Source organism: Trachemys scripta, chromosome 1 (assembly GCF_013100865.1).
Source record: "Trachemys scripta elegans isolate TJP31775 chromosome 1, CAS_Tse_1.0, whole genome shotgun sequence".
Taxonomy (NCBI): domain Eukaryota; kingdom Metazoa; phylum Chordata; order Testudines; family Emydidae; genus Trachemys; species Trachemys scripta.
The window spans coordinates 97647326-97763747 of record NC_048298.1 but is presented as its reverse complement, the minus strand read 5'-3'; the positions used below and the strand labels follow the sequence as shown (position 1 = coordinate 97763747).

Below are 116422 nucleotides of genomic sequence, written 5' to 3'. Positions count from 1 at the left end.
GGGGCTGCCCAAAGCCCGAGCGCTACCGGCTTCACGGTTTGCCGGGCAGCCTCCAGACCCTGCGCCCCTGGCTGGGCGCTTCCCCTCCCGCTGGGGAAGCACTGGTTGGGGGCGCAGGGTCTGGGGGCTGCCCGGCAAACCCTGAAGCCGGTAGCGCTGGGGCATCCCTTTCCCCCTGGCTGGGAGTGGGAGGGAGGAGGGGGCGGAGTTAGGGCAGGGAAGGGGCAGAGTTGGGGCAGGGCTAGGGATGGGGAAATGGGCGGGGCCAGGGCTGTGGAGGGTCCTCTTTTTTTATTTATGAGAGATAGTAACCCTAGACACGCTCTCTTACCCTCAGCAGCCCCCTCTCCCCCACAGCTCCCAGATGTTAGCTCTGAAGGGAGAGGCCACTGCTTTAGCTCACAGAGAGCTAAAATTGCAGCAAAAGCAGCAGCTGTCCCTCAGCTCCCAGCTGTTTGCTACCGCCTCTCCCCATGGCCGCAGCTCTTAGCTTGCTAGCTTCTGCAGTTGCCGTGCAGGGAAAGGGCCCAGCAGCACCATGTGACCGAGCGGGGCCAGCAAACCCTGGCAAAAATCGGGGGGGATGTGCCCGCCTCAACATGTTGCTTCGGCCTGGCAGGGAGGTCGGTCTAAGGGCTTCAGCCCCCCGGGTGTGCCTGCTGGGGCTCAGGACTTCAGCAGGAGCAGGGCTTTAGCCCTGAACTCTGGCAGGCAACTCCCACAGGGCTGAAGCCCCGAGGCCCCCCTCTCCACAGGGCTGAAGTCCCAAGCATTGGCAGGCACGCCCTGACTCTCGAAAATCTGAAAATTGTTGTATGCAGCTCAGAGGGTCAATAAGTTTGGCCACCCCGATCTATTCCATCTATTACAAGTACACATGGCATTAAGCTGATAGATGCCATGAAGACTTCAGCAATAACTAGGGTTACCATCTTTCTAATTGCTGGTAACTGGACCCTGAGGCCCTGCCCTTGCTCTGCCTTCCCTGCCTCAAGGCCCCACTATTCCACCTCTCCCCCCCTCCCCCAAGACCCCATCCCCATTGCTTACTTCTCTTCCTCCTCCCACCGTTGCTCACTGGATCGTCTCAAGGAGCCTGCCTGCAGGTAGAAGGCAGTCTTGGCTGAGAAGGGGCTGGCACAGGTTAAATGACCTGGGACCTCCTCCCACCCTGTGGTAACCAGACTTCTGGTTCAGGTGCCATGCAGGGCTCAAGCATCACATAAGCAGCAGCACAACACTCCAGGGGACGTTCCTCTTAACCAGGGCGGGGTGAGCAGAGCAGCTGCCCAAGCTGCAAAGCAGGGTGGGAGGGGTGGAAAAATGGGGCAGATGAAAAAAAAAACAATAGGGGGTAGAGCCCTGCAATGGGTCTGGGATTCTGCATGTCCTGTTACCAGACCAGGTCGGGTGCCCAGCTCTGTAGACAGCACCCCCACCAGCAGCAGCGCAGAAGTAAGGGTGGCATGGTATGGTAATGAGACCTGTGGGATCCCAGTCCTGCAACAGTGCTCTACACCTATCATTTTCTTTTTCATCCACCCCATTTTTCTGCCCTCCCTTGCTTTGCACCCTGGGCAGCTGCCCTGCTCATCCCGTCCTGGTTACGCCCCAATGGATACAACTGTATTGAGAATTTTAAGAAAAACACATTTCAGAGCAAAAAATAGAGGTTTTTTTTACTTTCGTAATTATGTACCAAGCCCAGAGGTGCCGGGGCTATGAACTGCCAACCCTGATCCCCAGCAAGCCCTGGCACAAATTCAGCACTGCCTATGTCTTATACAATCACTGCACGTACAATTGTCAAAAGAATACTTGCTTTTTCAGAAATAATTTAAATTGAAGACTATAACATTTCAATACACTTTACCTTGGTGTTAATGCCTGGAAAGTGAAAGTGAGTCACCACCTGAGAGAATGTTCATGCTCATTTTGAATGTTACTAGTGGCAAATGTAGCAAAGATCTCAAACTGCCTTTGATTCGTCAGAGGGCAAAGATAACTTATACCACTTTGAAGCAAAAGCTTCATGATAAGAGTGTTCAAGACTGTGTTCATGATTTAAGGAATAAAAGAAACCATTAGAAAAGGTTTGCTAAACTTTGGTGAAGACTAGTTAAGCAAAATCTCTTAATTTATTTTTAAGAGATCAAACTTCCTTTGGACTTTCTTATATATTGTCTTTGTACTGTACACTACAACAGAACGTTAATGAAAGTGAACTTCAATATGCAAACAATATAATCTAAGTAAAGTAATCAACACTTAGTTATACTGTACTTCAGATTATGCCATGACCTCTACATGACCAGGACAAGGCCTAGCTTTTTTTATATCCTAACTCTTTCAAATGTTTTCTAACAAACAATAATTCAACTTTTGTGTAATTATCAGAGTTGGGTAACCCCACTTTTTTGCAAAACCCAAGTTTTTGCAAACTTCATCTGTGGTTTCTTGGTTTAGCAAATCCAATAACCGAGTTGGTTTGGATCTGGGTTCCACTTTATCTCAACCCCCGAAAATCAGAGGGATTGAGATGAATGATTCTAATTTCCCATATCTCAGAAGAATGAGCTGCAAAACACTCATAAAGCTTGTTAAAAATAAAATTTTATTCACAGGTATATAGGTGCCACTTTATTCTGCTCTGAGTTCCCATCTCCTCCAGATGCCTGTATGTACTCCCACAGCATTTGTACTCTTTGTGTAGGAAACATTTAGAAAGAACTCAATCCTGAAAGTGTGTTTTTTAAGAGTTCTAGGAATATTGTGCTTCTTTTATTCAAATTTCTGAATTACTAACCTGTATTTTCAGGCTTCAAAGCAAGAAAAAGTTTTTCAATTTCATCTGACCAGTCTTTGAAAACTCTCTCTCCAAATTCACACAGATCTCTCTAACATCTGACAGGTAGTCCTTGAACTCTCTTAATCTTAATTCTTCATAGTCACGGTCACATGCCTGCTAGAAAAATATTCTTCCCTCTTCTCCATCTGCAGCATTCAAAAGTTTGTCATCAGTGTAGCAATAAACTCTGAAGTAAAAATATTGATACTGCAAATCATTCAGAAAAACTGCATGGATTATTTCCATCTCAGGCTGTAGTGTTGGTTTCCTTCATCAAGAACCCAAGGATAACCATTCTTTGCTGCAAAATAGAGTGTTTTCTATTTTGGATAAACTTTGAATGTCCGGTGAACAAGGAGGTAAGGACAATGAGTTTTCAGGGTGAAACACACCACGTCTGGCCCAGCATGCAAAGAAAGAAGAGTGATCAGTTTGTTATGTAGTCCAGACAAAGCTTTAGCTGTAGACTGGAATGTTGTTTGTGAAGTCTTGAGCAGGATGGATTTTGTACCTCTTCTGTTGACCGTCTCAGATCAAACGCTTTGAAATATGTCATTTGTAAAGTGCAGAGTTTATTAAGTCAAGGGAAAATGTTGTTTGCCAAGTAATCTCTTTCTTCTTGGAAGTCCTTTAACGTTGAACATGTATAAGGCTGAATAGATGACCAGTGTGTGAAATGAAAACAGTGGTTTTCTCTTTTTTTCGCTTAAGCACGTTGGAGTATGGGACATTTCCAACGTCTTATTCATACGCAAAAAAGAACTTCAGGTACATTGTAGATCTACACTTTTCAACTTCCAGTGCTTCTAAAACATTAAACCAGGGAAACATGGAGACACTTAAGCTGCCAGCCTTTCTTTGCTCTGAGTCAGTACTGAGCCAGTATCCCACCATGGGTTTAGGGGACACTCTACTGCAGGCAGATCCAACTTTCAGATTACTCATCTATGGGACAACTTTGGGACAACTGCATGTGCATTTTTCCTTCATGGTCCAGCAAGGGCACCCACTCTAGGCTTCCCCAGCTGTCACCCCAGCTCTCTTGTGTAAAGACACATGTTTCTCTTCCTTGTCCAGATTGGAATATTTCCAGGCTGCATAGTTCCCAGACTACACTTTGATACCCCCAGCAAAAGACAGACTGCCAGAGCTGTAACTAGACATTTTAACACCCCGGGATGAGCAAGCATATTTGCTCCCCCCGCTGGGTTTTTTTAGCAATTCTTTCCCCCATTTTTCCACCCCTGTGGTTTTGTGCCCTGCAGGGCCCGCTTTAGGCCGATTCAGCAGATTCGTCTGAATTGAGCCCCGCGCTAAGAGGGCCCCGCGCCGCAGCTCTCCACCCCGCCCTCAGCTCACTTCCCCCTCCTCCCCTCCCCTAAAGGCTCCGCCCCCTGCTCCTCCCCCGCCCCTGCTTCCCGCGAATCAGAGATTCGCAGGAAGTCTGAAAAGAAGCAGGGGCAGGCAGGCAGCACCAGGTAAGCTGGGGTGGCAGGGGGGCGCTAGAAGGGCTCCGGGGAGGCGCGGCCCAGTCCAGCCCCGGTTCTGGCCGAGCACGCAGGCCCCAGTGGCTCTGGCCTGGCTTGGCTCCAGCCCGGCCCCCGCGGCGTGACTTGGGTCCGGCCTGGCTCGGGTCCCGCGGCGCGGCTTGGGTCCGGCGCGGCTCCGGCCCAGCGCGGCCCCCGCGGCGCGGCTCCGGCCCGGCCCCCGCGGCACGACTTGGGTCCGGCCCGGCTTGGGTCCCGCGGCGTGGCTCGGGTCCGGCGCGGCTCCGGCCCGGCCCCCGCAGTGCTGCTCCGGCCCGGCCCAGCCCCCGCGGCACGGCTCAGCTCCGGGCCAGACCCAAGCCCAGCAACCCCGGCCGGAGCGCGGCTTGATTCCTGGGGGCGGGGCTTGCAGCAAGCCCCAGGAATCGGGCTCCGCTCTTGCTAAAGCCGGCCCTGGTGCCCTGGGCATCTGGCCCACTCACCCCACCCTGCAGCCTGCCTAACCAGGCCTGCTTCCCTTCTCTCAGAGAATTTATTGCCAATTTAAGCTACCACACAGCTCTTTCTAAGCAACTATATTTATTCTCAAGGTAAAAGCATGACAGAGAAAACACATTAAAACAATAAAAGAACCTACATGCCTGCTAATAAGATTACCAGCAATAACCCCACCTCCAAAAAGGGTTCTGGATGGTGTATAATCCTTCAAACCTCACCCGAGGATTTTTTTGTGGTCATACATTCATAACAGCTTTCACTCAGATCAATAATACAGACTGGGCCAAGTCCTTCCAACTCATTTGGCCCCATGTCCACAGATGGTGCTGTCCATTTCTTGGATCAGTAAGTAAATCCTGAGCCAGTTTTTAACTCAGACTATTTAACCAAGAGTCCTCTCTTTATGTGTTAGTTCCTGAATAAACTACTATGAACCAATATATGAAAGCCTCTGTCCAGGTGATGGTAGCTCCTATAAGATTTTACAACCTGAGTAAATTTGCCTAACCACCCCCCCCGAGCCCACTGTTCTTAGTTCCTGGAGATCTATGGTCCCCTCCCCCATTTTTTATTTTTAATACGATGAACTCCTAAAACACTTGAACTTAATTCAAAAGAATTTGTACAGAATATTGCATGATATTGTCCTATCTGTCAGTCATTAAAGATCCTCTGACACTTTTAACACATTAACCACTATGTTATGACTAATTGCAAGTTGTGTGTACTCAGCCACCAAAACACCCTGCAGTTTCTGTTAGTGACAGTGCTGTAGGATTGCCAACCCTCCCACTTTCGCCAGGAGTCTCCTGGAATCGGGCTCTATCTCCCGGAGGCTACTTCAGCCAAACCGGGAGATTTGGGGCGCTAGCGGTCCAGCGTGGCAATGGAGTTAAGGCAGGCTCCCTTACCTGCAATGGCTCTGCTCCCAGAAGCAGCCAGCACCATCCTGGCCAGAGCTTGCACCCACTCCCACACCTCAACCTCCTGCCCCAGCCTAGAACCTGCACCCAAACTCCTTCCCAGAGCCTGCACCACCTCCCGTACCCCAACCCTCTGGCCCAGTCTGATGAAAGTGAGTGAGGGTGGAAGAGAGCAAGTGATGCAGGGAGGGGGGATGGAGTGACTGGGGGCATGGCCTCGGAGAAGGGGCAGGACAGGGGCTTGGCCTTGGGGAAGGAGCGGGGCAAGTGTGTTTGGGTTTGTGCAATTAGACAGCTGACAACCCTACAGTGTTGTCTAGCACTTTTCGGCCCAGAGCAGGATTAAAGTGGGGAGGGGGTGTACAGGGTTCACACGCATTCAAGCTTATGCAAGACTCCTACTATGATGATGACACCTGTCACATGGAGCCAGCTGCTACACCGAGTGCACAGGTAGAGCGGGCCACCCTCCAGGATTGTCCTGGAGTCTCTAGAAATTAAACATTAAAGCTTATGTCATATGATGAAACCTCCCGGAATATGTCCCACCAAAATTGGTAACCCTAGACACATAGGGTGCAAAAGGCAGGGGCTGCGGCGGTGGTGGCTGCAGGAACGTCACTGCTTTGGGATGGCAGATGTCAGGAGCACATTTTCAAAGGGATCTTGGAGCCCAATGATGCAGCTGGTGCGTAGGGCACTTTTACCATCTTTAGGTGCCTAAATACCTTTAAAAATCTGGCCCTAAACTACGGCAGAGGTTGGGGGCGTGGCCACTATGACCCAGCCAGAGCAACCAGCGCTGCGGATCGGCCGTCGCCTCCAGCCACGTACCAGAGTCCACGACAAGGCAGAGGCTACAGCTACCAGCAAGCAAGGGGCGTGGTGCTGACCCATGGGGAAGACACGCAGGCACTATGACGTAGAACTACAACTCCCAGCATGCAAAGCACCTCCCAGCATGCAGCGCGCCCTCAGCTCACCGAAAACGTAAGACCTACGATTCCCCTCATCCAATGCGGCGCCAGTACGCAAGTCCCGGCACGCAATGCCGCGGAGCGCTGCATGCTGGGAGTTGTGGTCTAAGAGGTATGGGGGAGCCTGCTCCCCAGCCCACATTCCCTATGGCGGGAGCACCTTCCCTTGCCCTGCCCTCATCCCGCGGCAGCGCTGTTTGCCAGCAGCCCCGCGCGATTCCGGAGATCGGATTGGCCTCCGTCACTCACTTCTCACCCACTCCTCTGTAGCCGCCTCCGCAGAGATTGTACCTGCCGGAAGTAAGCGTTGCTGTAGTAACTGTCTCTGGGCTAACATTCTGGGCGCCCCGGAAATGGTTTGGATTGATCCGGCCATGTGGAGACTTTTATCGCTTTAGACACGGATCTCACTCGTGGGTGAACCACATGGCCGCGGAGTCAAACATTTCCGAGTATTTAATTTAAATAAATAAATAAAAGCAGGCAGGTTAAACTAGCTGTTAAAAATGATTGGCCGACTCTTCCTACCAATGACCAATCAGAGGCAGCCACGCTCTGGCCGCAGGAAGCCGCACATGGAAGGCTCTGATTGGCACGGACCGGACTCCGCCCCACCCCTCGGGGCTCTTCATTGGCTCTGTGTTTGGCGTGGTGCGCTCTGATTAGTGGCTTGCCGAGCGCCTTTCCCCGCCCCGCGTGCCGGACAGTGATAAGGCTGGGGGGAGGCGGGCTCACCTGGCTGGTGGTTTGGGCGATTCAGCGATAGCGCCGTTCCGCGGAGCTCGAGTCGCGGGGCAGGGGCTCGATTGTTCTCTCCTGGGTCCGCACTGACACCGCCATGAAGCCGCTGTGGGGACTCGCTCTTGTGTGTGTCCTGGTGCTAGCCTGTGAGTCGCCCGCACGCCCGCGGGTTCTAGAAGCTTCTGGCGAGGAGCGGTTGGGGCAGGTGGCCTGGGCCTGCGCGGCCTCCGCCCGGTGAATGAGAGGGAGGGGCCGGGACCCTCGGGAGTAGGGGCGCGGGGCTGTTTGAGCCCGGGGAAGGGGATCTGCTCCGGGGCGAGCGGGGAGAAACGCTCGGAGGCTGGCGGGGTCTGCGCTGGCTCTTCCCCTCAGGGGCCGGGGCCTGATCCCGCGAGGCGCTGCCTCGCGCTGCGCCCCGTGGTGGGGGCGGGGCCGCCTCCCGCAGCGGTGTTATCGGGGGAGGGGGGGGTTCCGGAGCTCCCTGCACTGCCCGACCCGTCATGGCGCTGGGGCTGCAGCTCGGAAACCTTCCCTCCTCCCTCCCCGTGTCGCCCGCGGCGGGGTCCTGACAGGCGCCTCCTTCGCAGTGCAGGGCGCGGAAGGCCCCCCGGAGGGGGGGAGGCGGCTCCGCGCGGTGGGTCAGTTCTCTAACGCCCCCTGCCTTCGCCCCCAGCATCGGCCAGAGCGGAGGAGCTGGACGTGGATGGCACAGTAGAAGATGACCTGGGTAAAAGCCGAGAGGGCTCTCGGACCGATGACGAAGTTGTTCAGAGGTTTGTACCTATAATGCTGGAAAGAGCTGTGAGCTCCACGTGCTGGTGACTGCCTCCTCCTTCTCGCTGGCCAAGGCCTCAGTATTGTGATGGGGGAGCGGTTTGTGTTTCTAATGTAGAGTCTTTCAGGGCAGTGGTTCTCAATCAGGGGTACATGTACCCTTGGGGGTAAACAGAGGTACAGGGGGTACATCGAATCCTCTAGCTATTTGCCCAGTTTTACCACAGGCTACATAAAAAGCCCCAGCAAAGTTCATACAAACTAAAATTTCATACCATGGCTCTAGATACTATACACTGAAATGCAAGTACAATATTTATATTCGATTGATTTATTTTATAATTATATGGTAAGTGAGAAAGTGAGCAATTTTTCAGTAATAGTGGCTGTGACACTTTTGTCTTACAAAAATCAGACATTGAAAGCAATTTAATTTTTAAGTGGTGTGAAAGCTGGAGAAATGCAAGACAAATCAGACTCCTGAAAGGGGTACAGTAGTCTGGAAAGGTAGAGACCTGCTGTTTCAGGGAAACAAGGGCTCTGGACTCTTCAGACTTTTAAGAAAGCAAATTGCCCATGTTTTGTAGTTTTTATATTAAATCCTCTTAAAAGCAGATAAATGGTAAAACATAATAGCTGAGTGAAATGGTAGCCAGATTGTCTTGTTACATGTTTGAAGTCACACAGATTGGCATCTGTCATGTACTTCCTTTGGTACCAGTCAGCTTCCTTCTTTTTTGCTGATACTGCATAGGGCAGGGATTCTCAAACTGAGGGTCGGGACCCCACAGGTGGTCATGAGGTTATTACATGGAGGTCACAAGCTGTCAGCCTCCACCCCAAACACCGCTTTGCCTCCACCATTTATAATGGTGTAAAATATACAAACAAGTGTGTTTAATTTATTGGGGGGGGGGGAGGAGTCGCACTTGCAGTGTGAAAGGGGTCAGTACAAGTACACTGGCTTGTGGCAAACACGTGCAGTACACTTGAAATAACCTCTCAGTTGTATGCCTTCCCTTCTGTAGCATAGAGGTTATTGTATATTGTAACTTCAGAGTGGGGCCTGTAGACCGGGGACTGTGGTAGGATTTTTGCTGAATAGTAGAGGTCCAGCTTTTAAAACATCTAGTGCACTCACCTGTTATCAGACTTTCCCAGTAGTTTTCACACTTAGTGTTCCGTAGTCAAAATCAAATCTTGCAGTTCTAAACTGTCATCCTGATGTCATGGTTTGTGGAATGTCATAGTAACCCAAGATCTGTCTGTTGCTATAACCGCAAATTCACTTGTTCCTGTCACTGGACTAACTGCATATTAACTGAATAAGGCCTAATAAAAGATCTAACTTTGTCTCCACAGAGAGGAGGAAGCTATTCAATTAGATGGCTTAAATGCATCCCAGATAAAAGAAATCAGAGAAAAATCTGAGAAGTTTGCGTTCCAAGCTGAAGTTAACAGAATGATGAAACTCATTATCAATTCTTTATACAAAAACAAGGAGGTAAGCAGTATATTTATCTAGACAATGTCAGCATGTATAGTTCTAGCATAAAGTTTATCATCCCAATACATTTCATTTCAGATTTTCCTGAGAGAATTGATTTCGAATGCTTCTGATGCTCTAGATAAGATAAGGCTATTATCACTGACTGATGAAAATGCCCTTGCTGGTAATGAAGAACTCACTATTAAAATAAAGGTAAGAGCTGCTAGCTACTAACAGTAATCTGTTGATTCTTCCACCCACCTCACACCCCTCCATTGGAAAATACTTTTTCACTTTTCCTTGCACAAGCCTCAAATTTGTATTTAACATTCTGCCAATCCCAGTCTGTAAACTTAGACTAAAACCTTGGTACCCTACCGTTAGTTTGACCATAAAATCCTCAAATGCCTTGTCTTAGTGTTATAGCAAGCATTTATGGCTGCCTCTGAAGTGTTCCACTTTCAGTGGAGTGGCTGAACCACTGCATTGCTTCAGCAAGAGTGTCTTCCCTTATTGCATTAATGTGAATCCATACTCTAGCCAGATTTTTGCATAGCAGACTTTCTTCATGAAGAATCTTCAGTTACTGTAACATCTCACCTGTAACTTTCAACTTTAACAAGATGCAATGCATGCTGTCTTCAAGTGACATTTAACTGAATTTACCTCATTCATTTCCTAGTGCGATAAAGAGAAGAACATGCTTCATGTTACAGACACCGGTATTGGCATGACCAAGGAAGAATTAATTAAAAACTTGGGTACCATTGCCAAGTCTGGTACAAGTGAATTCTTAAACAAGATTACGGAAATGCCAGAAGATAGTCAGTCAACATCTGAGTTGATTGGCCAGTTTGGTGTTGGCTTCTATTCTGCCTTCCTTGTAGCAGACAGAGTTATTGTTACATCAAAGCACAACAATGATACTCAACACATTTGGGAATCTGATTCAAATGAATTCTCAGTGATTGATGACCCCAGAGGAAACTCCTTAGGCAGAGGCACCACCATAACGTAAGTATTGCAGCTGATCCCCCAAAAAAGCTTATTAAACTGTTGATGTATACATTGCTCATTAGCATGTTATCTGTTCTTTGCATTATGAATAGGGCCCTACCAAATTCATGGTCCATTTTGGTCAATTTCAGTCATAGGATTTTTAAAATCATACATTTTATGATTTCAGCTATTTAAATCTGAAATGTCATTGTTGTAATTGTAGGGCTCCTGATTCAACAAGGAGTTGGGGGGTTGCAAAGTCCCTGTAGGAGGGTAGCAGTACCAGAGCTGGGCAGCTGGAAAGCAGCGGCTGCTGGCCAGGAGCCCAGCTCTGAAGGCAGTGCAGAAGTAAGGGTGGCAATACCATGATTCCCCCTGCTAAAATAACCTTGCAACTCCTTGTTGAGAAACTCGTGTCTCCCCTGTAAAATCAGTATAATGTATATAGGGTAAAAGCACACAAGAGCAGATTTCATGGCCATGAATGTGGTAGGACACTAACTATGAATCCTGTGCATGGAACTCTTCATTTATAGTGTCCTTAACCTGGAATAAGTGCTTTTCCTGAATAGGAATGACTTCTTGAATCAAAGCCGTGGTATAGGGACTTGAAAATAACTACTGATTAAAGGTGTTCAGGTTTTTTGCCAATTTTTCACTTTCTTGCATAGCTTATGGATGTGACAAGATACTAACAGGTATACTTGATTTCTAGTTTTACAAAGTTGGAATTTGTTTTAGTTCAGCTACACTACCTGAAAAAATACATACTTCAGTACTCTAGCTAAACTGCTAGTGTTTTTTTTTTTTCTTAAGTGGACTTAATAATGGAGAAGAGCGGACTGGAAGAAACAAATGAACTGCCTGCAAACTTAAATACTTTAATAGCTGCAGTCAATTTCTGGGGACACATTGACAAAACTTTGTGTTAAGCTCTAATATAGGTTAATGCACAGTGTAGAGAATAACAAATGATCCCTTCAGAGCTGATCTCTGAACTCGTACTGCTGTGACACAACTGGCTACTGTGTTGGCTGTCCTTTCTGCTAATGCAGTTGGCTTGCTTTTCCTATGAGACTTATCAAATTTGAGTAGCAAGGACCACAAAGAGAAACATGCCATTCTCAGTTTTTTCAAACTTTCCATTAACTTCAAGTGCTGTAGACAAGTTAAATCTTAAATTTGTCTGCTACTGACTTATAAAAATTGAAACTGCATGATTAATGTCTCTACCTTTTTTGCTGTTCACTTACTACATTTCAGATTTCACTAAGAGAAACACCTTTCTAGTCCTGATGGCTTGAGTTGCATGTACTGCTAGGAAGATTTTCCACAACTTAATGTGATTGGAAAAAAATGAAACCAGTGCTAAATGTAGTAGTTACTCTTAAATGAGGCCGAACTACCTGACAATAAAAATCCCTCTGAGCAGCCAATTTCAGTTATGCTCTGGGACTGGCTTGGTGTCTAGTAAATGATGTAGAATTGGTTTCAAACAATGATTTAGATTGTGCTAATCTGATTTGTCTTTAAGTGCAGTTTTCTAAACCTGTTCTGGTCTGCTTTGGGCTTCCATAATCAGAAAAGCTGTAATGGTACTGCTTTTCCTCTGGAAAAAGACAAGACTGCAAAGGAGCAGAGTAGACTTTGTTTGTCCCAATTCAGTTGGAACTTTCCCAAGGCTGTCCACTATTTGTGTTCTGATGCACTATATTTTTCCAAATACTTATTAATAGATTCAAATAAGTAAAACTGCATTGAAATACTAGCCTGTCTAATGCTTGTACTGTCTTCTTCAGCCTTGTCTTGAAGGAGGAGGCATCTGACTATCTTGAGCTGGATACAATTAAAAATCTAGTCAAGAAATATTCACAGTTCATTAACTTCCCCATATATGTGTGGAGCAGCAAGGTAAATAGCTCTAACTCTTAACTAATTACATTCATTATATATACAGCACAAGTTTCAAAGGCTTGAAAAATCCATTTCCCAATAGGGGGCCCTCGTTCATCACAAAATTTCCTGATCTGGCTGTTCTACAGCACTTAAGCATTCTATGAAAGCACTTATCCTCATGGTTTCAAACTATTGGTTCTTGTTTGGCTGGTAGTGCTTCTCCAAATAGACTTTTCCAAAGCAGCAGAACTGACAAGATGCTGGTCAGCTTCACTGCCCTTCAAACCTGGGGAATGGGAGGACTTATGGCAACTTCACACTACTTGTAAAAGCTGAACGGTAGCTGAGGAAATTGGAATCCATATGAAGATGACTCAAGAGACAGGTGAAGGGATAAGTCCAGGACCTATCCCTCCACCTCCACAACTTGGGGGGAGGGAGGAGAAATAACTGCTACTTCTCCTTTCAAGAAGCTGCAGGGTGGCTCTGCATATCTAATAGCAAGAAGCAAAACCAAAAGGTGTAAGTCTCAAGCAGAGAATGCATCATGGTGGAAATAAGTACCTGCTGCCTGTAGTTTCTGGGGCTTCTCACCAGGGTATTGTTTTGGGGCCTCACTGGAGGTTCACATTCTGATGTGTATGCCTCTGTTTAGTCTTTAGTGTTAGTACAAAATTCAGACTAGTGGTTGAAAATCAACTTAGACAAGCTTGTTTCTGCTGCAGCCCCACTCACATCTGTTGCTATTCAGAGTGAATTATTACATACTACTAATAATCAGAATGCTACATGGTTTATCTTAAAGCATGGCAGTTGACCTGTTCTAGAGTTACTCATTCATTTAAAATAACAGCTTTTTGTAGTCAAATGGTGACTAGATTTGAAATCTAAGCCCCTTAACTATCAATCATAAGTCATTGTTTCATGAGTGTGCCAACCAAGGACAGGCTGTTTGACCAGATCCTTCTGAAGCAAAGTAGACTTACACCTAAGTGTTTCCACAGACTGAGACTGTAGAAGAGCCCATTGAAGAGGAGGAGGAAAAAGAAAAAGAGGAAACTGATGATGAAGCTGCTGTTGAGGAGGAGGAAGAGGAGAAAAAGCCAAAAACTAAAAAGGTACAGGGGGGTGGGTGTGTGTGTGTGGTGGTTTTTTGGTTTGGTTTGGGGGGGGGGGGGAGAACGGTTAATACACTTCAAAGCACTAGACAACTTGGTTTACAGTCCCATGTTCCTTTATCTTCCAGATGTGAATGATATATTTTTAGCAACAATGGTGCCTTCTAGTAAGTTTACCATCTGTATGGTGTTAGTAGAAATCTGCTGTTAGCAAGACAGTAAAATAAAATTCTAATACACAATATTTTGATCCTAACAATTGCCAAAACAGCAGAAAATGTCTTCCTGTTCAGAAATACTGGTAGTACCTTGTGAATGGTAGTTCCGTAGGGATTTCTCTGTAAGAGGCTTTGAGACCAGGGCTAGGTGTACTGTAATGTATTTCTTATATTTGCAAGTAAGCTTCTGAGGGCAGATCAAGAGTCTTGAGCTGTTGGAGTTTATCAACAGCTAGCTACTAGATAATGCAAACGATGCCAAATGCAAACTCTATGCTCCTAGTACACTACTGAGTACTTGGTGAAGTAATACTCTGCATGCAGAACAGTACAAAGGTTGACAATACAGAAGTAAACTTTTTAATTTGAGATGCCTCAGTGAAGCAGTGACTTTCTTCTGTAACTTGTACATCAATAGCAGAAATCTCAGGCATGTGTCAAAGAGTTGAACAATGTAGAATTGGGTTTGTTTTTTGTTTTTTAAATGCACAGGTTGAAAAAACTGTCTGGGATTGGGAGCTTATGAATGATATCAAGCCAATTTGGCAGAGACCATCTAAGGAGGTCGAAGAAGATGAATACAAAGCTTTTTACAAATCATTTTCTAAGGTAATATAGTACGCTTCTGGTATAGTACAATCTCAGTCTAAAGCAATGTATGGGAGGTGACAATGTGGAAGGCCAGACCCTTAAACCTACCACTAAACTTACCTTTAGTAAAGGTCCTTGTTCTGATTGAGGGGGATGGGGAAGGGAATGTGAGAAGTAGTAGGGAGGATAGTTGGTATGATCTCTCCATTTTGGAGAAATGCTGCACCAAAATATTTATTTCTGCATAATTTTAAAATGTACATTTTGTCAAAACACAATTCAATTTATTTCAAAATACCTTTCGGCAAGTATGCCTGTAATAATAGATGACAGATTCAGAAAATGTTTTTTGAAAAATAGGTTTCTAGGCATATTAATAAAGAACTTTATGCATCTTTGACAGTTTAGTTTCAGTGAAACTAAATATTTCATTTAAACAGTCATTATACAAGAGTATTGTAATGACCTGGCCTAAGAGGGCAATAGTGTCCTTAAGGACTGCTTTGTCTGTCATGTGTATAGTATGTTTTTTTTTTTTTTTTTTTTTTTGTTTTTTTTTTTTTTTTTGGGTCATGCCATCGTAGTGGGATGGGAGGGTTGGTGAGTTCGCAGTAGTTGTAAGGTAGCAGGTGCCAGCATGGGGAAGGGAGACCCAGGGCAGTCAGTGAGTGTGTGCACACAGGGGTTGGTTTGTGTGTTTAGTCATGCACATGGTTTGCCAGCCAACACCCTTTCATCTGCAGAAGTGATGCCCCCCATGCCAGGTATGAGTAGGAGTGCTTGGTAGGGATTTAGTGATGGGAGCAGAGGGGATGTGAATTCAGGCTGGCAAGGAATATAAGATGGAGGGTGGTGCCACTAGGGTCATGTGCACACAAAAACATTGTGTACACCTAACTAATCTATTTGAAACACAAATGGAAGAGAAGCATCTTGGTGGAAATTAAATTCGGGGGGAATTCTGCAGGGAACATTAATTCTGCACCATCATGCAATGCAGAATTAATCTTCGCAAATTAGACCTCCTACTTTCGTCATCCCCTTGCAAATACCAGTGAGAATGTTAGTGGTTGTGTAATGGCTCTTATTACTTTACACTAGTGTATTGCTTAATTTTTCAATTTCAATTTTCCTCATTTTTGGTAGAACTAGGCTGCTCATTACTATATTAGTGAACTACAGTTTACATGCTATTTAACATGGAAGTAAACTATCATAATCTGGGGTTTAAGACTTCGGTCTCAATATTTAGTTGACAATCTCCTTAATCTCATTTCATGCAATCTAGAATGAAAGGTAGACGTTAAATAAAATTTTCTTTCTAAAGGATAAATAAATCAGTGGTAGTTATGCAGAGGTTACCAGCACTTATTTATTCCATGAATTATTTCTAGATCACTGATCCAGCTGTTCCTTCCACAAGTGCAAACTCGCAAGAATAGCTTTCTCAGTGTTTCTTTCCAGAGCTTGACTAAATAGTAACTTTCCTTCCACAGGAACATGATGATCCTATGGCTTATATTCACTTCACTGCTGAAGGAGAAGTAACATTCAAGTCTATCTTGTTTATTCCCACCGCAGCTCCACGGGGCTTATTTGATGAATATGGATCCAAAAAGAGTGATTACATTAAGGTAAAAACATAAGTATGCCGAAAGCTGGAATAAACTTAAACATCCTTCAAACATTCCTAATCCTTTTTTTTAATCATGCAGTTGTATGTCCGGAGAGTGTTCATCACTGATGACTTCCATGACATGATGCCTAAATATCTTAATTTTGTCAAGGGTGTTGTAAGTATCTTGAAGTTTTTAATGGAGTTGGCTTAAGTTACTGTTGCTTCTACTTCATAAATTCACCTTTTTTCTTTTTTTTTTTTTTTTTTTTTTTTTTTTTCCCTCTCCTCTCTTCTCCCCCTCCCCTCCCAAATTAGGTGGACTCTGATGATCTTCCTCTGAATGTATCCCGTGAAACCCTCCAGCAGCATAAATTGCTAAAGGTATCTTTATTTATTTAGACATAATTTAACAAGCTACTTAACCACAAGGAGTGGATAAATCTACTTCCCTGGTTAAGTAACAGGATTGTAGCAAGTATGGGGAAACACAAAATACCCTACTAGCCATAGTTAGCCTAGATTCTTTCTAGCCTATTGTATCTAAATAGGAATAAAGTAAAAAAGCAAGACATCAAGCTTAACTTGATTTCACTTAATTAAAAGTGAAGATACAAAATGGAATGATTCATGAAAACTCTTGCTGCAAATTCAAAGTTTATTAGATCTTCACTGGAAGAAAAGGAGATGGCTACAGAAGAGTAACATGAGAACTGAGGGAGTACTTAACAGATTGTCTGTCTGTTGGAGCATTCTTTGTAGTAGCTTTAAGATTGGTTGTTCTCACTGTTTATGTAACAGTATGGGTGAACTTGCTATTTTGTCTCTGGAATTCTTAGGTTATTAGGAAAAAGCTGGTTCGTAAAACTCTTGACATGATCAAGAAGATTGCTGAAGAAAAATACAATGATACATTTTGGAAAGAATTTGGTACTAACATAAAACTTGGAGTGATTGAGGATCATTCCAACCGTACCCGTCTAGCTAAACTTCTTCGTTTCCAATCATCTCATCATGAAAGTAACACTACTAGTCTGGACCAGTATGTGGAGAGAATGAAGGAGAAACAAGACAAAATCTATTTCATGGCAGGGTCCAACAGAAAAGAGGTAAGAATAAAAATCTTCGTGTTATACAGTAACTCCTCACTTAACAGTGTAGTTATGTTCCTGAAAAATGCAACTTTAAGCAAATCCAATTTCTCCATAAGAATTAATGTAAATGGGAGGGGGGGCGTTGGGTTCCAGGGAAACTTTTTTCACCAGACAAAACTATATATAAAAGATTGATCTAAACCAACAACTTAATACTGTACACAGCAATGATTGTGAAGCTTGGTTGAGGTGGTGAAGCTTCCCAGGGAATGTTACTGCTAAATGATCAACTAGTATTTGTCTGACCCCTCAAGGGTTAACACATAGTGTGAGCCTACATTAACAACAAGGCAGCACCAATGGAGGGTGGGGAGATGCATGCCCTGTGTATGGGGGAGAGATGTGCGTTACCCCTTTAAGTACGCTGACAGCACTCTAAGTACATTGCCTTTATAAGTAGATCAGGCAGTTGAGACTGTAGCTGCAGCCAGCAACAGCAAGCTTTGTCCTGTCCCCACCCTGCTCTATATGGAGAAGGGATGAGCAGGGCAGAGAGGGACACCCTGACATTAGCCCCCCCCTCCTGCACAGCAAGCAGGAGGCTCCCAGGAGCAGCTCCAAGGCAGAGGGCAGGAACAGCATATGGCAGTGGAAGGAGACAGCTGAACTGCCAGCAGTTGATAGCCTGCTGGGCAGCTGCCCCACAGGGAACTTAGGAGAGTTGGGAGCTGATGGGGACAGCTGCCGGTCCACCCTGGTTCCAAGCCCCCAGCAGTTAGCAGCAACGGGCTGCTCTTCCTGAAAGCAGTGGACAAAGCAGGTGGCTACCAAACAACATTATAAGGGAGCATTGCGCAACTTTAAACAAGCATGTTGTCTAATTGATCAGCAATGTAGCAACGTTAACTTGGACTACTTTAAGTGAGTTACTGTAAAGCAAAATAGTCAAGTAGCAAACTAGTCTGAGTTTAGGGATCAAACTAGTTGTAATTCAAGATGTGACTGCTGGAAAGAATGGCTATGCTTAGTGTGCCCCATATGATTGTAGTTGCTTGTACTGTAGTAGTACTACTGTTGCTGTTCAAGGCAACATATTAACCTAAATGCCAGGCACTGGTAATATTTTTCACAACTGGCTGAACTATACAGCAATGGAATTCAATAATTTAGTGTCCAGCAATATTAAAATTGTTTCTAATTCACTTGTCTTTGTAGGCTGAATCTTCACCATTTGTTGAACGTCTTCTGAAAAAGGGTTATGAAGTGATCTATTTGACTGAACCTGTAGATGAATACTGCATTCAAGCTCTGCCAGAATTTGATGGCAAGAGATTCCAGAATGTTGCTAAGGAAGGAGTGAAATTTGATGAAAGTGACAAATCCAAGGAGAGTCGGGAAGCTTTGGAAAAAGAATTTGAGCCACTCTTAACCTGGATGAAAGACAAGGCGTTAAAGGACAAGGTACAAATTCTGTGTTCGCAGGAGCATTATTTTGCATCTGTCTTTTTGTGTGTGTGCACAGACACAATCCTTTAATTTTACACCCTCATCCCTGCAGTAGACTTCATTCATTTATTTGTCCCCCTGGGGACATAAACTTCATTTCTATATGAATGTACATAGCTTTCTAAAAAGCACTTTGCTCACCTCTCAATGGCTTTTAGAAGACAAAAATACTAATTAGTATTAAGGATATTATAGTATAAGGATATTAAGACTCTGATTTCCAATGAAAAGCTCTCAAAGCCACCTCTGAAGTATTTATAACAAATATTATAGGACTGTAGTAAAAACTAACTTGATCTCAAAGTTGAGAACTGTAAATTTGATCTCTCTCAAATTTATTGCAGTAATGAAGAGATAATAAAATAGGTAAACACTTCTCTTGTTCATTAGACATTCCCTCAATCTCTACTTTTTTTCCCTAGATTGAAAAAGCGGTGTTGTCTCAACGCTTAACTCAGTCTCCATGTGCACTGGTGGCTAGTCAGTATGGATGGTCTGGCAACATGGAAAGAATTATGAAGGCTCAGGCATACCAGACTGGGAAAGATATCTCCACAAAGTAAGCTTTCATACCTGTATATCATGGTCTACCAACACCACAAATATGAGCCACAGTTAGTATGCGTTTATGACTTGCCTAACAATGCTCAATATTGATGATGGACCTAGAAGAGAAATAATCCGTATTTAAGTATTTTTCATCTCACAAGGATTTAAGTATACACTCATCACTGAATTTTATACATATTTACAGGACTTCATTTAAAGGGATCCAGTCACATAAAGTCCTGTAAATATGCAAGTCTTTTGTATGCAGACATTCCCTTGCAGTGTTAACAATAGTGAGGCTCTAGACCAGATTGCTTTTATCATTAGTAAAAACCTAGCTGATCAGATTCTGAAAACTCTAACTTAAGATATTCAAGACAGATAGGCCTAATCTTTAAGTGTTTAAATTGTTTGACAAATCAGAACTTCCTGTGCATTGGAGTAATAGTGTAAATAGGTGCTCTGTCACAACAGTGGTGACTAGATTATTCAGAAAATATTTATAAATGCATCCAACAGTGTTACATTAAACCCTTTTAGAAAGGGAAGCCTACAACAAACTAACTGAATCCATCTAGTGTCTAAGCATTGAAAGTGTTTATTGGTTTGTAACCCTCTTGTAGCTTCACAAACTGATGCTACTGAAGCATAACCGAATTAATTGATAATAAGCATCTGCACATATCAAAGAGCAGAACAGCAGTGTAAACTAAGTATTACATGTAAAGCTGACTTTCTGCACCTTAGTTGTCTTCCAGAACTTGAACCTATGTACTATTCTAAAGTAAGCCAAGCCTTAAACATCAGAGGGCAAACTAAAGTGGTACTCCTGTTTTTAAAAAGCTAGCTACTAATGTAATTTTCTTCTTGTAGTTACTATGCTAGTCAGAAGAAGACCTTTGAAATTAACCCTAGACATCCGCTGATCAAGGACATGCTCAGGCGCATCAAGGTAAACAGACGTTATAAAGCAATGATATATTAACTGTTTGGCTGCATGAACCCTGATTAATAGTTCTTCCTTAATTTTCCAAATCAGGAAAATGAAGATGATAAAACTGTTGCAGATCTTGCGGTAGTTCTGTTCGAAACGGCGACCATAAGATCAGGCTATATGTTACCAGACACGAAGGAATATGGAGAGAGAATAGAAAGAATGCTTCGTTTAAGTTTAAACATTGACCTTGATGCAAAGGTGAGCTTCCTTCACTTTTGGGTAACGTTTGGTGCTCAGTGGTCTTAATTTTCAAAGCACTTTGAAAAATAAACAAAACTTCAACTTAAGACAACTGAAGGGGTGTGTGCATGTATGGGGAATATGCATCTGTCTACACAGCATTCTGGAGTGAGTGTTTCTGGCCCAGGTCAATAGACCTGGGCCAGCAGGGCTTCAGCTAGTTTTCAAAAAAAGCTGTATAAGCCACAGATTGAAGTTAGATGGTGCTTTGAAGTTGGGGCTATACAGCTGTTTTTAGAACACAAGCCCAAGTCTGTCAACCTGGGCTTGGAAAGATCACTCCAAAATACTGTGTAGATGGTTTTCCAGGTAACAGTTTGGGGACCTAGTTATAGCATCTAGATCAACTTGCAGTATATTCAGCTTCTCTGCACCCAAAGGTGGGTCATTAATGACCCAATTCTGATTTACTGGCCACATTCCAAAGCTGCTCTTAAGTTCTGTCATTTTGGCACTCCCCCCCCCCCCCCCCCCCCACGTGACTCACCACCAGCTGAAGACAGTGCAGTGTGCATGTATGCTCTACCTCAACACTCATCTTCCCCCAAATTTGTGACTATATGGAGACAGCTATACTAGATGTGCCCACTGGGGAATTGCCACACTTAAAGAAATCCACATCAGGGTATATGGGCAGGTCTTGCTACCTGAGTGGTGCAAAGGCAGGTGAATGGGCCAGAAAGGTGAGCCTTTGGGCCACTTTCAGTCCTATCTACCAGACTACACTTCCTCTAGTGAATCTTAAAACTAAAAGATATTCCAAAACAGTTCAGTTCATTGCATTTTATGTACAACTTCATTTAACATCCAATAGCTAGATGTATCAAGTGATTAAATCTGTTGCCTCGCTTCACTAAAACTCATTCATTCTCCGTTCATACAGTAACTTCCAACTGAATCTTGCATATATCCTGTGTACCATTAAGACAGATAAGCAAACTGATCTATTGAGGGTGGAATAACAAATAGCTTTATTTCATGTTCTCTAAGGTGGAAGAGGAACCAGAAGAACCTGAAGAGACTGCTGAAGTAGAGCAAGATGAGGAGGAAGAAGTAGAAGCTGAAGGTGATGAGAGCGAAACAGAGAAGGTCAGTTCTCAGAATAACTCTTCATTACTACAGTCTCTCATTAGGTTTAGAAAAATCTGAATTAAAGTAACATTTCAAAGTGAACAGTTTTGTTTTGTTTTGTTTTTTTTCCATGGAGCAAACGGAACATGGCTTCATTGAGGCATAGTGTAGATAAAATTTGTGGAACCCCACTGTATAGCAAAAACTATATGCTTTGACATCAAGCAAGCTGCTACTTGCTGAACTTGTCAAAGGAGACTGAGAACTCGTTTCATTTTGTAGTCTCAGGCTCAATCTAAACTGGGATTTAGGCAAGACTACTTCCCCAAGGCACTTGGTATATGCCTGTCCTGATTCTAGTAGACAGGAAACTACTAACTTCTAGTGCAGAAGAGCAGATTGGGAAGTACAACTTCTTGTTGGAGATGGACTATTTAGCTAGTGGCTGAACTTTGCTGAATCTGTGGTCAGAAATAAAAACAACTTATTAGAATGCTATACTTTCTAATAACTGGGAACTGTTTGTATTTCCAGTTGATCATGTTTCAAGGTTTAAAGTTGATTACTGAACACCCACAAATGGAATTTAAAGTAACCCTAGTTTTTTAGGTGTCTGCAACTATTTTAATGTAGAGAGTCACAAGCTGTGTTCTGGGACTCTTCTCCTTTCAGTACTGCAGTTCCCTACTGCTTCATTCCCAATTCTGAGGATCAGCTGGAAGGGTTATTGAACCAAACAGACTAAATTATTGTCTTTAGTTTAGGTTGGGGAAGGGCCTCTATTTAATTAAATCTGTTCTGATCTTGTGGAGATAGGTGACTGAACAACAGAACCAACCTGAAGTGGTTGGCTCCTAGAGCCTGTATCTCTTGCCTGTAAAGCTGGAGTTTGTGTGGTGCTTTGCTTAATTGTACCCAAGAATCTAAAGCTGCTTTTAATGAAGTACTTGCCCAGGAGTAGGTTAGTGAGGGGGTAAAAATGACTTATAACAGAACTGCTCCCTGTATCTGGACTTGTAGCTGCTTAAATTTACCTGCCACACCTACTCTGAGCTGCTGCAGCAATAATGCTATGGGAGGGAACTCTATTCTGTTTTGGCTTGCTAGTCCACACTGTTTAATTCCTGTTAAGATCAACAGTCATGACCAGAAAGCTAGTAGACTTCTCAGCATTGGTAGTGTTGGTAAGGGGGGAGACTTACAAACTGAGCAGAGATGGACCACAATCATAATTGCATTCCAAAGGTGGCCTACAGTGGAGAAGTTGGGGTTTGCCCTTTTTGCTGCTCTGATATAAAGGTCCTGGAAGGCTTTTTTTAAAAATTGTTCTAGATTAAATAGATCATATCTTCCCCTCCAGTTGGACAAGCTTACAACTGGAGCCCCTGTAGAGACAGGGTGGTCTTAGACAATTGACAGATCTTTAAGATCACTTTCAGTTGTTAAATGGGTGTGAACAGATACAAAGTCCCTTCTTAAAAGGGACTAAAAATCCTTTGTCACAGACATTACAAGTGCTGTGAAAATGAGAAATGCAGCAAACATGGCACTGCAGAAACTGGCCTTTGGAAGCAGCATATAATGCATAGAAGCCATTGTTTTCAGTATACAAAGATCTATAAATTGAGATGACTCTAAGTAGCTCTTTTTAAACTGTTTTGAGACCATAAACTTAACTCTCTCTCATCTTTGCAGGACTCCACAGATGTAAAAGATGAACTGTAAGCTGCACTCAACTAGCATCCTGTCTGGGGTGAGGAGGGAATGTGAATTAGATTGTTCAGTTTTTCACTGTAAAATGTTGAGGGGGGTGTTGTGGGGGTTATGGGCAGAGGAGGATTTTTTAAGTTGAATTTTTTTAAAACATTCCTCATGAATGTAAATTTGTACTATTTAACTGACTATTCTTGGTGTAAAATCTTGTCACGTGTACAAAATAAAAATGTTCCCAAACACTGTGTAAACTCTACACTAAAGGGCCACTGTCATCTGGCATGTAAGCTAGCGCTACTTTGTTCCATGTTTAATAGCTGTGGGGAATATCTTTTCTGCTGTCAAAGCGAGACTATTCACTTCTCTTGTGGAGAGACATAGGATTAACCTTTAAAGATCATACATTTGGGCAGTGAGGAGACTAGGAGAAGCTGTACAAGTATCACTTCAGGTACAGAACTACTACATCTTATTGTGAAGGCTGAAAATGCAAAGCAGGCTTCTAAATGCACTGGAGCGTCTTGCCACTCAGGGTTTGAAGGGTCAGCTTCAGAGCTTGCTTCAAAGGGGGCTGGGTATAGCAAATACAAATGATTCTGACTGCAAACTGCATTAAAATGTTCATTGATTGTATAAATGTCTTCCACCTCTGCTACACAAGATGAATAGACTATTGCCATACCTAAATGGTAGGATGTAGAAGTTACTGAGGTTCAAAAACTAAAGTAGTTAGAGTAAGTTAAACTTGTTTCTACACTCTGCTCAGTAGTCTAGTGCACCATCCATCCACATTTATGGCTCTTAAGTACAACTTGGAACACTTGTCTTGGACTTGGAAGAAGTAAACTAATCCTCAAACATATCTGTGAGTGAGGCAGGTGGGGTTGCTGAACCAGAAAGGTGAGGTGGCTTGCCTAAGGCCACATAGCAAATTGGTGGCATGGATGGGAGTAGAACATGACAGTTGTCTTCATATCCAAAAACAGCAGGAGCTGGAGGAATTGGTGTAAAAGTCAAATAGTTGAATGTTTTTCTGGTCACTTAAAGGTGGTAAGTCAGTTTTATCTTCTTGTAATTTCTCAAACTCGTGACTGCATATGGTAAACACTTAACAAATCCAAATAAAATAGGTCTCTTCTTTACTACACAATGTACTTAAGTTCAGAATTCACAGGGGCTGTCAGTCTCCCAAAAATATAGTTGGGGCAGTTGCTCATCTTCTTAAGATTCAGAAGAACTATGCTGAAAGAAGTCAGTCTGACTTGATTACTGTGCTAAACCCAACTTCAAAGTGTACAGTAACTTCTTAATTACAACATTAAGCATGTTCCTGAAAAATGTACTTTCAGTGAAATTAATGTAATAAGGTGGATGAGGTTCCAGAGCAATCTTATTACACAGTGTTTAAACAATTTTAATACTGTACACCACAATGATGATTGTGAAGCTTGGATGAGGTGGTAAAGTCAGAGGTTGGGATATTTCTCAGGGAATGATTTACTGCTAAATGATGGAGTAGAACAGCTGAGCCCTCAAGGTTAACACATTGTTGATAATGTAGCCTCACACTTTACAAAGCAGCACAAATGGAGGGAAGGGAGACAGCATGGCAGACTCTCACCTGTGTGAGAGACTTGCCCCTTTAAGTATAATTGACCTCACTCTAAGTATATGGCCTTTTTTTAAGTAGATCAGCAAGTTGAGACAGCCCCTGCTGCTCTCCAGCACTAACATAGCATAGTTCCAGATAAGCCCAAGGATCTCTTTAAACAGGCATGAGCAAGGTAAAGGTAAACACTCCCCTAAGAGGGATAAATTACCTCACCTTTCTTTTATAAAGAGGACAGCCTGCCCTCAGTACCAGGAAAGACTCTACACCCCCAGCACACATCTGTCTGGAATTCATGGGTAATGTCTGTTGGCATCAACAGCAGTGACAGCTAAGTGCACACTGAAGCTGTTGATGCAAGAGGTGGGTCTGAACCCTGCAAGAAGAGAAGGAACCTTTCACTTCCTGCACTGGAAGTACTGCATCACAGGAAGACTGCCTCACACAAACCTGCACTACCAGGTACCCTAGAGCAGGTATCTCAAACTCAAATAACCATGAGGACTAGTACGTTGGCCCAAGGGCCACATCACTGACACCTTTTCATATACAAAAGACCACCCCCACCCCTTCAGTGAGGCCCCACCCTTCCCCAAAGTCCCTATCCCTATTCCCACCCCAGCCCCACCTCTTCTCCACATCCTCTCCTCAGTATGCCATATCCCTCCTCCTCATCCTGGAAAGCTCTAAGCACCACCAAACAGTTGTTTGGCAGCAGGAAGTGCTGGGAGGTAGGTGGAGGAACAGAGATATGGCCCACTTAGGGGGTAGGGGTGGTGAGAGGAGCTATGGTGGGCTGCAGCAAACAACTCTGCATGTTTGAGACCCCTGGCCTAGAGTCAGGAGTCCTTCCCACTCCATCTGCCAGACTAGCATATTCTTGAGAACCTAGCTATCTACAGAGTTGCCAGTCCTTTCAGTCCCAGTATCAGCCAGGGATATTCCTACACCAATGTTGTGTCAGATGCCAATTCTGAATACCAGTCACACTGCTGAGGCTCCAACAACAACAGTTCACCACTTACTGGTTCCTTCCCTTAGAGTGTCACAAGGCAGCTGGTACCAGCGGTTCCACCAGTGGAGTCAGGCAACTCCTATTCCTCCAATGAACAGGAAGTGATACCAGAAGTTCCACTAACAGTCCTGAGGTGAGAAATGGACCCTAATAGGGCCTCCAGAGTCTTCCCAATGCCAACACATCCCCACACAGAACATTATTGGCCTAATGACTAGTGATTCCCCCAGGGGGTTCTCCTAATCCATATGATCCCACTCACTGGTCATATTACAATTCCTTAAAAACATATTTTAGAGTTCTGAATTACAAAGACCCTGGGCAATGCTTTAGACAGAGATCTCCACCCAGAGAGGAGTTTCAGGCCCCTCTGCCCCCAGAAGGTTTTGCGGAAGAACAACCACCACTACCACCGGATCTACTGGCAGCACTTTCTTCTTCCCAGATGAGGCAGTGGCACCAGCCTCACCTTCACCACTAGATGACTATAAACAGTATCAGGCCCTCTTTAGGAAAATTGCAGATATTCTCCAGATCCCTCTAGGGGATGTTCAAGCCATAAGCTTTTGGAGATCCTCTCAAAATGAAGGCAACTTGTTTGCGGCCCTCAATTAGAAGGAAGCCTACTTTCATATAGACATTCATCTAGCACACAGGAGATTCCTGAACTTCACAGTGGTCCAGGAGTACTTTCAATACAAGCCTCTTCACTTCAGCTTATTGGCAGCACTGTGAGTTTTTAAAAAGTTTCTCTCTGTGGTAGCAGTGTATCTGCCGCACCAAGGCAGCACAGTATTTCCTCAACAATTGACTGCTCAAGGGACAGCCATACCAGGAGGTGCAGATGGCTGTTCTCTCTTCACTCGATCTCTTTCATTTGTTGGGGCTTCAAGCAAATCTAGAAAATTCCACTTTGACACATATACAGTTACAGATTTTATCTGAGTGAATCTGAATTCAATCAAAGCATACTTACCATTAGACAGATTCCTCATGATGAGGAATCTCAATGCCCAGCTCTGACTCAGTCCCCAGACAACAGTCTGGTTCTGCCTGGTCCTGCTAGGTCAGGGATCGGCAACCTATGGCACGCGTGCCAAAGACGGCACGCGAGCCAATTTTTAACGGCACGCTGGAGCCTGCTGGGACTCCAGCGTGCCATTAAAAATCCTGGCCAGCCCAGCCCGCTCTCCTCTGACCTCCGCTCCCCCCGCGGGGGCAGGGAGCAGAAGCATAGCCATGCGCATGGGGTGGGCAAATGACCCCACTCTCCTGGCATGGCAAGCCACGGGGTCCGCGCTCCTGGACTGGAGCGCAGCAAGCTGCTGGCCCCTCCCACACCTCCCCTCCCCTGGAGCTCTGCCGCCGTGCGCGCAGCGCTCTGGCGGTAGGGGCTGTGCGCTCCCGCAGGGCAGTGTTTGGCTCCACGGGGAGGGAAAGACGCTCCCTGCTCACCCAGAGCCCTGCCGCTGCGCACGCAGAGCTCTGGGGGCCGAGGCTGCGCGCACCCACGGGGCAGCTTATCAGGCTCTGCGTGGAGCCTCATGGTAAGAGGTTCGGGGCCGGGGGGGTTGGATAAGGGGTGGGCGTGGGAGCAGTCAGGGGACAGGGTGGGTTGGATAGGGGCAGTCAGGGAGCAGGGAGGGTTGGATGGGGCATGGGAGTCCCGGGGTCTGTCAGGAGGCAGGGGGTGGATATAGGGGTCAGGGCAGTCAGGGGACAGGGAGCAAGGAGGGTCCTGGGGGTGGGGGCAGTTAGGGTGAGAGGGTCCTCCAGAGGGGGTGGTCAGGGGACAAGGAGTTGGGGGGTTGGGAGTTCTTAGGGGGGCAGTCACCCAGCCTTTTCCCCTGAGCCCTGACCTCCCCACACACACACTCTGCCCTGAGCCCCGCACACACCCCAGACCCCTGCCCTGAGCCCTGTACCTCTCTCATACACACCCAGTCCTCTGCTTGACTCCTTAATCCCACACCCACAACCCTAGCCCTGTCTCTGGCACCCCCACACATCCCCAGCCCCCCCTCTGCCCTGACACCTGCACCGCCCCACATCCCCAGCCCCCCCACACCCCATGCACCCGCCACATCCCCACCCCCACCCGGAGCACCAAACGGAAGCTCCTGCCCCCGCCCACATTCCCATCTGCACCCCTCGCATCAAATGGGAGCTGCCCAAGTAAGTGCCCCACACCCGAACCTCCTGAGCCCCCTCCCTCATTTTAGCTCCTGGCCCAACCCTTCACCCCCAGCCCTGTGCTCAGTGCACTGCCACCCTCAGCTCAGTGCAGAGAGAGGAAGAGAATGGCCAGAACCAAAGAGAAGGTAGGTACCCACTTTATGTGGGGAGGGCCGGGACCCCAGACTGGCAGCGGGTTGAGTGGATCCGGCAGCCAGGATCCCGGCTGGCAGGAGCCAGCGGATGGAACCCTTGAGCGGCAGTGAGCTGAGCCGCTCAGTCCACTGCTGGTCTGGGGTCGTGGCTGCCGGCCCCACACAGCCCGCTGCTGGTCTGGGGTTCTGGCTGCCGGACCTTTGCCAGCCGGGGTCCTGGCTGCAGGCCTCGCTCAGCCCGCTGCCGGCCTAGGTGAACAGAACCCCAGACCAGCAGCGGGCTGAGCGGGCCGAGCGGGCCGGTGGCGTAAGATCAACTTTTTCATTTCATTTTAAATGAAGCTTCTTAAACATTTTGAAAACCTTGTTTATTTTACAATACAACACTAGTTTAGTTATATAATATATCGACTTATAGAGACAGACCTTCTAAAAAACATTAAAATGTATTACTGGCACACGAAACCTTAAATTAGGTTGAATAAATGAAGACTCGGCACACCGCTTCTGAAAGGTTGCCGACCCCTGTTCTAGGTCATATGGCTGCCTGTACCTATGCAGGGGCATATGCAGAAATTTAAATTTGACTGCTTTTGGTGGATCAAGTTCTGTGTCCCCACCACAGTTTCAGGACTGGAAGAACTGTCAGCTCCCACCAGGGCCAGAGGAGCTCACTCTCCCTGCTGTGGCCCCAGAGCTAGAGGAGCTGTTAGCTCTAGCCTTGGGGCTACAGCAGAGGAGTTCTATGCTCATGCCAATTGCTGTGGGCGTGCCCCTTCCTCCCCACCCCCGTGCCTATGTGATACCTTTTGTGAGACTTCACCTCTGTTGCCTCCAGGCATGGCTGCAGACAGTCTACATCCCAAGCAGGCATACCCTGGACAAAACAAGTTTTGCTCCCTCAGAGTGTCCTCATGTCCCTCACTTGGTGGGAAAACAAAGACTGTCTATGTAGGGATTCCCTTCATCCCTCTACCATCCACAAAGATACTTATGGATACCTCCCTACTGGCCTAGGGAGACCTGGGTGACTATATAGCTAAGCGTGCTTGGACTCCACCAGAATCCAAACTGCACATCGATCTTCTTGAGCTTCAGGCACTTTGTGAAGCCTGCAAGAGGTTTTTACCCTTTCATCCAGTGCACACGTCCAAATCATGTCAGACAACATCATTATAGTACATTATATAAATAAGCAGGAAGGAGCAAAGTCTTCCCTACTCCGCATAGTGCAATCAGACTCTGGAACTGGTGCATCTGGCATCAGATCACCCTCTCAACAGTTCACCTACCAAGAATAGTGAACACCTTAACAGACAGCCTGAGGAGGCATTTCCATCAGGATCACGAATGGGAGCTCCCCTCTTTAGTGGCACAGCATTATCTGGCAGTGGGGTTTCCCATCCTGGGACCTCTTTGTAACCCAAATAAGGAATGCCCAGACAACTTCTCCTGAGCAGCCCAGCGGCACAACTACAAAGGGGGACTATGCATTCTGGTACTATGGTCAGATCCACTCACGTACGCCTTTCCTTCCATTCGTCTATTATTTTGCGTCCTCAGAAATGTCAGGCAGGACAAGGCGAAAGTAATCCTGGTAGTACCTTCGTGGCTGAGACAATTTTGGTTCACCACCACCCTGCAGATAGCCTCTCACCCATGCATACATCTACAACCACTCCTGCAGCTACTATCTCAGAACAGGGGCAGAACTAACCATCCCAACCTGGCCTCTATCTGGCAGCCTGGTTTTTGGATGATCAACAGATTTAGAGATCATGCTCTGAGCAGGTCCAATCCATCCTCAACAAACAGCAGGAGACCCTCTACAAGAAAGTACTGTGTAGTCAAATGGATGTTGTTCTACCTCTGGTGTCAACAGCATAATCTCTCTAGAAGAGTCTGGGATCCCTTTTATTCTAGACTATGTTCTTTCCTTGAAGACATCAGGCTCACCTGTCAGTTTTCTGCATGTGCATCTGGCAGCTATCAATGCCTTCCTTCTCCAATGGAAAACTCCTCCATCTTTACCCATCCCACAACAATGTGAAGTTCCTGAAAGGCATTATCAGAGCCTTTCCACCAGTATTACAACCTGCACTGTGCCAGGGACATAAACTTGGTACTCTCAGCACTTTTGAACCCACCATTCGAGCCTCTGGCCTTTTTTGTACCTCTCTGTGAAATCACCTCTGCTAGAGGAGTGAGTGAGTTCGAGGCCCTCCTGGCGGATCCTCCCTATCCCGTGTTTCACAGGGATAAAGTGTCCTTGAGATTGCATCCTGAGTTCATCTCGAAGGTTCCCTCTGAATTTCACCTGAATCAGACTGTTCATTTGCCCATTTTCTATTTAAAACCTCATAATAAACAGGGAGGACAAGAAGCTCCACTCTTCGGATGTCCTCAGAGCTTTAGCCTTCTACTTGCAGAGGACTAAGCCCTTTAGGAAGTCTCTGTTCTCAGCAATGGAAACAAATAATCTTGAAGGAAGAAGCTTTCCCCATAGACTCTTGAGATCGATTTCAGGGTCTATTCTCTTTTGTGAGATTATGAAGCCCCTTCCCTTCCAGCTTCAAGGCACACACTACTAGAGCACAAGCTGTCTTGGTGGCTTTCCTGCAGGGAGTTGCCCTCTTTGAATTTTGTAGCATGACAACTTGGGGTTTTATTTGCATCATTACTAGGCATTACGCCCATGTTTAAACTTCATCTGGAATGCTTCCTTTGGTTCAGTGATCTTGCAATTTAAGATGCAGCTTCCTCACACCTTTCTCCACAATGAGTACTACTTGGGAGTCACCCACTGTGAATATCCATAGGGACCAGCACTCAAAGAAATGGAGGTTACTTACCTTATAGCAACTGGAGATCTTAGAGATGTGTAGTCCCCATGGGTACATTCCATGACGTGTCCTCCTTCCCTGTTGTTCAGACCATCTCCCAATTCACAGTGGAGCAGGAACTGGAGAGGCAGTCAGTCCACAGCACCCCTTATACCCTCAGTTCAGTGGAGGCACAGATACAGACCAACAAACATTGCTATTGAGAAAGCATCCAATCTCAAGAACAGGGACCACATGTACACCCACAGTGAATACCCCTGAGATCGACACATCTCAAAGAACTCTAGTTACTATACGGTAAGTAACCTCTATTTTCCAGCCATTGGATCTCATGTCTTTTTCTGCTAGATTAAAGAACTCTCTACTATTAAAAATCTCTTTCCCATATAGGAACCTGTAGACTGATCAGGTTACCTCTTAGCCATCTTTTGAATGAATCAAATAGATGGAAATTCTTAAACCTCTTGGTATAGAAGGCATGTTTTCCAGACCTCAACTCATTCTTGTAGCTCTTTGCTGAACCACTTCTAATTTTTCAACTTTTTAATTTTTTTAGTGTGGACCTCAGAACTGAACACAGTATTCCAATAATGGTCTCACTATGCTTTATACAGCAGAAATATCACCTTCCTACTCCTACTTGATGTTCCCATTTACATATCCAAGAATCCCACTCTACTCCCTCTGACAGATGTCAGAAAGATTAGGTATTAAAACTGAGGTCACCATGTGCAACTGGAGCGTTAACTGAACCCAATAAGAAGCTGCACAATCCTAAGTGTGACCGACACTCAGACCAACCATGTGGAAAGGATCCTCCCCATCCCCAGGTTAAGAAGATAAGAAGAAATTGAAAAGAAATCTCACCAAAATTGTATTTCCACTTCTATTTCTTTAATATAGTAACTGTAGGTTTTCTTGCTAAGTCTACGCATTCTAGTGAGACCTCAAGTAACCATATTTTAGATTGCAACTCCTTTATAAATCCAAGCAAATTAACCTAAGAGAAATTGAAAATAATACCTTTAAGCAATTGTTTTTAATAGTCTAAAATTGTCCCTTTTGAATCAATTCATTTGAACAAGAGTAACCAAACACTTAAAGTGCCTTAAAAACAAGTGCATCCTTGAAAGTGTGATAAATGAGTTAGATACTAAAGAATTACGAATTGATGATCGTAAGTAAACATAGTAAGAAACCTTGATAATTTGCATTATTCCTTGACATAACTGTTGAGCCTTATGTCTGATAACTGCTTGCAAGACTGTATTGTGTATGTGTAGTACACACCTACATTAGTTTGGTTACACATGAGTGGTCAACTGTTCATTGTATACTAATGTGGTTCTGGGTGGATTAATAAATTATAGATTAGATAAGAATAAGCAAGTGTCGTGATTTGAGAATACTATTCAAGTTAAAAGTTGACCTGAAAAAAAACCCAGCATTAATATTAGTCAGCTAACGCTCCCAGGACTCAGTAAAAAGGGGTTATTCTATTACATTCCATTCTATATTGGCTATAACACTTATTCAATTGACAAACATAGTTTGTTAGATTTCAGCAAATTTATAAAAAATTGATCTCCTTTCTGCCAAATTATGTAAGCATGAAAGGAGGACTAGTATACATTGTGATTCCTTATTAGCGGCCATCAGGGCCTAGTATTACTACCAATTTTAGGACAGTGTACACCCACTGATTCATTTACCTCCTGAAGGAATAGAAGTCAGTAGCAGTAAGGGATTTTGCAGAGGGTCACACAGGTTTCAGGCATGATCTGCATGCTTCATAGGAAGTGTCAGATGGGGTTAAGAAATCACATCCATGATACCGTTTGTTATAATTAAATATATATGACTTATTAGTGTAAATTTGGCTAGAAGTGATGTTTGTTCTGGACGTTCACAACAGTAAGATGTACAACTTTTGGGGAAACCTTCATTAAAGTAAGTTTTTCATTCTGTCTTTTATACTTATCATTAAATCTTCGTAGTGCTTTTATTTCTACTCTCTTCCCTTCTTTAAATTTTGTGATAGATTTCTTAAAGCAGCCCACACCGAGATGTTCCAATGTTCAGCCAAAAAAAAAAAAAAAAAAAAAAGCCACCTCTCCCCCTCAGAACTGGAAGTTCATCTGCTCGTTTTAAAAACAAAAACAAAAAACCAAGCGCACACACTAGCAGGACACTCAAATACACCATTTCTGCCTTTCCCCTCTATACAAGAACAGCAGCTACACTGAATTATACATATACATAAACAGTATTATGAAAAAAAATGGATTTGCTGACAAAATTTCTGATGAGAAATCTAGCATAACTGCTTATAAAAGCAATAGTAAGCAAAGTTCTATTTAACCTCATCTGCAGATACCATGTATATATGCACGTACAACTAGAGAAAATATTTAAAGCATGACACTGTAGTATTAAATGTCCACTTATATAAAATTAAACTTTTTTTAAAAAAGGCTAATCAATTCAATGTGGTGGTGCTACAGAAAATGTCAAGCCACTACTTCTAGTGATCTGTACTAAAGAAGATGACTTCTGAGTCTGCAGCGCATTCTGTAATTACAATAATTTTTATTACATTAATCCTAATAAAATCTTGTTAATTTTCAAATTCCTAATAACATTTATTTAGACTAGGAGCCAATATGAATTATACTTTCAATAGATTTTAAAAATTGTTACAGAGTAATCAGGACAAAAAAATTATATTCTTCTGAAAACAAAAATACAAGGACTTTTAATGAACAACTGGCTGGATTTCTGATAAACAGGATTCCTCAATTATTTCTTACATACAAGTTTTTTTGTTTTAAATAAATAGAAATATAGATTTACAGGACTACAGCATTTCATACATGGACTTGGGTACAATTTTCAGAAGTGCATAAGTCCCAATGACTTTGGTTCCTAAATCACGTAGGAAAATGAGACTTAGGCACTTCTGAAAATGCTACCCTTCATGACTTCAATATTCTGTGGTCATTGCTGTGAAGTATGAACTTCGCTTGGTTTTTGTTTTAGACCCAAGAGTTCCGTTTTCAGTTCTCCAGGCTTAGGCGGAATTTCAGGTATAGTCTATAAAATAAATAAAACAAAGATGTCAGTGCTCAAAATCTGTGACTGAGATATAGAAAACGGAGCTAAACAAAACAGAAAATTAGACATCCCCTGAGAGGCAGAAAAGAACACTACATTCAAGTTACAATTTTGTCTCCCTCTTTCTTGAGCTAATTTTAAACTGATCTCTAGCATCAACCAAATTTCTTTCTAATTCAACTTCAACTTCTTGCATCTGGCAATTTGACTTTAGTCCTTTGGAACAACTTGATCTTGGGGGAGGCGGGGAATACCTTTTCTAAGGAACCCTTCCCACAGTACTAAATTCCATTCCAGGGATGGAGAAGAGCCACTGAAACCTGGTTATTTTATAGGAAATTATAAATGTGGCTGGCATTTTAGTTACTAGAGATCTAGAGTGAACTGTTTTTCCACCATCTCCCTTAAGAATATAGCTCAAACTGATGTATCCTTCCCTTAATCATGTATTGCCACATGGTTTCCTGATAAGCAGCTGTCTCACTTCAGTTAAGTCATCCACCTTTGTAACTGCCATTCCAGTTAACCTGGTCAGGGTGCATGTGCATAAGGACTCCCAAAGATACAATTTGAAAATGGTGGGAGAATATGGTAAGTGCTTGGCCACAGGAACAAGAGCCTCTTCTACTCTTCAGAAGAGGAAAGTAGCTGTATTATGTGGCCAGTATACATTTAATTTGCCAAAGGGAGCTTCAGATTTCATGCCAAACAGGGGTGATAGTGGAAATTCACAGCCCTCACACTGGTCTTGAAGATGAAACACCTACACTGGGGGTGAAAAAAAACCTTCACTTTATTTAATCTTTGCTGCTTTTAAAGCTATAAGCTTTTAGAGTCTTCATTAGTTTAAATAACTACAGATGAGCACTTTGTACAGCTATACATTTTGTTTTGTCATTATATGTCAAAGAAACCATTTCATAAAATTACTATATACTTCCTAATTACTAATGTACTGGTAGGAAAAGTATCACTCTAAAACTATGGGAAGATTCTTCAAGTATAATTTTTCTTTTTAAAGAATTCCTATTTTGAAACTGGTCTTTTGTTTCCTCTACTAGAAGGCAGAGCTACCCCACCACTTTTTGAAATAAAGTTACACAAGTTTAAACAACAAAAGCTCTACAGACAGAGTGGGATGGCTTATAGGTTGCAGAAGCTGTAGGGCAGGGGTCGGCAACGTTCGGCACGCGGCTCGCCAGGGTAAGCACCCTGGCGGGCCGGGCCAGTTTTATTTACCTGCTGACGCAGCAGGTTCGGCCGATCGTGGCCCCCACTGGCCGCGGTTTGCTGTCCTGGGCCAATGGGGGCGGCGAGAAGTGGCGCGGGCAAACAATGTGCTGGCTGCAGCTTCTCGTCGCCCCCATTGGCCCGGGACGGCGAACCGTGGCCAGTGAGGGCCGCGATTGGCCGAACCTGCCGCATCAGCAGGTAAATAAAACTGGCCCGGCCTGCCAGGGTGCTTACCCTGGCGAGCCGCGTGCCAAACGTTGCTGACCCCTGTTGTAGGGCATTGGTTCAAGTTTAAACCAGGTCACCAGTTACCATCTGATGGCTGTTGGATTAAGACAATCGGTTCAAATGAAACCACCCTGTACCTAGTAATTGCAGTGTGGACACATCTACTATCACAGCAACTGGTACTTTTGTCAGCAGCCTTATGAGAGAAGCCAAAGATCTAATAGGCATGGAAACAGATCTAATAGGCATGGAAACCCTCGAAGGATTGCCTCCAGATCAGGGAGAAGGCATACTGGTGGGACACTGTGGAGTACCCTGTGCTGATATTGCCATAAAATCATAATATGCCAGAACATCACTCTCCAGCACTGCAGATTTTAAGTATTAAATTCAGTTTCTTTTTAATGTATTTGCTTTGAACAGCAAAATGTTGATTCTATTTCCTCTCCTTTTGTGGAAAAGATGGAAGACTAAATAGAAAGAGTGTGTGATATTACAGTATGAGCATAAATAGATCCATCTGAGAAGATAATAAAGGCTCGGTTACCACTGCGTGAATAAGACAGCAACTGTTTAAATGGAAGCCACATAAGATACTTTACGCTTTATGCAGCCACACTTTGCATCTGCACAGCTATGGTAATAGTAGATTATGCTAGTGTATAAACAAGGCAACAAAGCCATGTTAATTTCAGCTCCATTTTTTGAAGCAAAGGAATATTTGGGAAGAGGGAATGTTTTCCTAGTGTAAAAGGGACAAAGGAAAAAAAAGGTTGTAAAAGTCAAGAGCTTGGAAAAATATAGAAGGTAAAAAGCAAGCTGTAAGAATCAGATGTCAAACAATTGCAATACTTTTTCCAACATTTGATTTGCATAGATTTTTCACCCTTTGAATTTCTAGACAAAGCAAAATACAAATCTATGCCAAAACTGTAGCATTTCACCTGGTTTAGAATTAAATTCACAAAAATTTCACATGCTTTCCACCCAAATCATAAGTAGATCCAACTTTGCCCAAAAGTTCACTTCTGAGCTTTAGGTCTTAATAAAACAAGTTTACTTTTTCCTGGTTCTGTGTCTAATGCCTTTAAAAATGAAGGTTTATTATATACACCTCTACCCCAATATAACATGACCCAATATAACACGAATTTGGATATAACGTGGAAAAGCAGTGCTCCCGGGGGGCGGGGCTGCGCGCTCCAGCAGATCAAAGCAAGTTCGATATAACGCGGTTTCACCTATAACGCGGTAAGACTTTTTGGCTCCTGAGGACAGCGTTATATTGGGGTAGAGGTGTACTTTCAGGTCCTGGAAAAACTACTACCTCTGCATGTGGTGTCGTGTTACTACTACAATCTGCTTCCCAACCAAGCTGTGAAAGCAACTAACTGCTGACTCGGATTTAAGCAAAAAAAAAAAAAAAAAGAAAAAATCTTGTAGGTATTACTGACATGGGATTCTAGCTCTTCTAGTCTAGAGTGGAAAAGAATCTTATAACCCCATAGAAAAGGTAACTTTACTCTGACAAAAATATGCTAAGAAGAGTGCCAATTTTCATTGCACATATGCAGAATGTTTTACATTCTGGGTAAACTAGATAATTTCTTTTAATGTCTGATGCACATTGCTCTTCAAAACTGAGGAAAAATCCTGAGACATGACTTTCTAGCAGCTTCACATATTTGCCTCTTTTTCCTTATTATTGGACTGACAAACAAGCATATTAACATTTTGAAATAGAAGTGTTTTGGTATTTTTGCCACAGTGACCTTAACAATGTCCACTGAACAGCATTCCTATAGGAGAAATTTCAAAACACATATTACTTAGCCGTTATAAATTAAATGAAAATCAAAACTTTAAATCACTTACGAGATCAGGTCTGTAATATCTATGCACAACTTCTGCACCTGCAAACATAGCCAATGTACTTGCACTGAGCATTTTCAAGTAGCGAGACCAAGATACCCCAGCAGGCATGATGAAGAGCAGACAGCACTTGAGATTTGAGTACTCCAATTGACTGAGTGAATAATTAGGAGGGGAAAAGTTGCAATAATTAGTATGCCAACTAGTCCATTCTGAAATACAATTCGCCCTATTAGAATTTGTTAACAAGAAACCGCGTTTGGTTAAAACACATCCACCTTCGGTAGGAAATAGAGATGGGGAGGGGAGGCCTTTTGCGATGGGGAGGGGGGGGCCTTTTGCAATGGAGCCTCACTTAAAAAGTTTAAAAGCAGATAAAGAAGAAACAGTGCTTTTAAAAAGTTCAAATCTCTTCAACACACTACAGAGGTAACCGCTCCCTCCCGCGGACATCAGCCGGTAGGATTCTTTGTCCTTACCCCAAAGGCAGCTCCACAAATTCTGGAGACAACCCCACTACCCAACCATGCTACACACACCATCTTTTCCCGGTGATTGAGGCATGGAAAATGCACCTACTTGCATGCAGCAAAACTCTACTACGCCGGACTGACAGCACTTGTTCTCTGCCCAGGACACAACATTAGGAGGTCCCGGATGACAGGCTCTCCGCTCAGAACAGCACCAAGGCCACGGAGACAAGGTAGCCGACCCGTCCTTCTGCAGGAGGAGCTGAGCAAATCCCATCAAATCATGTGACTCAGGGCATGCATGTCATCTCTCACGTGACTCTAGCAGCTGCTACGGAACTACGTCCATTGCCGGTCTGTCCTCGCTTCCCCGCAAATGGGAGATCCCCATAGGGAGCCGCTGCTGCAAGGCCCCTTTCTAAACTGGCTGGGGAGAGAGGATGCTGCGGTGATTAGGGAGGCACCCTCACTGGTCCCTTGTTTGGCTCCGTAAGTCTGTGTTCATTCATATCCCTGAGTGGTCTAACGCATCCCTCAGAGACTCTTTGCTCTATCCTTAATACACGACAGTGGCCTAAAGGCTTAGCCTACTGTAGCAAGCCACCCCCCTGAGGTAAGATTAGCATTAACTGAGTGATTACATTAACAATAAAATACTGTAGTAATTAATAGGATAGTAACGCCTAACACTAGTAATTGTAGTTATGTTAACAATCCAGGAACAGTATAGGAATTGCCAAGATTCAGAACGTTTGGTATTTTTCATTAGTTGTCCCGAGTTCTTGACGTTGTGTAATTCTGAGGGAATCTCCGCTTTTGGTTTACTTATTTATTTTATTTTTTAAAGTTTCTAACCCTCGTGATTGTGGGGAGAAATGTGATAACTAAAGGCTCAAAGATAAGAAGACAAATATTTTTATGTCAGTCTCATATTTGGGACCTGACTTGGGATTTTTTATGCTTTGTGATAGGAGAACTGTAGTTCTATGGTAACACTAGTTGTTTTGTTACAACAGTATAGGCCCTAGTCCTGCAAACATTTACATGCCATCTTAACTTTATTTGTGTGAACCATGATCTAGCAAGGCACTTTTGCATGTGCTTATCTTTAAGCATAAATAGCCCTGTTGGATCCAATGGGCCTAGTCAGATGCATACAGGAAAGCATAGGTACAAATGTTTGCATTATCAGAGCCACAGTAGCCCTATGTCAAGTATCAGGGGGTAGCCGTGTTAGTCTGTATCCACAAAAACAACAAGGAGTCTGGTGGCACCTTAAAGACTAACAGACTTATTTGGGCATAAGCTTTCGTGCGTAAAAAATCCACTTCTTCAGATGCATGAAGAAGTGAGGGTTTTACCCATGAAAGTTTATGCCCAAATAAATCTGTTGGTCTTTAAGTAGCCATATGAAAATATACTAGTCTTCTATCATAACTCTATAAGCTGCAGTGTTAAGAACTGTTACTGTGGAATACAGTGGTATTTTCCTTTAAAGGCTTTGGCATGTCCTTTAACAGTTACTAAAGACTGCTTATTGGATTTCTTCTCTTGCCTTGTGTGATTTTACTTTGGGGGCATGCATTTGCATTGATGTGCACAGAGCAACCAGTAGTATGGGCAGGTTAGATGGACTGTCTGGCAAACACTGATCACATTCTGTCTTTATTCTCCCAAATAAGAAGTACACAGGCGCTTTTTAACGTCTTATGGTCAGCGATGCCTTAACTGTGACCAAAGCCCAGCCTCTCATCCGAATCCTACTTCACTGTGGCTCCGTTTGAGAGCCCCATTTACTAGGCATGTCAATAGATTACGGATCCCCTCTCTCTAGCCCCAAGAATCTCAGAGCGTTTCGCATTCGAGTCTGTGAACATGTCTAGTGTGGACCCAGTCGCGAATGTAGCCCGGTGACCACCCCCGCCCCCCTTGTACTGCCAAGAGAAAAGGCCTGAAAGTGGGAGAGAGTCAGAGAAAACTGGAGCCATGACACAATCCCGGCGCATGTCAAGCGTCCTGGGTCTGTCTTGGTCTGTCATTTAACAGGCTGCGGGGCGGGGGGAAATCAGTCATCCAACAGGTGGTACGTTCCGGTCCTTGGTCCCGTCTCCTTTCACCCCGTTTCGCCTCTTCTGCCTTCTCCCCACCCCCGCAAGCCTCGTGGTCATGGCCCGGCGGGTGCCTGATCCGGATTGGCTGCCCTGCCCCACGTGACCGCTCGCTCGGCTGGCAGGTCGGCGGCGCTGTGTGTAAGAGGCGGAAGGGACGGGGGGGGGGCTGCGCGGGGAGGGGGCAGCGGACGGGATCTGCTGCTGGCGCTCACGGCAGCCCGCTAGGCCGGACGCACCAGCGCCCGGGGATGGCAGCCGAGGAGCCGGGCAGGTACACGGGGCAGCCGGGCCTAGGCCTGGCGCGGGGAGGCCTCTGCCGCTGCTCAGCCCCCCAAGCCGGCTGCCCGGCTCCCAACGGCCGGGCCCCGCGCATGGTGACGTAGGCGGGGGGGCTGGGCAGCCGCAGGGATGGTGTCCAGCGGGCGCTCGGCTGGTCTGTCCGCGGAGGGTGAAGGGGGTAGAGCGGGAGGTGACTGTGGATGTGTGTGTGTGTGTGGGGGGGTGTCTGTCTGAATAGCCTAAGGGCGTTTGGAGCAGGGACCTGTATCTGTGAGTGGGAGTTTGTGCCCATATGTGGGGGATGTATTGAGCAGGGACTCTATGTTGGGCAGGTCTATATGGGGAGGCATATCTGGAGTAGGAGTCTCTGTGTATGGGTTGCAGGAGTGTCACTGATGTCCCTGGCCAGTGCTTGGTACAATATTGCTTAAAGATGCTAAACAGTGTGCGCTGTGGCTAATTGCCTCAAATCACCTAGGAACCTATACCATCTTGCAACCCAGAATGCTTCACACATTCGGCATGTGTTAAATAAAATAATTTAATGGAAGATTAAGTAAATTCAAAGTGGGCAAAAGTCAGGTAATTCTCATTGTTGTACAGACGCTCCCTGTATTTTGCGTAATTCGGAAACGTATACCCGACCATTACACCAAAAAAACCCACCCCTATTTCTAGCTTATGGAACTTTTTCCGTAAGTGCGGATTTGTGTAACCCAGGGGGCGTCTGTATGTAGTGTTATTCTAGCCATGTCGGTCCCAGGATACAAGGTAGTAAGGTAATATCTTTTACTCAACCAACTTCTGGTTGGTGAGAGAGACAAGCTTTTGAGTTCACACAGCTCTACTTCAGGTCAGAGTTCTGTATAAGCTCGAAAGCTTGTCTCTCTCTCCAGCAGAAATTGGTCCAATAACAGATGTTATCTCATCCACTTGTATCAATTAATTCTAAGGCTTGGTCTACACTACAGAGTTAGGTCATTGTATGGCAGCTTATATCAAGCTAACTCTGTAAGTGTTTACACTGCAATGTCGCTTCCACTCAGTGGTTCCCAAACTGGGGTTTGTGAACTCCTGGGGGTTCATGAAATGTTACAGGGGGTTCTTGGGGGTGGGGGGGGGAGGAATCCTTAGTGACGGACAGAGCTATCCGTAGGGAGCACGGGGCCAGCAGCCCAGAGCCTTGGGGACTTCCAAGAACTAAGATATGCTTGCTTTGATCTGCTATCACACTGAGGAGATTTAAACTTCAAGACTCCTTATACGAAATAGAAAGGGAGGTAGATATATTTTGCTGTTTTTAAAATTAAATAGGCTGCCAGCATTGTTCTTAAATTATTACGAAGAACAAGTTTAAGCTTTGTTGTAACGTACGTTGTTTGCCTGGGCTGCTCAAGACCTCAATGCTTGTGTAAGACGATCTCTTTAAGTTGGCTTCTTAAATACCTTCATGCTATTTCACATCTGATACTCCTTAATGAAACATAGGAGCCAGAGGCGCCAGTGCGGGGGGCGTGACGAGGGTCATGTGCTGCCCCCACGTCTGTGTGCCCCCCCATGGGTCCCTCCCCTTTTTTTTCTGATGATGCCCCCCCCACTTTTCCAGCAGTGCTCCCCAGTTCCTGGAGTGTGCAGGGGCTTTGCCCCTGTACCCCTTTTTCCCACTGGCACCTCTGATAGGAGCCTTGTCTTATAACAGGCTTAATCAAAAGTGATACAAGCTACAGAAGTGAGATCTTGGAAGAGTGTTGCTATTTTCATAATGTACTAAAAATACTGTAATGATAAATAATAATAAATAGTGTGTAATAAGCATGTCATAAAAACAAATTTTATATTTCCAAGATCACTGCTTTTATAATTTATGCTGAGGTACGGGAGAAAATCCCTGGAAATATTCATTTTTAGGAAGGGGGTTCACAAGACTTGACATTTTAGTGAAAGGGGTTCATGGGTTGTTAAAGTTTGGGAACCACTGCTTCCACTGATGTGGGTCCCCCACTACACCGACCTAATAATTCCACCTCTGCGAGAGGTGTAGCACTTTGCTTGATGTAGTTATGGTGACATAGTGTCTGTGGAGGCGCTGCATTATTTAAATTTCCTGTTAATTGTCCGCTCTGCACAGGACTCACCACTGTCAGTGCCCCCCACAGTTAAGTTGGTGGAAGCGCTCCTGGTGAGGATGCGCACCACAGACATAGGGGGCATAGTATGGCCATGAACCACTGCAGTAACTACTGACTTAGGTCGACTTATTTTGGTAGCATAGGCAAGGCCAAAGAAGTAAACAACACTTCCTTATCTACTTTCCCTATACCAGTCATGATTTTATAGACCTCCCCTTGGCCGTCTGTTTTCCAAGCTGAAAAGTCCCAGTTTTATTAATCTCTCCTCATACAGAAGCCATTCCATACTCCTAATAATTTTTGTTGCTCTTTTCTGAACATTTTCCAATTCCAATATATCTTTTTTGAGATAGGGCAACCACACCTGCACCGGGTATTCAAGATGTGGGCGTACCAGGGATTTATATAGAGGCAACATGATATTTTCTGTCCTATTATCTATCCATTTCTTAATTATTCCCAGCATTCTGTTCGCTTTTTTGACTGCTGCTGCACATTGAGTGGATGTTTTCAGAGAACTATTCACAATGACTCCCAAGATCTTTCTTGAGTGGTAACAGCTAATTTAGATGCCATCATTTTATATGTATAGTTGGGATTATGCTTTTCAGTGTGCATTACTTTGCATTTATCAACATTAAATTTCATCTGACATTTTGTTGCCCATTCACCCAGTTTTGAGAGATCCTTTTATAGCTTTTTACAGTCTGCCTGGATCTTAACTATCTTTAGTAATTTTGTATCATCTGCAAATTTTATCACCTCACAGTTTACCCCTTTTCCCAGATCTTTTATGAATATGTTGAATAGGACTGGTCCCAGAACAGACCCCTGGGGGACACCACTATTTACCTCTCTTCACTCTGAAATTGACCATTTATACCTATCCTTTGTTTCCTATCTTTTAACCAGTTACCAATCCATGAGAGCACCTTCCCTCTTATCCCGTGGCAGCTTCCTTTGCGTAAGAGCCTTTGGTGAGGGACCTTGTCAGAGGCTTTCTGAAAATCTAGATACACTATATCCACTGGATCCCCTTGGTCCACGTGCTTGTTGACCCCATCAACCCAGAGCTGCCTGGGGGGCTCTGCTCCAGTGCTGGGGGTTGATTCTCCCCCCTCCCCCCCCCAGCTGCTGCTCCCGGGGACTGCTCTCCAGACAGCTGCTGCTCAGGTGGTCCCCAGGGCACCCCAGAGCCAGATGCCGAGGGCCACCCGAGCAGCAGCCAGTGCGGCTGGCCCCGGGGACCGACGGAGTAGCTGGCCCTGGGTCACTCCAGCAGTGGCCAGTGCGACTGGCTGTGGGGTACCTGAGCAGCTGGTCCAGCTGCTGCGGGAGTTGTGGAAAATCACAGAATCTGTGACCTCTGTGAAAGAATTGCAACCTTTAGTTATAATTGAGTTATAGAAAAGTGTGAGGAAAATAAGACGTATATTTAATGTGACTGGAATATTCTGATTCTTGTATGCTTAATATTAAATTAATTAAAAGGGAGGTGGGGTGTTCAGCAATGTTTGATTCCCACTATGTGATCAGAAGCATTGGCCATTTAATGGAATTGGATATTCTACATGTTGCTGTAATAGACTGTAACTGGAGAATATAACATGCAGTGTATGCCAACCCTGGTTAAGAATGCCATGCTTTTATTTTGATTAAGTAATGTACTGAACAGGTTATAAACTTAAGTCAGTTGTGAGAGATTAATGTTCTATGGCTAACAATTAATTATTTTTTTTAAAGATATTATTCTCCTCTTCAGCAAGCTCAAGCATTTTATACATTTCCATTCCATCAAATGATGACTGCAGCTCCTAACATGGAAATTATGAATGAACAACAGACTGTAGAGGGCATTCCAGATCCAAGCTTTACTCAAGAACCTATTCAAGGTAGTGTGACCAAAGTAATATAAACTATATATTTTATAAAATTAAAATCTTGATTAACGAGGCTGAAAATGAAATTGATACTTAATAGTTGATTTTCAAGGATGATTTGTCTTAATAATTTGCTTCTCTAATCTCCTGATTTTTCTCTTTTTGGCACTTTTTGAACAAGTGTTCAGAAACTTGTGTTTTGTAACATGCTGCATGTGTATAGGAAAATACAAAGCAAACCCTGGTTATAGTTTTGACATTGCTCCGGCCTGCCAAATTCTGATCTTTCATGATGAGTGATAATTTTCATAGGTGAGTAAACTACGATTAGTTGATTTTTGTGTTGTGTTTTTTCTAAATTAGTCAACATGGTAAAAGGCCGGCAGCTAGACTTTTTGCTTCAGCTAGTAAATGTTCATAGCAATTTTGTAAAATGAACATAGTAGGCTCTTGTTTTACTGCAAGTCTTTGTTAGGGTTACATATTTAATTACTGTGTTTTTGTGGTGCATTATAATCATCTGAATTTGTAATTACTATTTTAAAAACTAACTTTAACCCACCTACAAGTATGAGAAGGCTAGAAACCACTTCTTGAGATACATTTCAGTTCTGTGCTCTGGGCATTTCTAGGTAGCCTAGGGTTACCATATTTTAAGTGTCCAAAAAGAGGACACTCCGGGGGCCCGGCTCCGCCCCTTCCCCGCCCCAACCCCACCCCCTCCCCTGGACTCTTTGCCCCCTGCTCCTCCCCCTCCCCTGCTTCCCGCGAACATTTGATTCGCGAGAAGCCTGAAGCAGCAGGCAAGCTGGGGCAGGGCGGGCGCGAGGAGGCGCGGCTCTGGCCCCGGCGTCTCCTGCCTGGCTTGGTTCGGGCCCCGCACCGCCGGCCCCCGGCTGAGCACCACCCGCCCGGCCCGGCCCCGGCCCAGCACCCCTGGCCGGCCCCAGGCCGAACATAGCCGGCCCCGGGCCCCGCACTGCCGGCTCCAGCCCCGGCTGAGCACCCCGGCCCCTGGCTCCGCACCGCCGGCCCCAGCCCGACCCCCGGCCGAACACCACCGGCTCCGGGCCCCGCACCGCCGCCCCTGGCCGAGCACCCCTGTCCAGTGGGCCCCGCACCGCAGGCTCTGGCCCCGGCTGAGCACCCCGGCCCCAGCCCGACCCCCGGCCACCCTCGGCCCCGGCGGCTCCGGCCGAGCACCGCCGGTCCCTCCCCCCCTATTTTCCCGGACATGTCCGGCTTTTGGGGATTTCCTCCCGGACGGGGATTTGAGGCCCAAAAACCCGGACATGTCCGGGAAAATCTGGACATATGGTAACACTAAGGTAACCCCTATTATCTTCTTCCTATACACCTCTACCCCGATATAACGCTGTCCTCGGGAGCCAAAAAATCTTACCGCGTTATAGGTGAAACCGCGTTATATCAAACTTGCTTTGATCCACCAGAGTGCACAGCCCCGCCCCCCCCGGAGCACTGCTTTACCGCGTTATATTTGAATTCATGTTATATCGGGTCGCGTTATATCGGGGTAGAGGTGTATATCTTCTATTTATTAGTTTTGGTGATAAGTATGCCAGAATGGGAGCCTGTGTAATAGTGTCACATTGACAGACATTACAAGTAGTAAGCATACTTGAATAATGCTAACATAATGCAAGAATGTTAAATCTGGGATGATGGCATCCCAGGCCTAATTGTGTGTCACATCTACATAAATATTTACTTTCACAATAGTTGCTGTAACCCTTGGCAAGATGAAATTGTATAGTGAATTTTCATCTTCTAGTTCAAGCAGTAAATTCTCTGGTCACTCTAACAGACACTATATTATTCACTACAGTTAGTGCACAACTATAATATTGTATTTAGTACAGTTAGGCATCTCTTGCATGGGGAGAGTTACATGTTGTGATGAGGAAACAGTGTCTTTTAATTACACTTCCATTTTGCTTTAGGTATTCCAATAGTGTTCTGTTATTGAGCTATTCCAGGTCTTGCTGTGAACACTGAGAACTAGGTGAAGTCTCCACAGGCTCATTAGCAGGGCTTGAAAAACTAACTAGACACCTGCTAACAAGAGGACTAAACCTACTCTCCCGAGATAGATATGAAAGACCAGGGTGGTGTGACTCCTCCAGTGAGAAGCCCATCAACTCCCAGCCTTGAGAAGGGAGAGGTTTTGGGGATTTCCTGTTAGGATGCTGTCCTTGGACCCTTCTTGGGAGCGCCATCTGTAGTGATAGTCTGGGTAGTAGGTGTCTGATAAATTGAAATTCAACCCGGTTTTAGCTGCTGGGATTGAGGAAGACATTGCTCTTCTCCCTTGAGAGTCTGGCTACTGGGAGTAGGGTGGGTCTCTTCTATTCTGTGACTACTGGCAAAGGAGCGGAAGAGAGAGGGAAATTGGTTGTTCTGCTGCTCCCACAGACTTCAATTTTTTGGGTCCTACTTCCTTGTGAATAATTCGGTGCCTGACTGCTGTTGTTCATAGCTTTCCTAAATAGCAGCAAGAAGAATGTGAAATTAACATGATTCTTGACAGTTTCACTGCTGCCCACTGCAGTTCTGCCACAGATGCACCAGGGATGTCTGCAGACTCAAGAAGGCAGTGTGTCTCCATTATATTTTTCTCATCTCAAAGATTATCCTCATGCTGAAAGTTTGCAAAATTTAAGCTATTTTATTTTATTTTTTTAAATTCGTTGATGGGGTTAGACTTACCACTTGCCACTGTTAAATGGGCATTTGAATTTTTCAAGCCCTGTTCATTAGAGTCACCATGTTAGGATGTCAAGTATCAGAGTGGCAGCTTAAAGACTAACAGATTGTTCAGAGAAGTGGGGTTTTTTACCCACGAAAGCTTATGCCCAACTAAATTTGTTAGTCTTTAAGGTGCCACCGGACTCCTCTATGTTAGGATGGTGGACAGAAAGTCATCACTAGGATCACATGTCATGACCAAGGTAGTGTCCGAACTGATAGTAAATATAGAAATTTTAGGCTATACGTTTATAAAGATTTTTCTCAACTGCATGAATTACTTTCTGTTCATATATATCCTAGATAACAAATTCCCCTCTGGTCTCACTTTGTCAAATGGAAAGGATAATGGTGCACTCAAGTTTAAAGTTATGCCTCACTGGGGGTTGTCTGTTAGAGGAAATCTAAATAAAATTGCACAATATGCTGTAGGGCTGGTTTTGTGGTAGAGGCAAGCTTATATCTTGTATGTTATCTTTATTTATCTTCCCTCTTTCTTTTGATATACCATTCACTCAGCACCCTGAAGTATGCTAGGTGCTGAGAAACTGTGCTCTCTAGTCATCAGCCTGTGTGTGTGTGTGTGTGTGTGTGTGTATATATATATATATATATATATAAATAAATAAAATAAAAGCTGAGGTCCCCTATAGCAGAGTAGAACTTAGACTTCACTGCTTCTGACTCCACCCACAGAACAAAAGAAAAACTTTTGAAATTTTCTTACCTCTTGAAGTGTTTCCAAGGGACTGATGTATATGACATATTAGCCTAAATTATCTGTGTGGCTACTGCTATCTTGATTTGTATTCTGTAGCCACAACATTGTAGTTTCTTCCACCGTGAGAACTGAAGTAGTGGTAGTTTGGTCAGGGTTGATTTTTTTTTTTTCCAATTTATATTGACTTTTGTCCCAAGAATAAGGGGAGGGAGACAAAAAGAACAGGAAAGGAAGGGGGGCATGGAGGGGAAAGGAGAGCAACATCTCAGTTTCCATCTGCTTGAAATTACTAAAGATTTTTAGAAAGTCAGACCAAATATTTTCAAATTTATTTGAGATCCCTCTTCTCTGAAATATTACCTGCTCTTTAGCTGCTGGTCAGCAAAGTAGTTGTGCCAACCTTCCCCGAGGAGGCTGTCTGCTCTGCTATCTAAGCAATATGAGCTGGGTGGCCTTTTTTGTTTTTTAAATAAGTTTTACTATGCATTCATAGTGGCTACTCTGGTTATATGTGCATGTAGTTTTTGCTCTGTGTGTATTTTCAACATGGAAGAACTTTTAAAGGTTTTGTTTGTTTTCTGAACAATTCTCAAATAGTGGGATAAGATAGGGGCAGCTAAGCATATAAGAAAATATGAGAAACTCCCAGTATTTACTGTGGCTATCAAGCGGGTAACTCTTCAAGTCAGTTATAATTTATAGCTGAACTATGATGTGTGTCTATATAGGGTTATCCGTAAAACTTAAATTCTCTAGTAAAGTCCCAGATGGCCAAATAATTAGCAATAGGCATAGTTAATAAGGCGGAATGGTAGGAAACTTGTATGTGGACTTTTCTTGAGAACATCTTACACTTTTTATAAAGTAACCATTTTTGTGTGTAATATTCATTAAACCAGAACCATGGTTTTGATTTAGGGGATCCTGTCAAGTGATATTCCCAGTGAGAAAAAGTAGCACTCCATTGGACAATGAGTCTAATTTTCATCACTAGCAAATGAAACCAAATGCTCCCCTTTTACGAGTCCAGCAACTGTCAAAGCAAAATATGCCAGTACTGTCTGTCTGTCAGCATGAACCTAAACCTCCACAACTTCACTTTCTGACATGGGCTAGTGCTGTTCACGGATCGAACCTGGAATACAGAGTTTCAGCTGAAGGCTGTTTTATGTAAGGATTATTTTGCATAAATATTATGAAGATGAGAACAGTTTTTAGTAGACAAGTTAAAATTTGAGCAGCATATTTTTGTATTAATGTTTGACCTCAATATTATTAAAAACAGTTTTTCTCCACTTTTAGAAAAGCCATGCAAAAAGGAATCTCTTACTTTGTGTTTCAGAAGTTTCAAAGGGAAGGAAGAGAAAAAACAAATCAACAGAGCCAAAAAAACCGGCTGCTAAAGCAGCTAAATCAACTAAATCAAAAGGCAAACAAGAGAAGATCACAGATACATTCAAAGTCAAAAGAAAAGTGGATCGTTTTAATGGTGTGTCTGAAGCTGAACTTTTGACCAAGACTCTTCCTGATATTTTGACCTTCAATCTGGATATTGTAATTGTAAGTCATACATTTTAAGTAACATTTTGAAGTCTGTAACTCATGAATTATGGTTTACTTTACTGTTTATCTAGCATTTTCATGCTGAGGTTTCACAGGATAAAGTAACATCCAAGTTGTTGTTTGTGTACAGTAGCTTCGCACTCTCTGTCCAGGATTATAGTAACAGCGTTCTGGTTTATGAAAAAATCTTAAATTTAAATATGAGGAAAGGTGAAAACTGTTCATACTATTATTGAGTGTTCTTTCCTTATTGTTTTTCCCCCTAAGTGCTACACCTAACTGTTGTAAAATATATGTTGCGGTAATGCTATAACATTATACCTATAAATAGAGATCTTGTCTTAAATTTTTTAAATCTTGAAATAATTGAAAATTGTTAATTGAGCTGTGATTAATAGGTTTGACAAATGCATTATTATGCAAGATTTGCAAGAAATTAGATCAGTTTAAACGTATTCCCTTTTCTCTTCATTATTTTAATAGTTATGTTTTTGAAGCTACAATTTACTAATGCTTTGTTCTGTAGATTGGCATAAACCCGGGTTTAATGGCAGCCTACAAAGGTCATCATTACCCTGGACCTGGAAACCACTTTTGTAAGTTTATTGTTCTTTCCTTTTTATTGGGATTTGCAGAATTCTGTCATAATGTGACAATTTAAATGAGGCTGTTTGTATTTTCAATTTTTTAAACACTCAGCATTGTCTGTAATTTAATGACAGGCACATACTACAATGTTCTATCATATAAAGCCACACAAACAAAAGAAAGATGGATCATCAATGATTCCTCTGGTCTTGTTTATAAATGCGGGTTCAGAATTATGTAAACATAGTTACAGGATTATATAATTGGAAAAAACAGTTTTGTTTAATCTTAGTTTATTACAGCATATAATTAAATCAAATTACAAGTATTTGAGTTTTCATGGCTTTTTTTTAATGTCAGCAGTCAGCAGTCACCAGCTTTCAGAATAAAAACAGGAGAAAAAAAAAAACAAAACCCATCTTTCCCAAATATAATTTTCTGAATGCCCTTCCAATTCTGTATTTACCTCTTTATTAACAAACCACCTAGATGTCTGAATAAAACACAAACCCATTTTCCCCCTCCCCTTCCAATTCACCAAACTGGTAGTTTCTAACATTAATGGTACACCATATTTGAAGTTTAAAAAAAAAAAATACTGCCATATCTTTACAACTGCCTCATATTTATTTTAATAATTCTGGACACTCTTTCATTTTTCATCTGAATGTTGCTATTGGGGTAGAAGGGAGAAGTACAAAATTTGACTTAGTTTGTTTACAGTGAATCACAAATTAGGACTTATCTACCACTTCCTGTTGTAGGTAGGTGCATAGCTTGTTTTCAGGGTTCTTTATAAAAGACTGTCTGCCCTTGATCTGTGTGAGCACCTGTTGATGTTAACAGGAGTGATAAATCCAGATTAAAGGCTGTGTATGAGACACAAGTCTGGTGCCTACATCTTGTACTGGGTTTTTGTGTTAGTGGATTTTTCATTTATTTTCCTCTGAAATGAGTGTCACGCTGTCTAGAGTGGCTCACAACTTTGAGTGCCTACCTCAGGGCAGACATCCCAAACTGGCCTACTGTTCTATAATTAGACTTCACCAAGCCAGTAACAAATGTGAACTCCTGGATTGTTACAACAATCTTAACAGAGTCCCAGACGGTACCCTTAGACTCTCCAGTCTATTTTGCCACCCAGACAAACTGGACTTAGTGGAAAATGGTCACTTACATAAAAAAAAATCACACCACATTCAAGTTGCTTCCAGTCCCATGAGACCAGTCACTTATCCCTGATCAATTGGTACCCTAAGTCTTACACCAAAGACAGTGCCTATAGCCAGTCCTGTAATAAACTGTCTAAACGTTTATTAACTAAGAAAAAAGAAATAAATGTTATTTACAGGTTAAAGCAAGTAAACATACATACAAATGAGTTTGCATCTAAATCTTAAGAGTGATAGAATTATAGTGATCTATCTATTCCAATTGTCTTTCAGGGCAGACCTTGGAGGATCTCTGGGGATGTCTGGCTTCAATTTAGAGTCTCTGGGCCCTTCAGAGTTCAAAAAGATGCAGTTTCTTCTTGACAGGGATTTGTATTCCTTTCCCCCAGAGTACAAGATGATGGGACGAGTTTAGGTGGAGGGGGAGCAATAAACAGTCTTTTGTCCTCTGATGTTCCACAGCGGTTTGTCACTGTCTATGGGCCTTCTTTGGTTGGGCAGGAGACAACACCTCCTGTGACAATCTAGTATTTCACACTTGATAATGTTTTTCTCCTGACTGGAGAGATTTACCGTTTCAGAGCAAACACTTAAATACTACCTTATAACATGGGCTATAGATACTATAAGTGAGATTAATGCATGCAGCAACATACAAGCATTTCATAGCGTTTAAACACTAAATACATTCTTATAAGACTAATATCTGTTTTGAGCAAAACCAACATACAGGTGACCTCATCTGGTCCCCAACTATGAGGTTGTCAGTTCTTAGCTAATGCGTGCAGCCTGGATAAGAGCTGGCATCTAATCTGCCAGCATCACAATGAGCATTTGACTTAATGTATATTTTACCATGAATCAGTCCAAATGTGTGCATGCTGATAAAACCATTATGTAGTATGAAGATGCTTGTTTACAGTGAGACAAACTAAACTTCTTATTTTAAACTTTTCACGCTACATCAAAAATTGGTGAGAGGCAGAAATAGTACTGAAATATGTAAAATAAGAACTTAAGTATAAAAAAAGTAAGTGTGCTTACTTTATGCTGAAGAGCTCCATGGCAATACATGTACAGCACATAACATGACTCAAATACAATAAAATGTTAATCTACTTATTAAAATTCAAACAATCCATGGCCAATGCAAATAGACAAGTGATGGCAGGATAAGTTAGTAAATTAGACTAACAATAGGCATGCCGAAAAATATAACGGGAAAAAACAACTCTGAAATGGTGGTAATTGGTGTGGGTTTTTAAGTATGGGGAGAATAACAGATGAACATCAAGGGGAGTGGCTTTCATAGTAAAAATATGATTGGTTGCTGACTGAAGACATGATATAGAGATCCGTAAAAGTCAGGGGATGTGTTGAACATGCGTAGCAGTTCAGAGGAGATCTCATATCTAGCCAGGGCTTGCACCATTTTGGGTTCCTAACATGAACAGTGTCAACTTGCTTAATATCAGAACAGCCTAGATTTTTTTTTTTTTTTTTTTTAAGACTTTCATTATAAAGTTAACTAACCTTTCAACTTTGTTTGCTTGAACAATATTGCTTTCTTTTCCTGCACTTTGTTTTGAACCTCTGGTAGTCTGTAGTGGTGCGTCATTTGGTTTTTTGTTGTTGTTGTTGTTGCTTTTTGTTTTGGGAGCCTCTTTTTGTTTTTTTGTTTTTTTTTTTTTATAGCCCTTGCAGAAAGGAAAAAATTGCTGAAAATGTGTTCTCTCCAGCACTACAATGAATTCTCCGTACCTAGGATAATGCTTCTAATGCTAACTTTGTGGTCCTGGGCTTCACAAGAGGAACCAAACAGAATAATGTGGAAATAGATATTGATCATAGTTGTTCCATTTTTACTTCAGGCATAAAATTAAAGCTCCAAATTTAACTTTTAGGAACAAAGTCCTGTTTATGGAAACAAGGAATCGGGTGGTGGCATTACATTTTTCAGCAGGGATTTTCTATCTTGAAGCGGTATAGAAACAATGCTCACTATAAGCAGTCTTAAAATAAATAAATGTAGACAAGGCAATCATCTTCTGAAATACATGATGTTTGCTTAACATGGAGTATTTCTTTAGCATTCCAATACTATATACGGGGCAGTCCCTTTTTTAAATAGCTTTCATGTTTTTCTTCATTTTAGTATCTCCTTAGAAATAAATATTTCATTATAGTATTTTGGCACCTTGAAGTATTTCGGAATGCATATGAGTAAACTTGTATCTTCTCTCTTCACAGGGAAGTGTCTCTTTTTGTCTGGGCTGAGTGAGGAACAATTGAACCATATGGATGACCACACTTTACCACAAAAATATGGTATTGGATTTACAAACATGGTGGAAAGAACAACACCAGGTAGCAAAGACCTCTCCAGGTAGGAAAATGCAGGATAGTACCATATTTAAACAGTGAGTAGTAGCCAAGGTCTTAGTCTTGAATGCAATTGTTTTTTCTCATTTAGCAAAGAGTTTCGAGAAGGAGGACGAATTCTGATGCAGAAACTGCAAAAGTATAAACCTCGCATAGCCGTTTTTAATGGAAAATGTGAGAATCTTAGTTTTGAATCATTCTCTCTTTCCAGCAGCCTTCTATGTCGCATATAATGATCTATTTTCATTTCATTTTAGGTATTTATGACATTTTTAGTAAAGAAGTTTTTGGAGTAAAAGTTAAAAAATTGGAATTTGGATTACAGCCTCACAAAGTCCCAGACACAGAAACTGTAAGTTCTTGCAAAGTTATTTCAACACCAATGAAACCCACTTACCACCAGTGGTGATTTTTGCCCAAAATGTGTGGGGAAGTGAAGGGGTCTTATTTAAACAGAAGAGAATAGGATTGGGTAAATATAATCCTTTCCTCAGCCAGACTTTTGTAGGGGTTTATAGGTTTGCTTTTAGAAATGGTGTATTATTGTCAGCAGGATAGTTACATGCTGAAAGGAGGGGGAGGAGGCAGGGAAGGGACAGAGCGGGGACTTGGGGGAAGGGGTGGGAAGAGGCGGGCCTGGGGCTTAGGGGAGGGGGTGGAGTGGGAGCAGGGCCTGGGGCGGAGGGGAGGGTCGAGCACCCCCCCTCCCCTCCCGGCTAGAGGGGAAGTCAGCGCCTATGGACTCAAGGATGACCATGACACTAGTCCAAGCATGAGGGAGGGAACACATCATCAGGCGCTGTGCTATTAGAGCTAATAACAAAATTGCTGTATCTGGGCATGCAAGGTGATCGGTACTTTTAAATGCAGTCTTCTAAAGGTTACTTGCAGTTGCACTCTGTTGAATTTTGATGTTTCAATAAAATTCTTTGAGGAAGAGTGGGTTAGTGATGGACTGTAAGTAATGAGTGGACCATAAAGTACTAGCATGGATGGACTATACATAGACTTGATCCACAAACTGTTCTTAAAATACCCCTTTGATGGACATCTTGAATTTTAATATTGTATCTGTTTTAAGGTAAATAACCCCATATAACATGTTGGTTGTGTTCTAATTAATAAATATTGCAATAAATACATAAACTTACTAATACTATATTAGTCATAAATAAGTATTGTACTTTATTGGACAAGTCACTTAATTTTTCTGAGTTAGTTTTAAATCTTAGTTTTTCTAGGACAGATCCTCAGGTGGTGTAAATTGTCATAGCTCTGTCAGCTGATGATCTTACCTCTCTGTCTGAGGTAAGATCCTCAGCAGGTAAGCGAAAACAAGGAAGTAAATATTACTCCATCTCCTGAGGATGAATTAATGTTTGTACAAAGGCTTACAAATATAAATGTGGTTAAGTGCTTACTTATTCTTGAGTTTTTACATATTGTATGCTTTACTGACCTCTAATTTAACATTGCTTCCTTTTTGTTGTCTCTCTTGTTAAAGCTCTGCTATGTTATGCCATCATCCAGTGCAAGATGTGCTCAGTTCCCACGTGCACAGGATAAAGTTCATTATTACATAAAGCTTAAAGATTTAAGGGATCAACTGAAAGGCATTACGCCAAACACAGAGGTGCAGGAGGTGCAGTATACGTTTGACTTACAGCTTGCACAAGGTATAGTGCTTTTTTGGTAATCTTTTCTTAAAATTTATGTGGTAGCCATATCATGAGGTTTGATATGAGATAGATAATAATATATAGAACCAGCAGTTATCAGGGTATAAGGAAATAAAGTATTATAGGAAAGATGTAACTATAGTCCCTCTAATTTACAACAGACTGTGTAGAACTAAGCATTTTACTTATTTCATCTTTTCTTAAAATCTTAATTACCCATTATCTCATGGAAGGTGGGATAAGAACTTGCATGTATACAGTGTTGTGTGATGTGATGTTCATGGTTTACTATTATCTTGAAGATTAACATATTTGAGGCCTTTTTCTCTAGAGGATGCTAAAAAGATGGCAGTTAAAGAAGAAAAATATGATCCAGGTTACGAAGCAGCATATGGTGGTGCTTATAGTGAGAAAACCCCCTATGAGCATGAACAGTGTAACTTCGCTTCAAATGGAACAGGTAAAAAGTGATACTTGTGGCTTTTAATTCCCAAGTTTTCACATGTGAAAATATAGTAGGATTATTTTTCTGCATTTCTACTGTTTCAGGCAGTTTTTGTTTAAATGCTGTTGTAATTCAAAACTTTAAACTGTTAAATTTATAATTTCTTCTATATCATTTTATATGGACATTAGGGCCCCTTTTCTGTTTGGGGGAAAGAGGGGAGACTTTTTTTCTTTTTTCCTGGACATTCACTTGCATTTAAATAAAATATTTTCTGCAACTTCAGCAACTTTCCCAAGATCAGATTTTAGGGATTCTTAAACAAATCTGTTGGGTAAAAATAACTGTAATCATTTACAAGTCATATATGGAAACAGCCTAGAAGAGCATCATAATTACCATTTTTTGCCATAAATTTACATAGTGCTTTTCATTACAAAAGAAATAGTCATTACCTCTGAATTTATAATCTAAGAATAGCAGGACCTGACAAGTGATAAAAAAGAGAGAAATAAGATTATCCTGTTCATCTTGCTACTGGTGATGGAGGATGTATTCAAATGTATTTTTCCTGTATCAGGATGGTTTGTGGTTCCCATATAACTTCATAAATTGATTTTGAAGGCTAGTGTCAAAGCAGTTTTTTGTATTAATACACTGTTAAGACTGAGGAATAAAATAAAATAAAAAAAACCACCAAAACCACAGACTGTATATAGTGTATCCCATTTAATGATGTGTAGGAAACCTTAACTTTTGGTATTCCAACTTTTGAGAGCATTGTCTTAACCTTACATCAAAACTAGGTTTTGCACTTAACTTTTTCTTGGATTTCTAATTTTAAAGAGACATTGGGTGTGGGGGAGAAAAAAAGAAACATAGAACTTATGTATGCTGTGGAGCCTGAATGTGTCCTGACCTGGGTCAGAGCTGCTGTCTTGCAGAGCTTTCACAAATACACAATTTCAGCCCCAAGTGAGTTTGAGAAAACTATTAGCAACAGAAAAAACACAAGGGGAGAATAGAATGAGAGTTGGAACTCTGACTGTAGCAGAATAGCCATAATTAGGAATTCTGGTTTTCACTTCAAACCAAAAATGGAGGAAGTGCCATTGGTCATAGCTGAAGAACAGGTTTAAATTCTATATAGGGGAACTAATGAATAATTACCAACTTCTGATAAAGGTCTTTAAATTTCATGTCCTAATTTTGCGCTCTGATGTAGATTGCTGCCTGTATTGCTTCCTGTTCATTTCATTTCTTATTCTCCTATAATAGCTGGAACACAATGGGGTTTGGTGTGGGGTTATGAAGACTAGGTAGGCAGGATACAAACAAAATTGAGGATTTTTAAATGCGTTTTCGGTGTGTTCATTGCTAGTGAAACAACTGATTTCTGCTCAAACTTAGTCACAATTCAAATAAACATACTTCATTTTTTAGGAAGTTAACATGGACTATAGAGTGATCAAAAGTAAATATTGAAAAGGAGTTGCTAATTGAAAAGTGTGGGGGGGGGGGAAATGCTTGGAAAATTCTTTCATCAAAATGAACTTTTCTGAAACTTTCCTACAGCTATGATGCCAGCTAAACTAGTAATACTTTTGTTTGTTTGTTTGTTTTCTAGAAGCGAACAATCTAGGCTACAGTGGGGGGTCATCCTTTGGTGACATTCCTAATGGACAGTGGATGATGCAGTCCTTCACAGACCAGATTCCAGAATTCAGTAACAGTGGGGCACAAGAAGAAAGCAGTGTGTAAAAGCTGCCTCTTTGGCAGCTGTGCATAAATGCTGCAGTTTTAATGCAGTTCTCAAGAATGGTACCTCAGTTCTCTAACTGAAGCATTTTAATAGTATTTTACCTGTTATTTTATTATAGTCCAAACAAATTGTGTGGTAGATTTAATCCTATGAAGCAGGTAATTTTTAAGGAAATGTCCAACATTTTAAAAGAAAAAAAATAAAGGTAGCCCTTTTTGTATATGAGTTTTATATTTAACTTACAACATTTCTTGCAGTTTATGACAAACTGCTTTCTCGTATGTGAAGACTGATTTCTTTTGGGGTTACTTTAATTCTGTAATTTGTAGTGCAGTAGTCTGTGGAATTATACTTTTTACTGATTCCTTCATATGGAGGGATATTTCATAACCCTTTTATATGTAGAGAGAGGAAAATGGGAACATGAAAGCCACTTGCTGATTAAGATTACCACTGTTGCTTGAGAGTGTAGCCTTGCTCTCACAGGGAATAGGGCTTTTTAAAGTCAACATAGTTACATGAATTGTGCATTTTCAAGGCCTGCCTTCTGTTCTCTGCCACGAGTGAGAGTTTCCCACTTTGCTTTCCAAGCTCCATCCCCATTCAGCTCATTTGCCATTTGGCACCTGGAGCTCTAAGAGACTTGAGACCTCATCTCCCCCACCTTGTAAAGGGGGGAGGAGAATCCAGTTTGTTGAGTGTGGACAGGGCTTGAAGGCTCCTGGTTAGTTGTCTTGAAATAAGACTGCCTAATATCAACTTCGCCTTCTAAGAAATAAGGTGGAGCCTGTTGAGCTCTGTGGAGCTGAAGTGCCCTCCCTCTCCTCTACGGCTGGTCTCTGACTTCCCACTTGGTTTACACTGAACAGCTCCTTATAGTGCAGCAATAGCACTAAATGGGGGGAGAGAGAATACCTCAGTACTGGCCAGATTAGAGAGTATCCCTGCAGAAAATGGGGAGGGCCGTACTCCCTGTAAAATCTAAGAGCAGACACTTATTTGCACATGTCACCAAAAGGGAAAACTAGCAGGGTTGGTACAGGACTGAGCATAATTCTTAAGATGTTCAGTTCCTTTCCAAAATGGGAAGGAATTGAGAACTATCTCTAAGAGCTTAGGAGGATTTCTCCTCCTTGCTCCCCCCCAAAAATAATTATGGTATGAAGTTAAAGCCATAGACAGCTGCTATGTGAATATAAAGTCAACCCTGGAAAATACAGTCTTCTAAAGTACTTAAATAGTTTGTGTTTCTAGACAAACTTTGACTAATGTGGCCAATGTAATATTCAGGGAGTGAAATGAGTTTTCCATGCTTGGGTATAAAATATCACTGTCTTTCTCTCTTTTGAATAGAAAGGGGAAGATATGGCTTGACGTAAAAGCAATAAGCTGATCAAAACATTTAATGTTTTGGTGATCTTATGAGAGTAGGTGCTTTGTATACTTGAAATATGCACAAACTGTATCTTCTTAATCCAAACTGGTCAGATATTACACTACCAGAAACTTTATCCTTTCTTCCACACTTTGGCAGTTGCCATCATGGATTGAGTGGATCCAGGTAATGTAGAACCTAAGCCTGCTAACAACTTTGGATCTCACACACCCAGGAAGCACACTGCCAGCTTAGTGGGAGGCAGGCATGATGTTTACAGTTCTCTTCCCCAGTTGTGTGTCTTAGTCCTAAGAGAACTTTTTAAATCAAGACAAAATGTGCGTTGTGGTTCTGATCATGTTTGTTAGCCTCAGTGTAAAGCTGTTCATTATATGGTCAAAGATATATGGAAATTGTTCATTTGTTGTTTAAAATGTACTGTATCATGTATCACTGTTTACATGGACATGTTCCTGCAGGTGCTCAAAAGTGCCTTGCATCAGGGATTTGTAACAATTCAATTTATTTTTCAACAAAAGTATGTGAAGCATGTAACTACTATTGCTGAGTAGATAGTGCAATAGTACATAACTTCTGTAAAGATGTTTTTTTTAATTTGAAGGGAAAGTTTTGTTCTTTGACAGAGGCGCCTACTAGATTATGTAGGTATAAAGTAGAGTTAAATGTACAATGACCATTTAATTAAATATGGCAAGTAACGTGTGCATTCTCTCAAATTGGTGCTGTAACATGGAGGTTTTAAACCCATCTTGAAAATCTAAAGATGTTTCACAATAAAATCAGGAACTGTATTGGAATATCTTATTGTGTTAGTGTGATATTTTGCCCTCTTACTAGTGATGAGATCTGATTATGATGCATGTAAACACCTGCTGAATGGTTTCACTGTAGTGTTTTGAAAATTAGACCTATTGAAATGTTTCGTTTCATTTTGGTTTAATACTGCTTAAAAAAACAGGACTAGAAAAGCTAAAACATCTTGTACTCAACACTAAGTACTGCTGGTATAGATTCAGCAAGCAACTGGAACCTTCTTTAGAGGATACAGGACATTGCATTGAAACCCATTCTGTTTAGTCCTGATTTTCATCTTTGTAAACATCTTAAAATGTTTTTAATCAAGTAAACTAATATCTCACAGTATTACTAGAAACTCAAGCTAATCTGAAGTTTGTATGTATTACCCCCTATACCAGCACAAGTTTATTTTTAGGGTAAAGCTTAAATACTTAGGGTCAATTTTGTAAAATCAGTTACACATACAGTTTTACACAATAGTTATCATATATTACACAGAAGATAAACTGTATTGCAAAGTATGATATAGAAATAGAATAATCCATTACGATCTTGCTGGAAACTGATTTATTTTTAAAGGCATAAACATTTTAGACGTCTTTCAGTATCAGCTATTGGGACGAATCATTTTAAACTTCCCTGATGGGTCAGGGATAAACCAGTTTTCCCATAGGTCATTATGAACACTAGGGTAATCCCAAGGTTTATACCTTCCATTCCAATGAAGTAATTTAGCTTCTTGAAGAAAATGCTCTGAATACCTGGCATCAGGACTCCACCCTGTGGGGTTTTAAACAGAAATAAATCTCTAGCTTTCGTAAAGATCGGTATTGGAAGATACTGTGCAATTAAATGAAATACAACTTTTAATAAAACTGATTTAAAGAAAAAATATGCTAATTAGTATACTTTTTTACTGGTACCAAACATGATGGGCTATTTTGTAAAAGAGTGTTGATAAACTTAATTCACATTTGTCCTTATACTTAGTTCTATTTAACACATTTTGGATAATCGCACTACCCTGTTCTAATATCCTAGCATAGATGGAGTCATAAGGAACCTCAGGTGCCTATTCTAGTCCACTACCTTGTATTATGCACAACTGAACCATCAGCCTTCTGTCCAGGTGAATGTTGACTCTGTCCCTTGAAGCTAATTGCACAACCTACCCTAGCAGCTTCTGTTCTCTCTCTCTCTCTCTCTCTCTCTAGGAAAAATTTGCCTTATTTGAAATCTCTTGCAGCTGTATTCAAGCCTCTTACTTTTTCTGTTCTTGATTAGTGACACTCTAGGCTTGTCTGTATTATACTTAAGAAAAATTATGAATTTTTTTTAGTTTTTCTTTACACTAAATATGCCTAGTTTCTAGCCTTTCTTCAAACTATTTTTTTAAATTTTCATTACTGTAGTCTATCACCACTGACCTGTCTGATTTCCAGTATTGGTCAGTCACAAATGATTAGGACCCTACCAAATTCACAGCCATGAAAAAATGTGTCATGGACCGTGAAATCTGATTTTGTATGGGGTAAAAGCACACAATATACAGATTTCACAAGGGAGACCAGTGTTTCTCAAACTGGAGGTCCTGACCCAAAAGGGAATTGCAAGGGGGTCACAAGGTTATTTTAGGGGGATCGTGGTATTGCTACTCTTACTTTTGCACTGCCTTCAGAGCTGGGTAGCTGGAGAGTGACAGCTGGTGGCCAGAAAGCAGTGGCTGTTGGCCTGGCGCTCAGCTCTGAAGGCAGCACCTCGCTAGCAGCAGTGCAGAAGTAAGGGTAGCAGTACCGCAACACCCCCCCACACCCACACACACATGCAATAACCTTGCGACCCCCACCACAACTTTGTGTCAAGACCCCTACAATTACAACACAATGGACTGTGAATTTGGTAGGGCCCTACAAATGATGTAATGTACATGCTGCTTTACAAACAACAAGAGGCGGTCCCCTACCCCATAGTGCTCACACTCAACTATGTTTGTGCCTCTTTAAAGAATGGTACCCAAATCCTGCATTGTTCTAAATAAATCTTTGATGATGGTGGAGTGGAGGGTTATAGACAAGTGTTACTCCTACTAGTACATCTCAATATAATGTTTGCCCTTGTAGTTAGGGGGCAGGGCCTCCCTCAGAGATAGGTGGTGGTGCCTCCCAGTCAGCCCCCTGGTGGGGGAAGCCAGGAATGCCATGCTTGCCCTGCTGGAAACAGATGGGCAAGACAGGAAGTACAAAAGATGGGCTCTGCAGCTCAGTTGAGCTGGAGCTACCGAGGGAGACGGACACTTACAACCCGCTGCTGGAACGGGAGCCCACAGAAGGCCGCTGCTGTCCCAAAGACTCACTAGAGCTGCTAGGCACGCCACTGCTGGCTGTGTATCCCGGGGAGACAGCGGACAATCCCGGGATTCAGGTACACCCCAAAGGGAGGGTAGGAAGTAGCCCAGGGACAGCCGACTCTAGTCCAGCTGCATTGCTGCCTGAGCCCAGGTCGGCGTGTTGCAAATGGATTCCCCGCTGACTCAATGGCAGAAAACTCCACCACTGTTAGGAGCCTGGTCTGGGACATGGTAGAGTTGGATGGGCCGTGTCCCACTACCCCCTGCCACCACACCATAGGCCAAGAGGCCTGTGTTAGCCAACCATCTGCCAGAGCTAGGACACTAAACTATTCCCTGCCCCGTCTTGCTGGAGGGCTTGAGCCCCAGAAACAGCTAATTCCTCCCCCTTTTTCAGAATAAGACAGAAAGGGGCCATGGCCTCCTTCTGAGACTGACAGGGAGAGACAGCCATGCACTCTTACACCTTTCTTCTGGAAGGAGGAATTTATCATAAATCAATTAGTAACCTTAACTGCTAAATATTTCTCTCATTCCAGTATTCCCCTGTCCTATTTTTTCATTCCTAGGTGAACTACCAGTCTCAAAAATACATCTTTAGTGCAATTTTGGAAAGTTAAACTAAAGACCCTTCTCTTAAGGGTTATTTTTAATAGACTGGTTTTGCACCTTACTGTGGGTAGATCCCATCTGATCCAAACATGAAGTTTCCTATGTTCTCTGGCTGTCTTCATGCTCAGTGTGCACCAGAGTTTTGGACCAGGCCAGAGCCAGTTTCAGCCACCCCTTCAGTGAGGTCTCATTTTCCAGTATGGAATACTTTCCTTTTATACATTTGTATCATAGTATATAGGCCAATATGATCTAGCTAGCTCTGTGTAAAATAGCTATCCCGCCTTTAACCCCAGCCCAAGGGCTGTTATCAGTGATTTAGCCTGCAACTGCTTCTCAGCCCCTGGTTTCGTAGAGTTTAAAACCAGAAGGACTCATCAGATCACCTAGCCTGACCTCCTGCATGTCATTGGTTGTTACATTTCACCCCATATTGAGCCCAATAACTTTGGTGGTTAAAGCATATCTTCCAGGAATGTGGTTAATTTGAAGACTGGGAGGGAGGATCAGCTTCAAGTAAACAGCTGTAGTAGGACAAGGAAAGTGATAAAGGGCTAATTTTGAATCTGGAAGGAAGGGGAATGAGTGTAGAGCAGTGACGTGGGATCTGAGGCATAAGGTAATGTACTGAGGATGAGCAAAATCATCCATAGGGTCCTTAAATCTTATCTGTATTTTGTTCCAGCCCAGAGTGTTTTGAAATGAAACATACTTACCAAGATGTCGGACATGCCACAAGGGATTAATAGTAGAATATTTTCCATGGAATACAATGAGCATTGGAGAGGTGGCCACACCTCCCCCAAGGGTGCTGCTGTAGAGGTTTTCTCTGTGAAAAGGCAAAAAAGAGTCCTGAAATGAAAAGGAACTTTACTACAAAACCAGAAGGCAAAAGCAATAAATACTAATGCTCTGGCTAATTTACTATTAAAATCTGCTTTGTATAGACAAACGCTACTTCTTTACCTAATTTTAAATATGCACCTTTTTACTGGCATTCCAACACTTATAGGGTTTTTTTCCTTCTAATTGTGGACAATGTTTGGTGCTGTACGAGAAATCTTGCCAAAGTCTACCACTCTTACTCATGCTGAGTAGTACCTTACTCTGTAAGTAGTCCCAGCAAAATCAATGGGACGCCTCATGGTGGCAGAAAAGAAATCATTGGGATTCCTCTCAGAATGAGGGGCTACTCAGTCGGAGCGTGGCAGAACCTGACCTAAAATGAAGCCAACCCCTGTTCGGAAGTGCCTAAAGTCTAAAGGACTGGCATAGAATTTACAGATGCAAAAGGCAGTCCACATGAGACCGGGAAGAGTTGTTTTTATTGTGGGCTCAAACTCCAGGTACAGAGAATGTGTGTGCACTTTAAGATGTAAAATCCCTTTGTTATATCTTTGCAGCAATTTGCTGTAGTGTTCATGGGTATTCTTCTAAGCATTAAAAAGAAATAAAATCAAGTGCTAGGCCAAATGAGGGAACTGGGGAAGGCTGCTGTCTGCATTCCTCTTCCGTTCATATGCAATGCAGTTGTAGCTGTTGGTCCTGGGATATTATTCTTCCTCCCCTAGATCTGTGTGCTTCCTTCCCCAGCTCTCATTTGCTTTCCCAGGGTAGCAGAAAACTGACAAGTGACCAACAGTATGATCCATTTTCATTTCAGCTCTGCTTTACTGCAGTTTGACTTACCCTGTGCAGAGTACAGCAGATGATATTCAAGTTACCAACACACGCTGACAATGGATTGATACCACAACTACTTTGTGAATAGACTCATGTCATTGACCATACATTGTTTTTTAAAGACAATGCCATAAAGTCCCCGACCCCCACGACTTCTCATAGAAAAGTTGCCACTTTTACAGCTTCTTGGGGTTGGGTCTTTTTCTGATTTTCAGCGGTTTATGTAAATTATGGCTTATCTTTTTAGGAAAAAAAATGGGTTTTTTGTTGGTGTTTAAGAAATGGTTCTTGGGTTATGTAAAAAACGTGCCCCCTTTCCAGTATTGCTGACATTGCAGCTTATAGTGCCCCAAGCGAGAGCAGAGAGTTTCTTTCCACCCTGATCCCACTGCAAGAAGGAGAGATCAGCTCTGCCCATAAACAGCCTGATCCTGAATGGGGCTGATCACCCACAATGAAAACTGCATGTGCTCAGCACCTCTCAGGATTAGGCCTGGCTTGCTGAGTCAGCGCAAGACTGCAGAGTCCCAAGTGGTCACTTTCTGTTGTTCGTGACTGCAGCTGGATTAGAACAGGTGGAAATTGTGCAACAAACAGCTATTTTGCATTACGATCTGTGAAGGGAAGCACATCTTAAGTAATGGACCTTTGAAAAATGAACAGAAAATTCAATTTTAAACAGCACATTCAGTCAGGATAAAGTGAAGACTTCGATATCTGTACATACTCTACATTTCTTTGCATCCATTTTTCTAATTGCTTTGTAATCCGCTGGTGCTTCCATTCTGTCATATTAGCCACAATTACACCAGGATTAAAGGAACAGGTACTGGGGCTGATGCCAAGATCTCTAATTGTTTGCTTCCGGTAGTCCAGATATCCCATGTATGTGTTCTAGAAAGAAGGAAAATTATATATAGATGTCTACTGTAAATCTAATTTATGTCTAGATATGTTTAGATGCAGCTGTATCTACCTCATGCACATGCAGAATACATAGGCATTGAACAATAAGCTCTGAGAACTGGATTTCTAGATTATTATTACCTGCCTTGACTTCAGTGTGAGGCACAAGGCTAAAGGACAGGATATTCTAATCATTATGTGTTAGCGATATTTCCATGGGAATCCTACAGGGCTTTGTCTTTTGGCCCACTCCTCTTCACCTTACTGTAGGTGATCTAGCGTAAAACCAGTGTGGTTATCGTAAGGCTACTGGACTTTAATGGCAGTTGCAGATGCTCCGTACCACTCCGGATTTGGTTTTCAAACAATATATTTTGAGCAGCCCACCAAGTTCAACCCTCACTCCCTCTCAGTTATCAGAAAGTCTAATATCAATCCTATCAATACTCTTTTCTAAATATGTTGCACAAGTGACCTACCGAAACAAGAAGAGTTTAGTAAAATACAAAACATACTGCAAAAGAATCAGGAGACAGCACATCTTGAGATGATTACAGGAAACAATTCCCCTTACTAAACTATGTACCTAAATCCTAATACTATACTTTACCCTGAGAAAACTTTCATTTGGGGATGAAGAAAATCATGTTAAATCTGTACATAAAAATCCATCAACAATCTGAATTTAAAACTAACATCTTACCTGCATTCCTACACTTCTCACCATTTCATGAGTAGAAGGCAAATCACAGTCGTCTGAAAAAGCTGCAGCATGGCCTGGAGCTAGCTTTGTGTCATACAGTTCCTGGATGTCACCTGAGAATACAGAATTGGGAGTTTAAGAATGGGTTTGTTTCGTTGCCATGAATCTGTCTTTCAGACTGTTTAGGACAATCTCTGTTCTCCGTTACACTGGTACAACCCTACCAATTTCAAGGGATGGCCTGGACGTAAGGAAGGCAGAATTTTGCTCTATGGACATTGGTTTCAAACATGGGTCCCATAACTGGAAGTCAAAATCCTATGTTTGCATGTATTCATCTATACTTTATGTGCCTATATGCTGATTTGCAGGTCCAAACATGAGACATGAGCTGTAGCCTGGTTGCATAGATGTGCATGTCTGTACCTTGCCTCTGGATGGGGGACTGTGTCCCCTTCCCCTTACATCCCACTTTGGTCCCCTGCACAATGCCCTTTTACCTGGGTTTTTGTTCAGGGGAGCAGATTTTCTCCTTAGGGCATTATTTCGCTATATCTTATTAAGATACTAGGCCTCGCTGTTTGAAAAGTGGGCTCATAATATTCATAGGCTAACACCAGCAGCTAAAATGTTCACAGTGCTCCTGGCTATATTAATGATGAAATAATTCTGTTTTCATTTGCTAGGAAACCCAAATAAAGCAATATTAGCATGAGGTAATACAAATCCTGGAAATGAGCAGGAACTACATCATCTTGTAGGGGCAACTCACCAATTTGTTTGAAAACCTGAAATAGGATTAATGTCCCACAATGGTACAGTGTTTGAATTAAAGGGACACTGTTAACCTATTTATGGTTCAAAATTGACCTACCTTAAAATTGTTATGATCTGGGAAGGAATTTCCTCTAGATTCTAAACAGCTTCTGTTTTGTGAGATGTAAAACAAAACAACAAGAAAATCAAAAGCAGTGTTTTTGGTGTGACACACCAAAATTCAGTGTGTGCACCTCTTGTTGCTTTGCAGAAAGCGCTTAGCTAACAAATACTCTTTCCATAGAGCTAAATCCTGAAATCCATGTTCAGTGTTTCCTCTGCAAAACTCCTATTCATTTCAAAGGGAGATTTGACTAGGCAAAGACTTCAGAATTTGTTCCACGGTGTTTAATATTCCTGCTAACATCATTGATGATAAAAAAAAGGCAGAGATTTTGACTCCATTGGAAAGGTGTATGTAAGTGAGGGGGGAATCTATTTTTTCCCCAGATAGTATAATGTGGAAGAAATTGCATTATCAAGCTTATTGAAAGTGAAGGGAAGGCAAAGAAAACTAATCCAACTTTAAAAAGTGGTCAACAGTACCCTTTTAAGTATTGCTGCTCTGAAATCTACATCTGAAGGCAAGAAAAACTGCAGAAAAGCTGTTGAAAACTAAATGAACCAAACTCTTTGCTGTTGTAATTCCACTGACTTCAAAGGAGTTACTCCAGGGATTAACTTGACCCAATGTCCTTGGACACCCTACTGCATAAGGGTTTCATAAGGCTTAATTAATTAACATTTGCAAAGTGCTTCTGAGATCCTTGGATGAAAGGTGCTATCAAAATAACAGAGATGTGGAAGAATGCTGAAGGGGAAAAAATGATAAAGCAAGAGAAGACATCAACACTAGCAGAAAGAAAGAACAGAGAAAGTGGCAAAGAAAGGAATGAACAGACTGAGAAATCCATCTGAAAAGATAACTGTGCCTCTACTTAGCTTTTGCTGTATGGGCATGGAGGGATTTTCCAGCACTTGAATTGTTTTCTGATTTGTCTTTATTAACCATAAGATATTAATATCAATAAGCCTGATTCTGTGAGGTGCTGAGTGCCCTTAGCTCCCATAGATATAAATAGGAATTGAGGGTGCTCAGAACAACAGGATCTAGGGTCTTTTACAACCTGATTTGAGTAAATTCTTCTCTCTCAAGAATAAGCAGTTATTTGGGATAAGGATGCTAGCATTTGTGGGGAGTCAAGGTCAGCTTCACATTGACCAAACAAAATAGGAAACGTCAAGTCCTGTTTAGAGAGGAGTATTGCTGCCTGTTCTTGTGAAACCACGCTTATTGGAATTGCCTTGGATACTCATGCACAGCAACTGATCAGATGCAATAAACACTGAATGTCACCCACACACCTATGATCAGGATCAAACATCCAAAAGTAGAAATTGTCCCTTTGATTTTCCTTTGTTAAATACTATGTAAGGGTGAGTGTGAAGCTGTCATAAGTGTAGTATACTCCAGGCCACATCCTCCATTTTAAATAGAGCTCATCTTTCCTGGTGAGCAATAAAGCAGTTGAACTTCCTGCTGCAAACTTCTGCTACGTTCCAAGAATTTTTGGATGACAGCTTACCTTGCACAATCACATCATCATCCAAATATATGACTTTCTCATGTTTGTGGATAAGCAGGGGGAGATAATATCGAACGAAGTTCAGCTGTTAATAAAAAACAATCAAAATGACAGACTGTAAGTGGCACAGTGGCTTAACGCAGTCATCTTGAATGTCTTTTTCAGGATTCAAACGTGACTTAGTCCTCTCATCACTGTACATTATCCAACTACCATTTACTGATTGCCACAATTTTAAACTTGCCTCCATATTTTCTTTTAAGACAATGTCATGCTGGCCCCACTGAAGTCAATGGGAAATTCCTCCCAATGACTTCAGAGGGGCCAGGCTTTCTCCCAAAAACTTTGTAAATATTAACTGTAGATTCTCTGTCAAATGTTGGGATTATTCTAAAGCACATGGGGTCCATATTCCTCCTTGGTATAACTCAGATGAAGTCAATGCTGACACAACATGCATGCATCTGACCCACAATGCCACAAGATAATGTTAGAGAAGTCCCAGGAGATCACCTTTCTCCCGGAATTAGACTCAGTCTGCTTGGATGTTTACATTCAGAGATTTATCCTGCCACTTTAACTTTAAAAATGTAATAGGCCCGGTGGTCAGTATTTATTCACAATGGCCCAGATCTAGGGTTGCCAACTTTCTAATGACACAAAACCAAACGCCCCTACCCCACTTCTTCTCTGAGGCCCCGCTCATGCCCCATGACTTCTTTGAGGTCCCAACCCCGCTCGCTCCATCCCCCCTCCGTCCGTCGCTCACTCTTCCCCACCCTCACTCACTTTCACTGGGCTGGGGCAGGAGGTTGGGGTGCGGGAGGTGGTGATGACTGCAGCTGGGGGTGCAGGCTCTGGGGTGGGGCTGGGGATGAGGGGTTTGGGGTGCAGGAGGGGGCTCCAGGCTGGGCTGAGGGGTTCAGAGTGCGGGAGGGAGTGTGGACTCTGGCTGGGGGTTGGGCCGGGGATGAGGGGCTTGGTGCAGGAAGGGGCTCTGGGCTGGAGCAAGGGGTTGGGGTGCGGGGTGTGTGTGTGGGAGGGGGTGAGGGCTCCGGCTGGGGGTGCAGGCACTGGGGTGGGGCCGGGGATGAGGGATCTGGGTGCAGGAGGGGACTCTGGGCTGGGGGCAGGGGGTTGGGGTGCAGAGGTGGTCCCGGCAGCGCTTACCATGGCTCCAAGGAAGCCTGCCTTAGCCCTGGGCTCCTGGTGTGCCACCAACCAGAGTTTTAACGCCCTGGTCGGCGGTGCCGATCAGAGCCACCAGGGTCCCTTTTTGACCGGGTGTTCTGGTCGAAAACCAGACACCTGGCAATGCTACCCAGATCTTCCACTGCAGTGCAGCTTTTCACAGCACTCTCAGTACAAAGCCTTCCTAAAGGCAGCATACCTAGGCACAGGAGAATCACCCCAGCATAAGGGACACCTCCAGTGGCATAGGCTTGGCATAGCAAATCCTACACTACACACAGTTCCTTCTGCAGGAGCAGGGGGCATTGCAGAGGGAAAGAGCGCAGCGAGGGTTGCCAATTTTGGCTGGATGTATTCCTGGAGGTTTCTTCACACGACATAATCTTTAATTGAAAATGAATCTTTAATTCCTGGAGACTCCAGGACAATCCTGGAGAGTTGGCAACCCTAGAAAGGGGACACGTTTGCAGCATCCTTGCATTTTAGCAGTCCTTGTCTTTCACATCAGTCAATAGCAGTTGTAGGCAGCTGGTGTAATTTAGAGTAGCCTTCAGGCTCTAAATTACGCTGGGAGGGCAGAACACAGTCAGCTCAGGGTTGCAGCTGAGTTTAAGTTCTTAAAGTTATAATAATAAACCCCAGGGTTAAGCTCTCAAACAGATAACGTCCCATGCAGGAAGATGGGCAAATTAGCGGGGACATTGCTGCAACGATCTCCTCTCTATGAGTGATGTCTCAACATTTAGTCGTTGGTTCCTTTTCTGAGGCCTTGGCTACACTTGGCAATTCACAGCGCTGCCGCTCCGAGGGGAGTAGCTTGCAGTGCTGTGAGCGAGCGAGCGTGCAGCGCTGATTACACTGGCGCTTTACAGCGCTGCACTCGCTGCGCTCGGGGGGGGGGCGTTTTCACACCCCTGAGCGCAGCAAGTTGCAGCGCTGTACAGCGCCAGTGTGGCCAAGGCCTGAGTGATGTGTAAGAAAAAAATGTAATCTGTTAGGAGTTACAGTCTTGGCGGGCAAGGCAGTAACACTAATTATTCTGATCACATCTCTACAGAAGTGTTATTTTTATGGCTCTCTAAAGTGCTAGTTAAGTTTGGTCTCTCCACTGGCTAGCCCAAGTATATGGCCTGGCCTAGATTTAACCAGGTCAGACCAGGGTTTAATCAAGTCAGGTCATCCACCTGGAAGGATCTCCTACAACATATAAAGGGAGTTGTACCTCAGGAGATAGAGCAAAAGAGCAACAATGTGGAGTAGAAGCACTTGCCACAGGAGGTGTGCTAGTCTAATAAGAAAACCATCCAACGTTATTACCAATTGGTATGGCTCCTCTAATACCCCAGTGGTTCTGTACGAAGGAGCAGAGCACAGAGGAGATTTGAAGTCTTCAATGTGCATTAAAATCTTGGAGACTATGACAGCTCTGTTTTGGTGATATATGGTATTTGCTTACTCACAGGCTGGAGTAACTCAGGGCGTGATGCATCTGGTCTTATTTTTCCTTTTAGTACCATAGGGTTGAACTCCACAGTTTTATACTTTATTTCTTTCAGTTTGGAATTTTCAATCCATTTTCTGAGATGAAAGAGAAATGATAAAAGTGTGTTACAGAAAACCACAGAGACCATCAGTATGAAACGTCAAAGTGCTTAATGGCACATGCCCTGGCTATATTTAAGACTACTGGTTTTAAAACAAAACACAAAAAACTTTCAATGAAAAAAAATACATTTTTTAATAATTTTTTTCACAACTTTTTACTCCATTTTTTGACCAGCTCTATAGGAGATTCTCTTCTTGAGCCTCATTTTGACAGGTATTTGCACCTTTTAATGATCTTACTAGACCTGGGTTCGAATCCCTGCTCCACTACAGACTTTCTGTGTCATCCTGAGCAAGTCACTTATTCTATGTGGACCAGTTCCTCCAAGGTACTTAGAATCCTATCTTCCATTGATTTCAAAGGAAGTTAGAAGCCCAAATACTTTTGAGGCTCTGGATCTCAGTTACTTATGTGTAAAATGGTGTTAACAGTGCTTTTCTATCTCACAGATATGTTGGGAGCACAAATACATTAAAGATTGTAAAGAAACTAAAGTAATGAAGGCTATATAAATATGCTAAAGAGAGAGACTCCTGAATGAGTTTGTTTCTTCATTGAGATGGTCCCTACATTGATGGACTCATTCCTCCGTGGTCTGCACCTGGGTTCAACTCACCCCACTTTAAACAATATCTACAATTTTGTATGACCATGGTTGAACCCCATATTTATAACCTTTACCTCTCCTTTTTTCTATGTTAGCCCCACTCTATCTGTTCTTCTCCTCTGAAGTTGAAGGCACAGCCCTGAATTATGGAGCAGTGCAAAGCCACGTTTTCCCAGAGGCAGCTTCAGGAAGGATTGTGCAGGAGAAACACACACACTGTACCATCTTGCAGCATGGCCTCCCTTCCGCCGCTGGTTGGTGCAGGGCTGTGGCCATCATCTGGCTTAGATTAGTCCCCTTCTGGGGTGGCTGGTGCCCCTAGCAGGCAGCAATCCCTGTACCCAGGGGACTGCAGGATCTGTGACTGTGATGGCCTTTGCACAGGACGGGGAGGAATGACTCCCTGGGACCTCCTCCAATCCCTGTGCACCAATGCAAAGCCCAGTAACAATCCGGCCCGCCCTAACTAAGCAGCAGAATGAATAATTTTTGGTAAATACTATTACCTGATATGTGGAATTGTGTTCTTTAGGCCAACTATGTAGAACAAAACATTAGCATCGGTGTTGCTGTAGATGCTACTGATTGCTGCTACCGTTGCACCCATTCTACCCGCAGCAGCACATATCACCACTGGAATTTCTTCTTCCATTTCCTCAGGACTCTCCAAATCAACTGCATATAGCAAAAACCCAAATTAGGGTACAGAATTCAGCACCATTTTATAACAGACCTAGTCTCTGAATTGTATAAACTAGAAACAGAGCAAAAGTGTTACAATGTTCAGGAAGCTGCTAAGGGGTGAAGAGCTGGGGAACACGATTAACAGTACTGACACTAGTGCACATAAATACCAAAATAAATACTAGGACTAAGTCTTCACTAGAAGTGCTTTATTGATGTAGGAATATACTACACCGTCAAAGCTCTCCTTGTGTGGATGCAGCTGTGCTTTGTACACTATAATCACCTCCCACCAGTTAAACAAGCTATACTTCTAAAAACACGGTTTTCCCAATATAACTGTGTCCACACTAGGGGCTTCTGCCAACACACCTATGTTGCTCAAGAACAGTGTTTCTCAAACTGGGGTCGCCGCTTGTGTAGGGAAAGCCCCTGGCGGGCCGGGCCGGTTTGTTTACCTGCCCCATCCGCATGTCTGTCTGATCGCGGCTCTCACTGGCCGTGGTTCGCTGCTCCGGGCCAATGGGAGCTGCTGGGAGCAGTGCAGGGGCGGCCCGCCAGGGACTTTCCCTACACAAGCAGAGACCCCAGTTTGAGAAACACTGCTCAAGAATCACACCTCTTCACACCCTGACTTATGCCAGCAGAAGTCTGTAGTTTAGACCTGGACTACGATATGAAGTCTTTCACCCCTAACGTCTGATCTGCACTTAAAAGTTTTACTGGTGTAACTATGTCATTTACGAGTGGGATTTTATAAATCAACATAGTTATACTGGTAAAATCCCTAGTGTGAAAGCAGTTATGCCATATAAAAGTGGCTTATACTGGTACAGTTTATTCCCTACATTTTACACCAGTATAATTGCACCCAGTACAGTTAAAGCAGAAAAACTTTCTGGTGTAGACAAGTCTTTAGTCAGTGGTTGGCTGGCTCAGGTTGGCTATTATCTGCTGCCTCTGTTTGATGGCCTGTTGGAAATGAACTAGTGGTCTCAGTGTATTCCAAAGCAGGCAGATTCCCATCATTAAAACACATCCTCATGGTTGTTACCAATTGACTTCTCTGTTAGGCTCTGCAAAAAATTGAGACTGTGACCCAGCTCCCATTGATGTCAACGGAAGAATTCTCATTGGCCTCAAGGAGAGTTGGATCAGGCCCTGAATCACAATGGAGATTCTTAGCCACTACTGACCTGGTATTATTCAAATCAGCTGATCTAGAAATGAAAAGTTCTGTGTCCTAGATTACATCAAAATAACACAAGTGATTCTGTTATAAATTCCTATTTATCCTACAGCAGGAACAGAAACCAGTGCTCAGTTACTGTGAAATCTGAACAGAATAAAATAATGAGCTACTTACTTGTTTCATTATTTAATGTAGATGGCACCTTGTGAACTTTATTATACAGAATGACACAGATGGTCAAAAGAAGTAGGAATAATAAGATCTGATTAACTGAAATAAAGAGGACAACTGGTTAAAAGTTAATATAAAAACTAATGCTAATTGTTCAAATACCTGTATTTTTATTTTACCAGCTACATATTTGCCATTTACTGTATTCCTGTATTTGTTTTGAAAATCTCATCTCACTTGCTATTTGACCGAATTAAAAACAGAAACTGCTTGTAAGATTTATTTAGAAATTCGCACTGTAGCCCGTGTCCAGTATAATCAGAAATCTGTGGTCAGCTCTTTCCAGATGTTTTAGTTTTCAAGGATGTTCTGCTTGCAAGAATTTCCAAAATAGGAAAACTGTTAAATCATTAAGCCTATTATTCAAGGGCTGCTTACCCTAGGAAAATTACCTGTTGAAAATGGTTGGCAGCCATAGGTTCTATCCCCATTTTCTCCTTATCTGATTTTGTATTTGAGACAAATCCATTTTCATCATAGTTACAGACAGCAAGATACAAGCTTGGTGGGGATTGGTCTTATGCACACTTTCTATAGTGATGCTGCAAACTGTTTCCATCCCCAAAGTGGGGTATTATATACTTCATACCATTATGAGCATCCTCTATCCCACACAGAATAGTGGTTCAGCCACCTTTGTGATACTGACCTCACAGTTCTTCTACCCCTCAAAAAATGCTCTTTATGGCCCAAACATGGGTGGGACTAGGTGGGCAGAGGGAGCAGCAGGCAGGCGGGGGACAGGGTGCTGTCCATCATCCCCAGCTAGGGTGACCAGATAGCAAGTGTAAAAAATCAGGACAGGGGGTGGGGGACTTTAGGTGCCTATATAAGAAAAAGCCCCCAAAATCGGGACTCTCCCTATAAAATCGGGACATCTGGTCACCCTATCCCCAGCGGACATTGCTTGGAAAAGGTAATGCAGCCTGGGGTATATGTGGTAATAAGCACTACATTCAGTAATAACTCTTTGCAGAATTAGGTCCTAAGCTAAGGAGGAACTGACCACACAGGGAGGGGGATGAAAGTGGAAGGATGAGGAAGAGAATATGATTCTGAGGTCACTTGGAAGTCTAATACACATATCTAGAGGGTAATGAAGAAGTGCATGGTTTTTCTTTATTTGTATAATTGAATGTACTGATTTTAAAATGTGTAAGAGACGTATAAAAAGACATAAAGTGATTTTGGAACTTTTTTTCTGGCTACCCTGTGGTCCTCCAATTGCCATAGGATTTCAGAATTAACCCTACCTGTCCCTTTCCTTTACCCCAAACCCCTTTGGGTAGACCTTCAAACAGTGAAGCATTTTAGATCATTTCAATGAAATAGTTCAGCTATTCAAGGTCTATTTAAGGATAACTCTAAAAGCATTACAAAAATAAACTCGGCATGCCACAGAAACTGCATGTTCCAAAATATTTGCAAAGGTATAAATATTTTGATTCAAGTACTTTACTTAGCAAAATCAAAGCATGTGAAAAGCAAATGCCTTACTGTATATTTGGATTTTTCAGCTTCTACCAGAGTCTGCCTTGGACTGAATGCTTAAGCAATCTAACATAAATCACCCCTGACTGAGTAGGATGTTACTGGAAACGCTAAGGGTAAATAAGCATCATCATCATCAATGAACTTGCCGAATGTCATCTTCAATTCTATTTTGTTAGTTATGTAGCATTATAAATGTTCTCAGAATGGGCAAAATATACAAAAAACATAGAACGCAGAATTCCGCCCTCAGTTACACCTGTACAAATCTTTTGAGCAAGATCGTCAGCTGGGTTAAATTAGCATAGATCAAGAATGTCAGTGGAGCTATGCTTGTTTACACCAGCTGAGGATCTCACCCATTGACTTCAGTGGGGTTGCATGGAGCTAGTGAGGGCATAGTCTGACTCACTTTAGCCTGATCCTGAGAGGTATTGAGAACCCTGAATCGCATTGGGCCAAATCCTAACTGTGGTGCTGACAGGGCCGGCTCCAGGCACCAGCTTACCAAGCAGGTGCTTGGGGCGGCCACTTCGGAGAGGGGCAGCAGGTCCAGCTGTTCGGCGGCAATTCGGTGGATGGTCCCTCACTCCTGCTCGGAGCGAAGGACCTCCCGCCGAATTGCTGCAGCAGATCGCAATCGCGGCTTTTTTTTTTTGTTTTGGCTGCTTGGGGCGGCCAAAACCCTGGAGCCGGCCCTGGGCGCTGAGAAGGCATAAAATCCACCAGAGTTCTGCAGGAAAGATAAAACTCAGTACCCAAAGGCATTAATCATGTCTTGAGTATGGAACCCTCCTTCTCAATAGTGGCCACGGAGCAGCTCCATACCCAAAAAGATCCATCCATTCCCCCAGAGGCAGAATTCCAAGACTCCATCCCCTCTGCTATATTGATAAGTGATGTCAAGTGGGAGGCAGTGCCTCTCAAGATGTTCCTGCATGGGAGATGGAGAGCAGATACTTCCCAGCTGACTGACAACAAGGGAAGCAAGCGGTCTATGGAACCAACTGATAGCATCACAACAGAGCTGTTAGCCAAGAAAGCGAAGGACTCATCCACATTGAGGGTCTCCATGTTTCAAGAAAACTGGAATTTGGGAGCTAGCATAGCCCCTTCAAACTCCCAACCATCCACTTTTTGGAGGGCTCAGAGTGAGCCCCAGTCCCTGGATTGCTCTTACATAGTGCTTCATACGGTTTAATATTGCCTCAGCACTGCAGTAGCTTCCATGGCTCCTCCATGAGGAAGGCAGAAGGATCAGGATCTGCAAACGGGTATAGGAGGAGGTGGAAGTGCTTACATGCAAGAGTTTCTATAACTCCAACGGACCTAACTGTGAACCTGATGAGAAGCCATTCTACAGCCTCACTGTTCTCAGTGTCAATCAGGTCAACACAGAGTGGCACCTCTCAAGATTTTCTCCATTGATTCAAATTCAGAAGTGATGTGCAAGATGATGCAAGTTACACATCGGTGAGCAGATATAAGAAAGTCTATATTTGTATAATTTTCACACCGAAGACTGGAAGAGAGGCAGGTAACAGGAAAACACATAAAAGGAAAATGTAAGAAAGATGTATGTTAAACTAGCCTCTTCCACACAGTTTAATTTACTCCCTCTTAGATCTATAGGGAGGAGGGATAGCTCAGTGGTTTGAGCATTGGCCTGCTAAACCTAGGGTTGTGAGTTCAAACCTTGAGGGGGCCACTTAGGGATCTGGGGCAAAATCAGTATTTGGTCCTGCTAATGATGGCAGGGGACTGGACTTAATGACCTTTCAAGGTCCCTTCCAGTTCTAGGAGATGGGATATCTCTATTTATTTATTACCGGACACTCAGTATATAAATTACAACAGTTTAGACTCACCCACTTTTACTAACTTCTAATTTACACCACATTACATTGTGGTGTTTAGATGCTGCATGTGATTATTGGAATTGGGAGCACTGGCTGTTGGGAGTCTGAAAGGACAGGAAACAGAAAGGAGGGGGGAGGAGTTGAGGAGGCTGGGAGAGTTACAGGGTGTGCAGCTACAGCTTGGAAAAGAGACTTCCACTGTAAATAAAGTTCGGTTAAAGTTTGTTAATACCTGGCGTGGTGGATACAACATACATGTCATTTCTGAATCTGGCCTATTAACTTCAATGGAATTTGCAGGTGCTAAGCATGTATCAGGATTAGATGCTGTCATTATAGCCTTTAATACAACAAGGTACATGAGTATTCCCATTGACTTCAATGGGGTTAAGCACACACTTAAGTGCTTTGCTGAGCAGGGAAGGGGTTACTCATCATAAACTTAAAGTTAGGAATGGTTTAAGTGCTTTGCAGAATTGGAGGAATAAATTAGCATGCAACCCTCCTATGCAATCTCCTGTAAAATTTTTACATGATCTTTATCTAGCTGTTTAAAAAAATATGTGAATCAATTTGATATTGAAATGTTCTGAATCTTTCTTACTTTTCCTTAACAGAGCCATATGTTCCTTTGGTTAAGAACTGCAATCTGTAGTTAAAAAAAAAAAAAGAGAGAGAGAGAGAGAGAGAGAAAGAGAGAAGTTATAAACACAGTGATGAATATTTCTTTAGTATTTTATGGGCCCAATTTTGCACCAGTAGGTTTTGCCTTTGACTTGAATGGAAGCAGGATTGGATCCTAACTTTGCAAAGCTTTTCATGGAAACATATTACATTTGCAATGTTTTGAGCAACAATTTATGACCTTATATAATCCAGAATTTATAAAGCAAAAATGTTTTAAATACATGAACCAGTTTCAAAGCTATATAACTATAGCGAAACAATTAATGTTTCGATAAACTCAATACAGTCACTTATATCAGCAATACTTACATTTTATAACACAGATTTTTCTTAATGTAAAACAGAAAATAAAACATAAGCAAATATACAATGTGTTTACAAAATGCATCTGTAGGTATTTTAATCCATTGAAATTATCTTTGACTCCCCATACAGCAGAACAACAAATGTAAACACCATAATGCCATTTCTAGATCTTGTTATAATCAAACACACAGCAACATAGATATTGCCATACTAAATAAGACAAAGGAACTATCTAGCCTAGAATCCTGTCTCTGTCTTGGGCTGTGTCTGCACTGACAATTGTAGGGAACTCTGCCCCCACTGCTATAACATCAGTGTAATTTCACTGGTGGCAGCAACCAGGGGACAGCATAATTCAACAGGTTGTAGCAACAAGGGGAGAACATTGGTGAAGACTGGCCACGAGCATTTTAACCACATCATCTATAGTGCTGGAGCAACTAGAAGTTTCCTTAAAACTGTCATTGTAGTCAAGCGCTGAAAGTGGCCAGGATCAGATGCCTCTGAGGAAAGCATTAAATTCCCTTAATGGACATTTATGGGAAAATCCCACATTTCCTTGTATTTTAGAAGCCAAATTACTTTTTCCTTTGTACTTTAAGCGGTACGAGTTTAGAAAACTTTAATAGTAAAAAGCAGATTATGATTTATTTTTAAATTTATGGGTCCAAATTCAGACCTGTCACAACTCCCACTGATTTTAATGATGGGCTCATCATACAGATGTTATATTGCATCATTTAAAAAAAATAATATTACTTATTTTTTTTCTTCCCTGGACATAGGCCTTTAAAAAAATCCCTTGTAAACAGTTCTTTTTAAAAATAAAATACCACACTAGGCACACATTTGGAAACAAAAAGGATGATTAGTTGTGTACAGGGAGCACAAGGCCTTTCTCCTGCCCCTAATAAGAGCTGCCTTTGATGCTAGCCAGCCCACATTCCTCAGGCTCCCAAGCACTGCTCGCCTTCTGGCCCCTCTACTACACCTATGGAGGGTCAGTCCTAATCTGGAGCAATATGTTTAAGGGGAATTTCTTTTTACATTCCAATCGCCTGAGGCCTGTAAACGTAGGAAAGCAAACTGAAACTTCAGGAAACAAGTTATTGAAGACATGAGATAAGATATCAAAAATTAAAACAAACAAGAACTACGCAGCACCACAGGCAAAAAAGAAAACAATGTACGTGTGTGACATTTCTCCCTCTAGCACTGTAGCTGTTCCTGGCATCTCAACCCCCTTTTTCCATATTTTCATGCCTGGAGATACAGATATTATGTTTATTATTTTTAAATATAATTCATTTTGATTCATTGAGAAGGGAGAGGAGGCTAGAGTGGTATGAATTCTTGAAAGCTGAGTCACAAAATACAGTTATGTCTTATTGGTTAATTCTGAGTTTACGGAAAGATCTCGAGTCAGTCTCCAATTTTGATTGACAAGTTAAATTCTAAACAGAACACATAAACAGAACAGTCTGTATGCATGTAAATATTGCGACTGGTTTGAAAAAGACAGATTAAAAAACATAGCGTAAGGGAATAGTTATCTTAGGGCTAAATTCTTATCAGATCTACACTGTTTATCTTGACTCCAATATTCTGCTCTCTCCATATACACAGACCCCCCTTGATTTACATATGTAAGTAGATCAGGTGATCAGTCAAGAGAAGAGCTTTGCCTTTAGAAATATCTTCTCCTGTGCACAGAACACAAATATTGTTTCCTTTCTAGTCTGGAAATTTGAATCAGTAATTTTTGTAAGTGGACAAAATTCTCACTCCTGGGGTGAAATCCTGGCCTCAGTGAAATCAATGGCAGTTTTGTCATTGATTTCAATAGGATCTTACAGAATTTGTCCCAAACTGTAAATGTAACTTGCAGTCACTGCGATGTGCAGCTGGCCTGTCAGAACCCTACACTAGCTCCAGACATAATTAAAACAGTCCAAATCGCTCCAAGTTTTTAATCTTTAAAATCCAAACCTGGAAAGACTCATATATAACAAAACTTTTAGTTCAATATTTGAAAAGATTCTTAATATCTGCATTTTGTAGCTTTTCAAGAAAGAAAGGAACTCGACTTGTTACTCTGCAAACATTTACCCCTAGTTTTCCTAAACGCGGATTACTGGAATCTGACGTCCCTAGACACAATTGCCAGATCATATAACAAAATGAGGGGCGGCAGCAGGGAAAGCTGCATATGAAACAGTGACATTACTGTTTAGATATTTCCTGTTTAATTAGTCTTTACCTTTCAAACGCAGCACAGCACTCACGGCTTCTTTCTCCAGAAGAATTGCAGGGCGACAACACTTGGTTCCTAGCTCACCCAAAACTGCAAGCGCTCATGCCAAAACTGCCTTGCCCATGACTCCCCTTGGAAATCCTAGGTACATGAGCCTTAAAGGGCCACAGTAATGCTTTTAAATTGGGAATCCTTTTTCAAATCCTTCAAGTGTACTTTGGAGCGGTGCTGGTTTTTCTTTCCTTTTTCTGCCTCTGAGAAGCTGCTCAGAATCCAGACACTGTACTGGCGTAGTGAAAGAGCCCCATAAACCACTTCCAGATGTGTTGAATGATGCAGCCCCAGATCTGGCAAACTCCCCTCAGATCCTCATCCGGTAGATTGCAAATAAATCCCATAGGAAACAAAAGTCCAGATGGGGGAAAAAGCAACTACCTCCAGAAGCAACTTCAACAATCACGTGGTCTCGAGTAACATTTTTATTTAATTGTTATTTTTGGTAATGATGAAGAGTAACTATTGGTAAGCAAGAATCAAGTAAGAAGAATGGGCACAAATCCAATGTATTAACATACTACATGACTACTGTGAACACTAATATGACATCAATAAGTATATTAATTCTTAGAAAATACTCACAATTAAGGACAGCATGACATGTGTCTTTAACAATCGCTGTGGATTAAAGATTATTAGGCTGGCTTTTTTCTTAGCATCCTTATTGGCAGGTTAGTTTATTTTTCTTTTTAAATGTAACTAATCTCAATAACAGCAAAGCCTGAACATTTGTGGTGAAATCTCTCTCATCCCCCTCCCCCGGCATGAAATTAATGGCAAAACTCTTATTGACTTCAACAGGGCCAGGTTTTTACCCTTGGAATTTTGCTGGAATCTTTAGTACTGATACTTTGCCACTGGACTACTGTAACAGAAACAATTTATTTTTATTTTTTGGATTACAGATTTTTTTATATTGTTTTCTCATAGTTTCCATTACAGTCAAGCTCAAGATGTAAAAATTTAATGTGGATTTCAAACATGCTAATGTTTTCAAAAGTGTTCACCTCCACAATGTTGGTTTGTCCCTTTATAAAACTAGGGGACATTTACAAAATTCAGCTCTGAATGTGGGTTGTGATTTTGAATTCTGTCCTTCACAAATCTTGGGGAAATTATGGAATAGGGTTTTGGTTTGAACAAAAAGGGAATTTGGAATGTCAAAGTTCTTACTATATGCTGATATACCTTTCCTCCTGAAACCCTCTTTGAACCTTTTCCTATTCTTTTTTCCATGTCTATTTCCATGCCACCTCTTGTGCTTGGAATTTCTTCCCTCCCCTTGTACCAGTCAAATGCTCTTTCCCCATTAAAATATTTTCTTTACAATAAAACCATGGGGCTTTCAGGAGGAGGTATTGAAAGAAGTATCAGATAATGTTTTCACCCCTCAGCTCATTCTATAGCAGTAGCATCATACTGTACATACTATTCTAAACTCTTTTAAAAGTATTAATACAGATTGAGACAAAATGCAAGATTTTAGGGAGCCTCTGAAGATAGAATTTTTTCATGTCCAGTTATCAGCATTCAAAACCACTTTGTTTTTCTATGGAAACTAGAGTTAGACCAAACCAAAATTCCAAATCTGGCCTGACCAAATTTAGAATATAGATTTTTTTTAAAGCCCACCAGACAAGCAAATGCCTGAACTGTATTGTCTGTGTGTGATTTATGCCCTGAGCCAACAAGCAGCTCTTTATGGGTATAAAGTTCCACTTGTGAAGAGGTGCTTGCAGGACCAGAGCGGAAGAGAGGAGCATATAGCTAAGCACCTCATTAGCACTGCTGGGGAAAAAATGATTAAATATTACTTTCTGGTAGTAAGCCCAGGTCTCTTCAGTCCCACCCACACCTTGTTCCATCTATCTTCCATTTCCCTCTAGGCCCACTGAAGAGATTCTGGCTCCATGAGGGTGCAGGAGTCTGCATGTGTGAAGCTCATTGCAGTATTGGAGCCTGAGATCTCACTCCTACTACTAGGATTAGAGTAATTGGCAGCCAAGCTGCAGCACTCTCAAGAGGGGGACCTAGCTCATCTGTTTGCTTTGTGTTTATACTCTCACACCATCACTCCACACCCACAGAATCAAGGCCTGTTTGCAGATTCTGAGATTCATCATCCCCACCCCACTCCATGCGTCCTGAGTCTCAACACCTTTTGTAAAACTTTCTCTATTTCCATTCTCCTTTTAATAGATGTGCTCAATAGAACAGCTTGGTTGCTTCTCTCAAGCCTCAGTCTTTTACAAGTCATTGTTCCCCTCACAGGTTTGTCAGTTCTCATATTATTATTAATAATAATCATGTTTATTGCAGTAGTGCCTGAGGACAAACCAAGAATGAGGCCCCACTGTGCTCAGCAGCGTACAAACACAGTAGTAGGCAGTCCCTGCCCTGAAGACCTTACAATTCTTTGCTAAAGTGATAGGTGGAGATCGGTGAATTCCAGAAAGGTCAGATAAGGACTTTGAATTGTCAACATTTTCAAAAGTAGGTGCCTAAGAGAATGTTTACATTTACAGTCTATGGCCTTGTCTACACTACGAGAGTAGTTCGATTTTACTTAAATCGAATATTTGGAATCGATATTGCAAAGTCGAACGTGTGTGTCCACACTAAGGACAGTAATTCGACTTTGTGAGTCCACACTAACGGGGAAAGCGTCGACATTGGAAGCGGTGCACTGAGGGCAGCTATCCCACAGTTCCCGGAGTCCCCGCCGCCCATTGGAATTCTGGGTGGAGCCGCAAATGCCTTCTGGGTAAAAAAAAAAGGGGCCAGGGTGCTTTTGGGTAACTGTCATCATCCGTCCATCACTCCCGCCCTCCCTCCCTCCCTGAAAGCGCCGGCGGGAAATCATTTCGCGCACTTTTCCAGTCATTGACAGCGCGGACGCCACAGCACTGTGAGCATGGAGCCCGCTGCAACCATCGCTGCAGTTGTGGCCGCTCTCAACGCCTCGCAGCTTATCATACAGGTTGCCCTGAGGCAGATGCAGAAAAGTCAGGCGAGGAGGCTACGTACGCGGTGATGGCCTGAAGTCTGAGAGTAGCACAGACCTCTCAGAAAGCAGGGGACCCAGCGCCGAGGACATCACGGTGGCAATGGGTCATGTTGATGCTGTGAAACGGCGATTCTGGGCACGGGAAACAAGCACTGAGTGGTGGGACCGCATAGTGCTGCAGGTCTGGGATGAATCACAGTGGCTGCGAAACTTCCGCATGCGGAAGGGAACTTTCCTTGAACTTTGTGAGTTGCTGTCCCCTACCCTGAAGCGCAATGACACCCGGATGCGAGCAGCCCTGACTGTCCAGAAGCGAGTGGCCATAGCCCTCTGGAAGCTTGCAACGCCTGACAGCTACCGGTCAGTCGCGAGCCAGTTTGGGGTGGGCAAATCTACCGTGGGGGTTGTTGTGATGCAAGTAGCCAAGGCAATCGTTGATGTACTGCTGCCAAAGGTAGTGACCCTGGGAAACTTGGAGGCGATCATAGATGGCTTCGCAGCGATGGGATTCCCAAACTGCGGTGGGGCCATAGATGGAACTCACATCCCTATCCTGGCACCGGACCACCAGGCCAGCCAGTACATTAACAGAAAGGGCTACTTTTCCATGGTGCTGCAAGCACTGGTGGACCACAGGGGACGTTTTACCAACATCAATGTCGGATGGCCGGGCAAGGTTCATGACGCTCGTGTTTTCAGGAACTCTGGTCTGTTTAGACGGCTGCAGCAAGGTATTTACTTCCCGGACCACAAAATAACTGTTGGGGATGTGGAGATGCCTATAGTCATCCTCGGGGACCCAGCCTACCCGCTAATGCCCTGGCTCATGAAGCCCTATACAGGTGCCCTGGACACTGAAAAAGAACTCTTCAACTACCGGCTGAGCAAGTGCAGAATGGTGGTGGAGTGTGCTTTTGGACGTCTCAAGGGGAGATGGAGAAGCTTGCTGACTCGCTGTGATCTCAGCGAAACCAATATCCCCATTGTTATAGCAGCTTGCTGTGTGCTCCACAATCTCTGTGAGAGCAAGGGGGAGACCTTTATGGCGGGGTGGGAGGTTGAGGAAATTAGCCTGGCTGCTGATTACTCACAGCCAGACAGCCGGGCGATTAGAAGAGACCAGCGGGAAGCGCTGTGCATCCGGGAGGCTTTGAAAGCAAAGTTCCTGAGTGAGCAGGGTAACCTGTGACTTTCTAATTTTGTGTACAGAGAAGCCTTCACCCCACTTCCAACACACGTTTCAAAATAAAAATAGTTCTACTTTGTTAAAGCACACCGTTTTCTTTAATACTGTTTTCGCGGGAATTTTTTAAAACTGGGACGCAGACTGTGGTGCGGAGCGGGTGTAGTGTAGTCGCGCGAATGCAGCTTCTAAACTCAAGGACTGACAGGCTCCGCTGCGGTGGGATGGTTCTTTCAACGGAGCCTGTCACCCCTCCTGATACGGACTGTGTGTATGGGGGGTCTATGTGAGTTTGTGGCAGGGGGGGGACGGTTACAGATCCCCTGCTGTGTGGCTCTGTGATCCTGCCTAAGGACCGCCGCTTAAGATCTCTAACTGCCCTCCCCTGACACAAAGTCACAGAGCAACCCACCCCCCACCACATAACATGAAAAGAACCTCCCAGACTAACCAGGGTAAGTAGTCACTGCATCACTGCACTATGTATGTGCCCTGCTGCTGTGCCTGCCCCCGACTATGTACCCTGCCAAAGGTGACTGTCCTGTCCAATTACCAACCCCCTTTCCCCCCCTCCTCCAAAAGAACATGATGGAAACAGTAGTTAACAGAAACATATTTTTTATTATCAACTACACATGGGACTGGGAAGTGAAACTTGGACGGGGGCTTGTGTCAGGCGGGAAGGAAAGAACTTGTCAAACTTTGGGGAATGAGAGCCTTCTGCTGCTCGAGCTCTCTGCAGGGGTGGAGTGAGAGTTAGCAGGGACTCTGCCGCCTCTCCTTCTGTGCACTTTGGGTGAAGGGAGTATGGGACTTGGTGGCGGGGGAGGGCGGTTAGAGATGGACTGCAGCGGGGCTCTGTCCTCCTGCCTCCGTTCCTGCAGAACATCCACAAGGCGCCGGAGCGTGTCCGTTTGCTCCCTCAGTAGTCCAAGCAGGGTTTGAGTCGCCTGCTGGTCTTCCTGACGCCACCTCTCCTCCCGATCCATGTTGGCTTGGTGCATTTGGGACAAGTTCTCCCGCCACTGGGTCTGCTGTGCTGCCTGGGCTCGGGAGCAGGCTATAAGCTCTGAGAACATGTCCTCCCGTGTCCTCTTCTTCTTATGCCTAATCCTCCCTAGCCTCTGGGAGTGTGATGACAGGCTAGGTTGTGAGACAGTCGCAGATGGGGCTGTGGGAATGGGAAAAAGGGAGTGAATTCCTCAGAAAGATAAATGTAGTTGTGAACAAAGAACATAGTCTTTCTCTGTGAACAGGACCATGCACAGCACCTATCACATGCGCACTCAGCACAAGGTCAAATTCTCGGCCTTCGCATTCAGTGTCTGGGGTTTTGCAGAGCACTTTTGAGAACCCTGTCAGGACAACGGAATTGCTCTTGCACGCAGACATGGTAAGCCGTAGATTCGTGGCAGCTTAAAACTTTAATATTAGCAATGGCCTCATTTCACATTGAAATCAATGTCGGTCCCTGCTGCCAGTAATCCGGCAAGCAGGAAGTCTGCTCCTGTCCCACACCCTCGCGGCTGTCCCCAGGAACGATCCCTTTCGGCTGACCCTCTCCCGCCTCCACCGCGTGGCTGCAAACCAGCGGTTACAGTTCTGTAAAGGAACGGTAAAGCAGTCCCAACACTAACATTCCCCTACCTCATTCAAAGCAGGTCATCATGAGCGACATCACCCTCATGAGGATCTCTGAGAGCGACAGACAGAGAATGCTCCGGGAAAGCCTTCAAAGACCAGGGCCGTATGCCGCCATGCTGTGCCAAGCAATGATTCCGGAGTACTTGCTAGTCTCGTGGCGCGGCAACGTGTCCTACTACGGAGGACCCAATAAGGCCGCTCTCCCCAAGAACCTAATGCAGCGGATTTCAAATTACCTGCAGGAGAGCTTCCTTGAGATGTCCCAGGAGGATTTCTGCTCCATCCCCGGACATATAGACCGCATCTTACTGTAGCTGCAGTAGCAGGGACTAAACAGTAGAGCGGCTTGGGCAGGACAATCATGCAAAACCGGACATTGCTAGATTTTTTTCAAATAGTTGCACTGCCCATGACTGAACCGTTAAGTTAATCAAACTAATCATGAGAAACCCATTTTTTAAATTGTTAATAATCATGTTCTGTTACAAATAAATGTTTAGATGTTTACAACACTTACTGGATGATCCTTCACCAGATTCTGTGTCCGGGGTAACGGCTGGGGAGGGTTGGTAGGGGATCTCTGTAAGGGTGATGAAGAGATCCTGGCTGTCGGGGAAATCAGCGTTGTGAGCGCTGTCGACTGCCTCGTCCTCCTCATCTCCTTCCTCATCTTCCCCGTCCGGTAACATGTGCGAGGATCCGGCTGTGGACACTATCCCATCCTCAGAGTCCACAGTCAGTGGTGGGGTAGTGGTGGCGGCCGCACCGAGGATGGAATGCAGTGCCTCGTAGAAACGGGATGTCTGGGGATGGGATCCGGAGCGTCCGTTTGCCTCTTTGGTCTTCTGGTAGCCTTGCCTCAGCTCCTTGATTTTCACGCGGCACTGCGTTACATCCCGGCTGTATCCTCTCTCTGCCATGTCTTTAGAGATCTTCTCATAGATCTTTGCATTCCGTCTTTTGGATCGCAGCTCGGAAAGCACGGACTCATCGCCCCACACAGCGATGAGATCCAAGACTTCCCGATCAGTCCATGCTGGGGCCCTCTTTCTATTCTGAGATTGCACTGCCATCAGTGCTGGAGAGCTCTGCATCGTTGCCAGTGCTGCTGAGCTCGCCACGATGTCCAGACAGGAAATGAGATTCAAACTGGCCAGACAGGAAAAGGAATTCAAATTCAAATTTTCCCGGGGCTTTTCCTGTGTGGCAGTTCAGAACATCCGAGCTCTTACTGCTGTCCAGAGCGTCAACAGAGTGGTGCACTGTGGGATAGCTCCTGGAGCTATTAGCGTCGATTTCCATCCACACCTAGCCTAATTCGACATGGCCATGTCGAATTTAGCGCTACTCCCCTCGTCGGGGAGGAGTACAGAAGTCGAATTAAAGAGACCTCTATGTCGAACTAAATACCTTCGCGGTGTGGACGGGTGCAGGGTTAATTCGATGTAACGGCGCTAACTTCGACATAAACGCCTAGTGTAGACCAGGCCTTACAGTGGCACAGCTGTACCAATACAGCTGTGTCGCTCTAAGAGCGCTCGTGTAGCCACATTATGCTGAGGGGAGAGAAATCACCTGTCGACATAATAAAACCAGCTCAATGAGTAGCGGTAGCTGTCAGTGGGCGCCAACATATCGCTGTGCACTTGAGTGCTTATGCCTGCAACCCTTACGTCGCTCAGGGGGGTGGTTTTTTCATACCCCTGAGAGAGGTAACTATGCACATAGACATTTCTAGTGTAGACCAGCCCTAGGTGGCTGATTGCCCATGAAGTGAGCGCCTGGGGCAGAAGGGCAGGAAGGCTTGGCCCTGCTCTGCTTCAAGCATTTGCCCTGAGCTGGAAGTTTTGGAGGGGGAATTTCTCCAGAGTGGCTGAAAAACTTCAGCCATTTGGGCCAAAGAGCAGAGGGCCATGAGCTCTGGCGTTTGGGCCAGTGACATTTCTCAGAGGAGGACAGAGCATGGCAGAGCCAGAGGGGACCTGTCCAGGCCACAGAGAAGCTGGTCTCTGAGCCCCTTCCCCACTCACCAGAAGTGCTTGCAGTTCGGGACAGAATATTCCCCTGATTCAAAACACCCCTCCCCACCCCCACTGATCTGTGGCCAGGCTCCTTCCCAGGTGGGGCAAGGGAGTTGAGCGCACAGGGAAAAACCTCCCCGCACCCTGCCTGCAAGGGGAACAGCAGCCTGAGCTCTGCCCCTCACCTGGGGACAGCAGGTGGCCAGGGGGTCCCAGGCCCTCTCCTCCCAATGGGAGGAGAACTTTTTCTACTACAGAGAACTTTTTCCGGAGGGTCTGGCTGGAGAATCTTGCCCGCATGCTCGGGGTTCAGCTGATCACCATATTTGGGGTCGGGAAGGAATTTTCCTCCAGGGTAGATTGGCAGAGGCCCTGGAGGTTTTTCGCCTTCCTCCGCAGCATGGGGCAGGGGTCACTTGCTGGGCAGGGGTCGCTTGCTGGAGGATTCTCTGCGACTTGAAGTCTTTAAATCATGATTTGGGGACTTCAACAGCTGAGTCAAGGGAGAGAATTATTCCAGGAGTGGGTGGGTCAGCTTTTGTGGCCTGCATCATGCGGGAGGTCAGACTAGATGATCATAATGGTCCCTTCTGACCTTAAAGTCTATGAGTCTATGAGTCTATTTGAAAACATCAAGTTTTCAAAACAAAATTTGTACTTCTCCACTTTTGCACAAACATATAAGCATCTTACCCCCTGATTTTATTCTATTTTCTTATGCCTTTTCCTCCTGCTAAAACCAAACGGCCCTGTCCTCACTGTGTTTTTAATCTCAATAGAGAGCCAAACATTAGTGTTAGCCCATGCTAAACAAAACAAATGTCACCTTTCTTAGCAGTGAGAAAAAAAGCCAAGGGCTAGATTCACAAAGGGACTTAAGGCTTGTTTACACTGTGACGTTGTGTTGTGGACAAAATTTTTGTCTTTCACAGGTACTTAAAAAAGCCCCAGCCTTCCCCTTCCCTCTCCCCACCCCATGAAAGACTAAAGTTTTGCGGAGGCAAGTAGCATTGTGAACGAGGCTTTGTCGGCAGGGCCACTCGCGGGCCTGGAAGTATTTTGTTGGCAAAAGTGCCGACAAAATACCGATAGAGAGCGTTCACACATGCTGACTTTTAGCAACAACGCTGTGTTGACACAGCCTTGTCACTAAAAGCTGCGTAGTGTAGACAACCCCTGAGGCATTACAATGATCAGTTTCATAACGGCTAGTTTTTAAGCACCAGGAAAGTCACAGGAATACCCCTGTGATTCACAAATCCTGAGTTAGGTACCTAAGCTCCGTATACAATGAATGTGGAGAGAGAGACCTCAGAGATGGATCCACAAAAGCAAACACTCTACGTGGAGAGCTGCCAATGGGAGATGCTAACCATAGAGGTGTGTGCTAAGCCCCACCACCTCACAGAGTTTGGTGCCTAAGTCCCCAGTGAAGCAAAAGTATGAAGCTAATACAACCTAAAGTCTCAGAAATAAAAAGACAAAAACTATCCTAGGATGTATTTGGTGAGGCATTTCCAGTACAGATACAGAAATATGAATCCACTGTTCAAGGCCCTAGTGAGATCCCATCTGGAACACTGTCTACAATTCTGGTCACCCATGTTCAAGAAAGATAAATTCAAACTGGAACAGGTGCAAAGAAGAGCTACTAGGCTGATCAGGGGAATGGAGGGCTTATGAGAGGAAACTGGAAGAGCTTGGCTTGTCTAGTCTGGCAGAAAGAAGGCTGAGAGGAGATATGGTTACTGTCTATAAATACATCAAGGGGGTAGATACCACAAAGGGTGAAGGGCTATTTAAGCTAAAGGATAATGTGGCACAAGAACAAATGGATATAAACTGGCCATGAACAAATTCAGGTTCGAAATTAGGAGGAGACTTCTTGTCATCAGAGAAGTGAGGTTCTAGAATAGCTTCCTATAAGAGTTGTGAGGGCAAACAATTTAATTAGCTTTAAGAGAGAGTGCGATTGAATGATGGGGTTGCTTGTGATGGTAGGGAACAGGGCTCAACAGCCTTGGAGCTCACTTCTGGTTTATTTCTTATGTTCCTAAAAGCTCATGCTTCAGGGCTTCAGACAACCATCTGCAGGGGTCAGGAAGGAATTCCCCTCCCCTCCTTATAATGTATTCTGTGGAGGGGGTGGGGTTGGTCTTCTTCCTCTGAGGCATTAGAAATTTCCATGGCTGAAGATGGGACATTGGACAGAGTGGACCAATGCTCTGAGGTGACACCAAAAATTCTCACTGGCTCATTCTTGCTCACATGCTCAGGGTTTAATTGATCACCGTATGTGGGGACAAGAAGGAATTTCCCCCCGGGTCAGACTGGCGGTGACCCTGGCATTTTTTCACTTTCCTCTGCAGTTTGTGGGTAGAGGTCACTTGCCAGAGTTAGCGGGGTATACAGTATGCTACTTATTATCCGAATAGCATGAGGGTCACAGATTTAATTTGGATAATATGGTGTTTAGATCATTGAGAGCAGTATCGGGTTTACAGTGCTGGGCCCCCACACTTGGAAGGGGCCCATAAAGACATGGCTCCAGCCCCAGCATCTTGGTGGCGGGTCCCTCCTCCTGGCCGGACGGGAGGCAGAGCCATGCCCGGCTGCTTCCAGCGCAGACAGGGCCTCAGTCAGCCCCACAGAGAGAAAGAGAGATCCCTGCAGGATGCCTCCCACACACACAGCTCCCCAGAACCCCATAGCCTGGCTCCCCTAAAACCTCCCTAGCCCGCCCCCTCCGAGACCCATTGCCCCCAGTCCAGCCCTGTGGAGAGAGAGACCGGCCCCATCCTGGCACCATCCCCCACAGCTCTCCAGGACCCCCTGAGCCTGGCCCCACAGAGACCCACTGCCCTCAGCCCAGCCCCAGAAAGAGAGAGAGACTGGCCTGCCCCGGGACCCCCAACCTGACCCCTCCAGCCCAGCCCCACAGAGACCCACTGCCCCCAGCCCGCCTCTCCCCCTACATACAACTCCCTGGGACCTCCCAGCCCGGAACCCCACCAGCCTAGCCCCACAGAAAGAACACCCCTCCCCCACAGCTCCCTGGAATCACTCAGCCCAGCCCAGAGAGATCCACTGCATCCAGCCTCACACAAGAGACCCCCCCCTCAGTCCCCACCCTCACACAGACCTCCTCATGACCCCCCTTCCCCATGCCCCATTTCCCCCAGCTGGCCCCTCACCCATGGGGGCCCACAAATATGTTTGGCACCAGGCCCACAAAAGGCTAATCCAGCCCTGATTGAGAGAACAGGAGCCATTCAGCAGCAGGGTGGTGTACACACAAACACACACACACTCTCTCTCTCTCTCTTCCCCCCCCCATCCCCCCGGCTGGGAGTCTCTGCCCTGTTATCCAAACTTCTGCATTATCCCTATCCCTTCCTTGTCCCCCAGCCTGAGATGCATGCCCTCTGAAGCATATACCTCAGGCTGGGGAACTAGGAAGGGACTGGGATAATGCAGAGATTAGGAGAACAGGGTTTTGGATAAACAGGAGTCTACTGTATCTCATTTCATCATTTCTCTACGATTGTGGGGACTTTGGGCACTGGTGCACCTCAGCCCCTCCTATTCTCTGCCTGTGGCACGTAATAGTTTAGACTCCTGTGGGCTGTAATACTTTGGTCTAATTTCAGTTGTTGGGTTTAGTATATGGGTGCTGGTGGCCTGTGATATACAGAAGGTCAGACTAGATGATCTAATATGCTTTTTATCCCAAATTAGAAGCTGCACATTTGTGTGCCTTGTGACTCAGAAACTCTCTTTCTACACGTGAATGAAGTCTCTTTTTCTAGTGTAAGCCTTAAAGAAGATAGAATGCTTATACAATCAAAATGTATGGACTAAATCCACTAGATTTAAAAGACAATATGGGATTTATTTTGTGGGTTTTTTTCTCCCCTAAATTAGGGGTTTTCAAACTTCATTGCATCACGACCCCTTTCTGACAAGAAAAATTACTACATGACCCCAGGAGGGGGGACTGAAGCCTGAACCTCCCCGAACCCCACCGCCCTGTGTGGGGGGCCACAGCAAAAGCCCGAGCCCCACCACCCAGGGTGAGGGGCCAAAGCAGAAGTCCAGGGGCTTAAGCCCCAAGTGGGAGCTGTAACCTGAGCCCCACAACCCAGCGCTCTTTGGCCCAGGGCGGTGGGGCTCGGGCTTCGGGTCCAGGCCCCAAGCAAGTCTAATGCCAGTCCCGGCGACCCCATTAAAATGGGGTGGCAACCCTGTGATGGGTTGAATCATAGAAACCCCCTGGGAGCTGCCACCTGATGTGCCAAGGCCACCTCTGCCCCTGCTTTCCCTGCCAGCGCAGGACCCCAGCGCCCTGTCGTGCTGAGCCAGACATGCCCGTCTGCTCCAACAAAGCCCCAGGGTCTGAATTACTTGCCCCAAAGCTGCAGACTTAGCTGAAAGCAGCTTACAGAATTGTTCTTATCTTTAACACTCAGATGCCCAACTCCCAATGGGGTCTAAACCCAAATAAATCCGTTATACCCTGTATAAAGCTTATATAGGGTAAACTCAAATTGTTTGCCCTCTGTAACACTGATAGAGAGATATGCGCAGCTGTTTGCCCCCTCACCCCCAGGTATTAATACATACTCTGGATTAATTAATAAGTAAAAAAGTGGTTTTATTAAATACAGAAAGTAGAATTTCAGTGGTTCCAAGTAGTAACAGACAGAACAAAGTGAATTACTTCCTTTACAGACTAATCTCCTTTTAGTCTGGGTCCAGCAATCACTTACACCCCTTGCAGTTACTGTCCTTTGTTCCAGTTTCTTTCAGGTATCTTTGGGGGTGGAGAGGTTCTCTCTGAAGACCAAATGGAGAGGTCTCCCATGGGCTTAAATAGACTTTCTCTTGTGGGTGGAGACCCCCTCCGCTCTCCTATGCAAAGTCCAGCTCCAAGATGGAGTTCTGGAGTCACCTAGGGAAATCACATGTCCATGCATGACTCACAGTTTTTACAGGCAGAAGCCATTGCCCACATGGTATCTTGAATGTCTCCAGGAAGACTTCTTATGTGGACTGGAGCATTCCAAGATGCATTGTTCCTCAAGTGCTTCCTGATTGGGCAATTAACTTTGTGAAATCCTTTCTCCAGGAACTGACCAAATGCTCTACTAAGGTTATTTAGAAATCAAGCCAGTACATGGCCAATATTCATAACTTTGAGTACAAAAATGATACATGCATACAAATAGGATTAATAGATTCAGTAGATCATAACCTTTATATAGATATGTTACATGGCATATGTAGCACAGAACAGATCTTCACTTGCACCACAGCTCATAGAGCCGTATCTTCATAAGCATATTTCCATAAAGCCTTATGGGGGGTGCTGTCACAGACCCACTTTGGGGTCCCAACCCACAAACGCTGTTCTAAATGATGTTTGCACTATAGAAGTAGTATGAGTCATATGCAGGGATCCTAGAAATCTGTTTGCCATGGGAAAAATGTAGAAAAACTGTCCTGTGACACCACTACAGGCTCCCTGCTGGCACTGGCAATCTATCAGCAGCATGGATCTCTGGCCGAGTCCCCAGTGCATCCGTCAAAGCACCTTTCCCTGGCTTGGGATGGAGTGAGCTAGTGAGAGGCAACCAACCCCAGTGCACTGCCAAACTCAACTCCACCACAAAAAAGTGACAGAACGGCATTCTGGAACATTCTGGCACAACTCAAAACCTGGTGTCTCCTCATTTTCATGGTTGAAAAATTGCTTACATCTGGAATACAGAATCATTGCCCTGCGGTTATAGAAAGCGGTATTTACCCAAAAGGAACAAATCCCACAGCATTCTAAACTTCCTGCATGAATTATTTTTTTCACGCCCCTCATTTTGGGTTGTCGTAGGTTGAGTGATATGGATTCCACAGTCTAATACAAAGGATCTCAACCCATATGTTACTGGTTGCAAAGAATACTTTGTGTGTGCATGAGAAATGAACAGCAATTTTGTTTTATGAGAATTCACAATTTTTATACAGAGCCCTGTATGAATAATAGCTACCACCCTTCCAGAGCAAAATAATTACAGATGGATGCTGTTTATGGCACTCATCACTGTAGTATCTGAGTGCTTCGCAGCCATTTCTGACTTAAGTCTCACAACACTCCTCTGAGGTAGGGAAGTATCATTATTCCAGTTTCAGGTATCAGGAAACTATGGCAGAGAGAGACCCAAGGCCATACAGGAAATCAGTGCCATAGCCAGGATGAGAAGCCAGCTCTCCAGCTCCTGATTCTTAGATCTCACCACAAGACCTCCCTGAAACAAACAGCCTGTGTACTTGGCTATTTCAGTCAAATAAAAAGTTAGTGGTCCTGAACAGCAAATATAAATGGAATTACGCTCAAACAAAGGGGAAATGTTCATTGGCAGGCCCTGCAATGGGAGGGAGGGGTAGAAACAGATTGTGCCCCAAAGCTTTGAGAGGGAAGAAAAATTATGGAATATACAATTCAATTTTTCTGTACAAGCCAGAGAGGTGAAAGGTGCCTGGGTGGCTACAGACGCTGCTGCTGCTGCTTGGAAAGGAGCTTGGGAATATATAGTATTACGGATGTGATGTTGACTAGACCAATAGTTCTACAAAGATGCTGTAGGAGACATTAACCTGAAGATTCTTAGCTTGGGTAGCTAGGCTTTGGCATAGGTTCCATCTTCAGTCAAGATTTTCTAACTTTTTTTTCCCCCCCTCTCCCTTGTACATTATATCAGTGGTTCCCAACCTTTTCTCTGCCATGGTATACCTCGATCTCCAGGAGTGCTTTCCCTCACCTCCAGCTGGCAGCTGCAGGAGAGAAGGGGAGGGGCAGAAGAGCTGATCCATTGCTCACACAAGATAGGAGGAGGGAAGAGAGGAAGCTCTGATTGGTTGCTCCATCCCGGGACAAGGCGGGGCAGTGAGGCAGATGGCCAATCAGAAGGCGGCTTTCCCCCTTGTTCTCATGTAGTTTTTCAAAACATTCCAGGCACAGCTGTTTGGGCCTGACAGCACACTGGCTGGGAATCACTGCATTACATACACCTTTAGGGATTCTCCTGTGGGGGACTAGCTCAAGGGAAAAGAGAAGTTCAATCTCTGGCCTATTCAGTCTTTTAGCCTCAAATCTTACGTTGTGTCCAAAGTATTACATTTGTATTTGGTGTAACAGTGCTCCTCGCCCTATTTATACCAAGCTTTTGTTGGGACCAGGGAGGGGATTTCAATCCAGTGAGGCTCTCTTCACAGTTGGAAATTCCATGGTGGCTTTCTCACAGATCCATTTGTTGGGGTTGAAACAGCTCTCAGCCAGAATCTCGTCCATGCCACAAACAACACAGCTATGACTGCCGCTGCTGCCAGTAACATGAAGCCTAATGGAAGAGAGTGTCAGAGAAGCAGATTTTACTCCAGTGAAGTGTTAGTTGGGTATGTTAATAACAGCTTTCACTAAGAGAGCTTTCCTCCCAACCATTTGAGTTAAATAGATATTAACAGAAAAAAGCAAACAGTTTTAAAAAGTCTGGTTAAGGATTTCCTGCTCTGCCCTGCCCCCACCTCAGTTATTCAAGTTTCACGCTTTTGGTATTTGTGATGTCATAAACCTACTAGTTCTTCCATTGTCCATGGAGTCTCTCAGTTAAGAGAGGGTAGACAAGACCTGAATTTCTAATGTGTGTGTGTGGCGGGGGGGGGGGGGGAATTTAAAATAAAATACAAAACAAAACAGAACCCTTTCAGGTATCAGAGGGGTAGCCGTGTTAGTCTGGATCTGTAAAAGCAGCAAAGAGTCCTGTGGCACCTTATAGACTAACAGACTTATTGGAGCATGAGCTTTCGTGGGTGAATACCCACTTCGTCAGATGCATCTGGTTTTAAAAGAGATAGCATAATTTCATGAGCAGTAACAGTAGCTGTAGCTCAGTATCTTGTTTCAGGGCATGAAATGATCACCTGTGGGGGACAGAAGGAATTTCTCCCATGCTCAGACCCCTGCTCCAGTTGTGCAGTGTTGAACATAGGATTGCATTCTGCGGGACTTTCACCTTCTTCAAAAGCATCAAGTACTGCCTTCTGCCACCAGGGCTGTCTTTAGGGTCTTAGTGTTGACCTTCCCGCCTCTTCCTATCCCTGTTCTAATTTGACCTTTCCTGCAGGCTCCCACCACAGCTGGCTGCTGCAGCCTGGTGAGTCTTCCTTCCGAGGGGATCTAGTACTTAAAAGTGAAAAAGCCTCCAGCCTGCCAGACCTATTAGCACAACACTGAAACTGTTAAAGAGCCACTCAAGTGGTAATGATGCCATTTAACAGGCATTTGCCAACCCCCAGGTATATACTGTCAGTTTCTGAATTTACTGAAAAAACAGTTGTGCATGACTGTAATATTTATTCACACCTTCTATGGGTCATCTCGATTATCACTTCAAAGTTTTTTCTTCTGCTGCTACTGATAGCTCATCTCAATTGATTGGCCTCTTACAATTGGTATGCGTACTTCCATCTTTTCATGCTCTCTGTATGTATAAATATCTTCTGTCTGCGTGTTTCACTCTATGAATCTGAAGAAGTGGGCTGTAGCCCACGAAAGCTTATGCTGAAATAAATTTGTTAGTCTCTAAGGTGCCACAAGTACTCCTGTTCTTTATTCAGAATATGTTAGTCTACAGGACCTTAGTTTAAAATTGTCTTTAAAAATATTTCATTAGTGTGTTGCTGAAGATTATAAAATCACATCTCTAAACAATCCTTGCATAGATTTTTAGATGCACAATCTGAGTATTCATCTTTAGCCTTCAATGCTTCAATCTTCAGACATATAGTTTTTTAAATAAATCCTTCAAAAGACCATCCTTATCTAAAATACACATGTGAGCCCAGGCTGCAATCAGGCATAGTGGCACCAGTTTAATAATACTGCATAGGGCTCCATAAATCCTAAGGACGGCCTTGTCTGCCACAGACAGAATACCGGACTAGATGGGTCAGGGGTCTCTTCAGACCTATGATCTTTTTGTTTAGTGCAGTAAAGATGTTGCATAAACAATAGAATCCTTATTTGATCCAAATAGTTTTAAATCAATACATAAATAATAAATGATAATAATAATAATTAATAATAATAATAAAAGGGAATGGATTCAACATACTTCTCTGCTGGTAATCCTGCACCAGTCACCCACAACCATCTGTCCTTCCCCTTACTGAGTCCAAGCCAGTAGTAGCCTTTTTCCATCTTCATCCTGTTCATAATAAAGGTCTGGAAGACACAAGACCAAAACTGAATCAGATTGACAGGATAATATTAATGAAGGCAAAAGAAAGAAAAACATGTAACCAGTTGTCCCAGTGCTCTGAAGGGAAATAATCCATAAATAAAATATAATAATAATAATAATAATGTGCAGTTTCATGACACCTTTCATTCTAGAGCAGTGCTTCTCAAAGTTGGGCCGCCGCTTGTGCAGGGAAAACCCCTGGCAGTTTGGGGCAGTTTGTTTACCTGCCGCGTCGGCAGGTTCGGCCGATTGTGGCTCCCACTGTCTGTGGTTCGCCGCTCCAGGCCAATGTGGGCTGCGGAAAGCGGCGCGGGCCGAGGGATGTGCTGCCCGCCCTTCCCACAGCCCCCATTGGCCTGGAGCAGCGAACAGCAGCCAGTGGGAGCTGCGATCGGCCGAACCTGCGGACACGGCAGGTAAACAAACCAGCCCGACCCGCCAGGGGCTTTCCCTGCACAAGCGGCAGACCGGCTTTGAGAAGCACTGTTCTAGAGCTTATGGAAAGTGTAGGGGACAATTTCCTGGTGCAAGTGCTGGAGGAACCAACTAGGAGCAGAGCTTTTCTTGACCTGCTGCTCACAAACAGGGAAGAATTAGTAGGGGAAGCAAAAGTGGATGGGAACCTGGGAGGCAGTGACCATGAGATGGTCGAGTTCAGGATCCTGACACAAGGAAGAAAGGAGAGCAGCAGAATATGGATCCTGGATTTCAGAAAAGCAGACTTTGACACCCTCAGGGAACGGATGGGTGATTGAGGGAGGTCCCGGATGACTGGAAAAAGGCTAATGTAGTGCCCATCTTTAAAAAAGGGAAGAAGGAGGATCCAGGGAACTACAGGCCAGTCAGCCTCACCTCAGTCCCTGGAAAAATCATGGAGCAGGTCCTCAAGGAATCAATTATGAAACACTTAGAGGAGAGGAAAGTGATCAGGAACAGTCAGCATAGATTCACCAAGGGGAAGACGTGCCTGATTGCCTTCTATGATGAGATAAATGGCTCTGTGGATGAGGGGAAAGCAGTGGATGTGTTATTCCTTGACTTTAGCAAAGCTTTTGATACGGTCTCCCACAGTATTCTTGCCGCCAAGTTAAAGAAGTATGGGCTGGATGAATGGACTGTAAGGTGGATAGAAAGCTGGCTAGCTAGTCGGGCTCAACGGGTAGTGATCAATGGCTCCATGTCTAGTTGGCTGCCGGTTTCAAGCGGAGTGCCCCAAGGGTCGGTCCTGGGGCCGGTTTTGTTTAATATCTTTATTAATGATCTGGAGGATGGTGTGGACTGCACTCTCAGCAAGTTTGGCAGGCGTGGTAGATACACTGGAGGGTAGGGATCGGATACAGAGTGACCTAGACAAATTAGAGAATTGGGCCAAAAAAAACCTGATGAGGTTCAACAAGGACAAATGCAGAGTCCTGCACTTTGGACGGAAGAATCCTATGCACTGCTACAGACTAGGGACCGAATGGCTAGGTAGCAATTCTGCAGAAAAGGACCTAGGGGTCACAGTGGACGAGAAGCTGGATATGAGTCAATAGTGTGCTCTAGTTGCCAAGAAGGCTAACGGCATTTTGGGCTGTATAAGTAAGGGCATTGCCAGCAGATCGAGGAACGTGATCGTTCCCCTTTATTCGACATTGGTGAGGCCTCATCTGAAGTACTGTGTCCAGTTTTGGGCCCCACACTACAAGAAGGATGTGGAAAAATTGGAAAGAGTCCAGCGGAGGGCAACAAAAATGATTAGGGGTCTGAAGCACATGACTTATGAGGAGAGGCTGAGGGAACTGGGATTGTTTAGTCTCCAGAAGAGAAGAATGAGAGGGGAATTTGATAGCTGCTTTCAACTATCTGAAGGGGGGTTCCAAAGAGGATGGAGCTCGGCTGTTCTCAGTGGTGGCAGATGACAGAACAAGGAGCAATGGTCTCAAGTTGCAGTGGGGGAGGTCTAGGTTGGATATTAGGAAACACTATTTCACTAGGAGGGTGGTGAAGCACTGGAATGCGTTACCTAGGGAGGTGGTGGAATCTCCTTCCTTGGAGGTTTTTAAGGCCCGGCTTGACAAAGCCCTGGCTGGGATGATTTAGTTGGGAATTGGTCCTGCTTTGAGCAGGGGGGTTGGACTAGATGACCTCCTGAGGTCCCTTCCAACCCTGATATTCTTTGATTCTATGATTCTTTATAAATATCAGCTAAGTCTTATTATCCCCATTTTAAAAATGGGGAAATTAAGGTACAAAGAGTGAAATTCACCCTGTGCAGCAGGTCAGTGAATGCCACTAAGTGGTGCTTAGACACTGTTTCTGACCTTCTGAACATAGGTGAATTTGACCCAAAGAGTTTAGGTAATTTGAAAAGTCATACAAGCTTGTGACAAGAGTAGGAATAGAATCCAGGTCTCCTGACTCTCCCCGACCTGTGTGTTAACTGCAAGACTATTCTTTCTGAGCCCATATCAATTGGGTGTAACACTCACTTCCCCTTGTGAATACATAACAGTTCCCTGGGAAGTGGTTGAACCACCATATCTAGAAACTTCTAAAGAAATGAGTTAAAGAGCAACAGTGATCATATGTTGCAAGGAATAATACTGCACTGGCTAGTGGGGTGTGGGCACTGGACTAAGTGCAGCCTAATAATAATAAATAATAATAATAATAGTAATAATAAGGCCTTTCCAGGATTCTTTGACACTAATATGCTTTGGATAGAAAGCTCTCTATTATTGTACTTTGTCCTCAGACAGAAGTAGGATACTGTGAAGGGACTCTGGTTAGCTTGTGAAGTGACCTGGTGCCTTATTGGCATAATCTCACTTCCCTGCACAGAGAAGAGAGGATCCAGGGCTCAATAGTTACAAAAATTAAACCCAATTTGTTTTAAAAATAAGAGCATTAATACAGTTCAAGAAAGGTGGCTAAAATGGAGACACTTTCCAGGATGGGCGACAATGCTCACAAAACATACAAAAGAAAACAAAGCATCTCACGCAATACAGCCTCCCCGGACTGTTGTATTAATTTACATGGAATATATGGGCTAAAGGTGTTAGCATAACCCACTCACTGTCCAGTATTAAACCGTGTTAAACAAAGGTCCATGATTTGGCATACAGAGACATCAGCCTACTTAGTGCCATGGCAAATACACGATTAAAAATCCTTGTAACCTTTCATTAAAAGATACAGAAGAGAAGGAAAAACAGTTAAATCATTTGAAATGTAAAGTATTTAATTAAAGCTTTTAATTTAACAACATTTTCTATTCTCTTTCCTTTTAGCTGGAGAGAGGTTTAAAAGGAAAATCCACTTGTCTGACACTCTCTTAGATGCTATTAAAGATGGTGATAGCTGTCTTTTTTGGGCAAAAGAGAAGGTTAGTTGAAATGAGCTGGAGTGGATTTTGCTACTGTTAAAGGAGATCCCATTTAATCCCAGGTGGTATTTGAGATTCAGATGGAGCTGGTACAGGTGGCAATGTCATCTGGGTACCACTCTCTGGCCTAGTCTGGTCAGGACATCTCTCAGGGTATGTCTACATAGGGATAAAAGATCCACAGAAGCTGCCTCAGACTGGCGGGGCTTGGACCATGGGGCTAAAAATTGCTCTGTAGATGTTTGGGTTCAGGCTGGAGCCTGTGCTCTGGGACCCTCCACTCTCACAGACTGAGCCCAAACATCTACGTAGTAATTTGTCAGCCCTGGAGCACAGGCCCAGGTCAGCCGTGGGTTTTTATCCCTGTGCAGGCAAACCCTCAGGTTAGGGTAATGGAGGCCCACAGATCCCAGGAGGTGGTGGGAGTGGCAGCCATGATGGTGAAACTCACTCCATTCTCCCCCAAAGTCTTTTTCTTTAAGGACTCACAAAAGGAATGGTGGGTGGGATAGTCCATCCCTCATCGTTTTGTTCAGCAATTAGGCCTAATAACTGACATACCACTTTTAATTCATTAATATCTGGCACCACATAATGTTTTAACAAGTATAATTTCAACAGTCCTTGGATTATATCAATGTGGTCTTTTTGGTTTAGGCTAATCCAGTCTCTGACTCTTTCACACCCATTTATAAAGTTTTTTTAATTGAAAATAACAACCTACTTTCCATGGTAATTTTCTAAGCAGGCAAAAGTTATAGACCAGTTGTCACAACAGGACCCCCAGTGAAAAAATCAGAGAAGACAGACTTTCAAGGAAGCAATTCCCCCATCCCCCAGTATAACAACAGGGCATTGTGGATATACATCCCACCAGTATCTCGCACTGACCATTGTCAGAGACAAAATACAGGGCTAGATGAGCCTTTGGTCTGTTCCACTATGGCAAAAGCTGAGAGAGAATAATGGATTAGATACACCAGACATGACCAGGAGTCCATTTGTCCAGGGTCTCTTCATCTACTGCACCACTACTGGATCAGATCAATGGTGCAGTAGATGAAGAGACCCTGGACAAATGGACTTCTGGTCATGTCTGGTGTGTCAGGAGCTTGATATAGACCATACAATGGTCTGACCCTCTGTGGCAGGAAGTGAGTTACATTTGACTTCCTTCTGGTATGGTATTTCTTATGTTCCTTGTTGGATTGCTCTCCCTTTCTCCATTAGAAGTGTGAATGAGGTGTTTTCTCACCTTCTCCTCCTCATTGTCAATCACAGCCAGGCTGCCTGCCTGTGAGTTGCAGTACCTCTTGCTATCACTCCAGTTTTTTTTCTTCTCTGAGAAGTAGTAGCATTTCCCGTGGCGCAGAACCCATCCAAGTGGACAGTACTCACACTGGGCATGTTCTACAAGGTAAAGAAAGAGTCCTATAACGAGATCAATGGAGTATCTCCACCCTCCTTTTTCCCTCTCATTATCCAGCTCCCTCTCTCTTTCACAGACCATCCTTTCTTCTCAGATGTGGAACTTGACATGGCAATCCCTGCCTGTGTCTACTCAAGGCTAGACTGCAGGAACACACACTACCTGGGGACTCCCTGAAAAACCAGCTAGATGCTTCACCTAATACAGAATGCAGCTGCCCGCTTTCTGAAGGGTGCAGAGCAACAGCAGCTTATTATACCCATGCTCCTTTCTCTTCCTGAGGTGCCAAGACATCAAAGCATTGATCATCACCTATAAAGCGGTTTCTAGGACCCACCTCTCTCTCTCTCTGTCCAGTCACTGCACCTATGCTCAGCAGGAATGCTCCTGCCGCCTGCCTGAGGGGGGCTACTCCTGGGCGCCATAGACAGGATGTTCCTGTCCTCACCTCTGGAATTCACTTCTGCTAGAAAAAATATCTGATCTGAGCCTGGCTCCATTTGAAGTGTGATGTAAGATCCATCTCTCTGTTCAGACTTTATAGTAAGTGCAGGTTGTGGGAATGCCATTCAGGCCGCTACGTGGTCCACCCCATGTCCTTTTTGGGTAGCCAGTTTGGTGCTGCAGAGGGCGATGGTGTATTTACTGTCTATTTAGGGAGAGGGGGAAATGTTGTTTCTAAACCTGCTCTAAATTATTCAAAGTGCACCAAGGTACTACAGTGATTAGGGCTTTATAAATGCCTGCAGTCATAAAACTATGAACTATTATTAATAAAGATACAGGTCTCTGCATGCTTCAGTGATGCACAGGAAGGAGAATATCACATGAGGCGGTTACCTGCTTTCCCACTCTCTAACTCCCCACAAAAATGTTCCTTTAATTTGCCCAGCATCATCACAGTACTTCTGTGAAGGTCATCGGACGTATTCTGGTTGTTTCCACCGAGTTCCTCAGATAAATTCTGGGCACTGTTGAGGCAGCTGAGACTAGAGCCTTGAAAGACTTAAATAGAAAACACACAGAGATATAAATACATGTAATGGATTAAGCAAAATGAGTAGCTGTGTCACACGGCAACCTCGCTTGGAGTGCCTTTATACAGCAAGCCACAGCATGAGAGGCACACCTGCCTCAGTTTCCCCTTTCTCAGAGTCCCCAGTAAATAGTCCAAACAATCTTTGAGTACAACCATAGTCCTTGCAGGGTTAATTACCAAAGTCCCATGCACACAACCCATAACCCAAGTCCCATAATCATATTTCCAACATCAAATCAATCAGCGTCCCTCACCACAGGCTCTGGCATCCCTCACCATGCCTCTCTCCCAGCCTTCTGCCCTCTCTGTCCCTTCGGCTTCAGGTCTCTGGCTCCATGAGCCAGCAGGCATCTCCCTCTGCTGCTCTCAGCCTTAAGCTCTCTCCTGGTTTGTCAGTCTAGCTCAGGAAAGTCAGCTAGCCAGCCCCTCCACTGCCTTCCTAATAATTTCCCACCTTTTTCCAGGGAAGGCCTGCAGAGAGCTCTCTGCTCCCTACAGGCTCTACCAGACAACTCCTCCCATCTCCTGCTCTCTGGGAGCTCTGACTCACCAGGTTTCTCTCCCTCTCAGCCCAGGTGCCCTCTTTTGAGATGGTGCCCCTAACCCCTGTTTGCCAGAAGCTTGGAATGGGTGACAGAGGATGGATCACAGTCACTTGATGATTACCTGTTCTGTTCATTCCCTCTGAAGCAGCTGGCATTGGCCACTGTCAGCAGACAGGATACTGGGCTAGATGGACCTTTGGTCTGACCCAGTATGGCCGTTCTTATGTTCTTTTAAAACAACTGGGAGACAGCTGATGAGTCACAGAGGCACTGGCCCTGCTCACTCCTAAGGGCAGTGTCACTCCGTGATGAGCTGATAGAGGGAAAATGAGGCCCATCTAATATTGCCCTTTTTTTGCCACAGATGGCCTGATTGTCTCTCCGAATTGCCTGTGGCAGAGGTTTGCTTTTATGCCTCAATCATTGCTTTACACTGGTCTCATCTGGCCAAATGGACAAGTAGCAGGAGCAGTGAATGAAGATGCCAAGCTTTTCTAAATGCAAACTCTTTCCCTCTTCAATGGGCTCCGTTTTCCTTCCATCAATTAAAATGGCTGAGCGCTAGAAATCTCTCGCTGTTGTGTTTCCAGTGTAATATGCAGGGCAGATGGATTAGGGATGGGAGATGTGATCATAAAAATGGCATTATTGAACTTACCCTCCCCCTTCTTGGCTTTGAAACAAGGAGCCAGAACTTACTCAGAACAGCCAAACCTGTCACAGTCCCAAGCAGAATGATCACTGCTACTCCTAGGGATATGGTCAAGGGATGGCAAAATGGAGAAGACCTGGAAGAAGCTGCAAACACAGAAGGAGCTGTTAGCATAGTTTAAAGTCAGGGGTCGGCAACCTTCGGCATGTGGCCCATCAGGGTAATCCGGTGGCGGTCCGTGAGACATTTTATTTACGTTGCCTGTCCGCAGGCACGGCCCCCACAGCTCCCAGTGGCCGAGGTTTGCCGTTCCCAGCCAATAGGAGCTGTGGGAAGCAGCAGCCAGCACGTTCCTGCGGCCCACTGCTTTCCGCAACTCTCATTGGCCAGGAACGGCAAACCGCAGCCACTGAGAGCTGCGGGGGGCCATGCCTGTGGACAGTCAATGTAAACAGAATGTCTCATGGCCCACCAGTGGATTACTCTGATGGGTGCGTGCGAAGGTTGCCGACACCTGGTTAGACACAGGAAGAGACCCACAAAGGCAAAGGCTTTTATTCATCCTAACCCATAACAGAAGGCAAGGGGGGCACTTGAAAGGAAAGAAAGTTAAAATTGCCCAGTTGAAGGCACTGACCTGGGTTACTACTGAGGCAAATAGCTCTGTAGGAATTAAAATATAAGAATGGCATCTGCAGTGACTCTACAAGGGTTACATATTTCCCTCATTCCTAGTGCTTCAAGGCATAAACTACTCCCTGGGGGTCAGGAAGAAATTTCCTTTCATGGTATATATAATGGAATGGTGCTTCACATGGGGCATTGTGAATGTTTCAATCTCCTCTGAAGCATCAGAGGAAAAATGAATTCCTGTTTAGCTCAAACAGGAATTCGTTTAGGGAAGTTCTATGGCCTGTGTTATACAGGTCAGTCCAAATGATCCCAGTAGTCCCTTCTAGCCTTACAATCTATGAATCTATGGACTAAGTATTTTGAACTATGAACCTATACCACCAAGCCTCCCATAGTCAATGAGCTTGTACCAGCCTCCTGGTTGGAGAAAGAGGACATTTCTAGCTCTATTTTGTTCTTTGTTGGTTTACTTTCAGTGAATAGTGTTGGTGAAAAGTGTTGGGTTGTGAGTCCAGGAACCTGAAGCTCTTTGTATCTCTCTCCAAACAGGTATAGTATGAGCAATGGCAGTACAAGTTTCCAACACATCAGCCCCCCCATCAAGGTGACTTGATCGTGATCCCTCTTCCAGGGCTGAGTAGGGAATTTGGTCTGTGTAACCCATCCATTCCTTGGGAGATGGCCAATTAAAGGTAAGCAATCCCAGCCAGGGGAGTGGGTTTTGTGATGTGGACAATTGTCCAATCAGGTATTAGACTGCAACCCTAAATAATTGCACACAGTGCACTGAACAGCTGGCAGATGGGAATGAATTCTGATCACTCACTACTGACCTACATAGAATAGATAGGAACTGATGGCACCTAAAGCTGAGTGGCTCAGTGTCCCCTTCCAGCCCCCCTGAATTATTCAATCTCCACATGCATAGGGCAACATTGGAAAAGATGACGGCTCTATTTAACCCATTCCCCATGACCTGAGAGTGGATGTAAACTGTGCCCTAGAGATAAAAGTTTCTGTATGCTATCTCCTTGAGTCATTCAATCCACTGAGATGGAGCTGCATGACAGCTTGTGCTCTAGAGGTAAAAATAATTGCAACCCATTTCCCACTACTCCCAAATCATTCAGTCACACCTCACCCTCTAAATTCTTACTCTACATTCTCTAGGTCTGTGATACAAATATACTTGCTTCCATTTTACTCAGAGATCAGATAAGTTACAGCAGTGGTTCTCAACCATAGGTACACAGAGGTCTTCCAGGGGGTACATCAACTCATTTAGATATTTGCCTAGTTTTACAGCAGGCTACATAAAAAGCACTAGAGAAGTCAGTACAAATTTAAATTTCATCCAGACAATGACTTGTTTATACTGCGCTATATACTATACACTGAAATGGAAGTACAACACTTATATTCCAGTTGGTTTATTTTATAATTATATGGTAAAAATGAGAAAGTAAGCAATTTGTCAATAATAGCGTGCTGTGACACTTTTGTATTATTATGTCTGATTTTGTAAGCAAGTAGTTTTTAAGTGAATTGAAACTTGGGGGTACGCAAGACAAATCAGACTCCTGAAAGGGGTACAGTAGTCTGGAAAGGTTGAGAGCCACTGAGTTGCAGTCCTTTCCTTCTGTAAACCCCTCCCCAAATATTTGCTAGATGACCACTCTCCTAAGAGAACAACGAAAGATGTAATTAGCTTTGGGTTATTAATTGCCCTAAAGTAATTTTTTTCTCTGTTTTTTAAGGATCACATTTCTGTTTTGCTGCACTGGGATAGCACACGCCCGCACGCTCTCTCTCTCTCTGTGGAGCTTTAGCTGATGTTTACATAAAAGGGCAGGAACTTGTGGGTTAAGGCACCATTTTGTAATGACTTCCTGATATACTGACTTTATAAATAACATGTATTAATTATTATTAAATTATTAAATATTAATTTATCAAAGAGTAACCCGTGGAAGGGTGACAAATCCTATCAGGGGCTTCAATTGTGCCAGGGAAAAGTGGTTACCTAGTCATTCTCTTCAAAAGTGTTTACAAAAGCAGCTGGTATAGGCTAGGCATATTAGACATTATCTGATGTGCAAATGGGGCTCCTGTAAGGCTGTTAAGACTCTTGGCCTGACTCTCCTCTCACTTATTCTGGTGTAAATCAGGAGTAACTCCACTGTCATATGAGTGAAAGAGGACTCATGCCCTCCCTGTTCAAAGTATTCTAATCTATCTGTGGTTATGGCATTTTCAAATCTCATTAAATAAAAATATACTGAAAATAAATATGCCTATGCACCCTTATAGCACTTTTGATTGAAGGGTCTCAAAACGTTTTATAAATATGAAGCTTCACCACATCCAGAAACAAGTACATTTTACAGATGGGGAAACTGAGGTACAGAAAGTTTAAATAGCATGCTTAACTGGAGGTCATGCAGCAAGCCATTGGCAGAGTTGGATAAAGACCCAAGAGGTACGTCCAGGGCCAGCGCTTCCATTTAGATGACCTAGGCGGTTGCCTAGGGCACCAGAATTTGGGGTGCGGCATTTTGCCGCCCTTGGCGGCAATTCTGCGGTGGGGGGTCCTTCCGTGCTCCAGGTCTTCGGCGGCAATTCTGCGGCGGGGGGTCCTTCCACGCTCTAGGACCCGCCGCCGAAGTGCCCCGAAGACCAGAAGGACCCCCCACCTAGGGCGGCAAAAACCCTGGCGCCGCTCCTGGGTACGTCTACACAGCAAGCAGAAACATGCGGCAGCAAGTCTGAGAGCCTGGGTCTATGGACTCAGGCTCACGCTATACTGCTAAAAATAGCTGTGTAGAAAGAGCCTAAGCTCCAGCCTGAACATCTACACAGCTATTTTTGCACTGGTGGCATGAGCCCTGTGAACCCAAGTCTTTAGACCCAGACCCGCTGCTGTGGGTTTCTGCTTGCCATGTAGATGTACTCAAGCAGTCCTGACTAGAGCTGCACAAATAACTGATCTTTTGGTTTGGTGGCAGTTAACCAAAAAAAAAAAAAAAAAAAAAAAACAACACGGGAAAAAATTGGTTTAGGTTGAACTGAACCTGATTTGATTTTTTTTAATTTTTAGTGACTCAATAAAGGGTGTTCTGGCTTTGTTCCAGAGCATGGATTCAAAGCCAGATCACCTGCATCCCACCCCCAGGCTAAAGGTTGCGGGGCTTGCAGCAGCACCACAACCTCCACTGTTTTGTGAACGGCCAATATTATTTGTACCAAATTTGCACATACTTTTGGGTCAGCCAAAACTGTATTTTTCATCAAATAAACTGTCCAAAAAATTTTGCCCAGTTCTAGTCCTGACTCCCAGTTTCCTGCTCTAGCTGTTAAATCCCGGCTTCTCAACTTTTTGCTTTCTGAGGCCCCGCCAACATGCTATAAAAACTCCATGGCCCACCTGTGCCACAACAACTGTTTTTCTGCATATAAACGCCATGGCCGTAGGGGGTAGCAAGCAGGGCAATTGCCTGGGGCCCCACGCTACAGGAGCTCCCGTGAAGCTACAGTGCTTCGGCTTCAGCCCTGGGTGGTGGGGCTCAGGGCCCCTGGCTTCAGTCCCATGCAGTGGCTGTGGGGCTTCAGCTTTCTGCCTTGGGCCCCAGGGAGTCTAATGGTAGCTCTGCTTGGCAGGCCAGACCCTCTGAAACCTGCTTGCAGCCCCCCAGGAGGCCCAAGACCCCTGGTTGAGAACCACTGCGCTAAATCAAATTATCTGGTGGTACATGGCACAGAAATAAAGTCTGGAGATGTTATTCTTACCTCCATTTGATCTTTTCCTTCTTCCTTTGAAGCGTAGGGCTGTGTAACCATCCTCCCCCTCTTCCATCTCTAGCCTCTTTTGCAGAGTGAAACCAAGAGAAACAAACAACCCTTACTGTCACAGCAAAAGCAACCATGGAAAGTTAGTAGGAAGGAAGGAGCAGTGAGAGACTGGTCACTTATGAACTTAAGCCAAAGTAAACCACACAGGATGCTTGTATTTGAGTTCAGAGGACAGCTTAGTGCATGCCTGAAAGGTAGGGCTTGTTTTTATAACAAAAAAGAAAGAACAAAGGATTTTCGTATAATGTGACTATGTGGCATATGTAACAGGAACCCTACAGCTCCTGCTTGAGGTAGGAAAAATGAGGCCACTGTTAGAAGTGGAAACAGACCCTAGGCCTGCCGTTGCCTATGCCTGCCCCTTAAGCACAAAACCATCCTTCTTGGAAAGTGTCTGATAGGTGAACCATTAAAGACAAGAAGTTCTAAAGCTGGGGCGAGTGTGAGGGAGAAGGCTCCTTTCAGCAAGGAGCTGAAGAACAGGTTGAGGCTTCAGTGCTATAGACTTTATGGTAGTTCTCCCCCTGGGGAGAATTTCAGTCCCATGCGAAGAGGGGGTTAGCTCACAAGCTCCTGGGCGCGATCTTTCTCACGAGCGCCCTGGGGCATTGTTTGCCTAGAGTCAGAGCTGGGCTGTCACGCGGCGCGATGCAGGTGCGGTTGCTGAGTGTTCTGTGTGCGGGGTGCTCTGGGGGCAGTACAGCAGGAAGGTGCTGCGTGGGATGCGTGGCCGGCTGTGAGCTGGCGAGTCTGCAGAACACATACCACCGACATAACTAATGTGTGAAAGCCAGCAGGCGGGGTTGGTCGGCTGCCTTGCATTTTGATTTGACCTGTTTGAGTCAGTGGTTTCTTTGCTTCACATGTCAGAGGGGTAGTTGTGTTAGTCTGTATCCACAAGACTGCATCTGCATCAGTGGGTTTTTTACCCATGAAAGCTTATGCCCAAATAAATCTGTTAGTCTTCAAGGTACCACCGGACTCCTCGTTGTTTTTGCTTCAAATGAGCCTCCGCTTCCAAATCCAACCACTGTGAACTCCCGTGCACACGTTCAGAGATTGGCTGCTGCCTGACCAACTTCCTTTGTGTGCGTGCGGGCTTCAGATATTTAAGATATTAAGTACAGCCTTAAGATAGGTGAGTTTTGATTCCTTAGTGCTGAATGTGCAGGGTGGATCGGTGTAATTTGGGGGAGGGGGAGAGGGAGTGGCTGCAAAGGGTGCAGTAGCATCTATACCGGTAGAACCAAGTTAGCCTGTGTGATATGTGGGCTCAGCCACAGGCAGATCTGCCCTGCACTTGTTTGGTAGGTGTTTTCATTGCTGCTGTGAAGCCAACAAGCTTGTTCTGTGCTCCTGTTGGAGCCAAGCAGAGAGTGAGTCCTGAAGCAGAGCACTGCACTGACCGGCAGGATACAAGCCGTGCTCTTCCTCTGTGACACGTGCGGAGAGAGGTTCAGAATGGGAGCCTTCTGGTCCCACCCTAAATAACCTCCCCCCCCTTCTTTACTGTTCACATCTCTCAAATCCTGCAAACAGGCACTTTTTTAATTTGAAGAAGGTGCCTAGGCCTGTGGTGTTAGTTGGGTGTAGGGCTGCCAACGTTCTGATTGCAGAAAACCGAACACCCTTGCGCTTGCCTTGGTCTGGGAACCCCGGCCAATGGGAGCTGCGGGGATAGCGCCTGCGGGCAAGGGCGGTGCACAGAACTTTCCTGGCTGCCCCTGTGCCTAAGAGCTGGAGAGATATGCTGGTTGCTTCTGGGAGCCACGGAGCCAGGGCAGGCAGGGAGCCTGCCTTAGCCCCACTGTGCCGCTGACTGGACCTTTAGTGGCCCAGTCAGCAGTGCTGACCGGGGCCACGAATGTCCCTTTTCAAAAGGGCGTTTTGGTCGAAAACCGGACGCCTGGCAACCCTAGTTGGATGCTTAACTTTAAGCAAGTGCTTGTCCACAGGATCAGGACCTGGTCACTTAGGGCATGGCACTACTCCAGCGCTTAAAATTAACCATATACTTAAGTGACTTGCTGGATTGGGGTCAGAGTGCTCAGCACTTTGTAGAGGATCAAGCCCTTAGCCAGGCTAGACAGACGGATTTCCATTTAGGCACAGGAGACATGTGCCTAGGGGCGCCGGCGTTCTAGGGGTGCCTAAAAGTTAAAAGTGGGTAAAAAGTTAATACAGTGAGAACCTCGGAGTTACAGATACCTCGGGAATGGAGGTTGTCCGTAACTCTGAAATGTTCCATAACTTTGAAGAAGAGGTTATGGACTTCAGCCACATTGGGGGGGTTGGGAGGCTGCAGCTGCAGGGGGAGAGGAGGGGGTCAGGGCTCCAGGCTGTGGAGGGGGGCGGGAACAGAGTTGGGGCTTCTGACTCTTGGGCACCCAGGCTCAGGGCAGGGGGCTCCTGCCCTGTGGGAGCACCGGGGCTCAGCACTTTAGATGTGAAGGGAGCGCTAGCACCGCAGCTCCACTCCCAGTTTCAGCCTTGTGGGGATTGCTAGGGCTCAGGGCTTCCACTCCCTACTTCGGGGGGTGGGGGGGAGACCAGGGCTCTGGGCTTTAGCTACAGGGGGAGTGCTGGGGCTGAAACTGTCACTCCCCCCGTAGCTAAAGCCCCAAGCCCTGGTGCCCCCCGCGGGGCTAAAGTCAGGAACAGAGCTGTGGGGCTGAAACCCCAAGCCCCAGCACCCCCTGTGGGAGTGAAACTGGAAGTGGAGTCATGGGCTGAAGCCCCGAGCCCCAGCACTCCCCCGCTCTAAAGCCCTGGTGCTCCCGAGGGTCAGAAGTCTGGAGCCCTGACCACCCCCCTGCCACCCTGCAGCTGAAGCCTTGAGCCCCAAGGCAGTACAGTACAGTGTTGTCCCCACAGCTCCCATTGGCCAGGGCCTAGGTCTGTGCGCCCCAAAGCTGCAGACTTAATTGAAAGCAGCTTACAGAAGTGTTCCTGTCTTTAACACTCAGATGCCCAACTCCCAATGGGGTCTAAACATTAAATAAATCCGTTTTACCCTGTATAAAGCTTATATAGGGTAAACTCATAAATTGTTCACCCTTTATAACACCGATAGAGAGATATGCACAGCTGTTTTTCCCCCCAGGTATTATTAATTAACCCAGAGTATGTATTAAGTAAGAAGTGATTTTATTAAATACAGAAAGTAGGATTTAAGTGGTTCCAAGTAATGGCAGACAGAACAAAGTGAATTACCAAGTAAAATAAAATAAAACACGCAAGTCTATGTCTAAGAAAACTGAATACAGATAAAACCTCATCCTTAGAGGAATTCCAGTAAGCTTTCTTTTACAGACCAGCCTCCTTCTAGTCTGGGTCCAGCAATCAGTCACACTCCCTGTAATTACTGTCCTTTGTTCCAGTTTCTTTCAGGTATCCTTGGGGGTAGAGAGCACTGCACTGACCGGCAGGGTACAAGCCGTGCTCTTCCTCTGTGACATGTACCAGCAAGAGCCAGTATACCACCAACCGTACCGGCAGGGGGCAGCTTCCCCAGGCCAGCGATTTAAAGGGCTTGGGGCTCCTGGCAGTGGACAGAGGGAGCCCTGGGGCTCCGGTGGCAGCTGGGAGCCCTGGGGCTCCGGCGGTGATTTAAAGGGCTCGGGGCTCCCAGCCACCACTACCGTAGAGGAGCCCCTGGCCCTTTAAATTGCTGTCAGAGCCCTAGGGCTCCCAGCCACTGCCACTACTCCGGGGCTCTGGCAGCAAGGCTCTGGTGACAATTTAAAGGGCCCAGGCTGCCACTACCCCAGCAGAGCCCAGGACCCTTTAGATCACTGCCAGAGCCCCAGGGTTCCCAGCTGCTACCGCTCTGGTGGTGATTTAAAGGGCTTGGGGCTCCCAGCCCGCACTATCGCAGCCAGAAAACTTGATTTAAAGGGCCTGCCTCTTCCGTTTGAGGCCCCGTCCCCTGCTCAGGACTCCAGTGTACTGGTAAGTCCTTTAAGTTATTTTCACCCCTGGCTGGACTCCTCTTGAGCCCTGTCCAGCCCCTGACCAACTAGTCATGAAATAAGGGTAAACCTGAACCCCTTGCCGCTATGGCCGCCATGCACTTTGTAAACATTCGCGGGGCTGCTGGCAGGCCGAATGGAAGAACCATACATTGGTAGTACACATGAAATACATTTTCAGCCTCATAACTACATGTAGGTTATAATTTCATGTAACATTACTGCAACAATTACTATAACAACCATGCTCAGTGCATCATGAGCCTTCCAAAGACACCCAACATGACAAACTTTGCATTGGATACTGCACAATCATTTTATAAAGATGAATATGGGGGTTTAGGGTGTTCCCCCGAGGTACAGAGCGTCACACATGCCCTCCAAGAAAGCATGAATAGGATCAGAAAAATTGCAGAAGATATTTGTGTTAATTTCTCAGTTATGATAAAACATATACAGAGAGCAAGAGACACAAGACATAGACAAAAAATATATATACAAAGACATTGTATAGCTGAGTTTTAGATACAACTACTTGTTGGTAAATATTAATCTTTTTAGTCCTCTTTTTCTTGTATATTAATTCATTTCCATATTAACTATTCCCCCAGAATCTTTTATATTAGAATTCAAAGATACTCTGGGACTTAGCAAAGACTATTGGTGCTTAGCCTGTGAATGACTTGTGTTCAGGAATTTCTAGGGACTGAGTATTGGGCTGTACCTCATTATTGCTGGTGTCTCCAAGCTTGTGGGAATCTAAGGGTATGTCTACACTACGAGAGTAGTTTGATTTTACTTAAATCGAATATGTGGAATCGATATTACAAAGTCGAACGTGTGTATCCACATTAAGAACAGTAATTCGACTGTGTGAGTCCACACTAACGGGGCAAGCGTCGACATTGGAAGCGGTGCACTGTGGGCAGTTATCCCACAGTTCCCGCAGTCCCCGCTGCCCATTGGAATTCTGGGTCGAGCCCCCAATGCCTGCTGGGGAAAAAAATGTGTTGAGGGTGGTTTTGGGTAACTGTCGTCATCCAACCATCACTCCCGCCCTCCCTCCCTGAAAGCACCGGCGGGCAATCAGTTCGTGCACTTTTCTGGTGAGTGACAGCGCGGACGCCACAGCACTGCGAGCATGGAGCCCGCTGCGACCATCGCTGCAGTTATGGCCGTTGTCAACACCTCGCACCTTATCATCCACCTTTTCCAGAGGCAGATGCTGAGAAATCGGGCGAGGAGGCTACGGCAGCGCGGTGAGGACATGAAGTCTGAGAGTGGCACAGACCTGTCACAAAGCATGGGCCCCTGTGCCGTGGACACCATGGTGGCAATGGGTCACGTTGATGCTGTGGAATGGCGATTCTGGGCACAGGAAACAAGCACGGACTGGTGGGACCGCATAGTGCTGCAGGTCTGGGATGAATCACAGTGGCTGCGAAACTTTTGCATGCGGAAGGGATCTTTCATGGAACTTTGTGAGTTGCTGGCCCCTGCCCTGAAGCGCAAGGACACCCGGATGCGAGCAGCCCTGACTGTCCAGAAGCGAGTGGCCATAGCCCTCTGGAAGCTTGCAACGCCAGACAGCTACCGGTCAGTCACGAACCACTTTGGCGTGGGCAAATCTACTGTGGGGGGGGGTTGTGATGCAAGCAGCCAACGCAATCATTGAGGTACTGCTGTCAAAGGTAGTGACCCTGGGAAACGTGGAGGTCATCATAGATGGCTTCGCCGCGATGGGATTCCCAAACTGTGGTGGGGCTATAGATGGAACTCACATCCCTATCCTGGGACCGGACCACCAGGCCAGCCAGTACATTAACCGAAAGGGCTACTTTTCAATGGTGCTGCAAGCACTGGTGGACCATAGGGGATGTTTTACAAACATCAATGTCAGATGGTCGGGCAAGGTTCGTGACGCTCGTGTTTTCCAGGAACTCTGGTCTGTTTAGATGGCTGCAGGAAGGTATTTACTCCCGACCACAAAATAACTGTTGGGGATGTGGAGATGCCTATAGTGATCCTCGGGGACCCAGCCTACCCGCTAATGCTTTTGGAGTGTGCTTTTGGACGTCTCAAGGGGAGATGGAGAAGCTTACTGACTCGCTCTGATCTCAGCGAAACCAATATCTCTATTGTTATTGCAGCTTGCTGTGTGCTCCACAATCTCTGCGAGAGCAAGGGGGAGACCTTTATGGCAGGGTGGGAGGTTGAGGCAAATAGCCTGGCTGCTGATTACGCCCAGCCAGACAGCCGTGCGATTAGAAGAGCCCAGCGGGATGCGCTGTGCATCCGGGAGGCTTTGAAAGCTAGGTTCCTCAGTGAGCAGGGTAACCTGTGACTATTACATTTGTTTACAGAGAAGCTGAACCTGCCCCCGTTTCTTTACCCAGTGAATGTTCACTATCCTCTCCAGTTTCATACCCCGTTCACCCCCTCCCCCCCTTCCAACACACGTTTAAAAATAAAATCACTGGAAATTTGTTAATGAACACCGTTTTCTTTATTACTGTTTTTTGCAGTAAAGTGTTGAAACTGGGAAGCAGACTGTGGTGGGGAGCGGGTGTAGTGTAGTGATGCAAAGGACGCTTCTAAACTCGAGGAATGACAGGCTCCTGCTTCTAGAGTGGTCTGCACTGGTTGATTCAACGGAGCCTGCCACCCCTCCTGTTCGGGACTCTGTGTGTGGGGGCTATGTGACTTTGTGGCAGGGGGAGGACAGTTACAGATCCCCTGCTGCGTGGCTCTCTGATCCAGGATAAGGACCGCTGCATAAGATCTCTAAACACCCCCCCCCCCCCAAAATACACACATCCCCCCCCCCCCCCCCCCCACACACACACACACACACACACAGAGAAAATGAAAACCACCTCCCAGACTGACCAGGGTGCCTGCAATGTGTGTGTGACCTGCTGCTGAACCTGCCCCCGTGTCTGTACCCTAGTAAAGGTGACTGTCCTCTCCAATTTCCAGCCCCCATCCCAGTTTCATCCCCTAACTGTGTAGTTGCTAATAAAAAATGCGTTTCTGTTAATTACTGTTTCCATCATGTTTTTTTAGGGGAGAGTGTGTTTGAAGGTGGGGAAGGGGGTTGGAAATTGGAGAGGACAGTCACCTTTACTAGGGTACAGACACGGGGGCAGGTTCAGCAGCAGGTCACACACACATTGCAGGCACCCTGGTCAGTCTGGGAGGTGGTTTTCATTTTCTCTGTGTGTGTGTGGGGGGGG

At 44.3% G+C, this 116422-nt stretch overlaps 5 protein-coding genes across 10 annotated transcripts; 2 read left to right on the top strand and 3 right to left on the bottom strand.

Annotated features, from left to right (window-relative positions):
- The first annotated feature begins 7461 nt into the window (after positions 1–7461).
- HSP90B1 (heat shock protein 90 beta family member 1) lies at positions 7462–23600 on the top strand. The gene is made up of 18 exons (XM_034778654.1): positions 7462–7620; positions 8148–8247; positions 9611–9752; positions 9834–9950; positions 10420–10751; positions 12536–12647; positions 13637–13750; positions 14461–14577; positions 16056–16193; positions 16275–16352; positions 16493–16558; positions 17014–17283; positions 18484–18729; positions 19197–19333; positions 20197–20275; positions 20363–20518; positions 21551–21649; positions 23327–23600. Exons 1-18 carry the CDS (start codon positions 7572–7574, stop codon positions 23354–23356), a joined length of 2382 nt encoding a protein of 793 aa, XP_034634545.1. The 5' UTR covers positions 7462–7571; the 3' UTR covers positions 23357–23600.
- A 10110-nt stretch (positions 23601–33710) lies between these two features.
- On the bottom strand, positions 33711–38325 carry C1H12orf73 (chromosome 1 C12orf73 homolog). Its single transcript, XM_034778641.1, has 3 exons — positions 38168–38325; positions 37592–37742; positions 33711–34234 (listed from the first exon to the last, which is right to left on the bottom strand). Exons 2-3 carry the CDS (start codon positions 37697–37699, stop codon positions 34139–34141), a joined length of 204 nt encoding a protein of 67 aa, XP_034634532.1. The 5' UTR covers positions 37700–37742; positions 38168–38325; the 3' UTR covers positions 33711–34138.
- Positions 38326–38393: 68 nt separating this feature from the next.
- On the top strand, positions 38394–59728 carry TDG (thymine DNA glycosylase). Of its 6 annotated transcripts, none has more exons than XM_034778565.1 (10): positions 38394–38547; positions 44321–44469; positions 49287–49504; positions 50034–50103; positions 53518–53653; positions 53741–53823; positions 53907–54001; positions 55154–55325; positions 55660–55788; positions 57401–59728. In XM_034778565.1, the coding sequence occupies exons 1-10, from the start codon at positions 38435–38437 to the stop codon at positions 57532–57534; spliced, it is 1299 nt and encodes a 432-aa protein (XP_034634456.1). In that variant the 5' UTR covers positions 38394–38434; the 3' UTR covers positions 57535–59728. The 6 variants fall into 6 exon arrangements, with proteins under 6 accessions (XP_034634456.1, XP_034634487.1, XP_034634477.1 ...); XM_034778596.1 differs by lacking the exon at positions 38394–38547 and adding an exon at positions 38603–38671; XM_034778586.1 differs by lacking the exon at positions 38394–38547 and adding an exon at positions 40266–40307.
- A 114-nt stretch (positions 59729–59842) lies between these two features.
- On the bottom strand, positions 59843–80953 carry GLT8D2 (glycosyltransferase 8 domain containing 2). The gene is made up of 10 exons (XM_034778627.1): positions 80497–80953; positions 77848–77892; positions 73837–73932; positions 72293–72461; positions 71034–71151; positions 68383–68467; positions 65981–66093; positions 65099–65265; positions 63405–63517; positions 59843–60509 (listed from the first exon to the last, which is right to left on the bottom strand). The coding sequence occupies exons 2-10, from the start codon at positions 77864–77866 to the stop codon at positions 60337–60339; spliced, it is 1053 nt and encodes a 350-aa protein (XP_034634518.1). The 5' UTR covers positions 77867–77892; positions 80497–80953; the 3' UTR covers positions 59843–60336.
- A 12699-nt stretch (positions 80954–93652) lies between these two features.
- LOC117870710 (natural killer cells antigen CD94-like) lies at positions 93653–109233 on the bottom strand. The gene is made up of 6 exons (XM_034757984.1): positions 109153–109233; positions 104781–104879; positions 103338–103502; positions 102324–102478; positions 97570–97679; positions 93653–95796 (listed from the first exon to the last, which is right to left on the bottom strand). The coding sequence occupies exons 1-6, from the start codon at positions 109217–109219 to the stop codon at positions 95646–95648; spliced, it is 747 nt and encodes a 248-aa protein (XP_034613875.1). The 5' UTR covers positions 109220–109233; the 3' UTR covers positions 93653–95645.
- Between the last annotated feature and the right edge of the window lie 7189 nt (positions 109234–116422).

What these genes read in the sequence shown, in the direction of transcription:
- HSP90B1 (XM_034778654.1), top strand. Translation starts at nt 7,572, where the DNA reads ATGAAGCCGCTGTGGGGACTCGCTCTTGTGTGTGTCCTGGTGCTAGCC. An exon ending in GTGTGTCCTGGTGCTAGCCT is followed by an intron (nt 7,621 to 8,147) that starts GTGAGTCGCCCG and finishes CTTCGCCCCCAG; the next exon opens with CATCGGCCAGAGCGGAGGAG. An exon ending in GGCAGAGGCACCACCATAAC is followed by an intron (nt 10,752 to 12,535) that starts GTAAGTATTGCA and finishes TGTCTTCTTCAG; the next exon opens with CCTTGTCTTGAAGGAGGAGG.
- C1H12orf73 (XM_034778641.1), bottom strand. Translation starts at nt 37,699, where the DNA reads ATGCCTGCTGGGGTATCTTGGTCTCGCTACTTGAAAATGCTCAGTGCA. An exon ending in GATATTACAGACCTGATCTC is followed by an intron (nt 34,235 to 37,591) that starts GTAAGTGATTTA and finishes TTTATTTTATAG; the next exon opens with ACTATACCTGAAATTCCGCC.
- TDG (XM_034778565.1), top strand. Translation starts at nt 38,435, where the DNA reads ATGGGAGATCCCCATAGGGAGCCGCTGCTGCAAGGCCCCTTTCTAAAC. An exon ending in CTGGTCCCTTGTTTGGCTCC is followed by an intron (nt 38,548 to 44,320) that starts GTAAGTCTGTGT and finishes TTTTTTTTAAAG; the next exon opens with ATATTATTCTCCTCTTCAGC. An exon ending in AGCCGTTTTTAATGGAAAAT is followed by an intron (nt 53,824 to 53,906) that starts GTGAGAATCTTA and finishes ATTTCATTTTAG; the next exon opens with GTATTTATGACATTTTTAGT.
- GLT8D2 (XM_034778627.1), bottom strand. An exon ending in TGATGATGTGATTGTGCAAG is followed by an intron (nt 66,094 to 68,382) that starts GTAAGCTGTCAT and finishes CTGTATTCTCAG; the next exon opens with GTGACATCCAGGAACTGTAT. An exon ending in TGGATGCAAAGAAATGTAGA is followed by an intron (nt 63,518 to 65,098) that starts GTATGTACAGAT and finishes GCCTTTTCACAG; the next exon opens with AGAAAACCTCTACAGCAGCA.
- LOC117870710 (XM_034757984.1), bottom strand. Translation starts at nt 109,219, where the DNA reads ATGGAAGAGGGGGAGGATGGTTACACAGCCCTACGCTTCAAAGGAAGA. An exon ending in AAGGAAAAGATCAAATGGAG is followed by an intron (nt 104,880 to 109,152) that starts GTAAGAATAACA and finishes CTGTGTTTGCAG; the next exon opens with CTTCTTCCAGGTCTTCTCCA. An exon ending in TTGACAATGAGGAGGAGAAG is followed by an intron (nt 97,680 to 102,323) that starts GTGAGAAAACAC and finishes TGTGTCTTCCAG; the next exon opens with ACCTTTATTATGAACAGGAT.